The sequence below is a fragment of the Phascolarctos cinereus genome, unplaced genomic scaffold (assembly GCF_003287225.1).
Source record: "Phascolarctos cinereus isolate Bilbo 61053 unplaced genomic scaffold, phaCin_HiC Scaffold_3;HRSCAF=262, whole genome shotgun sequence".
NCBI classification, from domain to species: Eukaryota; Metazoa; Chordata; class Mammalia; order Diprotodontia; family Phascolarctidae; genus Phascolarctos; species Phascolarctos cinereus.
The window spans coordinates 85,260,984-85,405,162 of NW_027555736.1; the positions used below are offsets into that span (position 1 = coordinate 85,260,984).

Consider the following 144,179-nt stretch of genomic DNA (forward strand, 5'->3'; position numbering starts at 1 on the left):
CTCAATGGATAGAGCACTGGACCTGGAGTCAGGAGGATCTAAGTTCAAATCCAGCCTTAGATACTCTGTGACCCTGAGCAGTTCACTTAACCTCTGTTTGCCTCAGTTTCTCATCTGTACAATGGAGATAATAATAGCACCTACCTCCCAGGGTCATTGTAAGGATCAAATGAGATAATATTTATAAAGTGTTTTGTAAACTTTAAAGTGCTATATAAATGTTATTATTAGTATTGATGTTCATCACCAGGTTGGTCACAGAGTAATGATAACTCTTAAAGATCATCTGCTAAATCTTAGAGGGATTACATCGACATGGTTGGCAGGAATATCCACATCAAGGAAATCATGGGAAATCACCATTGAAATGATAAAGACTGAGTGTCAAAGCTTTGGAAAGGTGAGCCAAGATTAACCTGAGGGACAGAAAGAAGTGTTACTCTTCCTCCCTCCCTCTTTTCATTAAGATGGAACCTAAAGGTTAAAAATACGAGCCTATGGCCTATCTTTGGGTTTCCTTTGGAGCAAATGGAGAGCAACTAACTCTGTGTCTTTGCCATTGACAAGATGACTTAATGTTTTGTCAATTGAAGAATTGAAAAATACCTGATGTTACAGTCACTGTTGATGTTGAAGAATCCATTGTAACTAAGAAAGACAAGGGAAGCTTAGGTAAACAATTTACATAAACATAAGACTCATCTATTTGAATATTGTTCTGGAAATTAAAATTACCCAAATATGTCAGTTGTTCATTCATTGTCCTGAACTCCCACTCATTTGTTATTTAACTATGTGTAGTACAAAATACTTCTCACACCAATTTGGAACCCAGTTAGGTAAACAATACAAGTATTCATTTCATCGATTTAATTATTGAGTTGGTTATTAGTCAATTGATTATTGACTCATAAATTTTAGGATTTAGAGCATGAAGAGAATTTATATTTTTATATATATATATACATACATATATATAGTACAACCCCTTCCCTTGATAGCTGAAGACATTGGGGCCCAGAGAGGTAAAGGACTTTCCCAAGGTCACACAGGTATTAAGTAGCAGGACCAGTATTCAAAGATCCTGTATTTAGTGCCTGCTTTGTAGAGGGCATTGAGTTTATTTGTAGAAATACAACATGAAGCTAAAATTTTGTTTCCTATGATAAGGAAACTGGGGCGGACACAGGTTAAATGATTTTCCCAGGGTCACTTAGCTAGTAAATGTCTAAGGCTGGATTTGAACTGAGGTCTTCATGACTCCAGGTCCGGTGCTCTACCCACTGTGTCACCTAACTGCATATTATCAAGAACCACTTGTTTAGGCAGCTAGGTGGTGCAGTGGATAGAGCACTGGACCTGGAGGACCTGAGTTCAAATCTGGCCTCAGACACTTGATACTTGCTAGCTGCATGACCCTGGGCAAGTCACTTAACCCCATTGCCTCACAAAACAAAAGAAAAAACCCCACTTGTTTAGAAACAGGTTCTTTTGAGTTTATAGAGTTGTTCGGTCAAAAGGTACTTTATTCCATCCCACTTCCTTCAAAGGATTCCTCCACAATTTGGTCTAGTGGAAATAAGAGAGTACCTGAACAGCTAACTCCGGCATCTTCATGATGACCGCAATTATGGGAGAACCAGCCACTGTTAAGGCAATGCCACAGTTTTGCTTCATTTCCATCACATTCCACATCATCCAAAGCAATAGATCCTGAGCTTCGGCCAAAATATGCTTGTCCTGGGGCTGCAATAGCTCTTCCACAGTCCAGCTGTCTGCACACAACCTGTGCATCCCTGAGGTCCCAGCTGTCATCACACACTGTGCCCCAGGTGTTGTTATAGTACACTTCAACTCGACCTTCACAACGGTGACTTCCATTTATCAATCTTAGAGAAATGTCTTGGCAACAGGGGAAAAAAATGGTTATTGCTCTATGGCACTTCCCACCTGATGGTATTTTCAAAAAGAGGGTATGTGCAATTCCACAGAGTTCAGTGGTTTCCAAATGTGGAGTTTGCCTATGCTTAGCTCTTTGGGGAAAAATGTTTTTTTGGAAAAATCCCTCTAACTTTCCACTTTGACATGTAAGTATTCAACAGATTAGAGGAATTGGCTTTTTATAATGGAATTGATTGTTAGATGAAAAGATCAGCTTCTCCAACTTTAAATTTTGAATCAGAGTTTTTTTTTTTAAACAGATAGCACTAGCTAAATAAAATTTCATTTTGAATAAAATAATGCATGTAAAAGAAGTTTCCCAGTCATGCTATCACATGAGATGACTATCATGTTCTGAGCCTAAGTCTCCCAAAGCCCCATTTATGTTATGGGAAATTACTTAAGTTCTCTCGGCAGCTACATCAATTCTTTCAAACCTCTAGAATACTATTGAATGCACTACAATTTCAATATAACTATTATGGCTAAGGACAAAATACAGTGTGAGCAAAAATTCATAAGTTCAAAAATTAAGGTCCCACTTATACTTTTACTATCAAGGTCAACCATTTATATTCTAAGTTATCCTGCCCTCATTGAAGCCATTCGTCTGTCTGAGAAAAAGTATAATGTATTTGCCTTTCAAAAAGATGGAACACAGAATATTTTCATTTTGATTTAGATGATTTATATTCTAGTCTTATAAGCAGTGGGTAAGTCTGAAATCAGAAAACTCAGTTATCCTGCCAGAGAATTTGAGTAAAATAATCTTTGCGTGACCTAGAGCAGATGTTTCATTTTGATCTCAATTCAATTTTTAGAACAAACATTCTTACACTTTGGAATGAAATATATTCATTTTTCAGAAATACCCGAGCATTATGAGCACTTACCACTATCATTTTCATCTGGTACAAGGGAATCGTAGGAGGCATAGAAGCCAATATTGGTGATGATGGCATCGCTGTGGAACACAACAGTCATACTGTTGGAGGAAGATGTAAATATTGGGGTGGTACCAGAACAGAACCTCCCCAGGGAAAATGATGCGCTCTGGGGGCCATCAAATATTTCCACGAAGTCATAAGGACAGCCATAGAAGTTTTCCATCCTGTGAAATGAAATGACATTATCTCTTAGCTGAATCATCTGGGTGGCATAGTGGATAGAGAACTATCCAAGATGCCATGAAGACCTGAGTTTGAATCCTACATCAGATACTAGATCTGCAACCATGGGCAAGTCACTTTAGCTTTCTTTACCTCAGCTTCCTAATCTGTAAAATGAGGGAATTGGTCCTCTAAGGTTTCTTCCAGCTCTGAATCTATGGTTTTAACTAAATGGGCACTGAAGTAGAAAAAGTATTGGATTTGCCGCCAGATGATCTGTGCGAATCTGAGCACATTACTTAACCTTTCTGAATCTCAGTTTCCCTATCTGTAAAGTGGAGATCATAATATCTGCAGTGCCTACCTACCATATAGGATTGGTATAGAGTCTGAATTAGATGTTAGTGAACTGTTTTGTAACTGTAAGGAGGTGATATAAATATCAGCTGGTATCAAAATATATTTCTTTCTAACAGGAAGTCTAAAGCCATTTAGAAAGTTTTCATTTGAAATTATCCTATTTATTGATGTAGTCTTCGAAGTCCCCTTTTGCATTTTCTTGCCTATTTCACTTTTGAGGATGAAATATATAACATTTTGTATAACTTGCTCCCACTCTTGACCTCCACACTACCTAGGTCAGCAACATGAGTCCTTAGTCTATGAAGGTTAGGGAAGAAGAGCAGAAGTGTGAACTTTTTAGGTAAAGATTATTATCTAAAAGTCTGTATTTGTCCCATTCCTGTTCTTAACTAGTCTTCAGCTGCTAAGTATTATTAGCCCATTTCAGAATACAAACACTTCATACTTCAGCAGGAGATGATACAATAGCAACTATATATATATATGTGTACATATGTATGTAAGTATATGTGTGTACACACCCATTTTACTTACTTTACTACTTCGAATTTGAGTTTGACATGAGCCCTGCTGTCCACTTGTATTTCCCAGGCACAGACTATATTTGTAGGGTATTTTTTAGGATACCAAGGGCTGGAAAAAGAGCCTGAAGAATTTGTGAGCAAACCACCACATTGGAAATTTTCATCTGCAAAAAATATGGAAGGAATCACATTAGATAACTTTCACATGTTCTGATTATTACTGGTTGTGTGACTAGGACCAAGTCCCCTTAATCTGTAAAATGGGGATAATAGTTTGTACTACTATTTATCTAATGGGATTCTTTGAGAAAAGTACTTTGCAAACTTTAAAGCATTACCTAATATTGTATCATCATCATCATCATCATCATCATCATCATCATCATCATCATCATCATTAATTTGGTTTAATGGAAAGGGCACAGGGTAAGAAGTCAGGACCCCTAATTCCATTCCTGGCCATCATAATCTCTATGCCTTCAGTTTTTTTTTCCCACCGTAAGGATAGTAATGGCTACACAGTCAACTATGTAGGGTTGTTTGAAAATAGGAACTGGACTTGTGATATTATTGGGGTAGGAAGCCCCTGTTAAGAAGGTTAGGAACTTCTACTACCAATGCAGGTCAGCACCTTCTCTGCAACCTAAAGTCTCAGAGAGTTACCTAGAGCACTGAGAGTTTAAGTGACTTGCCCAAGGTCATACAGCTATTATGTATGAGTCAGAGGCAGAATTTGAACACAGGTTTCCTGCCTCCAAGATAAGTTCTCTATCCACTATGCCATTCCTCAGGAGTGTCATGAGGGTAAAATAAAAGAAAGACATTTTGAAAAGTTGAAATTAGATAGGCAGTGCTGTATAACCAAGATAAAGTGCTTGATTTAGTAGTCATGAAGAGCTCAGTTCAAATCCTTCCTTTCACGCTTTCTGTTTGACAATAGGCAGGTTACTTAATTTCACATAACTCAATATCCTTATCTGTAACATAAGAATTATAGTAATAACTCAGGGAGATATGTATCTCTTAGGATTTTCATAAGGATCAAATGAAATGATGGAAATCTAAATATTAGTAATTTAAAATGTCACACATATGCAAGATATTATTTTATATTCAGAGAGGGCATGGACTAAATGACTTCTTAAGTTCCTTTCTGCAGAGACATATATACCAATACGTTTAAATATGACATACCCTAATCTTATATCTTCTGTTAAGATAAAGAATCAGTAATTGTGTTCAGCACTATATTTTTGAACAAAGTCTTTGATTTGTCTGGCATATAGTTGTAACCTCTCATTTCCTTATTGTGCAATGAGGAAAGAAAACCAATCTAGGGCGTGGAGGTGTTGTGATTTGAAAAACAGATGGTGGCTCAAACTTGTAATCTCTGCTGCCAGGAAGGCTGAGGCTGGTGGACTTCTTGAGCTCAGGAGTTCTGAGCCACAGTGGTCCAAGCTAGTCAAATATCTATACCAAATTTGGCATTAATATGTTCAACCTATGGAGCAGGGAGCCATCGGGTTGCCTAAAGATGAGCAAATTGGCTCAGGTTGAAGACAGAAGAGGTCAAAGTCATGCTGATCAGTAGTGGGATTGCCTGTGAGTGGCCTTCAGGCTTCCAAACTGAACAAGATGGGGAGACTCAGACTTCTTTTAAAAAAGGAAAGAAAAACAGTTGGCTGAGTACAAAAGGCAAGTAAAATGGCAGTGATACCTATTGGTGGAGACTCATCATTCACGTCTGTAAAATAAAAAGAAAAACTGTCATGAACAAGGATTACATTAGTCAGATGGATCTTTTAAAGTATAAGTCACTCAGAAAATATCAGGCACCCTCTCAGAACTAGGCTAGGGTTTCCTTCTCTATGTTCCATTGACTGATCAGTGACTAGTTCCTTTCCAAGTCTGTTCCTCTTGTGCACTTTATGTTATACCCTCTCTAAAATATTTATCCTGTAGTATTGTGTCATAGCTATTTGTGTACATTATAATTGCCTCCTAAGCCCTGCGTAGGTAGGGAACCATGTCTTATCTAAACTCTTTCTTCCAGTACCTGATATAGTTCTATGTACATAGAAGGTGCCGAATGAATGACTGCTGAATTGAAATTGCCCTGGATTTGAAATCAAAGCAGTGAGTTTGCACCCTGACCCATTTCTTATGTTGCTTTTGGCCAGTTAATTTAACTTCTCTGCATCTCAGTTTCCCCATTTATAAAGTGAATTGATTGTACTGGAGGATTTCTGATATCTGTTTTAGCTCTAAACATTATGATACCAAGAACAATATATGGTATTCTACTTCTTTTGAGGGAGCTATTGGTACAATGGAAAGCACCTGGAGTCAGGAAGTTCTGAGTTCAAATCTGGCATCATTTACTAGTTGTATGACTCTTAACTTCCGTCTACCTCAGTTTCCTTGACTGTAAAATGGATACAGTGATAGCACCTACTTCCAAGAATTGTTGTGAGGATGAGATGAGATAATATTCGTAAAGTTCTCATGCGTGGAACACATTAGGTACTTAATAAATTCTTGCTTCCTTCATTTTGTATACCTGTAAGCACCTAGTACGGTGTTCTGTGCTAAGTAGGCAGACAGTCAGCTGGTTCAGGGAATCCCAATGACTCTATGTTAATCTCTAACAATATTGGTATAAATCTGCATTTCACTTGGCAAAGAACCTCAGAAAAATCAGTTGCTACAGGATTAAATCATTTATATGTATTTGGAGAACCTCTCAGCTTACTAGACCCTCTATCCCTGCCTGATAGAAACATGATGTGACAAATGATACCTGTTGGTCCTGATTGGGTGTGGCTGTCAGAAGCTGCTCAGATGCAGAAGATGGGAAGGCCAAAATGAATAAAAGAATAGTTAAATAACGAACGTCACACAATTTTCCTAATAAAAATGGCGTCTATTAAATGCCAGGGTTGATAGTAGTAATAATAGTCAATGGCTAAGTTAGTTCAAAAGTATATGAACCAACTCTAGATTGCTAGACTTGGTGAGTAACTTCTCTAAGTTTTAGTACTCAGAACAAACAAGAAGACAAATTCAGTTGGGGGCTGTTGGGAGTGGAAGCAGGAAGCTTACACCTCAGGACACCAGACTCTGTAGGGGATAGACCTAAGGACCCCATAAGAATAGAGGAAAGACAGCAGTGTAGGGCTAATCCATAGATGGGATATGTCTGCTTGATTTGGCTAGAGGGGAGAAATGTAATTTCCTATTCTAATGAATTATTCTTGCCAGGTAGGTGCTAAGTTCAGTAGTTTCTACCTGCTAAAGGAGACATAAGGGGCACATAATGCATAATACATTATACGTAAAAGAGCCCATAATAAAAAAATGAAGCAAAGGATGGTGATACACCCAATACTACCTTGTCAACTATTCCCTGACAGCAGAGGCATTGACAGTGCCAATTGGAGCCTACCTGAGCAGACAACACTGGCATCTTCCTGGTGCCCACAGTTATGGGAGAACCAACCATTGTGCATACATTGCCACACTTTGACTTCATTTCCAATGCACTGCACATCATCCAGAATTATGGGTCCTGAGCCTCCCGCAAAGTGGTTATGTCCTGGCGCAGACAGAGCTTGTCCACAGCCCATCTGTTGGCATACAACCTGAGCATCTGTCAGGTCCCAGCTGTCATCACACACTGTTCCCCAGGTGCCGTTGTAATACACCTCCACGCGACCTTCACACCTGTGACTTCCATTCACCAATCTCAGGGACATATCTTAGAAACATAACAAACAAACTTCATGACCTAGCTACAGATAGGGCTTTTGCTAAAATTCCATTTCCTATCCCAGCTCTGTGGAACCATGGATAAGGAGCTTCACATTTCTAGCTCTCAGCTGCTCCTCTTAAAAAGAAGGAGTTGGATTATAAATGAGCTTTCGGCTCATTTTTTCCAGCAGTAAAACTACAATTCTCTGCTTCTCTGATTTCCTACTTTAGGGTGGAGCCTGCTTTCAGCACCTGGATGCCAATGTTTTAGAATACTAAAAAAACCAAATGTGGTATAATTATAATGAGCAATCTTGGCCCTAGATAATAGGTGAGGAAATGCACCTCTCTTTTTTCACTGGAAAGGTAGGGGTCAGCAGATACAGAATTGTGTGCATGCATATATGCATCACATATAATAACAACATTGGTTGATTTTATATAATTTTTTCTTGGTTAAATGGAGGAATTTCTAGTTATGTGCCTTGTGTAAATCAAATTCCAAGCTGTGCCAGCAAAGGGCTGCTTCAGACTAAATTTCAAGTATCATTATTTCTTAAAAACAAAGGAGTCAGCTTCATAGATACCTACCGGCTTCCTGTTCACCTTGCTGAACAGCATTATACACTGCATAGAAGCCAGTGTTGGTGATCATAGAGTCACTTCTGAACACAACTGTCACTTTGTTTGAAGAAGAGAAAAATGTGAGCTCTGCCCCAGCACAGAATCTCCCCATGGACAGGTAGGCAGCTTGCCATCCATCAAAGACTTCCAGAAAGTCATAAGGGCACCCATAGATATCTTCCAGTCTGAAGAGGGAAATGCATTGTCATCAGCTTCCCATCATTGTGGTCTAAAGAGCATTTCAAATTCACAAGAAAATAAAAGAACACTTAAAATGAGTATTCTGAATTTGTAAATGGCCCTTTACCTTGAGAAACCTCAGGTCCCCAATTCTTTCTTAGATATTAGATTGAAATTCTTTGGTTCAATCTGTTAATCAACCAACAAGTACTTAATGAGTGCCTGCTAATGCGTCAAATACAAGAAGGGAAATAGTCCCTGTGCTTGAGGAGCTCTCGTTGTGTTGATTCTCCCAAGAGAAACAGGATGAGGAAGTCTCTAGATTCTGCTATGATCATCTACTCAGGCCTAGAGGAGAATGAGTGGGTGACATGTAGCTCAGACAGCCTATTTAAACTGGAATCTCCCCCTTAGTTCAGCATCAGAGATAAACACCAAAAAAGTGTTTTCATTTAATGGTTTCATAGGAGTACAGGATAAATCACAGTCATCCACAGCCACAAGCATTGATATAGTATAGCCCCTCTCCAGGCAAAAGTAAAATACCCCTGCTTCCTCTTCCTCTAAAATCATTTTCTTTATCCTTATATGTTTCTATCTATTTTTCTATCATCTATCAATCTATCACCAATCTTTATTATCTATCATCCATCTATTTTCTATCATCTGTCCATCATCTAGATTTCTATCTACTATCTATCATTTTACTATCCATCTGCCTGTCTGTCTGTGTATCTGTTTGCCTATTTTTCTTTCATCTATCAATCTGTTTTTCTATCATCTATCAATCTATTTTTCTGTCATCTATCCACCATCTATCTTTCTTTTTTATTAATAAAGCTTTTGAGTTTTAAATTTTTCTCCCCTTTTCTCCCCCTCCTTCCCCAAGATGGTACAATCTGATGTAGGCTTTACATATTAAACATATTTTCACCTTAGTCATGTTGTAAGGAAGAATTAGAACCAATAGGAGGAACCACCAGAAAGAAGAAACAAAACAAAAGAGAAGGAAAAAAACAGCAAATAGTATGCTTTGATCTGCATTCAAACTCCATAGTTCTTTCATTGGATATGGATAGCATTTGAGACTTTTAGAGATGTCTTAAATCCTTGCATTGCTGAGAAGGGTTAAGTCTATCAAAATTAGTCATTTCACAGCATAGCTGTTACTGTGTACAATGTTCTCCTGGTTCTGCTTATTTCACTCAGCATCAGTCCATACAAGTCTTTCCAGGTTTTTCTGAAGTCTGACTGCTCATCATTTCTTATAGTACAATGGTATTCCATCATATTCATATACCACAACTAGTTCAGCCATTCCCCAATTGATGGGCATCCCCTCAATTTCCAATTCTTTGCCACTACAAAAAGAGCTGCTATAAATATTTTTATACATGTGGGTCCTTTTCCCATTTTTATGATCTCTTTGGGATACAGCCCTAGAAGTATTGCTGGGTCAAAGGGTATACACATTTTTATAGCCCTTTGTGCATATTCCAAATTGCTCTTCAAAATGGTTGGATCATTTCACAACTCCACCAACAATGCATTAGCATTCCAATTTTCCCACATCTTCTCCAACATTTATCATTTTCCTGTTTTGTCATGTTGGACAGTCTGATAGGTGTGATGTGGTACCCCAGAGTTATTTTGATTTGCATTTCTCTAATCAATAGTGATGTAGAACATTTTTTCATATGACTATATATGGCTTTAATTTCTTCATCTGAGAACTGCCTATTCATATCCTTTGACCATTTATCAATGGGGGAATGACTTGTATTCTTATAAATTTGACTTAGTTCTCTATATAGAGGCAGTAATTGTAAAAATTCTTTTCTAGTTTTCTGCTTCCCTCCTAATCTTGGTTGCATTGGCTTTGTTTGTACAAAAACTTTTCAATTTAATGTAATCAAAATTACCCATTTTGCTTTTCATAATGTTCTCTATCTCCTGTTTTGTCATAAATACTTCTGTTCTCCATAAATCTGACAGGTAAACTATTACTTGCTCTCCCAGTCCTCTTGTAGTATCAGCCTTTTTATCTAAATAACGAACATCATCTATTTTTCTATTATCTATCATCTATCCATCTGCTTGCTATTATCTATCTTTCTATTATCTATCATCTAGCTAATATCAATATCTATCTGTCTGCTTCTGCTTGCTTCTTTTTTGTATACTAATTTACTGCATTTTTAAGGCAACTATTTTAAAAAGCAAATCACAGCCCAAAGGCAGCAGCACTTGGGGACTAAATACAGATTGAAGGCACTGAATTGTGTCCAGGAAAGATAAGATCATGAATTTAAGAGCTGTAAGGGATCTTAGTGGTCATCTAGTTTAATTCCTTCCTTTGACAGATGAGGAAACTGAGATCCAGGAAGGTTATTGACATGTTCTAGGTTACCCAGAGAGTAACTGACAGAGCCAAGAGTTGACTCAGGTCCTGTGACTCCAACTTTAGCCTTTATTCCACTACATCCAGCACTTCCTTATATCTGAAGATGTTTGGAAGCAAGTTGGAGAAAGGAGAGGAAGTTTACTGTGATACAGTCTGGAAAGATAAAGCCAGAAGGAAAAGCTGTCAGGAAACTTAGTACTACTAAGATGGGGGTGAGAAACAAAAATGGAAAAGCTGTAAAGAGAAAAAAAAGTTGATTGGGTAAACTATGCAAAAATAAGGGCAAAATAATCTCCTTTTCTAGAACTTCTAGATAAAAGCCAACTGAAATTTTGAAAAAAAAATTTTTCTCATAGGGAAAATCCGGGTGTATTTAGTAAAAGTACTGATTCCAGTATAATCTGGATATTGGAGGTATGATGGTTTAGGTTGTTTACTTACTTCAGGCTGGGGACCTGAAGTTCTATGCGGAATTTCTCTTCACATGTATGACCCATACACATTCTATATCTGTTGGATAGTGTTTAGGATACCAGGGGCTAGAAAATGAGCCCCAAAGCTTTGAGATGACTCCACCACAAGAGTTACTTCCTCCTACAAAAAGGGGAAAAAGGAAATCAAGTTTTACTTTTACACATTTTTATATTTTCACCACAAAGAATCCAAAAGAAAGTGTGGTAGATACATGTAACATTCATTCTACCTCATAGTTTGGGAACTGGCAAGTTGGGAAGATGGTTTAGTTATGAATCTTGGTATGCAAATCAAGGACAGATATAAAGAGCCTCTGTGTGTGTGTGTGTGTGTGGTGTGTGTGTGTGAGAGAGAGAGAGAGAGAGAGAGAGAGAGAGAGAGAGAGAGAGAGAGAGAGAGAGAGAGAGAGTGTGTAAGGCAGAAACGGTTAGTCATGGAGATTGTACCCTAAAAATAGAAATGTTATGTTACCTTGATACTGGACTGACATGCTCATGAGCTGAGATAGCAGGTATGCCATGGTACTAGTTATCTGCTTCACATTGAATGTCCTTAATTCTTAGCCCTAGCAGACCAATCCTATATGGAATTATTCCACCCTTCCACACCTTCCCTCCACCTCCAGCCATGTTAAGTCATCACCTACCTGCCCATCAACTTTAGATTTCATGGCAGGGATGGATGCAAGGGAGGTTGTTTTAGGGGCATTTTAATTCACTCAGTCCTTTGCCCTCATAATTGCCAACTGAATTATTGTTGGAAGAAGAAAATCTACCCTGCTTTTAAGGATTATAGAAATAGTGATTTCAACTAATAACATTATAGGGAAGTGAAAGACTTTCAACAGGGGAGAATTACCTTTGGGCATGGTTGCTGGTAGAACTGGAAAAAAAACAGGAAAAGTTTAGAATTTTTAAAAAATGCATTTAAATGCAAGCCAGAATCCTTATTACTATTGATTTCAATGTTTTGATGCCTTTGATGTTTTCTCAGTAGAGAAAGTCCTACTCCTGACTTATAAATGATTCAACCAGCTGAGGAGACTGCATCAAAAGACTTTCTCACAAAAGTCAATCATTATTGATTTCTGCTAAGTTCTGAGATTTACTGATGCTATAGTTGCTTGGATATTTCCTTGATGGGTAAGAATTACATTGATTCTATAATCCCATCTGAAATTCAAGGGAAGATAATACTTAAGTGGTTCTTTTTATGAAATTAGCATTTATTAAAAACATAATACATCCCCATTCCTCAGTGCCTGACTTGGTGCTGTGCACGCAGTAGGTATTCAAAAATATTTGCTGAGGATAATTAGGATTCTTACAGAGCTCTTGGCATACCTGGAGGTGTAGGAATCACACCTGGCATCAAATTTTCAGCATCTATTTTTGTAGAAAAAGAAAATTTAAAAATTAAGGAAAATTCTACTTGCACTTTAAAAATTAGTAAGAAACTCTTGCTATGGTGGCCATGCCCATAAGAAGTGCACTTAGTATCTGTTGAGCATTAACACTTGTATTTCCAAGTCCTAAATCTTAAGCTCCAATAGGCAACTAGAGAAGTTCCATAGCCTAGAAGACAGGGTGCAGGATCTGAAGTCAGAAAGTTATGAGTTCAAATAACACCTTAGATGCTCATTAATTTTGTGACCCTTAACTACTCTCAACTTTTGTTTACTCGCTTAGATTGAAAATAACCACCTCACAAGGTGATTGTGTCAAATGAAAAAATATACACAAAATAGTAAGCACTAAATATATACACACACAAATATATGTGTATACCTACACACATATACATCTCTTTTTTTCTCCTACATAAACATATGTGTGTTAGCTATTATTATTACATAGAATTGTTTCTGTAACTAGGAACAACTGAATTTTATGGTCCTGGTCGTTTTTCTGTGAGATGGCTGTCTTTTTTTCCCCCACCAAGATGGAAACATCTCCTGGGCCACTGTTCTCTTGCTGTTTTCTGTTGTTATATCTTTGCAGTTAGCAGTAGGATGTATCCAAGTTAAATACTAGGGTCAGGAATGTTGAGGGAAGAATGTATACCTGAACAGATGACTCCAGCATCTTCATGATGACCACAGTTGTTCTGAGACCAGCCAGAGTGGGCACACTGTCCAAGATAGTTCTCATTTCCTGCACATTGCATGTTGTCCAAGAGAATGCTTCCTGAGCCCGGTCCAAAGTGAGCTTCCCCAGGGGCTGCAATGGCTTTTCCACACTTGAGCTGCCTGCATACCACTTCTCCTTCCTTCAGATCCCATAGGTCATCACACACTGTGCCCCAGGTTCCCTGGTAATGAACCTCGACTCTTCCTGCACATCTCCCAGAACCACCAACAAGGCGCAATTCTGTTCCTTCATCTAAACACAGACAAATTTTAACTGTGAACTTTTGAAATCTCAGGTGAGGAATGAATTACACTTAATAAAGTAGGACAGTGTAGTACAAAGGATCTTCAATATCTTCCCATTTTAAAATGTTTCCCCTATAAATACCAAAACATGGTTGTACCTCAGTACTACTGTAGAAGTATATTTATTATCAGATGTTGTTTCAGGGTTTGTTTTAGTCACTTAATAATTGGTATCCTTATTCCTTCAATGAGTATTTCTCTCTCATAGCTGGAAGATTCCAGTATAATTTATATTCATTCATTCCCCAAATATTGGGCAGTAGAAACAAAGGAGAAATGTGGTTCAAAGAATAAAAACTTTGATTTCCATATTTATTTTGGTGCATATAAATGGTTGTATTGTCCAGTGAAGTCTTAATATACCTAATTGCCTACTGAGCAGCAGTAAGATGGACTCCAGCAAATAAAATGGACAGCATTGTTTCCATTCTAATTTAGTCCATGCTGGTTACGTAAACCTGGACTTATTTTTAACTTTGGTGAGAACAGATGATATTACGTTATGTATTTACAAACATTTGTAAGGAAGGCCACCAGAACAGGGTGGATCACCTGTGATGAATTTATGGGAGGATTTGGATGAGAGTTATACAGGATGGGCAGGCATGGATGGCTTGCCATCTGAATCCCTGGGGGGAATAACACTAATAAGATTATGGGTTCATTGGTGTAGTGCAGTATTTCTAAACATGCTTCCCAAGTTAACCATACCCTAATGGCCTGAAAGAACTAATGGTGCTCCAATAGATATCTTATGTACCTCTTCAACTGATTAAAAGTACGCTTAATGTTCCATTCTGCCCACAGTTTAATAGCAATGAAGGAATTGACTCTCGCTTCCTCCATGTCCATTTTTATGTGCCATGGCTCACCCAAAACAGAAAAAAAGACTTTTGACTAGTCTGCTTTTATCGGCCACGAATGTGGATCTATCTGAACATCAGTCAGAATGTAGTTCAGTTGCTAGGAGAACATGGATTTTACTAATGGGGGAGATATGGTTCCAGCACTCTTTTCTGGAAGAACTTTCACATAGTGGGTTTCTGTAGACTTGGAGCTATAGGAGGACTTGGCACAGATGGCATAGGAAACAAGGTAGGTAACCATTTATATCCTCTTTCAGGTCACAAAGAGTTATCTAAGTGGCCTGTGTCAACCTGCAATATCACCTTTGTTAGCGAGCAGAAATAAAGTCAAGATGATGCTTGAGAATGAATCTCCAAGTTATGCTGATAAGGAGGCTGTTAGATGAGATTGGATTTAAATGATGGGTTTTGGAAAACTGAACACTTCCCCCCCCCCCGGTTTTTTTTAAAAACAAAGGACCCAATTTAAATTACTTACCTGTTTCCTGTTCATTTTGCCTAACAGCATTGTACATCACATAAAAGCCTGTGTTGGTGATCATAGAGTCGCTTCTGAACACAATCGTCATGATGTTTGAAGAAGAGAAAAAGGTGAGTGCCACAGAGGAACAGAATCTCCCCACGGACAGAGAAGCCACTTGTGGTCCGTCAAATATTTCAATGAAATCGTAAGGACAGCCATAGATGTCTTCCAACCTGAGAAGGTAACCAAAGAATTAGTCTTGTAAGAACCTTCCAGATTTAAAGCAAAGCAGCAACCTAGACAAAACACTCAAGAGTGTTTGAAATGAAGATCTGGTTTGAGTTTAAAATCATACTTTAAGATATATGGCATTAGCTACCTTTTTAAAAAAATCTTTTTGCATTCTGGGCCTTTCACTTTCTTTGCCCAATGATCATAGTTATATTATTAAAGCAAATCAAAAGCTTTCAGAGCAGAACTTTATCACCAGCTACACCATTCACCAATCACACTTAGCATCATAAAGGAATAATAATGTGTACTACACAATATTTTACAATAGTATTCTCAGACTTTCTATAGGGCAAATAATTGGGTACTGAAATTAAAATGACAGCTGGAGAAAAAGAGAGATGGAACTCATTTGCAATGTGGTAGCCGCTCTTGAGAAAATCACTTTGAAAGAATTGGTAGTTGTCAGAAAGATGGGTTTTGAAAGTGAAAGTAAAGATTGATTATGTTATTTATTGTTTCATCATATTCATATGGGATAAGATGTAATTTTATTTTGAAAGAAATGAGAAGGAATAAGGTGTATCTTCTTTTCTCATTTCTTTTAAAAAATATTGATGTAAGAGATGGAACTTTGCTTTTGTAGGCTGGGTTCTCAATTGGTTAGTGTACACACCTGTTACACATTAGGGGGCACATTCCAAATCAGTGGCTCACTAGATACGACACACATCCAAATCACTGTAGTTGTCAAAGTAACTTTCCTTAAGTGTGGCTCTGATGATGTGATTCTCCTACTCAACTAACCTCAGTTGGTTGTCTTCCTATTTCTTATATAATTTAAAAAAACCCAAAACTTCTCTCTTAGCTTTTAAAATCGTATACAACCTGGCTCCAACCTCTGTCTCCAAGCTCATTGTATATTACTACTTCTTTTGAACTCTGTGATCCAGCTAAACTTGCCTTCTCTCTGTTCCTCACACACAAAACCACGTCTCCCATGTTCCTTTGAACTGGCCATTTCCCCATGATTGTAATATACTCCCTCCCTCTCACGTAGTACTCTCTTATTTTAAGATATAGCTTAGGCACCATCATCATCGTAGTCATCGCCATCATCATCATCATCATCATCATCATCATCATTAGCATTTCTAGAGTGCTTTTAAGATTTGCAAAGTGCTTTACAAATACTATCTAATTTTATTTTCACAACAACCCTTGGACTTAGGTACTATTATTATTCCCATTTTACAGACAAGCAAACTGGGGTGGATGAGGTTAAGTGACTTGCCCAGGGTCACACAGCTAGTAAGTATCTGAGGCCAGATTTGAAATCACGTTTTTCTGACTCTAGGCTAGTGCTCTATTCACTGCACTACCTAACCTATACCAGTGCCTTTCCTCCCTTAAATATATTGTATTTAACTACTCTGTATATATTTGAATTTATCTGATTTATATTATGCTCCACTTATTTTTATATATACTTGTTGTCTCATCTATTAGAATGTAAACTCCTTGGTAGTAGGGAGTGTTTGATTTTTTAAAAATGTGTATCCTTAGTGACTTGAATAGTGCCATTAAGCACACTTCTGCCCTTCATAAATACTTGATTGATTGATAGGATGCAGATGTTAGTGAGCAGAAATAGGAAGAAAGCCTAAATAAAAGAAGATGATATGATTCAGGAATTAGCATAAGACCATTCAAAGGAGAAACTGTAGGGGACAATTACTTAAATGAGAGATGTTAGGAAGATGAATTACTTATGTCAGGGTCAAATTTATTTAAATTGAATGAATTCTTTTTGATGATAATAAAACAAAAGGAGTATTCAGTATTGATAATACTATGGAGTTTTATAATTTTGCTTTTTTCTGCCTAAATGTTTTTTTTGTTTGTTTTTTCCTTTTGTTTTATTTTGGTGAGGCAATTGGGGGTAAGTGACTTACTTGCCCAAGGTCACACAGCTAGTAAGTGTCAAATGTCTGGTCTAGAGGCAGGATTTGAACTCAGGTCCTCCTGACTCTAGGTCTGGTGCTTTATCCATTGCGCCACCTAGCTGCCCCTAAATATTTTCTTAATAAAAGAAAATATCTATGCTAAAACCACGAGTTAAAAACCTAACCTAAATTTTGTGATAGTTAGCTGAAGAATATTATTTTAAAGTTCTGTTCTTAGTGTCAGGCAGAAGAAAGAATTCTTGATCTTACAGAGTTTGCAGGATAGTTGGGAAATGGATATAAACACATTTAAAATGTGATAACACCAGGTAGTAGGGGGCTATGCCAACTAAGAGGTATAGGTAGTAAGTACTAGGGAAATTTTGAGGATAGGATTACCCCAACTGGGGCTGATAAGGGAAAGGTTCATGGAGGAGGAAAGAAGTGAGATGATTGTATAATAAATGCCTTTTAATTGACTGGTGAAACAATGTAAAGATTGAACACTGATACAGGAGGCAGAAAACCTGGTCTGGTCTTGGCTCTGCAACTTATTAGCTGTATGTGAGTGACCTTGGGCAAGTCATTTCCCTATTCTAGGCTTCAGTTTCCTTTTCTGTAAAATGAAGAGGTTTATTATTTCTTGGGCCCTTCCCATCTCTAATCTTCTACAGATTAATGGAACAACATAAATCATTTACTTACTTCAGATTTGGAATCATGAGCTCGATATGGAATTTCCTATCTACGTGTATCTCCCAGACACATTGTATGTCTGTAGGGTAATTTTCAGGATACTGCGGACTAGAAAATGAGCCAGAAAGACTTGAAATGACACCACCACAAGAATTACTTTCTCCTAAAGACAAAAGAAAGAAATGCAGCAGTGTAGATTTACTTCCACAGAATCCAAACCAGTCATTGACTCATGGAAATTTTGCACTCATAGTTCTCTTCTCCCAAGAGAGTTTTAAGATGGATCTTTATGACTCTCACTAAATCAGCCTCGAGCCAAAAAAAATGTGCTGAATTTGATTCCTTGGAAGACGAGTCAGCAGCGGTATAATGCCTTTTGATTCTTACCCCTTGCAGCATAGCTGAGCTACCTCAGCTGGGTCAGATTCGATATTTTGGTCCCATCTGATTCGTCTATATCTGGTTAATGTACTGGTATCTCAGCAAACTTCTTCCACTTTCTTTAGTTGAAAGAGTCAGCATTATAACAGGGATTCTTAGCCTTTTTGTGCCATGGACCCTTTTGTTCCAGGAAGGCTACTGAACCCTCCTTAGAATGATGTTTTTAAATGTATAAAATAAAACAGATAGGATTACCCAAAAATATCAATTATATTGAAATACAGTGATCAAACAAAACAAAACAAAATAAAATAAAAAGTGAGTTCACAGATCTCAGCCTAAGAACCCTTGATTTATAGAAACATTAATTCAACAAATACATATTATCTACCCGCTTAATAAATGGCACTGTGCTAGACAGTATGGGTAATGTAGAAATGAATAAGACTTCCATTTCGAGGAAGGGCCCAGAGTAGTCATGCTTTACTCTCCAGACTTTGCCACCATCCTGCAGACTTCTTGCTACCACTGAGGGAACTGCCTTATCCCTTTGTCCTTCAAACCCCCTTCTCCCGTTGGTTCCTCTTACAGCCTCATTTTGACAAAGGTCCCAGACCAGCCATCTTTCCTCCTCTGGACTTTGCCCCCATCCACCCATGCAGGTACCTTCCACATCCTATTTCACCTCCCCTTAATGCGTTATCTTCTGTCTTTAGAAGATAACACATGTTATTTGAGGTCAGGAACTGTTTTTCTTTTTACTTGTTTTTGTATCTCCAGTTCCCACATGGGAAGTACTTAATAAATGCTTGTTGGCTAAACTTGACCTAGTCCCTGTCTTCAAGTAGTTTATAATTGAATAGGTAGGCTAAGACATGTCTATGTATAGAGTATTACAAAACCTCCTCTGTAACAGGCTATGCTAGGTTTCATTCCTCACCTATTCTAGGTGCTTCAGGAAGCAACCTCAGGTAACTGGCTAGAGGAGACACCATGGCTGAAGAAACAGGTGGAAAAGGAGAATGGGGTATTCCTCCTGAGTCTTTACACCAGGGGTGGGGATCCTGAGGCCTCAAGGTCACATGTGGCCCTCTAGGTCCTCAAGTGAGGCCCTGTGACTAGATCTCCTTAATAAAAGGATTTGTTCTGTGAAACCTGGACAAGTTAAAAGGCCACACCTAAGGACCTCAAAGGCCACATGTGGCCTAAAGGCCTCAGGTTCCCCACCCTTGCCCTAGAACTTTTGGCTCAGTAGAAAATACTAATCAAGCAGAATGTACACCACATAAGTGCTTAGGAGAAGTAATTGAAATTGGCAATAAGATTACGTGGGATTGGAGAAAATGGCTAAAATAAATGATCAAATGATCAAAAGATGATTTAAATTCCTCTAAGAAATGGCTTTTGTGTGAGTTCTGGAGTTGTATGAATCCTTCTTCAAAAACAGAGAGAGAGAGCAACGGAGGACTCTGTTCTGGAAGCCATTTATCAGTTAAACACATTTCCAATGCTCTTCTGTGGCCCAGTGGTTAGCAAACTGATTCCCTGGGAAAGGGAATAAGTGCCATCTACTGGAGGGTAAGGAGAATGGCAGAATCATGGAGCTGAGAACACTAGGGAAAAGAGCTACATGGAGAAAAAGGAAGGGAACTCTATAAATGAAGTACAAAAAGTGGAATATGACAAATCTACAAAAGGAACAGGAACAAGGTGTTTATGAAGGCTCATGGGAACTAAAAATCAATTAGAGATCAAAGTAGGTCTTCCAAAGGAGATGGTATTTAGAATGGGTCTTGATGGATAGATATAATTCCAACTGGAATGTGGAGGTGGGGGACCACCTTCCAGGCATGGGAGACAGTAGGAGAAAAGGGATGGAAGTGGGAAAAACACAAGATGTGTTAGAGGAACTGCAAATTGTTCAGTTTGACTGGAACATAAAGTGAGACAGAATTGTGTGAAATAAGAGTGAAAGGTAATTAAGCATGATTCGTTCGTTCGTTCCCCCTGTGCTTAAAGACACTGTGATGTGGATCAGTGAGTGTATAATTGAGGTTTTTTTATCTGACCTTATCCTGAATCATTGACCATCATGTTAGTTAGCAACAAAATCATACGTGACTTCACTGTCCTTTCTCTTAACAACTGTAATTCTTCTACCATTCTATGGATTGCCACAAGACTGTCCCGCCTGAGAGGGGTCTCAAGACATATTCTAAAATCTAGATCACTGTGGATGGATCATTGATATCTCTATTACCATCAAGCTAGTTTGAATTACATTCTTTCTGAAGTTTTAGATGAAAACAAAGATATACCTTCTGTGTAATTTCTGGAAACTTCTGGAGAATCTAGAAAGAGAAGTAAGCAAATGAATAAGGGAAAACAAACAAAGCCACTTCGATCCATTTTCTACTCTTAACAATCAAAATGGTCTTCCTAAAGTGTAGGTCTCTCTCAGTCCCCATTTGATAAACTCTAATGGCTACCTTTAGGAACAAATATAAAATCCTCTAGTTGGCTTTTTAAACTTTTTGTAACTTGCCCCCTTTCTTTCTTTACATTCTTCTTAGACTTTACTCTTCACCATATACTATGCAATCTAATGGCATTGGCCTCTGCTATTCTTCATGCAGAACAATTCTTCTCTCAGCTCCGAGAATTTTTATCGACTGTGCCCCATGCCTGGAATCCTCTCCCCCACATCCCCCATCTCCATCTTTTGGCTTTACTGGCTTCCTTCAAATCCTAGCTAAGATTCCACCTTCTATAAGAAGCCTTTATCTATCACCCTTAAACTGAATGCCTTTCTTTTGTGATTTTCTCCAATTTGTCTCATATCTTTTTTTTTTTTTACACTCAATATTTTGCCCGGGCTGGAAGTTCAGTATTCATTCATGGCCTAATCCCACTGCTGATCATTACAGAAGCTTTGACTTGCTCAGATTTTGAGTTGGGTCAGTTTTTCTCTTCTTAAGCAATCTGGTGACCTCCGTTCCTGGATTCTTACTCTATTGGTGCTGAAGTTAGCGTAGATATCCAATCATCTTTAATCCTACTATAGCCCAACAATCCCAAGCTCAAGCAATCCATCAGCATTTGCCTCTCCTAAGGATTACAGATGTATGCCTCCATGCCAAGCTACACTGTACGTGGATATTGGATATATTTCCTTTGTACATAATTCGCATTGTCTCCTCCATTAGACTGTGAGTTCCTTGAAAGCAGGGACTTTTTTTTTTCCCCATTCAGTGTCTTGTTAACAAAAGGTAGCGTTTTCTTCACTTTGGCCATTTTTAAAGATGCAGGCATAGAGCAGGGAATACTGAACTAGCACGTATTAAAAAAGTGCAACATTAACATAGTACATAGCTTCCAAAAGACTAAAACATTAACAAATACAAGGCAATGCATGTATTTTTAAACTAGTGTAAGTTTTTCCACATTCGATTAAATTTTACTTTGTACACCAAACATTGTAATGCTGTTCCTCTATCTTCCATTATGCAAACATGTCATTTCTGTCATTAAGAAATGTGTTTACAGATCATGTCTATCTTGCCCTCCCATCTACTATGAAAAAAAAAATCCAACCATAAGATATAAAGGACCTGTTCTGGAAGACTTGTAAAGACATATTGACATAGAATTGGATACTGAAATGGCAGAAATTCCAGTTTTGATATTAAAAGGCTTCTTTAATTTTAGATGTTTCCTCTGACCCATTTCTAATAAATGATCTCAAGAGAGGGGAATTATCGTCCACAGTAAAGTGTTGACTTTCCAAACACAAAAGATATAAGGGGTTGTGAAAGAATCTTACACCCCCTCTTCTCTGGCCCTTCATAATATAAGCACATTCATTTTGAAGGTTATTTTAAAAGGTTAACAGTAGTGAAGGAATTGTCTACTTAAGCCTGAAGACCTTATACCCACTTTTCTGCCTTATTAATTAAGATGGTAAAATTACATTGAATGGTTCTGCAGTATTAAAAAATGGATTGAAAAACATAGTTTTTTCCTTTTCTGTCTTTGTTCTCTTATCTGACCTGGCTCAGTTTCCCCTCCAGCTCCCTGAGCTTCTCTCATAAACAGCATTGCAAGTTGGTTTCAAAAAAGGAAGGAAAAAAAAGGAAAAAAAAAGAGAGAAAGATTTACAAGGGCTTTGTTCGTTAATTATTTACAGGTGGAGTCACTCCACCAGGCGTTTGATTTCATTGGCTAGCAGCTGGTTCATGTTGAACAGGCCCCCCGGGAGCTTGGTGAGTAGCTCCCTCTCCGTGGTTTCAGGGTCACTGTCAACAGAGCTGGAGCTTGCGCTCATGTTGTCGACACCAGTGCTGGCTGGGGGGTCCAGCTCTGGCTCACTAGTCTCACTGGCCGTGGACACCACGGAGAGCAGGGACATGCGCCGTGTGAGCCAGCCAGGGGGCAGGAGGGAGGTGGCATAGTCTGCTATCAGTACCAGCTACGTCTAGATGACAAGCCTTATCAAAGGCGATGAAACCTGCGTTTGCATTGGCCTCCCAGATGCAGAATGAGCCGTCGTCTTTCATCAGTAGGTCAATGCCTCACACATCCATTTCCAAGGTGTTTGACGCCTGGATGGCAAGCAGTTTTCCTTATTCATTGAGCACGTCATTCCCACCATACCTAGTGAGCAGCTGCTTTGCATCCTTCCATCAGTTGAACAGCGCAGCATAGTGCCAACTACATGGCCTCCCACCGCAATGACACGCACATCTGGGCCATGAGATTCCTTTATATACTTCTGGAATAGTTATGGCGCTTCATGGCGAGTAAGATGGCTTAGGTCAGCCAAGTGGTGCTTCTCTCAAGCCAGGAAAACAGCTTTACCTCTATAACCTCATGTGTTTTCCACCACCATTGGGAATTCCAATACTTCTGCTTCATCAATCATTTTAGCAAAATTTTCATGACCACCATAAGAGAAGGCATCAGCTAGCTCTTGGAAGGTCCAGAACTTATTGACACAATTCAGGATAGCTTGAGGCCGGTTCATCAGCCGGCACCCCATCTTCTCTAGGTGACGTAATACAGCGATATCACTATCACTCTGCACCCAAGGTGTAGCACCCTTGTTACCACCACCTGGGAATACGCAGTGATCAACTCCCCATTTATTCGGAGACCCAAATTCCCTTGCCCGACAGTTAACACAACTTCATCCATCACCACAGCTCTGAAGTCTAGTTCCTCCTCACAACATTTAGCCTCTAGAGCTTGTAGTATCCCCTGTTGGGGATAGTCTTCTCTGATTGTATGATCTGTCAACAACCACAATCTGGCAGCAACAGAGCTAGACATCTTGATTTGGTCTTCCTCCTTCTGAATTATTTTCTGTTTAAAATATGCTTTACCTTTTTTCTTATCTCAGCTTGGGTCTTTAGATGTGAGAGGCTGAGGCTTGTACAACCAATGATTCTTCTATAGCTCCCATTTCATCCCAGTCAGTCTTCTCAAAGGCGTGCTGAAACCCCAGGCTTGCTCCTTCCTTGATACTTCTAGCAGTTAGAAGCTGTAGCAGGGACTACCTTTTGTTTTTTTGTTTTTTTGCTTTTTTTGTATCTCCAACTCTTAGCCAGTACCTGGCACATGGTAAGTACTTAATAAATGTTTATTTACTTGACTTGACATATGTAAGTTTAGAGATGGATAAAATGCTAAGGGTCCCTTATGGCAGAGCTAATATTCTTAGTATGGCTAGAATAAGTCAGGAAGTGCTAAATGAATGTTTTTTTCAAATTTGTTTCTTCACCTTAAATCCACCTGTTTGCTTCATTCTTCTCTGTTTGAAAAACACATATACAATCAGTTCAGGGAGGTATAAAGGATCTGACCTAGGGTTATGCCTATATAAATGGGGAGAATGGGGTATACCTATATTTTTCTATCTGTCTACTTATCTGTCTATCTATCTCTCATTTATATATCTATCTTCCTGAGATTTGAAAGTAAAAAAAAAGATTTGGCAACTGATTTTATAATGAGACTAGAAAATTTGTTTCTCAGGCCTTAAAGAATAGTAAACAAAAATTTGCTCAGAACCCATCTCTTTCATGATTTTTTCCCCCACACCCATTTTGCTCTCACCTGCAACTTGAGGAACCTGGACTATAAGATACTGTCTGGGGAGTAGCTGTACTGGGGTCCAGTTAGAGGTAGCAAGGACTGGAGGTGGAGGGGATTATTATTAGGGTAGGATGTTGCGCCTTGTTGTTTCCCCATAGAAGATTGATTACTACATGCTGGTATATAGGACAGATATCATATGAATTTGAGGAAGTTAAGTCACACTAGAGGTCCTAGGCTGCGAGAAATACTGCTTTCTTCTACTAACTCCTGGCTATGCCTTTGCTGATTTTAAAATTCATGGAACAGCACTTACAAAAAATAAAATCAACTTTGCCATTTCTCACTAACACCAGGTTTCTCTTCCAGTAATGCTGTCACAATTAATTTCTTATCTTTGACCTAACCGCATTGATCATTCTTTCTTGAATGATACTTAGCCCCATGAAATGTTCAGCCAACAAATACATATACTTTGTGTGTGTGTGTGTGTGTGTGTATGTGTGTGTGAACATTGCAAGTATTTGCAGTATGTATACACATACATAGGGGGAGGTAGGTGGTACAGTGGATAGAGTGCCAGGCCTGGAGTCAGGAAGACTCATCTTCCTTAATTAAAATCTGGCCTCAGACATTTATTAGTTGTGTGACCCTGGGCAAGCCACTTAAACCTGTTTGTCTCAGTTTCCTCATATGTAAAATGAGCTGGAGAGGAAATGGTGAACCACTCTAGTATCTTTGCCAAGAAAACCCCAAATGGCATCACCAAGAGTCAGACATGACTGAAAAACAACTCAACAGCAATACGTGTACATTATATATGTATATGTCTAAGTATAGTCCAGTGTTATATACATGTACATGATACATGTACATATAGAGAGATATGTATATATGATATATACATATATATTTGTTGGTTGAACATTTCATTATAGATATAGATTTCTAGAACGCTTACTACATACAGGTTCATTTTCTCTTCTATAATGGGGCTTATAATCTAGTAAGGGCAGTAAGACATGTATGTGAGTGACTATTAATAAATACGAGGTAGGATGTGAAAGTGTAATAAGAGGAGGCCAAAGTACAAGGAGAATTCAGAAGCCAGAAAGATGTGATCTACAAACGTGATATAGTCTTTTACATACCTGGTGGTGTAGTAGTGAAGTTTCTTGCATCTGCTTGTATAGAGAAATAAAATGTCATTTTTGAAAAAGCAAATACAAAGTGAAGGAGAAGCTAGAATTAATTCTGGAGGGCAGTGATGGGGGTGTTATTTTTTCTTTAGTTGTGCTTGGGTCAATATGACCAAAATATTCTTTTCTGGAGACATTCAACAACTCAAATAGAGAGAAGGATGGATGGGCAGGGTGGAAAGGGAGGAAGTTATTTGTATTTAGGGTCCCTGTGGCTTTTAGACACCATGGCATTTGAGTGAAACTTTAGAAATGGATTTCTTGACAGAGTAATGAATACCTGAACAGATGACGCCAGCATCTTCATGATGACCACAGTTGTGGTTGGACCATCCAGAGTGGGAGCATTGGCCTAGGTAGTCTTCAGTCCCAGCACACTGCATATTGTCCAAGAGGATGTATCCTGAGCCTGGGCCGAAGCGCGCTTCTCCAGGGGCTAACACAGCCTGTCCACAGCCCAGCTGCCTGCATACCACTTCTGCCTCATTTAGATCCCACAGGTCGTCACACACTGTGCCCCAGCCCTCTTGATAATAGACTTCCACTCGGCCTGCACATGGCCCTGAACCACCCACCAGTCGCAGTTGTGGCCAGTCTTCTAAAGACAAAAAAATTACTCGTTGTGAACCTATGGAAGGTATGGTGTCTACTTTATTCTAGGAATAAGTTACCTATATGATGTAGTGGGAAAAGGACTGGATGTGGAAACAGAAGGCCTGGATTTAAATGTTTCCAATATTGGTTACTTTTATCTTGGGAAAGTTAATTACCTTACTCCTCTGGGGCTTGGCTTCCCTGTCTTAAAAAGAGGGGATTGTATTAAGAGATCTCTGAAGTCCCTTCCAATTCTCAGTGTAATGATCAAGGCATAACCCATGCCTTGAAGAGCTCAGTCCTGGAGGTGAGAAGTAATAGCTGTTGTAGTTGGGCCCGATGGGCTAGTACTCCTTGTACATTTGTATTACAGTCACTGTGCTCTCAGGTGACTAAACTTCTTGGTGCTCTCTTCTTCACAAGAGATCAGAATTTATGCATTCATGGCAAGGGTGACATCTTGTATGCAGAATACAATATTGTTAGTAAGATATGTGCTTTGAATTGATTTATCAGCAGTGAGGATTCATTAAGGCTGAGCTACCTGCGTGATCTCTTATACATTCCCCTTGGTGATGAATAACATATTCATTCATTCATTCATTCATTCAATAAACATTTTTAAGCACCTACTATGTGCTCAGCACTATGCTAAAGGCTGAGGGATACAAAAAGAGGCAAAAGATAGTTTCTGCCCTCAAGAAGCTCACAATATATTACTGAGGCAACTGACTGAGAAAAGGGGTATAGGCTATGTGCATGGCACAGAGTTTATTTCTGTGAGAAGTTGATTGGCTCATGTGTTTATCAAAACTGCAATCTTTGGAATCCATGGCAACTTCTTCTAACAAATTGAGTCAAACACTGGTTCTGTTAGCTGGGCCAAAAGTATTGAAATTACTAGAATGGAAAGTAAAGATATAAATAGCAATTATTGGGACCAAGATAAATATAGTCAATAAGGGTTTTTGGAGGGGTTGGGGTGAGACTTCAGATTTACAGAATACAAGGTCCAGTGGTAAGAGACACCCTGAAGGGGGAGACAAAGACCTCAGGACACTGGCTGTTGGAGACCTCAGCACAATACTGCTGTGGAAGCCATAGCCAGGGGAAAGAGTGGTTCACATAGTAACTTCCTAGTTTAATTATTCTTTTTAACTTTTGCTTAGCTCAACTGTGCGCACTTGTTAAAGGAGGATAGGTGCTGGCAGCATCCTCTAAATTTTGGGATTCTTGGATAAATCTCTCAGTTTTGGCTTTGGAACAGTGTAATTATTCTATATCTAGAGCTTTTCATTCACCAGGGTCTTTTCGTCTGTGTTTTGCCCCAAAGTATCAAGCATAAAAATGTTTAGGTATTTTGTTGAACCCCAAACTTTCTGGTCACTGAAGTAGTGTCTTACTAATGGCATATTAGAAGTCTGAAAGAGCTTTTGGAGTTTTCAAGAATGCTTAATTAAACCAAAGAGTAGCCAAAATATTTTTGGAACTGAATTAAATTGAATTAGGTGCTGGAAGAACATGTAACTTGGAATAATATCAAGATATGGCAAACAATGTTATGTTACCTGTTTCCGAAACTTAATTTTAGACATACCTAGATTGGTGTCATTTGAAACTTCAGCATCTGTTTTTATAAAGGAATAAAAAATGTCTATCAATATTTTTAGGAAATTGCAATTAAAAAGATAAAAGAGGTTTGGACTGTCTCTCTAAGTATTTACTAAGCCAACACATTCATGATATTTCCTTCAGCATAAGATTGGCCATGGGTGAAATAAGAAAGTAATAATTTACTAAAAGGTAACTTAAAGATGTAGTGTTGTCAACATTGCTTCCATGATGTTTACTTCAAAGTATTGTTTAAATACTTTGGAAAAAGAGGCAATGTGGTATAATATATAGAATGTTGGATTTGGAATCAAGATGACCTGAATTCAAATTTCTTTTCTGAAGCTTAGTAGCTGTGTAATCCTGGGTATAACACTTAACTTTTATGTTCCTCAGGAAAACTCAGAACCTACCTACTAAACCATAGACAAGTTTAGCTCTTCAGAGACGGAAGGAATTCCACCACTAGAAGCTCCTTACTCTGCTAACATCTCAAATCCCTTGCATTTTTACGCATTACTTAATCACTGGGAATATCTAGCTTCTCTCGCATAACCACCAAGATCTTTATTTAATTGTTTAATCATTTTTCCCTTAATGTTTTCAGTGTAATTTAGAAATATTTGAGTACTTTATACATATATCAATAGTCAGTAAATCTATATTTACAAACTCAAGTCATTTATTAAAATGAGTATCTAGTACCTGAAATATTATTTCCAGGTTAGAATAACTCAAAATTTCATGTCAATATTTCTTCATTATTCTATTTGTCTTTGTCATCTTTTTTGGGGTGTCAATATAATTGGTCCAGAGAGGCTACAATAAAGGAAGTGATTTTTGAGAGATGAGGGTATACCTGAGCAGATAACACTGGCATCTTCATGGTGACCACAATTGTGTTCAGACCAGCCAGAGTGGGAGCATTGCCCAAGGTAACGTTCAACTCCTGAACACTGCACGTTGTCCAAGAGAGTTTCGCCTGAGCCTGGGCCAAAATGAGCCTTTCCTGGGGCAGAAACAGCCTGTCCACATTTGAGCTGCCTGCATACCACCTCTGCTTCATTAAGATCCCACAGATCATCACAGACAGTACCCCAGTTTCCTTGGTAAAGGACTTCAACTCTTCCTGCACATCTCCCAGGACCACCAGCCAGCTTCAGTTCTGGCCAGTCTCCTAAAGACAGACACATTTGACTATTAACTATGAAACACAGTGACTTCCTCTGTCTTAGCCAATAGCTAGGAATCCTAAAATACCCTTCTCTTATCTTTTAAAAATAGTTGGAGTTAAGTTCCAAATCTTGAAATCAAGTTTATCTTCCTTGAAAAATTGAGGTTGACTGTTTTGCTGTAAGTCACCAGTTAACACCATTTTATTTTGGTAGTTAATCTGCTTCTCCAAATGATTCAATTCAGATGATATGGAGGTACTAATTTGCAGTGGTCCCTAGAATGCTACTAAGAATTTTTGGTGAAATAAATAAATAATCATTTAAATGAGATAGGATGAACCAGTAGAATCCGTTGAATACTTCAGCTTCAGAATTTATCAGGCTCAAAGTGTCCAAATTCAACATGGACTTTTTTTTTCTCATGGCCAAGAATAAGAAACAATAGGCATAGCTTGAGTGATACACTGTTTTCTTTAAAATGTTAAACAAAAGGAAGCTACTCTGCAGAGGCACCAACATGCAGAGGTTATCAGAGAGCTACTCTTTAAGCCTCCATGAGGACACTATAAAGGGAGAAAAGGATTTCCAGTAACCAAGAGCTGTGAGTTATCCCTTTGCCATACACATTCTCTTTATATGTGCCTTCCCATTGTACTCCAAGTTGTTTGTGACCATCCTCCCAATAGTTCTTGTGGTTATGTGGAGGAGAGTGTGCCCCTGATCCTTCGGGGCATATTTCTATGGCAATTGTTCATGATATACATGCTTAGTATGAATGGCATCCCTTTCTAAAAGCTAACTAACCATGACTGATGTATTGGTAGCCAAGGGGAACCAAGGGGAACCAAACAGAGGCCCAAGAGCAACGAAAAATTATAACCCCAAGGACTCTAAAGAGAGGAGCAAGTCAGCTACTCATTATCATCATCAACATCATCAACATCATCTTCATCATCATCATCATCATCATCATCCTATTTGAAGTCATAGCCAACATTCCTAATGGTTTTGAATGATTCTGATTATGCCAGTGTATTTGGGCAGAATCAACTGGACAATGTCTAGGTAGACACATCAATCTGTAAATGGTACCGATTCTGCATAGACCCAACCATTGGGTAGAAAGCAATTAATTTAGTAAACCAAAGGAGGTGTTCGTGTTTACCTGGTCTTGCTGTAATTATGCTGGGTGTTGTTGGAATGGCTGGGGATACAAGAAACCCCCCCCAAATCCCAAAACAAAATGAGACTTTTAAGAAATTAAATATCAGTTCTTCTAAAATTATTGTCTAATTGTACTGCCCCAATATGATAGATAGACAGATAGATGGATAGATAGATAAATAGATAGGGCATGTTTTAAGCACTTTCTATGTGACAATCATTGTGCTAAGTGCAAACCTTACCCTCTTGGAGTTTACATTCTAATGGAAGAACAACTACACATAAAGGGGATCTGGAAAGCAGTGGATGGAGAGGGGAAGGAAAAATCCAGAGAGTGAGTTGAGCTAAGAGTGAAGAGAGTACAGCTGAGGCCCAGCTAGAAAAGGGAGTCCTAGATAGATGATCATCAATCTAGAGAATAGGATATCAGGGAAGAGGTTTCATAACAATGGGAAGGCAATTAGAAAGAAGCTGAGAAAAAAGCTCGAAGACTGAATAAAGTTAGGAGTGAATTGAGCATGGTTGGGGATTATCTGGAGATAGTGGTCCAGAGCAGGGAGTCATTATTAATCAAAACGGTTTGCTTCTTTGCAACTTCCATACATTGTTCTAGGGTCTGCCATCATTTTGAACATATTTCCAACTTCATATTCTTGGAAGCCAGGAGCATTCATTTGCCCTCTACTCTCTCCAGTCATTTAAGAAATTAACAAATTTTAATCATTGTCATTCTGTGCTTAAAACAAAATCTAGGATAATCATGGGTTAAGAACACTGGATTTGGAGTCAGAGGACAGAGCTATAGTCAGTAATTTTGGCAGCCTGGACAAGAGCCACAAAAAACATCTGGGACAAATAATAAGCCGAATTCAATTGTTGGATGAAAAGAACTTGGACCTCAGCACCTGAGGCCCTATGGAGTCCTTCCAGTGAAAAGACACAAGCCCTGAGATACTAGCTCCTTTAAGCAGATATCTCAGGGTGTGGAGAGACTGCTGTTGAAAAGGCAGCTGCCTGGGGAAGGAATAGGGTAGTGCTTCATCTGTAAGACTGGAGTGTTGAATCAGATGTCTCTAAGGTTCTTCCTAGTGCTAAATGTATGATCATAAATTTTTAGAATTGTAAGGGGCATGAGAGATCACATGGCCTAATCTCCTCATTATGCAGATGAGGAAACAGAATCCTAGGAACAGAAATATTCAAAATTCATGTCTTGTTGATGAACTCAAACAACTATTTCCTTCTGATTCATAGGAATTGCTTTCATTTACTGTTCTCAGTGTGATATGTGGGTATTTTGATAAATGTTCTCTCTTCTTTGACAGAACATTGAATTATTAATTTCAATTATCATTAGATTATTAATCACTATGATTATAATACACAAATAGTTTAAAAGTAAAACCTCACAATTAAAAGCTGTTTAAAACCACAACATGGTTATAGTTGGGCAATTGCACTTATAAAAACTTGTACAGAAATATCTAATATCTCTAAATTAGGGTTGATAGAAGAAAATAGAAAGTGATTACTGAATAAAATACATTATTAATACTCATTAAACCATAAGGTAAGAATATAATATAACAAAGAATACAATTTCTAAAAAAATAAATTTAAAATGAAATATGACTCACTTATTACATATGGTGTCTTGGAAACAGTTTCTGGAAGTACAAGAAAAGAATTATATGGCAATCACTGTGAGGCTACAGTACTGTTAATATTGGTAACATTTACAAACATATTTTGATGACGTTATACATTAGGGAAAGGGCCTGGACCTGCAATTTCACTACTATAGAGATGTCCCAGATAAGATAACCCAGTGCGGGTTAGCGCCTTTTCTTTCTGAAACATATAGGCTTTAGAGAGTTGCCAGTGGTACTAAGAGTTCAAGTGACTTGCCCAGGGTTCCACAGCCAGTATGTCAGAGGCAGGGGCCAGCCCTTTTATCTATTATGCCATGCTGCCTCTTCATATCATCAATTTCACACTTTATTAATTAGGAAGTAAAAGCAAAAGAGATGATTTTTCACAATGACATACATTTCTAATGTCACATAGGACAGGGTTCAAGAAAAAAAGTACAAAACATATTTGGGCCAGTCCCTAGCCCCCAGAAAAAAAAATTATCTTAATCTTTCCAGATTGGTTGCTGTATGTAGATATAACTATCTAATCAAGTTGCTTTAAGGAAAACTTTTTGTAAGTTGTAGATTATCATATAAATGTGAGTTATTATTATTATTAGCAGGAGGAGGAAGAAGAGGAGGAGGAGGAGCAAGAGGAGGAAGAGGAGTAAATCTCATACTGCTTTTGTTTCCCCTACTAGCACCTGATACAGCATTACATCCGGACTGGGGTGTCAATATTTGCTTCTTAACTGAGTGTAAAAGAGTTTGTTGCTGTGAAGTTGTGTTTGTTTTTAAATTCGTACCTTTGGCTGCAGAATAGTAATAAGCAACAAAGTTCTTTCCTATGTTGTTGTAACTGCGGTGGTACACAAGTGTCATTGAGTTAGAAGAAGAAGAGAATTTGAGGTAGATCCCATTACAAATCTTCCCCAGGGAATCAGAAGAAAATCGATCTCCATCCAGGATTTCAAAATATTCATTATTGCAGTCTAGGCTATGGAAGCAAATTCACATTGTCCGTAATTAGAGAACCATATGAATGTCACGTGGATTCTAGGTACTTTGTTTTTAAACGTGATAGTTTCTACTGAATCACATGGGCAGAGATAATCCCTGGCATTTAAATGGCACATTAAGATTTGCAAGCACTTTACATATATTTTCTCATTTGAGTCTCACACAGCCCTGAAAAATAGATATTATTACTCCCACTTTACAGATGAGTCAACTGAGAATCAGAGAAGTTACATGAGTAAAAGGCAGCATAAAATGGTAGGATGAGTACTGGGTTGAGATTCAGAGGGAACCGTGGGGTTTCTACCTCTATCATTTACTACCTGTGTGACCATGGGTAAGTCATTTAACCTCCCCAAACTTTAGTTTCCTGTAAAATAGTGATGATAATAATTGACCCTGTTTCTCAGATTTGTTGTGAGGATTAAATGACTCAAGACACTGTAAATGTGAGCTGTTACTATTGTGTGACTTGCTTTTAGTAGCACAGATAGTAAGTGAGGACTTGGACAGGAATCCTAGGTATTGGGTAGGAGGTGATAAAAGCAAGATGGGAATATTCTAAGGACAAATTTTGTTTATTTCTAAGTTTTGCTTATGCCCAATCCTGTACCAGAAAAGGGAAAGCAAATATTTTCTTCTTCCTTCTTCTCCTTCCTACAACACGTGCTCATACCCTCTCCTACTTCCAGAACTCAGAACTTAGGATAGTACTCTTAAAACCAGAGTTCAACTATATTTTGGTTAAATAGGCTTCTGTGGGCTGGCCTGGGAACCTAACTCCTTATCATACTATTATTTCAATGGGCAAAAACATCAGAATTCCAAACAATCAGACTGACATTAACTTTTGGAATAAAAACTATTCATAAATGAGAGACCATGTGTATTTGCCAGATGGGTTTTGTGGAAGTGGTATGACTCTGCTAATTGCTATTACCAGAGGTATAACAAATACTTTTTGCAGCTGGTTCAAGTTACACAAAATGTGTCTAGGGTGAATAGTCAAATTGAACCATCAAAACAACTCTAAGATAAATCAAGTTTGATGGAAGAGGGAGGAGAGAACCCAAGGACACTGCATGACCACTGCTGAGGAAGCCACGGTTGGGGCAGGGGGAACATAGTAGGGTCAGACTGGAGAGGAAGTCACTAGGGGGTTAGCCATAGCAGACGGGGGCACACTGTTTGATAATTTCCTAACTTGGTGCTAAACTCAGTTGTTGCTATGCTGCAGTAATGCAGGTGCTCCCTAAAGCCATCTAAATTTCAGCACTCAGAGGCAAAGTCCTAATTTGCCTCTCCTAGATATAGGGGACTAATTGTAACTTCATTATGAAGTCTGGGTAAAATCCATGAAAAGTTCTACAGTGAAAATTTCTGTATGAAAAAATAAAATCTAAGTCCTAGTCAATTGACTACCTATACAAAATAGCATTTTGATTCAACACTATTCTGGTAAAAATAAAAATGATTGTAGTTAGTACTTTGTACAGCTTCTCATCACAAAACTTTTTATAATTAAAAATGAAATGAACTGAAACATATGGGATGGATTTCATTTTAAATGAAAATGTAGAAGGATATTTTATTTTCCTTTGTCGAGGAGAAACTCTAGAGAATTAATGATTGGAGTTATAAAAGCTAGATCAATACTATGCTGTTAGTGTGTTTTATACTTACTTAAGATAAGGAAATGCCAGCATTATGCGATCAGATGAATTGGCCTTTATTTCCCAAATGCATGTTATGTTGTCATGCATTTCATTTTGGGGAGGGTTTCTAATTGCCCCAGATGTATTTGAGATGATGCCACCGCAGGAAGATTTTCCTGAATGTAGAAGGAAGACATTTTAAAAATTATTTTTTGTTTTTATTATTAATTGACAATCACTGTCATCTTTCAAGGTTCATCTCAGGTGTTGCCTACTATAGGAAACTTCTGATAACTCTCACTTCCAGGTCTTAATGCTCTCTGCCTCCTCAAATTCCTTGCTATTTACTACTTTCCCAACTGAATGTAAGCTTTTTGAGGGCAGGAACTGTTTTTGTCTTTGTATCCCCAGAACCTACCTCAGTGCCTGGCACACATAATAGGCACTAAATACATATTCTTAATTGAATTGAACCATAAGTACTATAGCCAATTTCCTCTTTGTTGTTGTTTAGTCATGTCTGACTTTTTGTGACCCCATTTGGCAAAGATACTAGAGTGTTTTGCTGTTTTCTTCTCCAGCTTATTTTACAGATGAGGAAACTGAGGAGGGTTAAGTGACTTGCCCAGAGTCACACAACTGGTAAGTATCTGAGGCCAGATTTGAACTCAGGAAGATTAGTCTTCCTGACTCCAGATGTGGTGCTCTGTCCACTGTGCCATCTAGTTGCCCCAATTTCCTGTTTACTTCTTTACAATAAAAGTTCTCATGGGTTGTTACATTTTTGGGCTTTGATAGAGTGGATAGGGTGAGAGATATAAACTTGTCAAGATGGTTGTATAACCATAGAAAATTAGGGAATAAAGCACATATATAAAATTATAAATGTCTTGACTGTTCTACTGTTTTTAAAAACAAATATATGTACTAACCTGACATCTCTATTGCTTTGTCAACTTCTCATCTTGTACTTTTGCTCTATTACCTGGTTATGCTAGGCAGTCCCAATTGTTTCACCATTAGTTTTAATTAACAAATTACTACTTCAATGTACTAAGTAAAATTCTGGGAAATGTAGAAATGCTCTCTTCTTTTTATACAAAGATAACACCTAGGACCCACCATAAGTAGGGCATACACTTTAAGTTGCTTTTCTGGTAGTGGAAACATGGCAACATAGAACAGAGATGCCAAAGACATGGCCAGTCCCCCACTGGACTGCATAAAAAAATTTTAAAAAAAAGTCAATTAATTGCCTGCCTATATGAAACAGGCAATATTCCTGAGTGCTGCTGGAATGAGATTACAATGCAATTGGAAAATAGTTAACACAATAAATAAAAATACAACAGAATATAGATAACGTTAATTGGTAGTTTTCTAAGTCAATATGGCAGGGATGGTTCAATTGCCCCCATTTCTATCTGAGGTTGACATCACTTTCGAAGACTCAACTTAGATTGAGGAAAGAGCTGAATTAAAATCCTGTCCTTTATACTTACTAGTGATATCGCCACAGAAGTCACTTATCTTCCCTAAAACTTAGTTTCCTCATCTGTAAAGTGGGAGGGAGGTAATTATGGTACTTATTTCACAGGGTTGGCATGAAGTGCAAACGAGTTCTAGTAGTGGCTGTCCTGTGTTATCTGCACTCTCATCTCTCCTCTTCCTCCCGAAAATAATAAGCCCTACGTCTGTAGGGCACCTTGTGGTTACAAAGTTTTTTCACATTTATCGTGCCATTTGATCCTTACAGAAACTCTTGGGGAGGGGACAGAGGTTGAACAGGTACTACCATTTTACAGATTAATAAACCGAGACAGATTCTTGTCTCACCAAGGTGCCTAAAGGTGTGAGAAAGGCAAGCTTCATTTACCTTACAACAAGCAATAAATACACTGTCTGCTCTTGAATTGGTCTTTAACCATTTGCACTTGGCCTCCATCAAGATTTCCAAGAAGAGTGACAATTATTGATTACTTGTTCTTCCTGATCTTATTAACTAATCATAGTAATAGGTGACATTTAAGTAGCACAGTGCCTGGCACATAGTAGGTGCTTAATAAATACTTGTGAACTGACTGCTTTAAGGTAAACAAAGTGTTGTACCAATACTATCTTTTTTGATCATCACAACAACTTTGTGAGGTAGGTAGGTGCTGCTAGCATCCACCTTTTACAAATGAGGAAACTGAGGCTCAAAAGTTTAAGTGGCTTGCTCAGTATCACTAGTAAGTGTCTGATGTGGGACTTAAACCCAGGTGTTCCTGTCTGTGGGTCCAGTGTACTAGCCACCACATCATTGCCCCTCACTGGCCCTACCAGTGAACTGGTAGGGCTGTAAAGTATGAAACCTCTTTTGGTTAGTAAAACCTATGCTTGGAATCCAGATTTTAGTGAGCATTTTGGTTAGAAAGGATGGTTCCCTGACTACCAGTTGTTCTCTTAGAAGATTCCCTTACTTATTTTCTCTATAACTTCAGCTAGATGATGATAAAACATGTTAAATTAGTGAGATATACACCACTAAGTAGCACATGGTTGGTAGGAAGCTCACCGTTTATCATTGCAGGAACAGCGGGTGCACGATCTGTCAAAATTAGCAGAAAAAAAAAAGGTAATCGACAATTAACTAAGCAGGTACTTTTCAGACTTTGGTGAATTATATTCATTCTTATCATGAAATACAAAGAAAATTAAAGAAATGAAATTCTGGTTCATGTTACGCATTCCTAGAGGAGCTGAGACTCAAGGGGGCATGAACCCTGGGGCATAGATTTAGGCTTACAGGGACCTTCGAAGTTGTTTTTATAGGGATTCCTTGCAAAGACTTTGGTCTCATGGATGATATGGCAGAACACTCTCAAGGTCTTTCTGAAGAGACTGAAGCAAAGACAGTGCTGTATTCTATGAGCAAAACAGGATTGCAGTAGCTTGGAAGAAACGTGAAATATGCAGATCTAGACATCTCCACCCCAAATGTTCACATGCACTATTTGTGCCTGACCTGTGGTAGAACTTTCCAAACTCCTGTTAATCTGAGCAGCCACAGCTGGACAACACTGTAACTTGACCCCAACAAGTGAGGTCACTTTGGTCCTCTTTGATAACAAAGGACGACAACCAACCAGGTGGTCATCTAAATGTGTGAAATGTCTCTTTTCTTTACTCCTGTCTTCCTCCTCAAAAGCCCTTCTCCTGTCCATACAACTTGAAATTAATTATCTGAGACGTTCCTTTGGATTGACTCAATGCTGCCTCCAGGCTTCTTCTTTTTAAAATAGATATTCCTGAAAGGTTTTACACATATATGTGTGTATATACATATACACACACACACACACACATACATATATAAGTAAATATATACATATACATATATATGTATATGTATAAATATGTAAATATTTATATGTATATATATGCATGCATGCATATGTATGTATAGATGTATATATATGTGTATGTGTGTATATATATATATATATATATATATATATATATATATATATATATATATATCTTGATGACATATTAAACTATTGACACAGAATATTAGAGGGGGAAGAGACCTCAGCATTTCTCTAGACCAAACCCTACACTATTTTATTGTGAATCTATTTATCATTTTCAAGCTGGTACCTAGCTGAGATAAGAGCAGCGGGGAAATAGGAGTTTTGCTTGGAAGAATGAAAGAAGAGTTTGGAGCATGGGATATGGGGGGTGGGGACTGCCTGGCAGGAGTGAACCTTGGTGTAGTGACACAGTGTGTTGTGTTGGGAAGTCAAGAAGCACTGGACAGATGTACATAAGAGGGATGGGAGATACCATTAAAGTCCCGATTCTAATCCTGACTTCACCACGTACTATGTGAGCTTACACAAGACTTACTTTCCCTAGGCCTGAAGTTGCCTGGTCTATAAAATGAGGGGATTGGATTAAACAATCTCCAGAGCCCCTTCCAGGTCTTACTACTGATAGTATAACTCAGAGACAAATTTTGCTTATTTCATAAATGGCCACAAGGCTGGCCTTATAGTCACTGATCTATACTACTAATAAATATATTGTCACCTCGTTATACTTGACATTTTCATCATGCTTTATGGTTCAAAGGTTTAGTAGGCATGTGGTACAAAGGAGAGAGCCTGGGACTTGAAGTTGGTAACAAGTGGGTTCAAATCCAGCCTCGAACACTTAAATAGCTGGGCAAGTGAAGATCCTGGGCAAGTCATTTAACTTCTGTCTGTCTTTGTTTTCTCACCTATAGAAGGGGAATAATGACAGTACCTGCCTCCCACAGTTGCTGTGAGGATAAAATGAGATAATATTTATAAAGCACTTTACAAACCTTGAAGTATAACATAAATGCTAGCCATTATGGCTATCATGTACACTTTCTCATTTGGTCCTCACAAATGTTATATGAGGTCACCAAGGTATGTTAGATATTCTCCACGTTACACATAAAGATCATAGAGGTCAAAGTGATTTCTTTAAGTTCACACAATTAGTACTTGATAAGTGAGGACTCAAACCTAAGATTTTAGACTTTAAGTCCTGGGCTCTTTTTATCATACCATGTGGACTCATTTCACAACCCACTGAGCCAGAGCTCAGAATCCCTGACTATAGGATTGCTCCAAATACCTCCCGCAAAATGGTATTTTGCTTTTAGATGTATTTCCACAGGAATATTTTTTCTGACATTCTAGAACTATACCACTATTAAAATGCAATCATTAATAATGGGAAACTGGAAAACTTTTTTGCTTCTTCATATTATTTCCTTATTTCACTTCTCTAAACCACTGTGTCCTTATTTGTAAAATGAGGGACTTTGACTAGATGACTAGCTCTGAAATATTTTGACCATGAACTGAGAAAATAGTAATGCATCATGGATGCTAGGAAAGTTCAATAAAGATAAGACTCAGCATCGCCCACCATTACTCCACAATAATAAGACTAGGTTTTGGTATATATAGACACACACACACACATATACATACATACATACATGTGTGTGCATGCATGTTTAAATATACACGCATATATAAATATATATCTGACTACATATGCATGTAGATAGAGAGACAGAAGGACAGACAGATAGGTAGATGGGTGGATGCTGGAGAGAGACAGAGAGAGACAGAAAGAGAGATAGAAGACAGATAGACACATAGATGGATGGATGGATGATGGAGAGAGAGAGAGGGAGTTTGGACCCATGCTCTCAATGGCATACAGAGTTCCACAGTGAGGAAACTCTATTTATCAATGTAGATTGTCAATTCTTATGCAACTTTAGTCTTAGAGAATTTCCCGGACCTAGAGTTTAAGTGACTTGTCAAGTGTTACACAGCCAGGATACGTCAGTAGCAGGACCAGAGTCTGTTATTCTAATTCTGAGGCTGGCTTTCACCATAACACCATGTAATCTCAGGACTCTCCTTCCTCCCCCTACCCCTGCCCCGCTTCTTTTTCCTCATCTGTTTTCCTTCCCTTCTTCTTTCTTCTACTACATGAGTAAGCATCTAAGCATTTTTTCTTTCCTTACCTGCTAGGACAACTGATGAATTTTCAGCATCTGGAAATATTGAGAGAAATTAAAACACCAGGTATTAGTCAATGAATAGGAATGTTCTTACGTTTCCAACTAATTATTAGAATACTGTCCATTCAAAAAGATAGACTGTTGAGAAGGAGTGTTAGAAGTTACCTGAACAGATGACACTGGCATCTTCTTCATGGCCACAGTTGTGGGAAAGCCAGCCTATATGGGAACACTGCTCGAGATAATTTTCATCTCCCTTACAGTGTACATTGTCCAGAAGAACTTTCCCAGATCCTGGCCCAAAATGGGCCTCGCTTGGGGCTGAAATGGCCCAGCCACATCCTAGTTGCCTGCACACAATATTTGCTTGTTTCATATCCCAGAGATCATCACACACAGTCCCCCATTCTCCTTGGTAATAAACTTCAACTCTTCCCGAACATCTTCCACTACCTCCTACTAGCCGCAGTGGTGCCCATTCTCCTGAATACAAAGAACACAGAATGTTAGCTTTTAATTTAACTTTCCAGGCACATCAGCATGCATCCTTCCTTCTATTAATGGGGTTCCTTCCTATCTTTCTCAATAACCTATCTCTCCAGTCTTATCCCTCTACTTTCTCCCCCTGACATCATACATTCCCCCCATCTACATACGTACAGAGCTCCTTCACACTATATGTATAAAACACAACTGAGTTCCCTTGAGAAATCATATAGAAATGCTGAATTATGCTGGCAACTGATTTTTTTTTTTGTTAACTGCTGAACTTACCTCTAGACATCAGACTCTACCATCAGGATAGTTCAAAATGCTAGTTCATCTGAAAACAGCCTTAGGGTATTATAATTAATCTAGTCCTCATGAAAAATAGCCCTGCTTTTGAAGTTAGGTCCATCAGAGACATCTAAATGCTGCAGAAGATAGAATGCTGGGCCTCGAGTCCCTAGCTATATGACCCTGGGACAGTCATTCAGTTTCTTCAACTATAAAATGGGAGAAATAGTAGCACTTAACTCACAGGATTGTTGTCGATCAAATGAGATAATATTTATAAAATGCTTAGCACAATACTGGGCACATAATAGTCACTTAACAAATACTTCTCTCTCCCCCCCCCATTAAAAAGTGACAGCAGTACTTAATAACAAATTACTGGGATCTAATTAAATCAAGTTGGGTTATTTAGGGAAAGCAGAATGCAATATTTCATTTTGTAGCTGAGTAAAATCCTCAGCCTAAGACCCAAATCTTGCCAAAAATTCCATAGGGTTGTCAACAAGCGTAAACAAACGTTTAACTGAAGAATGTTGTTGCAATCTAGAAGTACCTTCTAAAGAGAAGCATTAGAGATTATTAAGAAAATGATTCCACCTTCTCAACTCCTCTTGCATCTGCATGAGAGATTTCACCACTCACATTACAGCCATCCTATCCCAGATGATTATTGCCTATCACCTTTGCAATAATCTCATTGACTTCGTTTCATCTAGTCTCTCTCTCTCTGCTTATAATCTATCACCCGCAAGATTCCAAATTGATGTTCTCAAAGGATAGATCTGACCTTGTCATCACAGTGCTCAAAAACCTCAGTGGTTCCCTATTTCCTTTAGCATTGTAAATGAGGGACTGGCCAAGGATGTCCCAGGCCTTGAAATGTACTCAGATTTGCTGATCCTGATGAGCTATCCAGAGAATACAAAGTATTACTTGGTTCCCATTTTACACGTCAATTTAGTGAACCTTCTTCCAAGCGTGAGTGACTGGGAGGTTGGTGCCGTGGGGTAATGAGGAGTCTTCTGACTGGCTGGGGATCGAGGAGGCCTGATAACTAAGGAAACCCAGAGTCAGAACTAAGTTTGAATATTAAAAAATCATATGCCTCTCTTTTGCCACTCTTTGTGCTTTTCTTTCTCTTATGGGGAAAAGCAAGAACCGCTATGAGCTGTTGGGTCAGTGGAGGGGGCTTGAATTCATTATCTACAACCAAGCCTCCATTTTTTTCATGAACTCATGGTGCCTTTATTTCTTTCATCCTTATTTTTTCCTGATTTCCTGATCTGAGGGGGACAAATATTTTGCAAGGGGAAAGTCAGTTGACTAGTGAGACCTACTGACTCATCAAAACAGTCCCGAGGGCCCACCAGTTACTAGAATCAGTAACCATAAATGAAACATCTACAAGAGCAGTGGCAACTTTGGAAACATTAAGAGAGAGGGAGGAGGAGGAGGAGGAGGAGGAGAGAGAGAGAGAGAGAGAGAGAGAGAGAGAGAGAGAGAGAGAGAGAGAGAGAGAGAGAGAGAGAGAGAGAAAGAGAGAGAGAGAAAAAGTCTTTATGGATAAATAGATGAAGAGTGACAGGAAGATGTTGCCTGGTGGTGCCATTCCTTGAGAGTGGCCACTTCAGCTGAGCAAGGGAGGACCTTATCAATCATCAAGGTCATACCCAGTAAAAAACAGTGGAGACTCTGTGAAGGGAGAAAATGACATCCGGGGCCAGAAGTCAGGAGGTATGTCTTTTTCTCTACACATGTGCTTCATTCCAGTTATACTTTAAATCTGAGCCCTGACTTGCCAGGGACCTTGTGTGTATGCAAAGTTAGAATGAATCCTCTGGGCAGACAGTTTTATAGCTACTATTCTTGCTATGTTTTCTCAGTAAATATCCTTTCATAAAAGCTAATAGAGTTCTATTGGTTGACTGACATGGGGGGGTTATGCCATATAGGGATTTGTGGCCAACAGCACCAGAAGTCCTAGCCCCTTTGGGTTAGGGGAGAATAAGTCATTTACATCTAGGTACCTTAAACTATTAGTCCAGTGTGGGTTGGGGGAGAGCTACAGGATAAAATGCAAACTTCTCCATTTGGCATTGGAAGCCCTTCACAGTCTGGTTCTAGCTTATCTTTTCAGCTTGATTTTACTTTATTATCCCTCACATACTACACGTAGAAACCATAATGCTCTATCTACTGCAGGCCATCACAACATTGCATCTCACCTCTGTGCTTTTTGCATAACCTGAAATCTGGGCAATGGACATTCTTTATCTATGATCAGACCACTGTCTTTAAGTGATTATGGAGTCTCTGCAATTTTTCTGGGCTTGATGGAATCAGCACAATATCATGCACAAATTCAACTATCTGCAAGACCTCACCATCACCACTTAGACTCTCTGCTCAATCACCTCCATAAAAATGGCACAAATTTACATTTCCATAATGTGTGTTTTGCCAGTTCTTTTCTTATCATTTGGTAAGTATGATTGGATCTTATGTCCTCTGCATCTTTTAGTTAATTGTGAACTGTTAAGGTTTCACTTTCTGGTCATCTCCACATTATGCCAACTGATATCTGGTCATCATCCTCATCTCCCATTCCTCTTCCCTCCTTCCTGATCCCTGGACCTTGAACTCTGCTATTGGGACCCTGGTTTCTTATAAGTGAGCTGTTGGCTTATCTTGCCTGGAACCAGATTTCTGCACCACTTTCTGACACTGTACACTATGCTTGCCTTCTGCAGGCATTATCCTTATCTTTCTTCCCCCATCCCAGAATCTTAGATTCTGCCCCTGGGATACTGGACTCTGATTTCAATTTATTTTGACTGGAGGTGGGCTTCTAGGCCATTTCCTGATTATCTGTAAACCAAACTGCCAGAGACCCACCCCTTTCTCCTTTCTTGTTCCTATTATTTTATTTGTTGTCTTCACCCATTAGAATGTAAGCTTCTAAAGGGTGGAGTCCATCTTACTTGTTTGGTTTGTATCCTCAGCACTTAGCACAGTGTATGATATATTATAAATATGTTGAATAAACCCTCTATATGTTCTCTCTCTCTCTCTCTCTCTCTCTCTCTCTCTCTCTCTCTCTCTCTCTCTCTCTCTCTCTCTGTCTCTCTTTTTAGATTGGTCCTTAGTTGATCTCATGTGTGAAAGTCTAATAGCCTTGATTCACGAATAGATGACTCATAAAGACTTTGTACTGATGTGAGGAGGCATATAGGTTAGTAGTTATTGATGATTATTGGTTATCTTTTTTGATTTTAATAAATTCCAATTTTTTTCCATGCCTTTGGTATCATGCCTTTCTTTCAGATACCTTATATATTGGTCTCTCAACACTCTCACAATTGTGTATCTTTTTTGCACAAATATCCTTTATAAACACATGGTCTAATAAGGCTTTTTTCATGTCTTTGTTCCCTGTGCCATTTTTTTCCTTTTCTTATAAAACTGCCTTTTCAAGATCCAAGTTTGGTGGTACTACTGTCCTTGATGGAGAAATAGTTTATTATGATGATTTTGCAAATCTTTTCCCTTTTTCTTTTTTAGTTGTCTTTCCATTTTCATCATTCAATGCATTTATAGTGATTTTACTTAATTGGATATCTTGCCAACCTTTCTTTAAACTGGTTTTACCCTCCACCACTTCTGTCTGCTTTATAATACAATAGGTCATATAATCATGAACCTCTGTAATATTTTACAAATGATTTTATATTATGAGCTGATATTTCTTTTGGCGCCATCTCTTACCATTTGGTAAATGTCAGATGTTTGCCAGTTAGAGCACTTTCTGTGCTCCTTTGGTCTGTTTGTTGTGGCAATTTACATTAGTTAAACTTCTGGTAAATTCTTTATTATTATTTCTGTTGTTACTGTTTGGCAAAGCAATTGGGGTTAAGTGACTTGCACAGGGTCATGCAGCTAGTAAGTATTAAGTGTCTGAGATTGGATTTGAACTCAGGTCCTCCTGGCTCCAGGGCCAGTGCTCTATCCACTACTCCAGCTAGCTGCCCCTCAGATAAATTCTTATACCTACTACTTAGGAAGTACTTAATAAATGCTTGCAACTGGGTTGGTGTCATTTTTGTTGTCTGTGTCTCATTTTTAATTTTTAGTTACTTGTTTAACTAGTTCAGGGTTCAGTTGTTTCAATTGTGCACTATATAGTTTTCTATTATTTTTCTTTTCCAATTCTGATCTTACCTCAATGGTCTGATTGTGTATAGAAGCTTTTCCATTAAGCAGCCTCATGGTGTCCCATGGGTCTCTCTAACTTTACCACTAGGGAATGGTGTTCTGGGGGCTATTGCCAAGGCCCGACTAGGGTCTTGTGTTTAGAGGTCTCTTTCTTTCCTCTGATATCTTTAAATGAATTTATCTTATTGCTTATCTAGGAAGACACTTTATTGGGAATGTTTGCCACAGGTGCCTGGATTGCAAGTTATATCTGATAATACTGTGTGTGTGTGTGTGTGTGTATGTTTGGAAGTATAGAACTTTCAGTTAGAAAACCTTACTTGGAGATCTGGTTTCACCAATTATTAGCTGTAAGTGACCATGGGCAGGTCACTTAACCTCCCTGAATCCCAGTTTCCTCATCTGTAAAGTACAGAAGATAGCAATCTTGCATGATCTAACTGTGCTGCTATGAATAATAAGTGAAATATTGTCTATAAAGAATATTGCAAGAAAAATGGGTTATGTAAAGGTGAGGCATACAACAGAATATCTCTCTACCATTCACACTTGATTTTTCTTTGAAATAGACACAGATATCATTGTTGGAATTTTAACTCTTCAGACATCGCTCCTTTTTCTTTATGAAGGGGTATACTCTGATTGTAAAAGAGCAAAAACTCATGAAAAATATGCCTTACCTTGAGGTTTAGAAGGAGCTGGGTTTTCATGATCTGCAACATAGAGAAATAAACATATTTACTGTCCGTCTTGCTACCATATTATCGAACATCATAAGTAAGACAGTATTAATGCTATGTAAGTCCCAATCAACTTTGCCATCTTCAGAACCCATAGCAGATGAGAGTTAGATGCTTATGCTACAGTTTTGGTTTTTTTCCTCTCATGGAGACATCTGCAAGAGGACTTAACTTGGGAGTGGATGTACAAAAATAATGTACAAAACGGTACACTATTTTCCTTAGGTTTAGTGAAGTCTTGAGATGTGTCATTCATATGTGATAAATATTTGATGGTATCTTTATTACTTAATGATATTGGATCTAAATCTTTAACTATAGCTTGGACCTTGAACTTATATGAGTCTATGGAGCATCTTTCCAATTGAATGTGAACGCCTTGGAGATGGGATCTGTTTTGGATACTGTCTTTGTACCTCCAGAGTTTAGCACAATGCCTTGTCTATAGTAGATACTTAATAAACATTTATTAAATGAATGAATGAATGAATGGAGAACTGATTGCCTTACAAGGCAGCTTTTAACTTGAATGAAACATTAGCATACTTTAACTCTTTTCTAAAGGTAAGAAAGGGCAATATTTCATAGCAAATAAATCTAATGTTCATATAATTCATTTATGCAATGATTTTAATCTACCTGGCTGTACAGTTGCTGAGTGTTCAGCAAATATTATCTATGATGGCTTGGAAACTGAATGTTCAGGAGGTACCAGTATATAAAATATAAACAAAAACTACTGTTGCTGAATCAAAATTATGAAAAAGGAAAATAAATTCAGGAAAACAAGGAATATTAAATGGTAATAAATGATTTATGCACTCATGCTGGATCATAGATTTAGAGTGATAAGTGAACTTAGAGAAGTCACTTAATCTAATCTTTTCCATTTCTAAGGAATGAAACTAAGCTCTAAGAAGCTAAAGGACTTAAACAAAGTGACATAGACAGTAATGGGCAGGTCCAGGATTTATACTTGTTCCCTAAATCCAAGTCTAATCTTTTTTCTGCTGTTTCTCCCCTCTCTCCACCCCAATTATGTTCGACTCTTTGTGACCCTATTTGGGGTCTCCCTGGCTAAGGTACTGGAGTAGTTTGCCATTTCCTCCTCCAGCTCATTTTACAGATGAAGAAACTGAGGCAAACAAGGTTAAGTGACTCACCCCGGGTCACACAAATAGTAAGTGTTTGAGGTCAGATTTGAACTCAGAGAGATAGGTCTTCTTGACTCCAGGCCCAATACTCTATTTGCTGTGCCACCTAGTTTCCCCTTTCTGCTATATCACATTGTAAAGGATGACCTTATTATTGGATTCAGTACAAAATAACTCAATGAAGCAGAATGTAATATAAGAAACAAAACAAAATAATGCAAATAACTTTTCTTCTATAAGGTCTCTAGTTAGGAAAGAAAATGGTATTAAAGTAAATAATATCTGATTTTCAACACCAACCTCCAATGGTGACATGAAAAAAAATGCATGCTAGAGTCAACTTTCAAGCATATACTATCTGGGTTATTCAGAGAAAATTTAGAAATCCACTCAAGTATTTTAAAATCAAACTGAAATAGCAAACGTTTGGTTTTAAAATTTGTTTCTGGTTATCTACTCTTTTAGATAGTTTAGTAATTGCTCCCCTTCGTTAGTGAGCTAATCAAAGCAAGTGATGGAGGTGGGAAATGAGACACACATTGTAAGTCTCCATTTCCCACCTCCCCCCAGATCTGAATCCCAGATCTGCTTATTAGTTACAACAGAAAGAGATATTTATTGTATTAGGTGCTTCATTGTGGAGATTCACTGTAATCCAATCTTCATGGTCAAGGCCATTATTTAGTGCTGAAGCCAACACATGGAAACCACTTTGTTATATGGAATCCTTTTTTGTAATAATAACTAATCTTAATTTTCTGATCTGTAAAATGAAAAGGTTGGACAAGATGGCTTCCCAGCTTCCTTCCAGCTCCAGAGCTATGATCCACTATCACCTGGGCTCAAAATCCAGGTCTACCATTTATCTATGTGACCACAGGCAAGTTACTCCATCTCTTTGGGCTTTAGTTTCTGCAGCTGTAGTTGAAGGGAGTTGGACTAGATGATCTTAAAGATCCATTTCATCTGTAATTCTGAGCATTTTTCCTGAGCCTCTCCCTTGCCTGGAATCCTCTCCCTCCCCATTTCTTCCTCCTGGCTTCCATGGCTTTCTGCAAGTCCTAGCTAAAATCCCTTCTTTTTGAAGAAGCCTTTCTTGATCCTGCATTATTCTAGTGCCGTCCCTCTAAGATTGCCTCCAACTTGTCCAGTATATATCTTATTTGTACATAATTGTTGCATATTGTCTCTCCCATTAGATTGTGAGTTTCTTGACAGCAGGGACAGTACTTTTTCCCTTTCTTTTTATCCTTAGTACTTAGCACAGTGTCTGACATATGGTAGATGCTTAATAAGTATTTATTGACTGACTGGCTAAATACATGATCTTGTGATTCTGGGAACTTTCACTTATTCATTCAGTCATCCATCCATTCATCCCTCCTTTGGTGTTTATATGCCAACTAAATACAAAACTCAGCATTGGAGAGATGAAGCAATGAACTAAAATATGGTTTAACCCCTCATGGAAAAAATCTAGCAAGGGGGATATACAAATATACAATACAATATTGTGTCTTATAGTGCAGAATGAAATGCAAGTCAGGGTGCATAAAGTACTATGCAGGGATGGATAAAGGAAACATATGAACGTATCCTAAGTCCAATCACAATTATTGTGAGAGGCTCACAATCTTTAACAGTCAGAAGGCAAATCAAATAAATACTAGCTGTGTGACCCTGGGCAAGTTACTTAACCCTGTTTGCCTCCTCCTCATCAGCAATGTTGCTTCTTCTCTGCTTGCCTAATATGACAAGGACTATCCCTGGACTGATTCATTCTCCTTGATTTTTGCCATGAGCACAGGATAGACTGTGAAATTTCACGAAGTGATGAAGTTGGAAAAACGCAAGTGATTCGCACATGTCCCCAAAATTTCCAAAGGCACATTAACCTCCAAGCACAGAGGTGCTGTGGTTTGGGGTAGTGTGAATAGCAAAAGTCGAAAGACCTAGGTTTATGTCCTGATACCACTTACTAACTATGTGACCTTTTCTTTGAGTAGGCCATTTAACTTCCCAGAAACTTAATTTCCTTGTCAGTAAAATGGAGATTATAGTACCTGACCTTCCTGTTTTCCAAGGGTAGTATGATGATCCAATGAGATAATGGATTTTGAAAGTAATAAAAAACCACAGAGTACTATTTAAATAAAAATATTATTATATAAGCAAGTTCGACTCTCCCTTATTTTGGACAGTTTGGAAATTTAGGGATGTAGGCTTGTGGGGTCCAAAGATATTATAAAATTGATGTGATAATAACTCAGAAAAAGAGAGCTACAGAAAATAAAATGCCTAAATGGCAGTGAATTAAGCAAAAGCATTGCTTTACCTTCTGATAAATGGGATGTATGAAGGACTGCACTCTCTTTTGAGGGTATTAAAGCAGCTTCTTCAGTAACTGATAATGTGACCAAATGGAGATGATATCACTCTTAGATAGCACCTTAGATGTGTTCTCTGTAATGACCAGTTTAGGTCTTTTTCACAAACCCTTTCCTAATGGAAAGAGCGAGGCACTTGGAGTTGGAAGATCTAGGATCAAATCCTAACTCTGTAACTTACTAGCTGTTTGACTGAGAGGATGTTATTTGATGCTAGTTTACCTCAGTTTCCTCAGGTGTAAAATTCAGAAAATAACACTTGTAGCATCTATCTTGTGGGGTTTGTATAAGGCTCAAATGAGAGATAATGTATGCCAAAATTCTTTGCACACCAGGCTGTACAAATGCAAGGGGTTTACTCTTACTAACGCTTATAATGAAAAAAAAAAGTTGTTGCACCAACTAAACTGTAAGTTTCTGGTGGACATTTAATTCTTTAGTTTGCCCTTTAGATCCTGGAATGAAACCAGAAGTATAAACTGGTTGTCAATAAAAATGTGTTATTGCATTTATCCCTTTATAGGTATCTGTAACTGCTTAATATTTTCTATGCTATGAGGGTAAAGGAAAGTTTGCAACCTGAAAAATGTACTCCTATAAATGAAGAAAAATAGATGGGTTTAAAGCCTTATTGGGGAAGAAGCGGAGGGGAAGGTGAGCCGTCCTCAGGACGGGGACTGCCTTTTGCCTCTTTCTGTATCCCCATCACTTAGCACAGTGCCTGGTACATAGCAGGCACTTAATAAATGTGTTTTTTAATTGAGTTGAATTGAATTGAAGTTTGTCCTCTGGTGCGTACTGTCTAGGTGATGGTGGGCAAATGATTTAATCTCTTAGTATTGCAAGCAACTCTCTGAAGTCTATAGACTGTATAGCAGTTACAGATCTGAACTGGTAAAGGGGTTTTCTTCACTGAGAATTCCCTTCAAAGACAAAATCTTAGATCTGGATCAAAAAAGAAAAATGAAGTGTATTCAACTCAAAAATCTTTCCATAGGGGCCAGGAAACTTTGAACACCTTTATAGCATTCATCTTGATTAGAATATTCTAGCCCTTTGATACTGCATAAATCAGATTCTCTCATCCTAGGGGCTATAGAGCCAAATGAGGTCATGTCTTCAAGAACTAAATCCTAGGAAATATTTAGGAAAATATTACAGAAACATCTCTGCATATATTATATATAACGTATAAATGCCAAATGTCAAGTTATGTTTAAGCATCCAGATGTTTGGCATTGTGAAGAAAGAATCTAAAAAATATGCCCTGTGAGTCTTTTTCTCCCTCACTATATTGTGTTCAGTTGTTTCAGTCGTGTCTGACTCTTAGAGATCCCATTTGGGGTTTACTTGGCAAAGATATTGGAGTGATTTGCCATTTCCTTTTTTAGTTTACTTTACAGATGAGGAAACTGAGGCAAACAGGGTTAAGTGACTTGCCCAGGCTCACAAAGCTAGTAAGTGTCTGAGGTCAGATTTGAACTCATGAAAATGGGTCTTCCTGACTCCAAGCCTAGCACTCTATACACAGCACCATCTCACTATATAAAGAGAACCAAAAGAATATTTAGCAAGTTCAAATACATGTCAACTTATCTATTGGTTTTGTATCAGTTAGAGTCAGTACCTCTTTATATGTATGCATACGTGTGTGTGTGTGTGTGTGTGTGTGTGTGTGTGTGTGAGTGAGTGAGTGAGAGAGAGAGAGGGAGAGAGAGAGAGAATTTTAACAAATTTTTTTCATTGCCTTCACTACTTCCAGTACCACATCATCCATTATTAATGCACTTGAGGTATCAAGAGGTGGCCCTCAAAGGGGAACAAAGACATGAACCTGAGCAGATGACCCCAGCATGCTTCTGGTACCCACAGTTGTGTGCATCCCAGCCCATGTGGAGGCACCATTCCAGGTGACTCTTTTTCCCTATGCACTGCATGTTATCCAGAAGGATTTTTCCTAAGCCTTCTCCAGAGTGGGCCCCTCCCAGGGCTGAAATGGATTGGCCACACTCCAATTGTCAGCACGCCACATCAGCCTCATTCCTGTCCCAGAGATCATCACACACAGTCCCCCAGGTTCCTTGGCTGTGAACTTCCACATATCCTGAACACCTTCTTATTAATCTCGAAGTTGCAAAGGACCTCAAAGACTCAACCTATTTGTGAAGTGTGCATCAAAAAGCATGTATTCCAGCTCTGCCTCAAGATCTCCAGAGAAGAGGAACCCACCATTTACCAAGGTAGGTCATTCTACTAATGGACAGCTACAAGTGTTTAGAAGTCTGCTATAAAAATCTGCTTCAGCTACTTTTTTCCACTGCTTCAAATGATGCCCCCTACGACTAAATAGCACATATCTATACCCTGTTCTGGAACACAGCTCTTCGAATACTTGATAGTCAGCATTCTCCCAGATAAATGTGCCAACAGGCCTCCAGAACCCTTGTCATCTTTACTTTGGGTACATTCAAGCTTGTCAACATTCTTTCTAAAAGGAAGAGCTCTGAGCTGAGCAGAGCACAATAAATGCAGTCTGTCCAAGGAGGAGGACAAGGAGAGAATCATCTTCTTTGTTCTAAACACTATTTCTTTTTTTAAAAAATAAAAATGACTAAAAACAGTGACTTGCTTGAACTCTCCCCCAAACCCCTGCAAATAATTGTAAAAAACCAGCTCTAAACAAATTATAGAGCAGCAGAGCCCACAAAAAGACAGAGTGAAACAAATTTCCAGCCCAAGACAACCTGGAAGGTTGGCAGGAAAAGTCTGTTATTCAGTGCTGGGAGAGAAGCATAGTTCAGTGTGGGCCACACAGGCAAAGACCAGGCCCCAGAGAACATGGAGCAGTCCTCAGGGAATTGAATCAAGGGGAGCTATGGTGATTTCCAGACTTCTCAACACACAAATGCCAAAGACAACTTAGAAGATCAGTAGGAAAGGTAATGTTGGACCATGGTCAGAGAGGAGCTTGGTCCAACCCCAGTCCTGGCCCCATGGTGGCTGCTTCCAAAACTCTTAGCCCATAGACAGAGGGGGAATCAGGTGGCTGATCAGAGGGGGATTGCAGGGATCTCTTTGCTGGTGCTGAGGCAGGATTCTCTTGCTTTGCCTGTGCTTTGGTCTGGGTCACAGTTCTGAGTGGCGATCCTGGGGCAAGGAGGAGCACTGGCATGGTGGAGCTTGTGGTGGTGGTGTAGAGGGAATTCTCCTCACAGATCCAAGGCAGAAAAGAGTGCTTGTGGTCACTCATAGACCACAGCCCAGGCTAGGAAAGGAGTAAACACCTTGCCTTTAATCATACCACCTTGGAACAACTGAAAATTTATATGTCCCTAGAAGTATCTCTGAAAACAGCTGCACAGCACCCCTGAAGCTTGGAACAGTACATTCTTCACACTGGAAGCAGATCCCTACCTTAACAAAGAGTTTAAAAGTCAAATAAATGGCTGGGAACACGAGCAAATTGTGCAAAAAGTCAGACTATAGAATCTTACTTTGATGACAAAGAAGATCAAAATATACAACTAGAAGACAACAAAGTCAAAGCTTCTATATCCAAAGCTTTCAAGAGGCTCATTCCCAGGCTATGGAAGGGCTCAAAAAGGATTTTGAGAAGTAAGAGAAGTAGAGGAAAACCTGGGAAGAGAAATGAGAGTGATGTAAGAAAATCATGAAGAAAGTCAACAGCTTGCTAAAGAAGACCCCAAAAAATACTGAAGAAAATAACAACTTAAAAAATAAGTCTAACCCAAATGGCAAAAGAGGTCCAAAAGGCCAATGAAGAGAAGAATGCCTTCAAAAGCAGAACTGGCCAAATGGAAAAGGAAATCCAAAAGCTCACTGAAGGAAATACTTCCTTAAAAATTAGAATGGAGCAAATGGAACCTAATGACTTTATGAGAAATCAAGACATTGTAAAACAAAACCAAAAGAATGGAAAAAAAAAAGAAGACAATGGGAAATATCTCACTGGAAAAACAACTGACCTGGAAAATAGATCCAGGAGAGAGAATTTTAAAATTATTAGACTATCTGAAAGCCATGATCAAAAAAAGAGCCTAGACATCATTTTTCAAGAAATTATCAAGAAAAACTGCCCTAATATTCTAGAACCAGAGGGTAAAATAGAAATAGAAAGAATCTGCTAATCACCTCCTGAAAGAGATCCTAAAAGGAAAACCCCTAGGAATATTATAGCCAAATTCCATAGTTCCCAGGTCAAGGAGAAAATATTGCAAGCAGCCAGAAAGAAACAATTCCAGTATTGTGGAAACACAATCAGGATAATACAAGATTTAGCAGCTTCTACATTAAGGGACTAGAGGGCTTAAAATATGATATTCCAGAGGGCAAAGGAGATAGGATTACAACCAAGAATCGCCTACCCAGAAAAACTGAGTATAAACCTTTCAGGGGAAAAATGGACTTTCAGCGAAAAAGGGACTTTCAAGTATTCTTGATGAAAAGACCAGAGCTGAACAGAAAAATTGATTTTCAAATGCGAGACTCAAGAGAAGCATGAAAAGGTAAACAGGAAAGAGAAATCTTAAGGGACTTATTAAAGTTGAGCTGTTTACATTCCTACATGGAAAAATGCTATTTTTAACTCATGAGACCTTTGTCAGTATTAGGGTAGTTGGAGGGAAAATATATGTATGTATGTATGTATGTGTGTGTGTGTGTGTGTGTGTGTGTGTGTGTGTGTGTGTATACATATAATAGATAGATGGATGGATAGATAGATAGATAGATAGATAGATAGAGGGCAGGGTAAGTTGAAGATGAAGAAGTAATATCTAAAAAATAAAATTAAGGGGTGAGAGGATTATACTGGGAGAAGGAGAAAGGGAGAGGTAGAATGGGGTAAATTATCTCACATAAAACAGACAAGAAAAAACTTTTACAGTGGAGGGGAAGTGGGGGAAGGTGAGAGGGAATGAGTGAATTTTATTGTCATCAGATTTGGCTTAAGGAGGGAATAACATACACACTTAATTGGGAATGGAAATCTATCTTACCCTACAGGAAAATAGGGAGGAAGGGGGTGGGGGGGAGGATAATAGATGGGAGGGCAGATTGAGGGAGGGGGTAATGAGATGCAAACACTTCTGAGGAGGGACAGGGTCAAAAGAGAGAATAGAATAAATGGGGGCCAGGATAGGATGAAGGGAATTATAGTTAGTTTTTTATAACATGACTACTATGGAAGTGTTTTGCATGACTACACATGTATAACCTGTATCGAGTTGCTTGTTATCTCAATGAGGGTGGGTGGGAAAGGAAGAAGGGAGAGAATTTCGAACTCAAAGTTTTAAAAATAAATGTTAAAAATTGTTTTTACACACAACTGGGAAATAAGATATACAGACAATGGGGTATAGAAATCTATTCTGCCCTACAGGAAAATAGAAGAGGAAGGGGATAAGAGAAGGAGGAGAGATAGAAGGAAGGGTAGGTTAGGGGAAAGGGTATTCAGAATGCATGCCATCTTGGGGTGGGGGGAGGAACAAGATGGGAGAAAATTTGGAACTCAAAATCTTGTGGAAGTGAATGTTGAAAACTAGAAATAAATAAATTAATGAAAAAAAGAATATAGAACAGAAAAACAGTATTGCACATGAAAACACAAATATGTATTATGTACAAATTACTTTTCTTTTTAAGAATATAATAAAAATAGCATATAAAAAAGCAGAGGGTGATAGAAGGGAGGGCAGATTAGGGGAAGTGGTATTCAGAATGTATGCTGTCTTGGGGTGGGGGAGGGGCGAGCTGGGAAGAAAATTTGGAACTCAAAATCTTGTGAAAATAAATGTTGAAAACTAAAAAATAAGTGAATTAATTAAAAAAAACCCAGAAGATGGAATTTTAATTGGGACTAAAAGAAGCCATGGAAGTAAGTAGTCACAGCAGAGGAGGGAGAGTGTTCTAGGAATGAGGAACAGCCAGAGAAAATGTCCAGAGCTGAGAGATGGAGTGTTTTGTTGGTGGACCAGTGTCACTGGAGAGAAGAGTGCTCATCAGGAAGTAAGATGTAAGAAGACTGGAAAGGTCAGAGGAATGCTAGGTTATAAAGGGCTTTGAATTTCAAAAACAGTATTTTGTATCTGATGCTGGAGACAATAGGGAGCCACTGGAGTTTATTGATTGGAGGAGATGGTGGTGACATGATTAGATTGGCTTTTTAGGAAAATCACTTTAGTGGCTGAGCAGAGAACAGATTGAGACTTGAGACAGGAAGACCTACCAGCAGGCTGTTGCAACAATCAAGGTATGAGGTGATGAGGGCCTGCAGAAGAGAGTCAGTGTAAGAGGAGAGAAGGGGGAGAAGTCAAGAGATGATGCCAAGATGAAATCGATAGGTTTTGGCAGCAGTTTGGATATGGGGAGTGAGAGATAGTGAAGAATCCAGAATGACTCCTAGGTTAGAATTGGGAGGATGGCATCACCCTCCACAGTAATAGGGAGGGTAGGAGGGAAGAGTTTAGGGGGAAAATAATGAGTTCTGTTTTGGACACATTGAGTTAAAATGTGTACTAGATATCTAGTTTGAGATATTTGAAGAGTGGCCAGAGATGTGAGATTGGACGTCAGCAGAGAGATGGCAGAAAAGGTACATCTGAGAATTTGAGAATTATTAACACAAAAATGATAATTAAATCCATGAGACCTGAACAGGTCACCCAGTGAAGTAGTATAGAGGGAGAACAGAAGAGGGCAGAGACCAACTGAAGGACACATGACAACTCCAGTTATTAACATTCTCTTCCCCTGGAAATTATTTTGCATTTACTTAGTAGTGTACATATTACATTCCCCAATGGAATGTAAGTTCCTTGTGGGTAGGGTCTGTTCCTTTTTTGTCTATGCATCCTCAGAGCCTAGCACAGTGTGGTGATTAATAAATGTTTTTTGTGTCGAATGAGTTGTAGAAGGGACTTGTTCTCTGTAATGAAAGAAGAAACCGGTTAGAGAATCTCTAAGATTGTGATCATGGGCAGTTAGGATAAAATGCTATGGGTCTATTTCTGTCAGGTTGATCATACCTAGAGCTAGAGCTGTAAGGTCTTAAAGGTCATCAGATCCAATCCCCTCATTTTATAGATCAGGAAATTGAGGCCCATAGAGATTATGCCAAGTTACAGAACTGGAATTTGAACTCAGGTCCTTCTGATAACTCCAAGTCCAACATTCTTTCCACAGCACCAAGGCTTCCTCACCCTCCTCATCATACTCATTACTCTGGCCCTAAAGCAGAGATAATCAGAGACTGAGAAAGGCTTCATCCATTTTATGATAAAAAGGGAGAAAGTAAAAAGGGGATTTTCAAAAGGTAAAAGTCTTCCTTAAAACACCCTCCATATACAATGTTGAGGTTTTGTCTATTTAACAGCTGCCAAACATTTTAAAGAGAGGAAAAAGAATTCAGTCTACCTGATTATTGGTCATCACATAGTCAAAGAATCCTAGAAATTAGACTCATACTGTTGCTTATAAAAACTGCTCTTAACTTAATCCTCCAATCCAGTGGCCTTTTCTCAGTATTTATCCTCTCTGACCTTTCTGTAACATGGGACACTGTTTACCAAAATAAAGTGTTTGGAAGGTTAAAAAAATAAAAATCACTTTCTTAATAAATCCTAAGACCATATTGGCTTTTTTGACTATGTTGTGCTATTGACTCATATTGAGCTTGCAGCGAACTAAAGCCTTTAGGTCTTTTTTCCACACAAGGTATTGTCTAGCCAAATTTCCCCAGTCCCATAGCTGTATAATATATTTGTGAATCGGAGTTTAGGATTTTACATTTGTCCCTACTAAATTTCATCTTACCTTTCACCCATTGTTTTACTATATCAAGACCTTTTTTGATTGTGACTATCATTGAATGTGTTACTGTCCATTCTGGCTTTGCATCATCTGAAAATTTAATAAGCAGGCTACATATGCTTGCACTAAGTTGGCATCAACTTACAAAGGACTATTGTTTAAGTCCAATCATTTTACTAGCTTCATATTTACCTAACTATGCTATGATTTAGCTCACATCCCTATCTCACCCACAAGGGTATCATACGAAAATTGGTCAGCTGCTTGGCTGAAATTCAATTGTACGGATAATGTAGCATCTGAGTTGAGAATGCTTTAATTTTTATTGAAGAACACTGATCATGGGGGTTTTAGTAAAATTCTAGTAATGAGCTTGTGCAGTAAAACCTGACTTTGAGGCCAAGATATTGTCAAAAGATTCACAAATTAATGGTAGTAGGGCCATTAAATGGAGCAGAGGTATTTTTGCACAACTTTGGGGAAAGATAGTTTGATAACTGATGAAGGCTTACACATGCCCTCTAAGGATGAATTGTATTTTACTGGAGTGTTGAGTTAGAAATATTAATTATCATTTATATCCACATTTTGAAAGATACTTATAACTTCAATTTTCATATGTATTTATATAGACATTTAATATTAATTAAATACTTATGACTACTAATTTACTGATATTTTATGGTTGATGTGATTTTATTCTCTTTCACTAAGGATTGTTTTAAAAAATTATTTATTTTTAGTTTTCAACTCACTTTTATAAGATTTTGAGTTGACTAATAACTTTTAAAATATGTTGATTTTCCATTGCAATAGTTGTGATATATTGTCTGATGGAATATTTGCATGGTATATTTTCTTATATGTACCTTGATTATTTATTGTTGTATATATTTTACTATTTTACATATTTGCTTAATAAAGTCATCATATCTATGGCATTTTCTTGCTGTACTAGTCTAGTAACCTTGTCAAAAAAAAGGAAATGAGATTAGTTTGGCATGACCTATTCCTGACAAAATCATGCTGGCTCTTAGTGATCACCTTTTCCCTTTCTAAATGCTCACATACCATCCCTTTAATAATATACTCTAAAATTTTGCCAGAAACAGAATTCACACTCAATTTATTCTACTCAAGGGACTACTTAATAGAATGAGGTAATGTCTCTATAGTTAAATTCTATGCAATATATAAGTAAAATGTTGTCAAAATAGCTGTCAACTTAACCTATGGGGGAATGTTAATAACAACTTGCATGTTTTCAATTTTCCAGGCTTTAAAGTACTTTCACAAACACCATTTGATTGGATCCTCATGACAGTACTATGAGAAAGCTATAGCAGTCATCTTCATCTTAACAATGAAGAATCAGATACTTAGTAACATCAGTGGATTTATTCAAGGTCACACAGCTAATAGGTGGTAAAGTTAAGTCCGAGTCCAGTTCTTCTGACTCTGAATTTGGTGTCCTATTTAGTATACTTTCTGTCTCTTAAGAAAAGAAACATTCGTAGACTTGGCACTGTGTTTAAACAGTCTAGGTGATTTGACATTGATGTGTGCATACATATATTCTTGAACAAAAGGAAGTCCCTTCCCTTTAAATAATTTTGGTCAAAAGAAAATTTAAACATCTATCATCATACCTGCTGTTAGAGCACTAGAGGAATCATTACCTATCATTGTGAAGAAAAACAGAATATTAACATGTATCAACCAAAGATCATGTAATGAATTCCTAAGCATTGATTATGGGAAAAAAAAAAGTCAGCAGATCAATCTCTTCACTTTGAGAGAATGTATGTTAATTATGCATCCTGCTGTTATCCTGTTTCTTGAACTCCATCGTTTTTGGACTATATGTATTTGAGGAATTGAGGAGTAGCCCTCAGAGAGAATAAAGATATGAACCTGAGCAGATGGCCCCAGTACCTTCCTGGTGCCCGCATTTGTGTGCATCCCAGCCCATGTGAGGGCACTGCTCTAGATGACTCTCTTTCCCTGTACACTGCACTGTCCAGAAGGAATTTTCCTGAGCCTGCTCCAAAGTGAGCCCCTCCCAGGGCTGAAATGGATAGACCACACACCAGTTGTTGGCACACCACATCAGCCCCATTCCTGTCCCAGAGATCTTCACACATGGCCCCCTAGATTCTTTGGGAGTGAACTTCCACATATCCTGAACATCTTCTGGGTCCATTCACAAGCCTTACTGCTAACCAGTCACATAAGGAAATGCAATAGTGAGGATTCATGTATTTTCTATGATATTAAACTTTTTCTGTCCCACTTTCTCAGGTGGTCTGAGGCTCATCTTATTTTTTTTCTCAATCCCCTGACCATTTTATAAGCCTGGGGACCAAGAGATTATTCTGCCCAAGCTCAAATACCTTTCCTTCTGCTTGCCTGTGATAATGGGCACTATTCCTTGGAACATCATCCTTGGCTTGCTCCCCTTAGTGGCTACAACATTCACAAATGCCTTCTACAGGTTACTGGTGCAAGTATCCTTATCTCCATGTAAAAGATGAGTTAATGAGTTGCAGAGAGGTGAGATGATCTCTTCAAGGTCACCCAGTTAGGATCCAAGCCAAGACTTCACCACAGTACTACTAATTCTAAATTCAACACTTTTGGAATTTAATAAGCATTTATCTTTGTATATACATAAAATTTCCTTAGAAAGAAGGCATTTAGATTGTTTAATAAACCCTCAGGGAGGACTGCAGAAATTAATTCCAGGATTCAAGATGACTGCTTTCCTGTCTACTAAGAGCTTCCTATCAAATGAAAAGGTAACAGAGACCCAGGAAACAACAAAGATAATAGCAAAATTCACTAGCAGAGAAAATGGGAGAAATTATTTTAAAGTTCACCTTTCTGAGTATGAGTTTTTCCATAATATACCATGTCATGTTGGCAACCCAACAACTGACACTCAGTTTCTTGTTGATCTTTCTCAGATAGCTGAACACTAGAACCTACTACTTGCTCTACCTCCCTGCCTATGCTTTCTCCACCCCCAATATGAAGAGACCTCAGTTTGGTACTAGAAATGCCTCCACAAGTACCACAATGACTTACCTGTTGGCATGTGTGCTAGTTGAACATTATCAGGCTCTTACACCTAGGAAGTGCTTAGTCAATGCTCCATGATTGATTAGAAAATAAAAAATCACAAAAATTATTAGACGCTAAAAAAATTTGGTTTAATGTCTTTACTGTCAGTTTTTGGCTTGGCTCCCCAAAATAGAGAGTCAGGTAGCTTTTCCATTGCAGCACAACTGAACAATTTTAGGTAGACTCCTCATAACTTTAAAATATTTACTCTGGCTACACAGTCCATGTGAACACTTTAAACATCTGTAAGCCCATATTGTACAAGGAACTACTAAGTATGATGAGGTAATGCCTTGAACAGCCAAATCTTTAGCTACATTTGAGAAGAAGAATTCAGGAATTTCTCCACCTGGGAAAGTCTTTTTAGGAAACATCCAGATGTCTGGAGTCATGTAGAACAAACATTCCAATTCATGGCTGAACTTTTTAACTTTTCCTCCAGCTGTCTGACTTGCTTGAACTGGTTTCCATGAAGATATAGCATAAACAATATGATATATACAAAATGCCACTTGAATGTCCCTTTTCATTTCCTCTTCCTGTCTCATTGACCTACAGGTCAAAAAACCTTTCTTGCCCCATCTTTATGGGATCAATTCAGTGAATAAAATGGTTGTTTTGTGTTGCACAAGCCAAATAATCTGCAGATTGACATTTTTCATTTGTACCATTTTTTTGTCAACCAATTGATAAACATTTATTGAGCTCCTACTACATACGAGCACTGTGCTAAGTACACATGGATGATAGCTGTATGTATAAAAACCATTCTATGTGTTAGTATAGTCAAAGAAAAGTCAGCACCTAACCCTGTGAAGAGAAGACACCTGCTGTTTATCCATGCCTCATCCATCTTATTAAAATTATGAAATTAATTTTTTTGTGCCCAAGTACAAGACTTAGACTAGCCTAAGTGTGGTGAGGTTCACCACCAGATTGGCCCCAGGAATTTTTAGCACCATTGGTCTCCAAAACCATCTCCTAAGATATGGAGGGGCTACAATCTGAATTAGTAGAAAGAATAACCACTCCAGTGAAATCAGATCCTTTGAATAGTGAAATGGATTACCAAAAGCATTGGAGCATGTGATGAGGAAATTTATTTCATAAAATAATGCAAGAATTTTCTTTTGTGTTTACTCAGATGAATGGATAATAGGGAGACTAAGAAATAGGCTAGAAGGCATGTAAGGGATATTGAAATTCTCTGCCAAGGAACAGGGAGGATGGCGTGTGATGATTTCTGGGATATAGAATCACAGAATCATAGCTTTAGAGTTGGAAGGGACCTCAGAAGTCAGCTATTCCAAACTCCTCATTTTACAGATGGGGAAACTGAAGTCCAGAATGGTTATAGTGTCCTGCCCCAGGTGACATAGAAAATAAAGGTAAAGCTGATATTCAAAGATAGGTCTTCTGACTCCAAAATTAGTGTTCTTTCCACTGTATCTTGCTGCCTTACTGTAAACGCGGTTGATGGGGTGAGAGCTGGAGTGGGATCAGTCCATTCTAGCCCAAAGAGAGGTCCATTTTGGAGCAAGCTCAGAAAAAATTCCTCTGGGCAAAGTGAAAACATGCAAGGCATGAAAAATACCCAAAACAGTGTCTCCCCATGAGCTGAGACCCACATAGCTGTGACTGCCAGAAAGATGTTGAATTCATTTGCTCTGATTCACCTTTTTTCCCCCACTTTCAGATTTGCCTCCATTATACAATACATTATAGTGTAGCCTTTGAATGGTGGGGTTTTAGGGGGCATCAAGCCTACATGAGTCAGGGGTGTGATATGGCAGTCAAAAAACAAAGCTCATGCAAACTAGGAGTAGCCGGATCACACAGTGGATATAGCTCTGAGCCTAGAATCAGGAAGACTGAGTTCAAATCCAGCCTCAGACACTTACAGCTATGTGACCCTGGATAAGTCACTTAACCTCTGTTGCCTCAGTTTCCTGATCTGTAAAATAGGGATGCCTAATTCCTACAGAGGCAAATTTAGGTGCAATATCAGAAGAAGAAAAAAAAAACTTCAACAATTTTTGTTGTTTCAGTCATGTCTGACTCTTCATGACCCCATTTGAGGCTTTCTTGTCAAAGATACTGGAGTGGTTTGCAATTTTTACAGATGAGGCCAGATTTAAACTCAGATGGTTTACCATTTTTTACAGATGAGGAAACTCAGGCAAATAGGGTTAAATGACTTGTGCAGGGTCACATAGCTAGTGTCTGAGGCCAGATTTAAACTCAGATGGCTTACCATTTTTTACAGATGAGGAAACTCAGGCAAATAGGGTTAAGTAATTTGCGCAGGGTAACACAGCTAGTGGCTGAGGCTGGATTTGAACTCAGGAAGTTGACTTTCTGACTGCAAGCCTGGCACTCCATCCACTGAGCCATCTCCAATCCTAACAGTTAGACATCTCCAAACAAGAAATGAGTTGCTTCAGGAAGTGGGAGGTCCCACCTGCTAGGAAGGCTTCAACAGAAGCCAGTCAAGCATTTATTGGGCATGTTCTAGCAGGTTGTTCTAGCATCCTTTTGTATGGAGGTTGGACTAAATGGCTGACGAGATTCTTCCTAATTCTCAAATTCTAGAATTTTGTGCTACCAGCTTCTCCATTCTTTCTCAAAGCTTTTCTCATTTGGCAGTGTCTACTAAGAGAAGCGTTTAGGCATTCTTTGCTGGCAGAGCTCTTGGCTTGAAGTTAGGAAGACTTGAGTTTAAATCCTTCCTCATATCCTTTTCAGTTGCATGGTCCTTAGCAAATCACCTTTTAAAAAAAATCCTCTCATGCCTCAGTTTCCTCAACTGTAGTACCTACCTCACAGGGTTGTTATGCAGCAAATAAGATAATGTATCTTAAAAGCTTTGAATCTTTAAAGAACTATGTACACATGAGTATTAGCTAGTTTATATTCAGATGGCTTTGCTTTTAAAAGCCCAGGTGCACCTCCATGCCCATGATGAAATATTGGCATACAGTTTAAATTTGTGGAAATGTTTGTTGTTTCATTTTGTTTTATTCCATGCACTAGTAAATTTTGGTGATTAGTGGGCTATGTGGAGACTTATTTTTTTAAAATTTCACAGTCACCGTGTAATTTCTACAATATCATGAAGCAGATTTGCTTTAGGCATTGTATGCTTCTTTTATGTCTTTCTAAAATGACACACTCTTCTCTATAGTAATAACAGCACTTATACAGTCCTTCGAGTTTGCAATACACATTATGTCTTATGTAATTTGGTCCTTAATATAACCTTGTGAGATAGGTGCAATTATTATATCCATTTTATAATATCAAGTAACTTGGCGAAGATCACATGGCTAGTAAGTATCTCAGGCAAGATTTGAACTCACATATTCCTCAGTCTGGGGAAGCTAGTTGTCACAGTGGATAGAATGTCAGACCTGGAGTCAGGAAGGCCCATCTTCCTGAGTTCAGATCTGGCCTTTGATTCTAGTTGTGTGACCCTAGGCAAGTTACTTAATCCTGTTTGCCTTATTTTCCTCATCTATAAAATGAGCTGGAGAAGGAAATGGCAAACCTCTTCAGTATCTTTGCCAAGAAAACCCCAAATGGGGTCAACAAAGAGTCAGACATGAATGAAATGATTGAACAACAAAGATCTTCCTCTCTCCAAGTCCAATGCTTTGTCCACTGTACCATCTAGCTGCCTCTAACAGGAATCTGACCATTCTCATGGTCACAGAAATGCAAGACACTGTGGTTTTGAACAAAAAGGGGCTGAACATTCATATGTCCTTAAAATAAAAATAAGTGCTAATCATACAATTGAACCAATTGTGATAACTTTTTAAAAATGTGAAAATATTTTGCTTTTTAATATGGCCTTGGCACAAGTTTTCTATTACATTTATAGTAAATACAAGTGACTATTATCTGGAGGCAACCTTGGAAAAATTGTGATAAACCACAGAACACCAAAAGAAGAAAAATACAGAATTGTGGTGCTTCATTTGGTCCCTTCTGCTTCCATAGGGATGGTAGTAGAATAAAGTATGTGAAAAGGGTGAGTAGGGGAGGGAGGCAGGAGATGCTTAAAAGTCTACCATTTTAAAATTTCTATAAATTCAATTTTAACTGTTGATATTCTAAATCTGTAGAGAAGGAAATGACAAACTGATCCAGTATGTTTGCCAAGACAACTCCAAATGGAGTCATGAAGAGTTGGACGTGACTGAAAAATGACTGTACAACACACTAAATGTGAGGGCAACTAGGTGGCATAGTGGAGAGAGTGCTAGGCTTGGAATCAGGAAGACTTATCTTCTTGAGTTCAAGCTTTGTGACCCTGGGCAAGTCACTTAACCCTGTTTACCTCAGTTTCCTTACCTGTAAAATGAGTTGGAGAAAGAAATTTCAAAGCCCTCCAATATCTTTGCCAAGAAGATCCCAATTGGGGTCACAAAGAGCGGGACACAACTGAAACAACTGAACAACACTCCAAATGTGACAACTTTGTTGAACAAATAAGCCAACATACCAATTGGAGGAAGTAAACTTCTTTCATACTGACATCTTCATTATAAGGAAACTAGAAAACAAAGAAGTTGAAGCTAAATGGGGGGATGGATCACAGGTTCTCAGAAAGGCAAATAAAGGAATTGGTAGAGTTCATTTCCTGACATTCACATCCAACAAGATGAAGAAGCCAACCAAGGTCAGAAGCCAACTCAGCTAGCAAATTCTTAATCTCCTTGACAAGGGGAGAGCTGTGGTAGTCAAGGTCTTACAGAAACTTGCAGAGAAGGAACTTACAAATAGTAAGAGCAAGAAGAGGGTTTGCAGACAACTAAGCATGGGACCCAATTAAGCCTGATCATCCCAAGGACAATTAAAGAGGAGACTTGAAGAAGAACAACAAATTGTGAAACAAATCTGTCAGTATTTCTATAACATAATTTCCCATTCTTAATGATAGCTGAGCCAACGATTCTGACTCAATCACTCCCTGACAGGTTAAATAAGGAAGTGGAAGTGATATTCCTTCCCTTTACACACACACACACACACACACACACACACGCACACACACACACACACACACACACACACACACACACACACTACATTCCAACTAATTAAAACCACTAAGTATTCTCCAAACTTAACATTTCATCATCTCCTTTCATGGATTTTCACAAGTTGACCCTCATATCTGGTATACATTCCTTCCCTAGCTCTGCCTTGTAGAATTTCCTTCAAAGTTCAGTCCAAGGGGCCATTCCCCTTCAAATTTTCCCTAGACCTACAACCCCAGTTGTTAAAGCATTTTTCTTCTTCTTCTTCTTACCTTGTATTTACTTATCTATGTACATGTTGTATTATTCCAGAGATATTCCTTCAGGGCAAGAACTATACCAATTTCATCTACTCCTTATCACAATGCTTCAGGTGTTTTTTTTTTTTTGGTAGAAGGAATAGATGATGTATGCTTGCCAAAGATGTTTGGCACTATCATGGAAGATGTTCTGAACAGATTCCAAATGGAAGGAATATTCCCTAAGGATGGTGAGGCTTTTCAGCTATTTCTCTTTGAAGGGGCCATTATACTGATTGATAACGCCAAAGTCCCCAAAAGAGTTTCTTTCATGATGTCCTTGGCCACAACAAATGGATTCAGCAGTCTAGTCTACTCAAGAAAAAAAGCAAGTAAGTAAAGAAAGCATATTGCCCAGCTTCTGATATGCAATGGGATGGGAAACTCATTTAATTAGTCCATCAGTACATCTTTCTTGGACACTGCATGTAGATGATAAGGTGGGCCCAGAACTGATGAGTAAGAGGAGACTAAGGTGAATTGCATTCAGGAAATTGAACAGCAATATCAATGATGCCACCCTGTTCTCTGACACTGAAATATGTGTGTGTGTGTGTGTGTGTGTGTTTGTGTGTGTGTGTGTATATTAACATTGATATTCCCCTATTGATGTTACATGGCAGTTCATAATGGCATTTCATGATCTTTGAAGACTCAAAATTGTGAACAACCCAAAGGACAATAGAGAAATGCATAGTGGGTATAAAAGGGCTGCGGTGCCTTACCAATGATGCCTTGCGTGGAAGAAATGGCATAAAAACATCATCAAAAAAGTGTGATTAAAAAAGAAATAATAAGCAAGGAATAATAAAAGGAAACCTGAGAATTATACTAGTGCCATGAAATGTTAAACCCTCCAGGGGATCAGGTGTGGATTTATAGAAGGACACGGACAGGAATTACACAGGATATTCACAAAGAAAGGTGGCAAGAGGCATCAGTAGAGGAATAATTGACATCAAAGAGATCACAGCTCCTTCAAAGTGCTGAAGTGTATCATTATCCGACATCTGATTGCTTTTTTGACTAAAGTGCCAGAATCATTTTTGCTTAGGGAATGCTCACAGTTTTATGGCACTCAACTCTTCAGTTATGATAATGAAAATTCAGCAAAGATAATAAGGATCTTGATGACATAAACTTTTCTGTAAGAAAATGACTTATATTAAACTGAAAATATGACCAATCTTTCCCCCAGAGAATGAATCTTTAAAAATATTTCTCTCCTTTCTGTAACAAGAAGCTGGGGGACTATGGATACACTGAAGATGAGATATATTGAAACATCACTCTGCTTTGCTTCATTGGGCTTTTTAACAAGGAAAAGTTATGGGAGAGGTGGAGAATATCTGAAAATAGCTCTGGTGTAAAAAGCAAAAGGCATCCATTTATTCATCCCCAAAACATTTAATTTATTAAGTGTGTGTGTGTGTGTGTGTGTGTGTGTGTGTATATATACATATACATATATTTACATATATATATACATACATACATACACACATACTCGAGATTCAAAGACAAAAATTAAATAGTCCCTTCTCTCAAGATGTTTATAATCTATGGTGAATGGGGATGGGGTAGGGGTAGACATCATATACATAGATAAATACATAGTACAAAAATTTTGGGGGGGGGACACAATACTGGCAGCTGGAGGAATTTGCTCAGACCTTTTATACAAAGTCTCACTTGAGCTGAGGCTTAAAGGATGTTAAGGATTCTAAGAGATAGAGGTGGGGAGGGCATGCATTCTAGGCATGAGGGACTGACAATCTGCACCTTCTAACGAGACACTATGCATATATAAGGAACAGCGAACAGACCAATTTGGCTGAATTGTAGTGCATAAAGGAGAAATAACATAGAGCAGAAAGTCTGGGAAAAGGTAGGCTACAACAAGACTGTGAAGGGCTTTTAATGCCAGAGGCATTTGTATTTCATCCTAGAGAGAATAAAAAGCCACTGGAGTGTCTTGAGCAGGGAATGACATGGTCAGTTCTGTGCATTAGATTTATCAATTTAGTAGCTGTTTGGAAGATGGTTTAGAGAGCAAAGAAGCCTGAGGCAGGAAGGCCAATTAGGTGGTTGTTGAGAGAGTCCAGGTGAGAGATAATGAGGGCCTCTATCCAAGGTAGTGACCTGTCAGTAGAAGTCTTCAATTTATTTAACTTTTTAAAGTAGCCTGTGCTGTTTAGACTAAGTTAAAAACAATTTTTTTTCAATTTTTGTAACAGATCCAGGTTGTTTTTTATAGAACTACTTAATCTATAGAGTGGGTTAAAAGGTTTGCTATATGTTATCTTTACAAAAACAAAAAAATCATGCAGCATCCATGCTTTACAAAATATATCTTAGAACTGCAATTTAGATAGAATTCAATTCTGAATATTCCTACTCTTGTATCATAAGTAATGGCTTGGGGGTCTTGTATTTTGGTTAACCACAGACTAATTTTCTTTTGGCTGGTTAGTAAATGAGTAGACCCCCTACATTCCTTACTCCACCCAAGGCTGGGGGCAAAGTTTGAGATGTGGGTACCCAGCATCCTGTAATCTGATATCTGTCACCAAATAGGGTAATGTAAATTGTTATCCAATTACCCCTCTGGCTCTACTTTGTATTTTGTTGAGATAACAATGAAAAAACACAAACTTTCCACCTGCCTTTCCGGGTACCACCTGTTGTGAGAGTCCCTAAGATCTCTTCTGTGCTCTCATCTAAGCTGATTTAGTTGTTAACCAAAGAGGCATTTTTTTTTTAACCAATGGGGAATGAGTGGTAGTGGAAAATATGTGGAATTTGGAGTTAAAATCCTGGATCTAACTCTTACTAGTTGCCTAACTTTGGGTATTCATCTTTCTGTACCTCAGTTTCCTCATCTGTAAAATTAAGAGGCTGGTCTAGATGACTTCTAAAGTCCTTTTTACATGCCTCTATGTTTCTATGACCCTGTAAGTGACCCAAATCCATAACTGTTGCCCATATGGAATTTAAACTATATTCAGGGAGTATGTTGGCTATCAGAACACTCGAGGTCAATCAAGACACCCAAATAATCATCCCTGACCTCAAAGTCCTCCAACTACCACAATTTTGTCCTAGTCCAGCTATTACCAAACACTTCATTGCTGTAACTGACTACAACTCCTGAGCCTAGCATTTAAAATCCTCCACATTCTAGTTCCAACCTACTTTTCTGGACTTATTTTACATTCTTTTTTTTTTTTTAGGCAATTGGGGTTAAGTGACTTGTCCAGGGTCACATAGCTAGTAAGTTTCAAGTGTTTCGTCTGAGGCCGAATTTGAACTCAGGTTGTCCTGACTTCAGGGCCGCTGCTCTATCCACTGGGTCACCTTGCTGCCCCGTTATTTTTACATTCTTGATCATCATGTATTCTTTGTTCTGGCCAGATTGCCCCTTAATGGTCTATTTCTCACCTTTCCACCTTTGTGCAGGTTATTCTCTCCTTTCACCCACTGCTTTGCAATTGTGAACATGTTATGTCTCCCTCCCTCCCCAGTGGAATGAATAGAAGCTTTTTGAAGGCAAGAGCTATTGCCTTTGTTTTTATAACCCCAGTGCAAGTTTTAACCCCTCCATTTCTGGATCTGCCCTGGGCACTTCACTGTCTCCCCATTGGTGGCTGCCTCATGTGTCTCACTGTGTCAGGCAGACCCCAGCCATGTTTTACTTCGTTATCTCCCTACCAGTGCTCTTGATCCCATCCCTTCTCGTTCTTTTTTTTAAATGGAAAATACAAACACAGAATTTTATTTTTTAAAAGCCAATACATGAGACAGGTATAAAGTTGTTTTTTTTTATGTTTTTAAAAAGCTCTATTTGGACAAATTGTTCAAGAACCTATACAAATTTGTCCTCAGAAGCTATTGCTAGTCCCTAGCAGTGGTCAGTGCCCATGGGAAAATGAATTCTAGAAATTAACAGGGCTTTCAGTCATTCAGATTTCACCATTCATACAAAAACTAGAGACCAGGAATAACTCAGGAGCTTCCAAAAGCAAATGAGCTACACCCTCAAGGAATCCTTGCTGTAATCTCTATTTATAAAATTGTCCAAATCTGTTTATATACACAGGAAAATGTACTCACTCTATAATCTTCTTATCAAAAAACCTTGCTCTCAACTGCATCTACTACTTCTCCAGAATCTTGATTCTTTTCCTCTCCACTAGATCCTTCTCCTCTTCTTTCAAGGATACACAAGTCTTTCCTCTCCTTGGGTGGAGAAAAACACTCCTGCAGACTCAGCTCTACCCACTGGTTTTGTTTCCTTTCATTTACAATAAAACTTAATTTTGTGGACTACACCCACTGCCTTTATTTCTTTGTTATTTACTTCCTTCTTAATTTCTTGCTACATATAGGCGAAGAAATCACTTTACTAAGATTATCAAAGACCTTATTACCAAGTCCAAAGGTCTTTTCTCCACCTTGGCCTCCATTCTCTACCTGATTCTCCTACACTGGCCACTCATTTTTTCTTACTTTTGCTTTTATGATGTTACACTATGCCTACCTCTCCAATCACTTCTTTCTCTTTCATTTTGCCTCCTAAATGTAAAGGTTTCTCAAGGCACCATCCTTGGCCTCCATTCTTATTTTCACTAAATACTTTCTTGGAGAAACCTCCTGCTGCCACAGCTTCAACTAATGCCTCTTTGCTGATGACTTCTAAATATTTATCTCTAGTTTGTATCATCTCAAACCCTCATTCTGTGTTTCTCAGCCTATTTGACATTTACATTTGAATATCCCACTGCCACCTCAAACTTGAATGTAAAAAGTTAATCATCTTTTCACACCAAATAGCTTCTCTTTCCAATTTACCTGTGTTAGGCAGTAGCACTCTTTCTCATTCACCACAGGAGAAAACTTAGAGTAATATCTGAATAAACTCCCTGCTTCATCTCCTGCACCCAATCAGATACTAATCTTGCCCCAATCTATTCTGCATGCTACCTCCAGGAGAATCTTCTTTAAATTCCACTTTTCCCATGTCAGTACCCTGCTCCACATCTTTCAGTGAATCCTCATTGCCTACCACATCAGGTCTAGACTCTTCTGCCTAGATTCTAAGATCTTCTCTAATGAGAGCTTACCCTATTTAGAGCAGCTTCTACTCTGTAATTTATCAACCTACAATTCTGATCAGGCCAGCTTCTTCACTACTTCCTGAATATGCTTTCCTTCTTGCCTCTATTGTTTCCCTTTCATGAAATACTCTTCCCTCTCCTGAATCAAAATTCTACCCCGTCTTTGAGGCTAAGCCCAAGTATTATCTCCTCCATGAAGACTGATCACTCTAGACTTCTTTGATGGTCTTCTTCAGAGCTGTAACTAGGGAGGGATAATCAAGACTTTGCCGCAACATATCAGAATTTGGAGGCTGATGATAGCATATTAAGTCCATTAGCAGCATAGAAACAATTGAGCTTAGTATCTAGTTAGCAAGACTAATTAATAGAACTAAGAAACTATGAGATAGTGAACTTCTTTTGCTGACATCTGTACCCCAGGGGAATTCCTCCCTTGCTCATACTGGTCCCATCTCCTATCCTCACAGAAACCTAACCTAGCAGAAACCTTGAAGTATGCCCTGGGGAAGAAGAAGGGCTTTCCTGGGACTATAAGTAGGAAGGAGCAAAAGATGATGAAAAAAGTGGAGAAAAATGTTCTGACCTTAGGAAGTCCTTGCTCAGTATGTCTCTGAGTTTGTTTTGATTTGGGGTCCTGTTTTTGCCTGCTTGCTCCACGGAGTATGGTTAGTTATGACCCAGGGGTTCATATGGTTAGTTAAGTAAGGCTCTGTTCTTATCTAATCTCCTCCAGCACTTAGGAGTGAATGACACAGTTCAGAAATTTATTATATACTATCTGATACTGTTCATAATTGAATCATGGATACTGGTGTTGCTTCCTTAATTAGAAATTGAGTTTTTTGAAGGCAGGGACCATGCACTATACCCCTTCTTAGGCATTCCACAGCACATAAGACACTCAACCAGCACTTGTTCAATGTGCTTCCCTCTCTTTTGCATCAGGAAAGAGGTAGTGCCTTTTTAGAATGAAAGAGAGAAGAACGTCTTCTGTCCAGTGTCCTGCATCACTATTCTACCTGTTTCTCGACTTGGGGGAGGGAGGGGGAAGCCGTTTAGTGGAAGCATAAGCACAAGATTTTTCATCTCTACTGATAGAATAGGTGAAGAGTCTATGCTATGAAGAGAGAAAGGGTATGTTAACTGATTGCATGAGTACTAGGTACATTATGTAAAATAAATCAATAATGGTAGTAATGGCATTGCCATCAGAAGTTACAGAAGGGTTACCCTCAAGGAATTTGGACTCAGTAACATAGATTATGTCGTTGTTGTAGTAGTTGTTATTCAGTCGTTTCTGACTCTTCATGACCCCACTTGGGGTTTTCTTGGCAAAAATACTGAAGTAGTTTTGCCATTTCCTTCTCCAACTCACTTTACAGATGAGGAAACTATGGCAAACAGGGTTAGTAACTGGCTCAAAGTCACATAACTATTAAGTATCTGAGACCAGATTTGAAGTCAGGAAAATTAATCTTTCTGACTCCAGGCTAGGCACTCTATCCATTGTGCCACCTATCTGCCCTTAACAAACTAGTAGGAATTATTCAATATGTCATTGAAAGCTGTAAAAATTTAGCATTGACTAAGTACCTAGCAAGACCTCTGATGCCAGTGGTTAGCATTATACACAAAAATCTTGCTACTTTTCATGGACTAACACAAAAAATTATCTTTATGCTCCAAATATCTTAGAGAACTCAACCAATAGACTGTAATGAAAACTGTAATGGAACAGGACCAATATTATGTACTGAGTCATGGATGACACTTTTGACAAATGTCACCATATCAAATATTCAAGTTTCATGAAGTGAAAAGCTTTCAAAATGGTGATGTAACAGAGGAAGGAGATCAAAATCACAGGGGAATAGGATAAGGTATATACCATCCCCTGTTGTCCTGTCTGCTACTGAAGTTGTACTAGGGATGATTTCAGTTAGCTTACATTCTAATGCTTTCATTCAACTACAAAAGTAATTGCTTTATGCACCTATGTAACAGTTTTCAGAACAGTAAAATGAAAAAAAAAACCAGGACAGGTATTTGTGTTAGGATTATTTGTATATGAACCTCTTTGTAAAATTTGATTGTGAGATGATAATAATAACCTCTATCCACATTTATGTCATGCTTTAGAGTTTATAAGATATTTTCCTCACTTTAATCCTATGTGGCAGAGAGTGTGATACTGTCCTCATTTTTATTTTTTTATTTTATTTGATGAAATTAAGTCGCAGAGGGGCTTAGAGATTTGCCAACACTCGGGGCATTGACTGCTGATCATAGAGTCAAGAAGGTCTGGGTTTAAATCAGGACTCAAGACACTTACTAGCTGTATGACCATTGGCAAGCTCCCATTGGAGCCTCAACTCTCTCATCTGTAAAAGGAGGATAATAATGTCTATAAATATAGACATTAAAAAATAATGTTGTGAGGCCCAAATGAGTTCATGTATGTAAACAGCTTTTCAAACCTTAAGGCGCTGTATAATAAGTTATTATTGTGATTAGGAAGTGGCAGAGCCAGTATTCATACCTGGGTGCTTCAATTTTAAGTCCAGGGCTCTTTCCACTACAGAAATCACCAGTACAGAAAAAGAAACAGATTAAAGTGAGCAGACAACTCTAGCATCATCTCAGAGCCTATGGTTTTTTTTCCCCACCTATTTTGTATGTAGCTAATATGTATCTAGTCATTTTCATGTTGAAATGAAAAGCCCATCCGAATGTGGGCTCCTTGAAGGCAGGGCCTTTTTTTTTTGCCTTTCTTTGCATCCCCAGTGCTTGGCACATAGTAGATACTTAGTAAATGTTTGTGGAATGACTATTTGATGAAACTGTTTCAGGTGGCTCTGTTCCTCGTGCATCGTACATTGTCCAGCAGGATTTTTACTGAGACTGCTCCAAAGTGGCCTGGTTCTGGGGCTGAAACATACTGTTCACACTCAAGTTACCTTCATTCTAGGTCAGCCGCATTCACGTCCCCTAAATTGACACATTCAGTCCCCCCTATTACTTAAGAGAGAATGTGGCCATAACCTGAGCACCTTCCTGAGCCATTCTCTAGCCTCACTGCTATCTAGTGGGTGACTCAAATGGCTGCGGAGTATGGATTTTCCATGGCATTTAGGCGTCATTGGTCCTCACCTAATGGGTTATTTGACCCGCTTGGAATTATTTTTTTTCAGTATACTGAATTTAAAAGCACCCGTCTTGGTGCTGATGGCTTAAGGGAACCGAGGTGACCATTTTCACTCTTCTCAAATTTCATAATGTTCTCATGTCAAGTAATGGATTCATTACTCAATGATCTGTGTAAATGGCAGATTAAGCCCATTGCCAAGATGCATGAAACAACCCGGCAGAGGATTTAGGGGTCAGTTATTTCCTTCATCCCACTGACGCACTGGAATGAACTCAGCAATTTGGTCCATTATTCAGAAACCTATCTGCAAATGGTCAAGCTTCCCATCACACGAATTTGGCCTGAAAAGCTATCATGATGATGTCACTGGATGGGGATAAGTACTAGGACTCTTCAATAATTTTACCCTTTCTCAAGGTTTTTAAACTCTCTCCATTTTTTTTACTTCCACCTTCCCCTCCCCCATGACCCTTTATAACAATTTCTTATATCTTTTAATGTAAATGGTTATATTCCACTTGGAGACTGAGGTGTTAGCCTAATTAATGAGTGAACTCAGTGGCTCTGCCCTCGTTATTAAGAATGGAAAGTAATGAGGGGGTAGAAAGATGGGCTCTCCATAGCACACTCAGCTGTGAGCCCCAGAGATGAACATAGGAATGCCATATTCTAGGAACACCTCTGTTTGATTGGGTTAGTCAGTCACTCAACAAATATTTACTAAGCATTTACCATGTGCCAGGCAATGTGCTAAGCACTGGGGATGTAAAGAAAGGCAAAAGCAAGGTGCCTGCCCCAATGCACCTCACATTCTAATGGGAGACAACAAGCAAACAGTTGTGTACACATTCTATATATTCCAAGTAGACAGAAAGTTAGCTTTCTTCCTCTTTGGAATCTCTTCTCCGAGTATCGGAGTGGGTTCTGAGGTTGTCTTAAACAGAATATTGCCCCATATCTATTTCGAGATAACCCAATCCACACATTTCATCCTAGGCTAGAGACTAGCTGGTATCATCTTTATAGAAAAGATATATGTGCTAGTTAAAGGGTTGGACTAGATGTCTCTAAGGTCATTTCCAACTCAAATACCATATGAATTGATACTGAATTTATATTAATACTGCATGAATTTATGGTCCTCTATTTTTCCTTCAGTGATTCTATCATAACTAAAAATTGTGATTATGGAAAGGAAACACAAATAATTCACCGTGACGATTTGACCTACCTGGTCCTATGTGTGTTAAGGAAACATCTTGGGGTCTTGGGAATGATGTAGGAACTGCCTGATCCTTAGCATCTAAGAATAGGAGACAAACATTTATTGTGTTTTCAATATCCAATATTATGTAAGTTATTACTATTTTGCTTTTAATGCAAGATTTTAAAAAATTTTTGAAACATTTTTTAAATTTTTAGGCAATTGGGGTTAAGTGACTTGTGCCCAGGGTCACACAGCTAGTACGTATCAAGTATTTGGTCTGAGGCTGGATTTGAACTCAGGTCCTCCCAACTTCAGGGCCGGTGCTCTTTCCACTGCCCCACCTAGCTGCCCCTAATGCAAGATTTTTAAGAATAAGATGGAAAACCTAAGCTATAAAATTTTCTTCCTTGGTTTTGTTGTGTATGTAGAAATTTTTTTTTTTAAGTTCAGAATAATAAAAATTTAAAAACAAAAAGAAATGAACCTGAGCAGATGACTCCGGCATCTTCCTGGTGCCCACAGTTGTGTGCATCCCAGCCCTTGTGGGCGCACTGCCCCAGATGACTCTCTTTCCCCACATGCACTGCACGTTATCCAGAAGGATTTTTCCTGAGCCTGCTCCAAAGTGGGCCCCTCCCAGGGCTGAAAGGGACTGGCCACACTTCAGCTGCCTGCACACTACATCAGCTCCATTCCTGTCCCAGAGGTCATCACACACAGTCCCCCAGGTTCCTCGGTAGTGAACTTCCACACGTCCTGAACATCGTCCAGATCCATTCACAAGCCTCACTGATACAGCCTCATCTAAGGAGGTATAATAGAGAGAGAAATATTGAAACCCACTTTCCAAGCGCGGAATATATTTCTCTATTCTTTTCATCATCCATTGTCTTTCTCCTCTCGATTCATGATCCCAGAGATGTAGATTAATTTGGAACTTCAGAAGATAATACTAAATAAGAAAAAAAAATATTCTTCCACATTGTATGACAGGTTTGAAGGAAGCCACCTTAGAGCAAAACAAATATAATCTGCTTCCCTTAGTGGATATCTCTCTTAATCTCATGTGTCTGCCTACTTTCCTCCTTCCCTTCCCCCTCCCTTCTTTCTCCACTTTGACCAGTTACTATTACTATTGTATTTTATAAGATGATACAGTATAATAATTTCCCCGAGGCTTGCAGGCTATTCAATTACTTCTCACCCTTCTTCCATGTCACATAGGTCATAAAAATAACATAATGTTTTCTTGAGGCTTGCACTGTATCACAACATTTTTATGAGGTAACTGTAAGAATGTAAGCACCTTGAGGTAAGAAACAATTCTTTATTTTGCCTTAGTAACAACAGTGCCTATCAGAGTGCTTAGTATGTACCAGGCACTAATAAATACTTGAATTGAGTGACACACTTGGGTCACAAGATGGTCTCTTCATTCACACATATGTCTCGTCATCGGAAATATCATCTAAAATTCAATTCCACAAATATTTATTGTGTTTCTTAAAGGATCAGAGGTTTAGAGCCAGAAGGACCCTTAAATACCATTGAATACAGCCTCTTCCTTTTATAGATAAGAAGCCTGAGGTTAAGAGAGGCTAAGTAGTTACTCCAGGGTCACAGAACTAGTATGGTTTTTGAGGCAGGGTGTCTTCCTGACTCCAAATATGTTATTCTAGCTACCAAGTCACCTAGCTTCTAAAAGACTCAATACCATGAAGAGTGCCTCTCTTCAAGGTACTGAGCTAGACAATGGAGATACAGAATAATGATGATGATGATGATGACAAATCAGTCCCTACCTTCAATGAGCTTATATTCTACTGCGAATACAAGATATTAACAGACAAGCTCTGGAGGCCAGACTGACCAAAACTTAGAGGGAATAAAGAAGAGTAATGAGAAACAAACTGGGAATGATAGAATGAAGCCAAATTCCATAGGGAAATAAATGACAAGCTAAGGAGTTTGTGGTTTTCTTAGAGAAAATAGGGAATTAATGAAAATTTTTGAGTCATGGTCAGATAAAGATAAATAATAATGCTATGCATTTTAATAGTCTTTGCTAGACAGAAATATATTTACAATAAAATGGATCTGTCTTGTACCTTTTTTGAGGATGTTTAGTTACGTAAGCACCAAATGGTAATTTCAAGTATAAGCATGAAATTCAAGGGCAGATTTAACTGGGTAATATATTTATGACAAGCTGTATGTATGTGTATACACACACACACACACACACACATAAAGTACATGCAAGTGTGTGTGCATATACATACAGGTACACACCCTTGGATGGATGGATAGATCGATTAATAGATAAATGGAGGGATGGATGAATGTACTGGTCAATAGTCACAATGTCTCTTGATATTTTCCTCTTAGCTTCAGAGGCTTATGTTTTGTTCCGAGTCCTAAACCTTTTTCTGTCTTTGTAACCTTTGTATTCTAATACAACCTTTGGCCTATTCTCTGTACCCTCCTGTTCAATATGAAAGGAAATACATTCTAGAATTTAATATGCATATGCACATAAGAAATGAAGAAATTAATTCATTTCACTGAGATAATATAGTTATTTACTAAATATTCCTCATACTCCTTGATAAACTTTTCTTTCCCCCTGGGGGTTGGAAGTCCCTGATCTATTATGTCTTGTTTGTTCCGTAGGATATGGTACAGGGAAAATCACATTGACTTAGGAGTCAGAAGACTTAGGTTCAAATCTTGCCTCTGATACTTATCTGTGTGACCGTGGACAAGTCACAACTCCCCTCGACTTCAATTGCCTTATTTGCAAAATGGGGGCTTGGAATTAGATGACCCTAGAGTCCCTTTCAGCTATGATCTATGATCATTTGAAATATAACTCTGTATAATTCTTATTGCCACCTTTTCTAGCTGTTTTTTAAGCATGGGTCAGTTAACATCAGCCTGTCATCCCAATGTTTGCCAACAGAATCGGTTCATACATGACAACTGCATCAGGGACTCCATGGCTATGGCTGCTGTAGGTTCTGGGGAGTCAGCAACTACAAAGAAAATAAAAATTTGCCGCACTATTTGACATTACCGAAACACAGATAAAAAATAAAGACTTTTTATGGCAACAAGGAAAACTTTGAAAACCTGTAGAAAGAATCTTAGAGGTTCAGCCTGTAAATGAGGAGTAGTCAATCAACAAACAATCATTAAACACCAGCTATGTCCTAGACACTCTGCTAAAGTATCAGGGGTACAGATTCAAGGTTAGACAGTCCTATCCTGAAGGACTTTAAATTTTACAGCGATGATCCAACATGTTCACTGGTAAATAAATACATGATCCATACCAATAAATACAAAGAGATTTTGGAGTGGAGGGTTTCATTAACATTTAGGGAAATTAGGAAAGTCTTTGAAGGAGGTAGAATGTGGGGTTAAGCTTGAAGGGAGATAGGTATTCTAGAGTGAGATGGGAGATTTTTGTAAGCATGTGGAATGGCTTGTGGAAAGGTATAAAGGCAAGAGATAGAATGTCACTTCAAGGGAACAGCATGTTGGCCCATTAAGGTAGGGATGTGCAGTACATTATGGGGAGGAATGAGTAATCAGCTTAGAAAGAGAGACTGTATGGTAAATGGGTTTAAGTACCACCTCAGTCACATACTAGCTGTGTGACCCTAGGTCACCAACTTTTTGGTCCTTGAGGCATCTTTCCAAGACTATTAATGGCAGAAGAGGCAACTGCTTCTTTGTCAGTAAGGATGAAAGCATAGGTCCATACCCTACTCTGATTTCCCATTTTCAGCTTCCTTGTGGGGTGTTGGCTTCTCCATTAGATTATTAGCTCCTTGAGGGCAGGGAATTTTTTTTTCTCATATTTCTATCTCTAGCACTTAGCATAGTGCCTGACACAGAGTAGGTGCTTAATAAATGTTTATTGACTGTTAATCAGGTGGACAAGAGTATTTTAAAACAAATTTGATGGCAATTTCTAGTGCTACCATGGCAGTATAGTAACATAGCTATTCTAATATTTGTTCAAATAGGATTGTGGTAGGTTGGGGTTTTTTTTTAAAGCAATCAGCACTGATGGTCTGTATTATGTTTTTCATTCTGCTCGAGTTCAGCTCAAGTGTCATCTTGTTCATGAAGTGTTTTGTGATTCTGCAGTTACTAGCTTTCTTCCCAAACACTCCTTCCCACTGCCCCAATTCCTTTATATTTATTTTGTATGTGTATTAAATCTACTTGTTTGTGTGCTTATTTCCTCCCAGTAGGATTAAAGATTCCTTGAGAACAGGGAATATTTTGTATTTCTTTTTTTATCCCAAGTGCATAGATACTATGCCTGGCCCATTCTGTAGATGTTTATTAAATGCTAGCTGAATTAAATCCAAACTTCTAGCCTTAAACTTCCTCATTTGTAAATGTGTGTGTGTGTGTGTGTGTGTGTGTGTGTGTGTGTGTGTGTGTGTGTGTGTGTGTGTTCTGGGGTGGAGAATTATTGGGCAAAGGTCAATTTTAGCTAGAAAATTTTATGATTCAATGAAAGTCTGAAGATTTCACTGTAAGATTTATCAGATTCTGTTACAATCATTAGAGGAAAAAGTGTTCCTCTTTTGAGTATGATAAATAGCATTTTAGATTTGTTTCCTAAGAAACATCATAAGATAATACATTTGGGGCCTGGAAAGGTCATTGAGTCCAACTATCCTCATTTTACAGATGAGAAAACTGAGCCACAGTATATGTGCCTTATCCCCCTAACCACCACTGCCTCTAGAGTAAAAATGCTGAGTTCTAGATTGAAAATCCAAAGTTTAGATGGAATTTCCTAAGATTTTTAAAGACAACAAATGATTGGAAAGGAATTTATATGACTATTTAAAATAATTTGAATTCTCCCTCTCAATTTTTTTTAATATCCATTACAGCTCGATTACACACGGTTTATTCTTATTATATTGATACTTGCGAAATTTCCTTTCTCTTAATATGCTTGGATTTGCAATAGCAACATGTGAAATTGCTTTATTCCTGCCCACCCACCACGCCTAAAAGTCACCTAAACTACCACCAGGTGGAAGTATTGCTCAAGCTATGACCTCACAGCCAGCATCACTAAGTTCACCTGAAGCAATCAATTAAAAAAAATCAACAAACATTTAATTAAATGCTCACTATGTGCTAGGAAGTTTGTTGGGCACTGAGGATGCTAAGACAAAAGTAAGAGAGTCTTTGTTCTCAAGAAGCTTGTATTCTATTGGGAGAGGCATATATAAGTATGTATAAATAAAAAGCAAATGATATAAAGCAATCTGGGGTGAGTGAAGATAGTAGCAACTAGGGGTGGGATGGGTCAGGAGAAGTTTCATGTAGAAGGTGTCAACTGAGCTGAGTGCTGAAGGAAACTAGGGATTGTAAGAGGTAGAGGTGAGGAGGGAGTGTATTCCAGACATGGGGCCTCAAGCCAATACAAAAGCACAAAAATAGGTAGTGTTGCTTTTCTCCTTCTTTCCTTCCTTCCTTCCTTCGTTCCTTCCTTCCTTCCTTCCTTCCTTCCTTCCTTCCTTTCTTCCTTCTTCCTTCCTCTCTCCCTTCTTTCCATCCTCCCTTTCTCCCTTCCTATCATCCTTCCTTCCCTACTTCCCTCTTTCCTCATTGTCCCTTCTCATTCCTTCCTCCCTCCTTCTCTCCTTTCCTTCCTTCCTTCCTCCCACCCTCCTTTGCTCTCACCCTTCCTTCAATCCTTCCTTCCCTACTTCCCTCTTCCCTAGTTTTCCCCTTCCCATTTCTTCTTCCCTTCTTTTTCTTCCTTCCATTCCTCCCTCCCTCGCTTCTTCTCTCCTTCTCTCCCTTCCTTGTCCCCTCCCTTCTTTCTTCCCTCTCTCTCTCTCTCTCCCTCCCTTCCTTCCTTCTATTTTCAGTCACCACTCAATGACATCTTAAGTTTCTTTGGACTTGAGTAGATTCAAGTTCCTTATTCTGAATTCCCCAACTTGGAGTTTGGCCAGATGCATATTTGAGCTTACTTGATGGACTAGGTATTTCTGAAGATGGCAGAGGTGATTCTGGGAGTGACGATGATGATGCTGGAGATAAAAGTAGAGATGATGAGGATGAGGATGAGGATGGTGGTAATCCTGCTGCTGCTGCAGGAGATGAAAACAAAGACTTCTGTTCCTATTTGTCAAGGAAGAACTGTTCATCACTTTATTATTATGAAATGAAGAACAAAAGCAAATGACTGAGGCCTTCAACCTTCTTTCGATTGCTATTAATACCCTGATATTACATCTGGTCATACTTTTTGAATGGCATTGGAATAGAGGTTTGGCCTATGATTTCATTGGTGTCGTTGGTCTTTGGTTACTAGTGAGATTTTGTTGCCCTTCAGGTGGAGAAGCAGGCCTCCAAACAAACGCTCTGTTATTTAACTTTGTTGTTCAGTGGTTTACAGCTGTGTCAGACTTTTTGGAACCCCAGCTGCGGTTTTCTTGACAAAGAAATTCCTAAGTGATTTGTCATTTCCTTCTCTAGCTCATTTTACAGATGAGGAAGCTGAGGCAAACAGGGTTAAGTGACTTGCCCAGGGTCACACAGCTAGGAAGTGCCTAAGGTCAGATTTGAACTCAAGAAGATGAATCTTCCTGACTGCAGGCCTGATCAACTGTGACCCCTAGGTGTCCTGTTATTTAACTACTATGGAAATTAAGTGTGGAGATTTAGCTTGGCAGCTCATCTGTATTTAGATTTTTAGAAAATTGCCTGGGATGTTGAGAGATTAAGCAACTTTCCCAGAATCACACAGATAGTATGTTGAGAGGTATGAATTGAACCCCTATCTGCTCCTTCCTGACTCTAAAACTTCTGACTCTCTCTAGATGTTGCCACCTTAACTCATCTGCTTTTTTATCTTGGAATTTCCATCAGCACTTGTGTCTTTTCCACACTGCAACATCCCTTTGCCATGCCGGCCCCTTCTCCCACTGGTGAATTGCTTCTAGGGGTTTCCATTTTAAGGATCATTCCATACTTACCATGCCTCATGCCCCTCCCCTGGTGCTTCTGACTCTGAACTTCACCACCCTGCCCCAACTTACCTTCCCCCACCATCCTATACTTCTCAGCTCCCTTTTATGTACTGTCTTCCCCCATTGGAATGTAAGCTCCTTGAGGACAGAGACGGTCTTTCATTTTGCTTGTATTTGCATTCCTGGTGCTCCTCACAGTGCCTGGTACATAGCTTACTAAGTGCTGGTTACCAATACTGATTCTAGAGCTCTGACCTCACCACTGAGGCTACCTTCCTTGAGAATGTCATTAGGGGCAGGTCTACTCCATAGAAATAAGTATATTCTACTCTTAAAAGAGCCATAGCAAAACTAGAATGTACTTTAGGGAAATACTGAGGATTGGTTCAGATTGTTACAAATCAACTGCACTTACTTGTCAACGGGATTAGAGTGAATCAGTTGCTAGTTAGAATAAAAGAAAAATGCCTTATATCCTATTGCATCTGGGGTAATACCCCAAACTACAAAGCTTATGGAATAATCTAATATATGGACTAATCAGTAAAATAGGTGAAAAACATTATAGAGCTCTATGCCTTGAAATGAAGCAATTGGAATGGAACCACCAGTTGAATGTAAGCTTTTTGAGGGAAGGGACAGTTTTCTTTCTGTCTTTGTATTCCACAATGCCTTGTACATAGTAGGTGTTTAATAAACACTCAAATTGAATTCAATATGAAGTTTGTAGAGAAAGTGTAACTGAAGGAAGAATGATCCTGGAATAACAAAAAATAATCTTCATCAATCCTGACTCAAGTCTATTCTTGGAATAATGACAATGAATCACTTCTAGGCTGAGGACACTGACTTTTGCATAAAAAGAATGTGCAGATTAGCCAAGAACCAATTGGAAATACACACAAGTAAAAGATATTTTAGGGGTATAGGGCCAGGTCTTTCAGAATCTGTTAGTGTGGAAAGATGAAAACATTAATAAACATTGGAGTAGGTCATTAAACCTGTCTAGTAGGCTCTTTGAATTCTGCGCATGAAGCATGAGATTTGAGTTTTTTAGAGAGGGAACATTCATTCACCTGAACAGAAGACACTGGCATCTTCTTTGTGACCACAGTTGTGGGTGAACCAGTCATCATGGGAGCACTGAGCCAGGTGGCTTTCCTCTCCATTGCACTGCACATTGGCCAGGAGAATTTTCCCTGAGCCTGGGCCAAAGTGGGCCCCATGGGGGGCAGAAAGAGCCTGTCCACAGCCGAGCTGCCTGCACACCACACCTGCTTCCTTCAACTCCCAGTGGTCACCACACACTGTACCCCAGGTTCCTTGGTAGTAAACTTCTACTCGACCTGAACATTTTCCTGTCCCATTTACCAGTCGCACAAGAGGCCTGTCTTCTAAGGAAAGCAAAAAGGAGGGTCAGTAGATGAAGCATTTATGTTTGCTGTCTCCCAGTCTTTACCATTTTTCAAACTTTCAAGGTACCCTCCATTAATTTACCTTTTTAAGTAAAAAAAAATAGGCTGTATTTGTTACTTTATTAGGATAGAGACATCTCTCTGAGGAATTCCCTTTACTGATGCAGATCACCACCTCCTCTGCAATATGTGTCTTAAAGACTTTCTTGAGACATTGATAGATGAAGTGCCCACTACCTTATTTTATGATTGAGTTTAGCATGGTCTGCTGTCGTAGAAAGAACACTGAGCTGGACCTCAGGAGACTGGGATCGACTGTTAGTTCAGGACACTAATGAATCTGGTGACTATAGTCAAACAAGTTATCACCTAGGGATTACAACATGGCCCTTACCACCAGGTAAACTGAATACCAGCTCTGACCAAAAACCAGAAACTTGGTGATCCTCCACCATATCAGAGAGCAAATCAATATCCAAATTGGAGCCTGGACAGAGATGTTTTTGCTTATAAAAGAAGATAAATAAATTCATTGTGCTTCAACCCTCAAAAATCAGCAAGGACCAAGCCTTTCAACATGCTGGCCACCAGGCTACCTGATTACTATTCCTGGGGAGAAAAATCAAATAAAAATTCTAGCTGGGAGAGAGGGCCCGAGTCCTCTCATTCCTCTGATTAAAATGAATTTTAATGCTTTTTTTTGGTTTTTATATCACTTACGTTTCTCAATGCATTTCCCATGATATAGACCTATATTACCTTATCTAAATCCTAGAGTCAATTATCTACCAATCTCCAGGACACACTCCCTCCTTTCTCAAGGAGTTCAATATAGAACTCACAATCTTTCTCCCTTCCTTTGTCTTAGGGGGTTCTAATATATATGGTGTTGTCTCCCCAAAGACCTTGGATTCTTTAACACGGTCAAATCCCATACCTTACATGTTCACTCCACCTCCAGTATGAATAGCAATGGCTATAGCATTTATCTTGTCATCAACCACAATAATTCTAGTTCCATGATCCGGAATTCTGAAATTTCTCTCTTTAATATAACCTCCTCTCGTTCTATCTCTCTCTGTGCTTCAGGCTTCATGAAATGAAGTCATCCTTAGTGCAACTTCCCATAACTCTACTCATCTTTAGCTTTTCTACCTGGCACCACTATTTCGGCCACATTTCATCTCCCTTTGTGGTCCTGACACTGTAATGAAGCAGTTCAATATTATGCTTGAATCACTTTGCCTCTTGTCTCACTACTCATCCCTTTCCAAACTTCAACCCTACCACTACCTTCTGCCACCTGTGCTCCTAATTTACATGCTGAATGCTGCTAGGGAGAATCACAAGGCTATATTAACTGGTTCCACTATCCGTTTATGTTATTTCACCTCAAGTGGGCCCTAAAAATCAGCAAGGACCTTTCAACAGGCTGACTACCAGGCCAACTGATCTCCATCCCTGGGGAGAAAATCTAATCAAAACCCTAGCTAGGAGAGAGGACCCAATTCTAATACCCCTTTGTAAAAATAAATTTGAATGCTTTTATTCTTCCCTGATAGACTTGCTATCATCATATCCCTCATCACAAGGCTCTCCAAGGTTACCAATAATCACTTCTTTGCTAAATCTAAGAACCTTGTTACATTCCCCTTCCTTCTTCATCTCTCTGCAGTATTTAATCCTAGTTCAATCACTCTCCTTCTGGATTTCCCCTTCTTCCCAGGGTTTCAATGGCACTCTTCTCTCATAGTTCTTCCCCTACCTGTCTGATTTTTCCTTCTTATCCTTGTTAGTCTCCTTTGCACGATCCTCATCTATATCTCCCTTTATGCATTTGTATACTCTGGAGGTCCCAGGCCTGTTAATTTTCTCTTTCATAATTTTTATGGAAATGACTCACAGATTTACATAACCAGGCCATATCTTCTTTATGAACTCAGGTCTTATTTCACCAATTTCACCATTTCACATATTTCTACCTCAATGTCCCCATCTCAACATTTTAAAATAGAATTTTCTTCTTCCTAGAACCCACCTGTATTCCTAACTTCCCTTTGTCCATCAATCCTTCTAACCCCCTAGGTGCATAACTTCAGAGTCATCTTCAGTTCTTCATACTTTCTCATCGTCCTAACCCAATAATTTGCCAGAATATGCTAATTTGGTCTCCATGTATTTCTGGCATCTTTTCTTGTCTCTTTTACCACACAGCCACCACACTAATCATCCTGATGCTTGTTAGTATAATTTGAATATTTTAACTTTTTCATCTGAATACATGTAAAATCATAAGAATAATAACATTATTTTACTAAAATAGTAATGCATATTGACTAGGATTCATATACATGTTTGCACTTACCTGATGGATTAGGAATTTTTATAGGTGATAATGGTGGTATTGCTGTCATTGACATTGTTAATGATGCTGTTGACAGTGGTGGCACTGATGATGATGATGATGATGATGATGATGATGATGAGGATTCTGCTTTTATTTATTAGAGAAGAACAGACCATTACATCATTGTTTTTATGAAATGTGAAGCAAAAAAAAATGACTAAATACCTTAGCCTTCTCTCAAATATCTATGTTAATCTGATATTCTATCTGGGTGAGTTTTTTGAGTAATGACACTTTATTGCCTCTTGGTTATGAGATGGAGAATTAGTTTCTCAGCCTATAAATTCATCATCTGTTATCTAATTACTTTGGAAAGTAAGAGTGGGAAAGATAAACTAGATACTTTTCATTACATGAAATTTAAGAGCTTTTGCATGAAAAAAATTAGCACTGAGAAGAAAAGAAGTGGTCAAGTTGGAAAAAAACCTTTGCATCAAATGTCTTTTGTGTGTGTGTGTGTGTGTGTATGTATGTGTGTGTATGTATGTATGTATGCAGTATATTTGTATATATAGTTAACACAAATATAGAAGACCAAAAACCATTGCCTAAGAGAGAAATGGTTGAAAGATATTAGCAAGCAATTCTTAACAATTTTGCAAACTATTAACAAAGATGTAAAATAGTGCTTCAGATCACTAATGAGAAAAACACAAATCAAAATAATTTTGAGGTTTCACCTTACACTTAGCAACACTGGTAAAGATGACAAGAAATGGCAATAATTAGTATTGAAGCGGTTTTAGAAAAATACAATGATATTTCTCTGGTGGAGTTGTGAATTAGTCCAATTATTCTGCAAAGCAATCTGGAATTCTGTTTAGAAAATAATTAAAATATCCAAACACTTTGGTCCTGAGATTTTGCTGGCCTATCACAGAGTTAAATGATAACAAGAAAGGCTCCATACACCACAAAATATTTACAGCAACAATTTTTTTTTTTGCATTGGGAAAGAACTGGAAACAAAGTAAAAGTCTATGGATTAGGGCATGGTTAAGCAAGTTGTGGAATGTGCATATAGTGGCATATTACCGTGCAGAAAGAAAAGATGAATAGAATGAATTCATAGATAAACGGGAAGACAACCAGTGCAAAATGTTGTAAATGAAATAAGCAGAACAAGAAAAACAAAATACACAATGACTGAAGTAATATAAATAGAAATAACAAAATAACAAATGTAATATTGTATAATAATGCAGTCCCAAAGAAGAGAGATGAACATTTATCTCTTTCCCTTCTTTGTATAGGTAGAGGACTATGGATGGGGGATAATGAGCATTATGTCCAACTTGTTTTATTTCTTTTCACTTTTTAAGAAAAATGTAAATGCGGAAGTTCCTTCCACCGATACGATTTGGTAATTCGTTTGTCACTTACATTCTCAAAGAGTTGTCTGGGGGCCCTTGCCCGTATACATAAAACTAGAATGTGATAGAAAGAGGACTTTCTGTAGTTCTTCATGACTCCAATACTGCTCCTACATCCTTTGTCCCATACTGTTTCTTTTTTTTTTTCAGTACCACATAACTTTTTTATTTTTTTAAATGTTATTAATATATTTTGATTTATCAACAATCACTTCCATATGCTTTTGAGTTGAAAATTTTTCTCCCCCTTCCTCCCCCCCACCCTCCCCAAGACAGCGCACAATCTGATACAGGCTTTACATTTACATTCCTATTAAACATATTTTCACATTAGTGAAGTTGTAAGTAAAAATTAAAACCAATAGGAGGAACCCATCAGAAAGATGAAACAAAACTCAACAAAAGGTAAAAATAAGTGATAGCGATTCGACTTTCATAGTTCTTTCTTTGGATGCCCATATTGCTTCTCACCACAGACTACATTCATCCAAATGGCTCTCATTTGCAGCTATCCATCCTTTGGTATTTGTTGAGGGCCGGTATCTTTGCACGAAATAGTTTTGTGTGAAAAGGATATAGAGTTCTGAGATTTTTAATGGTATACCAGGAAAAGAAATCTCCAGTAGAATGTAATCATCTTGTGAGAAGGGGCTGTTTTCTCTCTTTGTATCCCAAAGTTTCTTATAGTACCCTTATTAAATCCTTCATATTACTCCAAAGTTGCTTTATTAATTACCTACATAGTAGGTGTTTAATAAATGCTTATTGAATTGTTAAATATGAAGTATGCTAAAATGTATAATTTTTAAATGATTTTTGGAATAGTAAATGCAAGCATCCACATCAATGCCTACCTATACTTTGTTTTAAAGTAATGATAACAGGTCATTTGGCTAAATAGAGTTTAAGGATTTTAGGATAGGAAAAAAATTGAAAATCAGTAAAGAACTGATTATCTTGACTACAATAGCATGAAAATATACAAAGCATAACTTTTCATGGAGGCATAGGGTCTAGTCTTTCAGAACATGTCATCATCAATTATCATTGGAATAGATCATTGTACTCTGCCCTAGTGGACTGTGAGTAGTCTCTCTCTGAAGCATGAGATTTGTGTTTTTAAGAGAAAGAACAAACATTCACCTGCACAGATGACACTGGCATCTTCTTTGTGACCACAGTTGTGGGTGAACCAGTCATCATGGGAGCACTGAGCCAGGTGACTTTCCCATCCATTGCACTGCACATTGTCCAGGAGAATTTTCCCTGAGCCTGGGCCAAAGTGGGCCCCATGAGGAGCAGAAAGAGCCTGTTCACAGCCGAGCTGCCTGCACACTACACCTGCTTCCTTCAGCTCCCAGTGGTCATCACATATCGTCCCCCACGTTCCTTCGTAGTAAACTTCCACCCTCCCCTGAACATCTTCCTGTCCCATTTATTAGTCGCACAGGAGGCCAGTCTTCTGTATACACAAAAATAATAAGGATTAATTCATGAAGCATAACACATTCATTTTCCACTGAACTAACCCTGCCCATTTGGCTCAGAAATTCAGGAGAATTCATTTATCTCAAGTTAATGGGAATATATCCAGAGGGAAAGTACCATAATTACAACTCAGTGTAACGATCTTCATTCAGGGAAGCACAAACAACAGATGAAAGAATAGGTTTTTTCTCATATGTTGATGTGTTAGAGATTAATATGACTATGTCAGCTTTTGGAGCAAAACAATAGCAACAAAATTGGTAATAAATAATTATGTTTTATAGCCATAAAGTATTTTCTCCCAATTCTGAAGTAGGTTATGCAAGTAGTATCATCACCATTTTACAGATAAGACAGCTGAGGCTAATAGGGTCATAGGCCTAGAGTCATAGGTTAGTAAACGGGAGAAGTCAGAATTGGTAACCAAGTTTTTTCATACTAAGTATAGGCCTCCCCCCTCCCCCAACACCATATCAGTATATTATTTCTGCTTGCCGTGAAAACTTTAAGGAAGGTGACATGAACAGATGCTACAAGCATCTAAAATTCTATCTCATGTACAACAAACAGTCTTGGAGAATGATGGCCCACCTTGTGACCATTAGGCTTTCCCCATTATAAACTACACACTGGTAATAGCCTAACTCTTCAACTTATTAGCTATATAACCTTAAGCAAATAATTAATTTCCCAGAGCCTCACTTTTCTTGTACATAAAGTGAACAGGTTAGACTAGATGATGTTCTATTGTCCCATCTAGCTCTTCAATTCAATGAGAATTGTCATTAACTTAATTTTATTTCATTGTTATTGTTCAGTCATTTCAGTCATGTCCAACTGTTATAACCCCATTTGGGGTTTTCTTGACAGAGATACTGGAGTGGTTTTCCATTTCCTCCTCTAGCTCATGTTACGGATGAGGTAACTGAGGCAAACAGGGTTAAGTGACTTGGGTCACACAGCTAATAAGTATCTGAGGCCAGATTTGAACTGACAAAGATAAGTCTTCTTGACTCCAGGTTTGGTACTCTATCCACTGTGCCACCTACCTGCTCCCTTTATTCCATAGAACAACAAAATATTAGAGTGGAAGGGACTTCAGAGGCTATCTAATACAACCTATGCCTTAACAAGAATGCCTTCTAAAAATCTCCTAGCTGGTCATACAGTTTCCATTAAAAGAATGCTAGTGAACTTATTACCTCCCAAACTTTAGATAGTTGTAATCTTAAGAGAAGTTTCTTGGAATCACCCTACATTGATTCTGAACTTTCTCCATTTTGCTCTTAGTTCTGTTTAGTTCTGGGGTCAATAAGGATGAGTTAATTCCACCAACCTTTATAAATCCTCTTTTCCATTTCTTTCAATCCATTCTGTTATGGAACATTTGTAGTTCCTTTACCATCTTGGATTCCCTCTTCTTAATACTCTCTAGTTTATGAATGCCCTTTCTAAAATTTAGCAACAGAACTGTGTACAATGCTGTAGGCCAATGGTGTCAAAATCAGATAGAAATAAAGGTCACTGAAACATGCATAGGATCCCTGTAGGCCACATATTGAATTCGTTTTAAAAATGTAACATTATCTACTTTTTATTGTATTTTTTACTTATTTGGTAAAGTGTTGAGGGCTTGCACTGATGGGTTTGAGGATTGGGTCATGTCGGGATGTTCCTGTTCCTGTCCATTATCTAAGAGCTGTCATGGACAGAACGTAGGCTCTCCAACCTCTTCCAGGTGCTGTCTGTCCCTTGAGAGGATGAAGGATTTTCAGTAAACCTTGAAAGATAACCGGGAAGCGAGGAGACGACTCTGGGGGGAAAACCCCCACCCGGTTACTGTTACCATGAGAAAAATTAATTGTTGATACTTGGTTTTTTCCACTCTTGATTCTGTTCCCATGAATGGGGTATAAAAATCCTAACTCTTAGATCAATAAATGGAGCTTGTTTATAACTTGCTACCCCCTGGTCCACATTATTCTCTCTTTCTCTTTCTCTTTCTTTCTTTCCTTCTTTCTCTTTTTCACTCTTTTCAGCCTCACCAAAGATAAAACTTCATAGTGGACGCAGGAGTCTGCTACAGTAAAGGATTTCCCAATTACATTTTAATCTGGTTCTGGCTGCACTTAGAAGTGTTGTGGTTCCATGGGCTACATGTTTGAGACCTTTACCCTACACATGATCTGAAATATGCAAAGGGCAATAGGACAATTACTTTTCTCTCTTAATGCCAGGTATGAATTGTATTAACTTTTTAGGGCTGCAATGTCACAACCCAAAATTGGGCTTGTATTACAATAAAGTCCTCAGATCTTTTTTGGACAAACTGTTATCTAATCGTGTCTCTCTCATTCTATAGTTTCCACATTGATTTTAGGTACCCAAGTGTAGGACTCATTTATCTTTAAATTTAATCTTTGATCTATCCAACTGAGAGATTTGGGATTCTTATGCTGTAATCTAATATATTGACTATCCCTGTTGGCATATAAACATTGGATAAGCATTCCATTTATGCCTTTATCTAGCTCATTGATCAAAATTAAACAGAACAGGGCCAAAGACAGATTCTTGGGTACTCCATTAGAGTCCCTAATTCACATTTGACATGGAAAATGACTGTTCTTTGGGTCAACCAATTCCAAATCTACCTAACTGTACTACTATCAAGCTCTCAATTATTGACACTATTCACGAGGATATTTTGAGGGATTACACTGTGGTAAAACTGCACCAACAATAACAGAACAACAATAGTATCAGGTACATGCTAAGGACCTATTTGCCAGCTTATGAGGGACGTATAAAGTTTTTAATAGTCATGGTCCTTGCCCTCAATATCTTATGGCATAGGAGGGGAGGTTGACACCAATACAAAAGTGTAATAGCATGTATTATATAGCTAAGTATATAAGAAAGTTGCAAAATAAAGCAACATGTGAAGTCTAAGAAGGAAGAACCTTAGCAATCAGGAGGTGCCAAGTCAGGCTTTCTGGAAGAGATGGCATTTGAGATTGGCATTAAGAGATTGACAGGGTATCCAACAGGTGAAGAAAGGGAGGGAGGGCATTCAGACACAGGGAATAACTTGGGCAAAGGCAAAAAAAGTGTGGGCTCTGCTGACAGAGATTAAGCCAGCTTGGTTGGAGTGTAGAAGGAAGAAAATAAGGATTTATTAAGTACTTATTGTTTGCCTGGCATTGCTCCACACTTTACAAATATCATCTCATTTGATCCTCACAAGAACCCTCGGAAGTAGGTAATATTATCATCCCTAATTAACAACTGAGGTATCTGAAACGAGCAGAGGTTAAATGACTTGGCCAGGGTCACATAGCTAATAAGTGTCTGAGGCTGGATTTGAACTTAGGTCTTCCTGGGTTCAAACTGGATTTGACTCAGTTCCTGGGCCTCCTGGCCCAGGGCTCTATCCAATGTGCCACCTAGCTGCCACAAGTAGTATAGAATACAAGAAGGGTTGGAAAGATAGTTTGGTGCTTTGTTGTGGAGGCAATGAGAGATGTTTGAATGCGGCAGACAATAAAGTGTCACTGAAGACTTCTAAACAGAGGAGAGACATCACCAGAGCTAAGCAGAAAGAATCATATTCAGCTACCATATGATGGATTAGAGGAGGAGGAACAGAGAGATTGGTCATTAGAAGAACTGGGAAAAGACAAGGGCAATAATCTAGGTGGGTGGAAATGAGATCATGGAATAATAATGCTTTTCTGGTGGACTTGTGATTTCATGAATATGGAGAAATTTTGGTGCAGAAACTCCTTCCACTGATACAAATGGACTATTCAGATATAACCTAGCATCCTAGAGAAATGCTTGAGGCTCTGAGAAATTAGGGGATTTGCCAGGCATCACATAACTAGTATACATCAGAGGCACTACTTGAACTCAGGTTATCCTGACTAGACTATTGGCAGTGGTCATAGAGAGGAAGGTCATAGAGATATTGTGGAGAATAAATCTAACAGGATCTGATAAATGCTTGACTATTAGAGATGAGTGAGAGGATCCCTCTCTTAGGGATCCCCTTCAGCAGAAGATTATTTTGATTCTCTTAGTTAATAGTATTATTTTCCTTGTAAAATTATCTTCTATTGATTTATCTGTTTACTGTCATACTCCCCAGGCTCATGTAAACTCCCTGAGGGCAAGAATTTTTTTTTTAATTTGTACCACCAAGTATAAGCATGGTGCCTTGTAGGTGCTTAATAGATCTTTGTCAAATTCAGTTGATGTGATCGAAGCTGAACTGGGAGAGTATGCAGAGATCAGGAACTGAAAATCATTAGAAGGGAGAAATGGTACAGTTAATAAAGTTCACCTACCTAGTTGGGCAATGGAGTGGTCACTGGAAACAAGTGATTGAGGTGTTGAGACGGCAGCAGGTAATGCTATATTTAAATAAAAAGACTGCTTAGTAAAGGTTTAATTAGCTTAGGATAGATGTAAGAAAACTTGGAAACACATATTTAAATAAAAGAAAGTGATGGACTGTCTTTTCAGTATTACCTAACAATCATAAGTTTGTTTTACTACATAAATCCACATTTAAAGTAAGCTATCCAGTACCTAATGGATTAGTGGGAAATGTTTCTGAACCATATTTTTTTTCTAGAGTCTCAAAATCAGAATCTTTTCAGATCTACATAACTTGACCCTGAATTTAAGGCCATATTTCTCAGCTGGAAAAAAACACTCAGTTGCAGAAGCTTATAGTATTTTGTATGTGTGTTTGATTTAGTTTTGTTTTTTGTTTTTTAGTCTCAACTTATTTTGCTTTTCTTCAGAGTAACTACCCTGGAATTTTGAGTTCCATTTAAAATTATCATTTATCCCAAGTTCTGAGCCACTTTCTGGACTTTATTGTGGCAGAGTCTTAGATATCCATAGGAAATCTTTGAAACACAATATTAGACTTGTATTGAACAATACAGTTCCTAAAGCCTTGATAGAAAGTTGACCAAAGTAAAAATTGAGTACCACTTGTTGCTTAACCTTCCTCATGCTCATTCCTTTCTTCTGTTTTTCATTCTTATTTGCTTCTGCAGTTTTGATTTCTCCATCCCTATTCCAATATTCTATGTCTAAAGTGTGAAGTGGAGAAATGGTGATTGAAGGAAATGAGGAAGGAATTTAATATAATGGAGAGAATAGCAAATTTGGAGCTAAATGAGTTTGGTTGGAATCCTGGACTTGCTACTTATTCCTTGTATAACTTTGGATTTACCCTCTCTGTAAAAGTGGAGAGTTAGCCTAGATGATCTTTGAAGTCCCTTCCAACTCTACATCCTAGGACTTACAGGAAATTCTACAAACAAATACATATAACGTACAGGTATATCAGCAATGGCCAGTCAGTATTGAGAATGGACTCCAACAAGCCCCATGATACCATGGATACAGAGCTGCCTCAGGTTATCGTACATATTGGACAATGCAGGTACTATTGAACCAATGCCTATGTTAATAAAAGATGCTTAAGGTGCAACTGACATCACCATTGGATGGGCCAACTGAATAAAATTTTTATTCTGTATATAGTCAGAAATCAAAGATAATTTGGTAGAACCACAAAAAGTAGTCGATTCAACTATTTTCAAGTGTATTATCCATTTTATGAATTATTTAGGGCTAAATTTAACCCCACAGACTTTCTAGGAATAAATACCTTAAGTTTCAGATACTTCCAACTCTGCAAATTAATGTTTCAATATTAACTTGATCAAAATATAGCTTAGAACTCAAATCTGATGGAAAATTTAAAAAATAAGCTCTCCATAGATAAATACTAGAGATTATTTGGATTAGTTCTGTTTTGGATTGTTTATCCTAGCACTCCATTAACAAAACCATTGAAAGTTGACTATGAATCCAAATGCCTAATATGATCCATATGTTTTTTTTTTTTAAAGATTTTACCCTTTTCTTTAGAGCATTATTAGGTGATCTCCTTTATGTGGATTTATGCTTTTTGCATTAGCTGTAGAAAAATCTATTCACTTTAAAACCATATTGTAGTTGTATGAATCCTGATTATTATGGGTTTTTTTCCAGTTCTTTCTTTTTATCTCCTATGTCTGGCTGGTTAGGCACAAAACTTACCAAGAAAAGTTATAAGCTCATTTGCTTACCTGATAAAATAGTTGCTGGATTCTTATCACCTGTTGGCAGAGAAATTAAAATATCTATAATCATCATGGTTTTTCATTGGCCATTTTGTTTTTAAGGATATCATTGAGGCTATGAGTGTGATCCATACCAACGAGGAGCTTTAAAGAGAGGAAAAGAAACGCTCATCCGCACAGATGACACTGGCATCTTCTTTGTGACCACAGTTGTGGGTAAACCAGCCATAATGGGAGCACTGAGCCAGGTGGCTTTCCTGCCCACTGCACTGCACATTGTTCAAAAGAACTTTCCCTGAGCCTGGGACAAAGTGGGCTCCATGCCCACAGCCGAGCTGCCTGCACACCACACCTGCTTCTTTCAGCTCCCAGTGGTCATCACATATCGTCCCCCAGGTTCGTTGGTAGTAAACTTCCACCCTCCCTGAACATCTTCCTGTCCCATTTACTAGTCTTCCTAGAGGCTTGCCTTTTAAAGACACGAAAATGTTGAAGGTTAGCATGTGAAAGGCATCATGTTCATTTATCATTGCACTAACTGGTATATAGTAGCTCACCTGAACCTGAAACTGACTTATCAAGAATTCCTGGTGGTGGAGGATTTGAATCTGCAACAGGAAGCACTGTAATAAAATTCAAATAGTTATTACCAGTGAATACTGCTCACCTTGAAAGGGAGGAACTTTACTATATTTATCTGACCCAGCAACAAAGGTGAGGAACACAATTATCCCCATCTACGTATATTCAGAAGGAGATAGTTCCATCAAGTAAGCAGCATATTCTAGTTTGGTTTAAGACCAATGGGTAGAAGTTTAGAGACAGATTTTGGCTTAATGTGAAAAAGAGCTTTTTAAAAATTAGAGCTGTTTAAAAAATGAACAATGGTGAAAAAGCTAGGAATATTCAGACATTTACAGAAGTGATGCAGGTAGGGCATTATAACTGTTTTCAAATATTGGAAGGGCCTTTACATAGAAAGAATATTAGACTTATTTTATATACTCATAAGGAAAAAAATAGAACAAAAATGGAATTTACATACAAGCAGATTTTTACTAAATATAAAGAACGTCCTAAGCATTAGACCTGTCCCAAAAATAGAAGACTGACTTCTTAGTTATCCAGCTCCCCATCAATAAAAGTGTTCAAGTAGAGACTGTATGACCATTAGAGATGTCACGTATTGATTTCTTCATGGAGTGGGGAATTAGGTTAACTGATTTCTAAGGTCCCTCCCCACTCTAAGATTCTATGACTCAGTCATTAAATAGGCATAAAATGAAAATTGCTTTCTTTTTGTATATAGACATGAATAGGTGAGGTTTGGAAGCTATAGAGTACCACAATGTATGATAATAAAACTTAGGGTAACCCCAGACAGAGGTTCTTAACCTGCGGTGTCTATAAACTTGTTTTAAGAAGATTTTTGTAACTATTTCAATATAACTTGTTTGCTTTGTAATTCTATATATTTTATTTTGTGCATTTAAAAAGATTATTCTGGGGAGGGGTCAATAGGCTTCACTGGGCAGCCAATGGGATCCATGACACACAAAAAGTTAAGAATCCCTGAATTGTAGGTGGATCATAGATAAAGAAATTTAAGGCATTTAGAGAGCACACTGAAACCAGAATTGTTTCAAGGATCTTAAAGTGCCTTTTACTCTCAGCCTTTTATCTCTACTACACCAGTGGTATTTAAATAGTCTGCATTTTTAATCAATTTCTTCAACCATTACTATGATTCAAGTGTAATTTTGTGTTCTTACTACTTAAGGTTACCTATTTAGTGTCCTACCTGAAGGAATATTTGTATTAATGGCTACTGGTGATGGATCAGCTGAATCTTCAGTAGATGGGGCTATAACAATATCAGAACAGATATTTAAAAATTGATACTACTCACTTTCAATAGATGAACAAGGTTACTTAATATATTTGAGGCAATGTGATATAGTCAAAAGATCACTGGGTTTAGAATCAGAAGACCTGGGTTTGTGTTCTAGCTCTGCTACTTATAAACTATATGATCTTGGTGAAATCACTTAGCTTTTCTGAATTTCAATTTCCACATCAGCAAATAGGGGATGTAATACTGGTAATCCTATACCACAAGGTAGTCAGAAAGGGAATACTTTGTAAACTGTATCTCTATGGAAATGTGAGTTGTTATCTGATCCATCAATCCAGAAAGTTAATTCAATTATCCATAAATGTGTTTATTCAAAGTAGAACATTTCCAGAATCTATGGAAGTCATGGAGGAGAGTTGTACAGAATGGGTAGGCATGGATGGGATTTAATCTCCACCACTGGAGAAAGCCCTCATTTGAATGGAGTATTAGAGAGTTAGATTTCCATAGAACAAACAGAATGCTCAAGGTGGCATAAAATGTCTTTATTCTTTGACTAGATTAGAGGTGAGAATGTCACTGATTTTACAGTTTCATTTTTCAGTGACTTAAATCCATAAATAAATGAGATTGGGAAGCATATAGTTTAATGATATATGGCAGTAAAATTCTAGCAACCTAGAATTTTAGCTAAGTTTTATAGACAGATTATGGATAAACAAAGGCAACTAAGGAAAACACTGAATGCAGAGTAGTTTAGAGAACAATACATATCATTTTTCTTCTCTTCAGCTTTCTCATTTTTGGTGAGCCTCAAGAATATCTAAGTAGTCAAAATACTACACTCTGCTGTCTTATTAATCTTTCTAAAGCACAGTTCTGATTATTTGATCATTATACCATTCTTTTAAAAATCTGTAATGATTCTCCTTCACCTGGTGAATAAGATCTTAATCCTCTAGCCTCATGTTGAAGGCAGGCCCACCATGATATGCCCCATCCATCTTTCCACACCAATGTCCCATTACCTTGTTTCATATTCTTTATGTTACAGTCACACTGGAGTTTTCACCTTTCCCTGAATAAATCTTCATGCTTTTGTTCAAGCTGATCCCTCTTTGTGGAGTGCCCCTTCCCCACGTACCCATGCTTATCAAATACTTTCCAGTTTTTAAAGGTACAGCTCCAATATCACACCTCCTTCATCAAGTCTTCCTTTTCCCTCCTAGCTAGAAGCCATCTCTCCTTCCTCTAACCAGGAGTGGGGGACCTGTGGCCTCCAGGCCATATGTGGCCTTCTAGGTCCTTGGGTATGGCCTCAAAAGGCAGCACCTGAGGACCTAGGAAGCCACATATGGCCTTGAGGCTGCAAGTTCCCCACCCCTGCAACTCTTCCATAGCACCTTGTATCTCAATGCATTTGTCCAATTTTCTTTTTATTACAGTTAATGATGTTTGTTTTATCTCTCCTACTAGATTATAATCTCCATGAGGGCAGTGGCTCTGTACTATTTAGCTTTTATTTCCAACACTGCATATAGCTACTTAGTAAATATAGTAGGCATGATAAATAAAAATGAACTACGACTTTCATTCTATTCCCTAATGGTTTACATGGTTCTAGTATTGCTTAAGGATAAGAAAGGCACCTGTTAATGATTTTTCAATTACCAGCTCCTACCTGATAGTTTCCCTGAATGGTCGACACCTGCAGGTGATGCAGGAGTTGGGATGGCAGCAGGTAGAACTATAATAAAGAAAATTCCTATGAATAGTGAATAACTGATCATCTTGATGAAGAAAAATGTAATGTCTTCAATTTTATTAATAGGAGTCATTTTCCCACATAATTTTTTTTTTTTGGTGAGGCACTTGGGGTTAAGGGACTTGTCTAGAGTCACACAGCTAGCGTTATGTGTCTGAGGCCAGATTTGAATTCAGCTTCTCCTGACTTCAAGGCCAATGCTCTATCCACTATGGCACCTAGCTTCCCCCACAACATACTTTTAAGAGCACCTAAAGTTTGAGCAATATTCGAGTTTAACTCCATGAATAAGGACACAACAGAAAATATCATGATTTAAAGTGATAAATTGCCTATCACACCCTAGGTAAGTAGTAATAGATGCTAGATCGCTCCTGGCCTGATGAGCCTTAAGATCTGGTCAAACTCCCGCATTCTGACCCACCTTTGAAATACTGCTTCATGACCTTACCCAAGACCTTATACATTTCTCTTAGAGTCAGTGTCTAGTTATGACTAAGGATTTGTGTATGCAACATAGTATGTCTACTTTGCCACAGTTAACACTTAGAAATCTCTCACAATGGGTCAGTGACTCCTTTCAAGCAGGGTGTCTATTGGTTCTGACCACTAGGATTTTCCGGGGCCTTTTTCCATCTGTCTTATTAAGGTCATTTGTGAGCTCATTTCATGAATGATTCTTACCCTGTCTCTAGCAAGAATAAGTCTTAATAGATGGAAGCAGTTATGGAATGTGGATAGGGTAATAATTTCACTTTTTTCTATCAATTCAAAATTTTTTTAAAGTATCAAAATATAAAAACATCAAAGGATACTTTAGAGATAATTTTGTTAAACTCCGTTTTACAAATGAGAAAAATGAAGCTCAGAGGGGAATTTTCATAAGGTCATACAATGAGTTAGTATGACAGGCTCCAATAATTCTATTATAGATATACCCTGACCATAAAAGCACACCCTTGGTTGCTTTAACTGGGGTAGGGGGACTGAGAAGAGAGAAGAGAGAAGAGGTGTTTCAGTAGAGCTCATATGCACACGTACATATGCATATGTAGTTACATACATGGGAAGGCTTCTGCAAAGTGAGGCTGCTATATACATGTTGCCTTGCTAAACTGATGGTCCTGCCTTATTCCTATTCTCTCCTTTCTTGTACTGGCTTACTGCCTGATGGTAGGCTTATAATGTCGAGTTTAAGGGTCATTATCAATAAAATATTTATTTGTTGCTGTTCAGTTGTATCCAGCTCTATGTGACCCCATGGACTTTGTTCATAAGGTTTTCTTGGTAAACACAAGGGAATGGTTTGCCATTTCCTTTTCCAATGAATCCTAATTTAACAGATGAAGAACTGGGGCAAATAGGGATTAAGTGACTTGCCTAGGGTCACTCAGCTAGCAAGTATCTGAGGCTGAATTTGAACTCAGATCTTCTTGACTCCAGGTCCGGTGCTCTGTGCACTGCACCCACCTAGCTACCACAAGTATTTTTTTTTAGTGCTTACTATATGTCAGCCACTATGGAATACAACTGCAAAGAGTGAAACAAGCTCTACCTGTAAAGAGCTTACATTTCAGTAGGGGAAGCAACAAGTACATATATAAACATAAACTGCATAAATAGAATGTGAATAAATACAAACATATGCAAAATAGTGAAATGCAAGATTTTTTGAGAGGGAGGGCATTAGCAGTTGGGGGGATCAGGAAAGGCTTAATGCATAAGATAGTACTAGCACTAGAAGACAGTACTACATAGTACTTAGAGGAAGAAGAAGACCCTATGAAGTAGAACTTAAAGAAAGAGGGAGCATCCCAGGGATGTGGGCTAGCCAGTACTCAGCTTGGAGATGGAAGATGGAAATGTCATTTGTGAGAATGACAAGTTGAGTGGATGGTAGAGTGACATAATGTGTGAGATTTCAAAACATTTCTATTTTATCCCAAAGGCAGAAGATGTTGATTAAGCGGGAGAATCACACAGTCAGATTTATGTTTAAGGAAAAATATGTTGGCAGGAGTGTTTAGGATGGATTGTAGTGGGAAGAGACAAGGCAGGGAGGTGAATTAGGAGGCTGCTGCAGTAATCTTGGCCAGGTGTTGAGGGACTGAATTAAGGTAGTAGCTGTGTGAGTGGGAAGCTGTCATATGTGAGATGTTCCAAAGGTGGAAATAACAAGATATGGCAACTGATTGGAAATGTGTGGAGAGAGTGAAGAGTTGAGAATTATGCCAAGCATATAAATCCAGGAGTTAGGAAGAATAGTAGTGCCTTTGATGGAACAGAGAAGTCTGGAAGAGGGTTTAGAAGGAAAGGCAAGGAATTCAATTTTTTGATATATTGAGTTTAAGATAATTCTGGAACATCCAGTCTGAAAGGTCATCAGAGATTTAATGATTACTTGTCCCTGATTTTTCTTGGAGGGGCAGCTAAGTGGCTCATTGGATGGAGTGCCAGGCCTGGAGTCAGAAAGACTAATCTTCCTGAGTTCATATCCGGCTGCAGATGCTGGCTAGCTGCGTGATGCTGGGCAAGCCACTTAATCCTGTTTGCTTCAATTTCCTCATCTGTAAAATGAGCTGGAGAAGGAAATGGTGAATCACTCCAGTGTCCCTGCCAAGAAAATCCCAAATAGGGTCACGAAGAGTTGGCCACCACTGAAATGACTGAACAAGAAATGCCTGATTTTACGTGCTGGCTTCAGGTTGCCACAGGGCTGGTGCACCCACCAGTGAGCTCTTACCCACAGTTACTACTTTCTTGCCCCATATAGCTTTGCTATACTTCTTTGGCCCTTTATACCAACATACGGCAGGTCTGGGATTAGAACTTGGACTTTCTGCTCCCCCAGCCACTGCCTTTTTTATTCTTTACTACCTGTGCTCTATGTATCACTCACCTGTCCCTGTCTTTATGATCTTTCTTATTTTCCTCTCTCCTTGAGTCACTATTTTTGTTGTATCTTTTAATGTTCCATTTTTCCAGATGTCATGCACTGTTCTGTAGACACATCCAGTACCTTCTAATTAACAGGAAGAAGGAAACTTCTGAACTGAGAGGACAACCAAATGGTGTTTTCTCTTCCTGCAAAATTAGGTGTGTTGCACTGAAGAATAGAGTCTATGAGACCCCGGGTTGGCCACCAAAGTAAGTAGCCTAAGTTGAAGGCTTGAAGATGTAAGGGGCTCCATGGTGTAGTAAAAATAGTGCTGAATTTAGTCATGGAAGACTTGGCTTTTAATCTTTACTGCTATTTCCTACCTGTAGAACATAGGAAAATTATTTAAAATTCTCTGGGACTTGATTTTCTCATCTGTAAAGTGAGAACTGTGAATTAGATGATCTACCACTTTCCTTCTACTTTCATATCCTAGGAGAATTAGAAGATATTGCCCTCATTTTTCACAACAATAGCAACTTTTCCCTGAGTGTATGCATCTAAGGGTTGAAAAATCACTTTTGATTTTTGAAAATCAATTTGAATTTGAAATTTGAAAAAAAAAGAAAAACCGTTTTTCAAAAACCATTGAAAAATCGATTTTACTTAAATTCACATTTCATTTGTGACACGTGGGCTGTATAACCAAGGAAGCTAGTTTTAATGGCATAATCCTTTTAATATACTCAGCAGGTCTTCCTTTTATTTCTCTCATACATTTTGATGGTTAGAAAAATGTTCTCTTACCTGATATCATAGTTGACAAATTTTCATCACCTATTGATAAAGATAAATTTTAAAAATCTCATCACTACATTGCTTTATTAACTAGCCTGTTTTCAATATATTAGTCTACTAGAATGCATAAAATGTAAAATAAGGTCTCTTATCTGTGAAATACAGCATCTTGTGGTTTTCAATAGGTATCTTTGATTTGATTAGATAAAAGGAGAGAAATGTTAACCAGAAAAGGTAACAAATACTTTCATTCTGACTGCTGAAACTGTGTAAAACCTGATCCAGGTGGTTTTCATTCTATATACTATCGTGGAGAATTTATATTATATTATTATATAATATAATATATAATAACAATACTATAATATAATAATACTATAATATAATAACACTATTTAATAAGATATTATTAATATAACATATTATATTATATTATATTATATTATATATATTTATATATTATACATTATACATTGTGCTAGAGAATTTTTCCCAAGTCTGGACCAAAGGTGGGCCCTAGTCGGCCAAATAATTTATCCAAACTTCTACTGTGAGTTCACCACACCTGCTTCATCCAGAAGCCCAGAGGTTGATAAACACTGTCTTCCAGATCCCTTGGCTAGTACATTTTAATCCATTTTCAATATCATCCCATTGCTAGCTGGAAGTGATGTCAATTTTCTAAGTATACCAAAGGGATGAGAGTCTATACATCAATCATTATCAGCTTTATTTCCTTAAGGTCCTAGCCAGAAATCATATGGTTCAACATTTCAAGTAAAAAATTTGATTGTTTTATATCAGAAGGAAGTCCTTAAGAGGAAAGGATAGATGACACAAAAAATGTCTCTTACTTATTTCCCCAGAAGATGACTCAACAACGTCTACTGTTGGTGGAGGAGTTATGAATTTAATATCTGTTATAATGGAAAAAAATCCATAGACAAAGCTATTAATAGCCAAGTAACTCCAGATAGAAAAATATTTCTCCTCATCACGATGAATGAATGCTAAACAAGTAATACTGTAGAAATAGTTTATAATGATTTTGCCCAACATTTTATAGAAATTGAGCTTTTAGTATTTAATTTTGAAAAAATAACTATTTCCAGACAATATCCTCAAAATTTAATGATTGAAATATAAAATAAGAAGAACTTGAAGAAAAAAATGACCTAATAATATTTTCTATTGACTGGTAGAATTTATAGAGAGTGACTTCCTGCTGGAGTTCCCATGAAAGAATGATCTCTTTCCTTGTCCATTGAGAAGGATGGGCTAAGTGGTAGCGTTCCTATGGAGGGATACATTGTAGGGGAAGTGGGTCTATTTTGGTCAACATGTGTTGCTTTTTATCATATTTTCCTGTTATATGTATAGGCCTTTCTCTTGCACTGTTAGAAAGGATGGACTGACAGTTGGAAGATGTGGTGCACCCACCATTCTCAGAACCAGAAGGTTTCTGGAGAACGCGACTCAGACTCTTACTACAGATATGACTATATTTACTGGAAAAAAGGGAGACTATTTAACTTAGTTCAACATTTTAAAAGTGTGAGACACATTAACTATTATAACAAAAGAATAAGATACTTGATGTTTTAAAAAGAAATAAATTAATGAAGTTGTGCAGGATTGCAGAAAAATCTCTGTCAAAATACCTAAGCTTTGTCAAACCTATTACTTTCAAGAAATGTGACAATGCCATTTAAAATTAGAATCATTTGTATTATGTTCACCATCTCATACTTTTCTGCATTCCCTTCCTGAAAACACCTTGTAAGTATGTTGAAAGAATATCAGGTTAAGAAAACTGAAGGCTGAATTTACCTGTTATAGGCATCAGATACTCAGCCTCTGTCAACATAGGAAAAGAAAACATGTATTGTTAGAGAAAGATAGGGTTTTTTAAAGAAATGCTTCAATTAAAAGTGATTCTTAATTATGAAATCAAGGAAATAGAATGTGTAACACCGCTTTCTTGGTCCATGTCACTATAAGCAAAACACAATAGACAATTAAGCTCTTTATTCCCTACCTTAGAACATCATGGAAGGTTCTCTATAATCATCCAATTAATCAGAAAGCATTTATTAAACACCTACTATATGCCAGGCACTAGGGATACAAAGACAAAGATGAAAGAAGTCCTGCTCACAAGGAGTTTGCGTTCTACTGGGAGGATACTTATAGCTGATTGTTTTTGTTGCATAAAACCTACTTCATCAATTACTGTGCAGGGAAGATATAACTTCCCACAAATGAAACATTCTGGTTTTAACTAGCAAGGACACTTAATTGACTGTTTCTATGGAGATATAAATTCAATAAAAATGGTTGGATAAGCTGTTGGATTGTTTGAATTTACTGAACCAATTGGTTATTTTGCAATCAGGTAGACATGGTTTAATAGACCCCATACAAATGGACCCTTACCTGATGCCTCCAGTTAGCTGGTAACGATATCCCCCCTCAAACCTCATGTGTACTTTGCTTGGGGCACATCTTTCACCTCTCCCTGTATATGTGTATATACATATATACACATATATACATATATGTATATATGTATGTATGCATGTGTGTGTATATATATGTATATGTGTGTGTGTGTGTGTGTGTATATATATATATATATATATATATATAGTATTTACTTATTTATGTCCATGCTGTGGCTCCCTATCTCCTGGGTTACTCACAATAAAATGTAAGCTCCTTGTGGATAAGGACTGTTTCATTTTTTACTTTGTATCCCTAGCACAATGCCTGGCATATGACAGGTGCTTTTTGAATTGAATTCTTTTACACTATAGCCATCTGTACATGCATCATTTCATCCTAACAGATTGGTAGCTCCATCATCATCATCATCATCATCACTATCATCATCATCACCATCATCACAATCATTTTACTGATCGTTACCATTATCATCATCATCGTTATAATAATAATAATAAAACAGCTAGAATGTACATAGCGCCTTAAGGTTTACAAAGTTTCTCTATATATGTTATCTCATTTGAGCCTCACAACAACCCTGAGAGGTAGGTATTATTATTCATCCGACTTTACAGATGAAGAAGGCTCAGAGAGGTTCAGTGATTTTTCCCAGGGCCACACAACTAATAAACGTCCGAGGCAGGAATTGAACTTAACTCTTCTCTACTCCAAGTCCAGTGCTTTATCCACTGTGTTACCTAGTAGCCAAATGGGCAAGGATGCACCTAATCTAAACTTTATATTGCCCCCAGTGTGTGAGTTGAAGACTAGGATTTGGTATTCTAAACTCCCTGAGGAGTTGTCATCTTGTTTCTTTCAGTGGTACAAATCTATGTCTTAGCATTTGTAATCTTTATGGAAGTACCGTAGAATGCTAACATTGGTAGTGATACTTCTTGGTCAAAGAATACTGAATACAGAAGGAAGACACACTAGAGATAGTGGAGCTCGGGTAGCTGGCATAAGAATTCCCTGTTATTTTTCATCTTCATCCAATTATGAGCTTTTCCAGGTGAGGGGCTATATCCACCATTATGTTTATATCTCCCCATGTTCCAATGTAGTGCGGTACACTCTGCATGCTGTTGATCACCTTCATCCTTGCTTTCCAGGAGTAGCTTGAGAATACACTGAGAATGCATTCCTTGAAATCTAGCCACCCTGGAATTCATGTAACTTTTTCCTGTATGACTGTTTCAGTTCTCTTTTAATCTCTCTTTTTTGGCTCATTCTTTTATGAGCTCAGAAGTTTCCGATGGCTCCTCATTTTTGCCTTATAAAAAACAAGCAGGAATTTTCCATAATGGAGCCTTTATGTATTACTCATGAGAACGGTGGAAATGAATTTAGACAGTGATACATATACTCGGGAGAAGAGGGAGACATTACCTGAACAGATAACACTGGCATCTTCTCCATGACCACAGTTATGTAGAAGCCAGTCTGCATGAGGACATTGCCCCAGAGAACTTTCTCTTCCCGTACACTCCACATCATCCAAAAGAATTTCTCCCGAGCCTTCACCAAACCAGGACTCAGTGGGGGCAGCAATGGCTCACCCACATCCTAGCTGCCTGCAAACCACATCCTCTTCATTCATGTCCCAGTGATCATCGCACACCCTGCCCCACTGGCCATGGTAGTAAACTTCGATACGTCCACAACATCTGTCTGACCTGTTCACTAACTGCAACTGGGGCCAATCTTTCAAAGATACAAACACGGTAAATATTAAGAGAAGAAATACACTATATTTATTCATAAGACTTTCCCCACTGTTGCTCTCCACACCAACATACATTCTGGGGAAGAAAAAAAAGAAAATTATTTCCCCGAACCCTACCCTGCCCATCCCCTCTCTTTTTTCCCCTTGTTTTAAAAAGCAGTCCTTACTGTCACTTGAGGTTACCCTAAATCTAGGGTCCCTGCATCCATGTCTATGTATAGATGTCAGAAGATTTGTGAACTTAAATGTGAAAAAATTACATATTTATTTCAATATAATTGATTTCCTTTATAACCTTATATATTCTATTTTATGCATTTAAAAACATTATTTTGAGGAGTCATATGCTTCATCAAACATCTAAGGGAGTCCCTCACACAATAAAAGGTTAAGACCCCTGATTTAAGTAGACCTTGTATAGCCTGGTTAAACAAAGAATTAAATTAAAGAAGCAAATTCTTCTATTGCCTTAGAGTACGGTGAGGAATCACTCAACAACTCTGGCACCTTCAGTTCCTTGGGGAAAACCAAACTGTGAACAGCTGTTTGGTCCTTATTTCCTTAGACCAAAGAAATTTAAATATACAAAAACATTTCTTGAATTGAATTAAACCCTCAATTTTATAATTGGAAGGAAAGGAATTCCTACATCTAGATAACACCTTTAAATCACTTGCAAATTATTCCTCTTCACCCCCTCCCACTTCTACTACTTATCTCATGGAAACAGTAAATAGAGTGTTAAAAACACGTGACATCCCAGATCTGCCAGCCTTATCAGGAGCATGGAGAATATACAATCTCATTGGGAAAAGAGTCCACTTTCATGAGAGGTGAAAGTACACAACATTTCTAAGGCAAAATAATCTGGGAGTACTTGAATGTTACAGACAGCAAGTCATTTAGAAATATATGATTCACCAAAGCTTATCAGACTTAATTTAAAAAAATGATATGACTTACCACCTGGAAATGGGGTGAAGATTTCAGAGCCTATTGGCACAGAGAAATGAAATGATTTATTATTTATAGATTTTCTATTATCATATACGTATACATGCCTACATACATATATGGTATGGAAAGAGATTGAATTTATTCCATGTCAATGAAAAGGACCTTGGGGGTTCTAGCGGTGGGTAGAATATGAGATTAAATGCCCTTTAAGATCCCATCCTGACCTAAGAACTGATGATTCTACCAGGCAAAACTATCAACTTTTGTTTACACATGTATGGATTATCAAACTAGTAGATATTCTATTTGCTTTTTTACCTTGCCCTCAATAAAAACAAGTTTGATAAAAGTCACCTATCTTTTATCTTTTTTGATAAAAGTCATCTAGTAAGAATATGGTTGTGTATTCACCTTAACAATTTAGATTGACATCCCCTACCTCCCCCCCCCCCCGACTTAGGTGAAAGTTCAAAAGGAATGGAGTTAAGTGATGATTTGCAGATTGCAAAGAATCTGCTTGTCATTTAAAAACTATTTTCCCTAATCAAGACAAGGGGAGCATGCTAGACATAAAAGGTGATAGACAACTCTCTATTAATTGCCACATCTTTTCAGTTAAAGTGAAGGGGATATTGTTTCAAATACCTGAAAACATATTCATAAAAGCAAAGGTGCAGTGTTGACTTTCTGTCACATGCATTGAATAAATTTAATATATAAACATCTATATATCTACATAAAAGTCATCTTGGAATAATTGATAGAGTACTGGAATTGAATGAAGGAAAACACAGGTCTTCCCACTTTTATTGTGTAACCAGGGGCGAGTCAACTAACCATTTTCATCCTTGGTTTCCTCATCAGTAAAATAATGATAATAATGATAATAATAATAATAATAATACTTGTCATCTGTATTTCACAAGGTTATTGTGAGTCTCCAATGAGACAGTGTATATGTTTTGCTTAAAGTGCTGCACAAAGATTGGTTTTACTATATGTAAATGTTTGCATATATTCAAGTGCGAACATATATATGCGTGTGTTTTAGATCCGTTTGTGGAGGTGTTGCTGACCAGTTAATGTTATACAAAAGTAAATATTTTTTGGTGGACACAGTGTGGATAGGTCATAATCTATATCATTTACTGGAGGAGGAAGGCAATAATCAATGAAATCAGAGACCTATTGACATTTTGACATAGAAGAATATGAGTCTTACCAGAAGCTCCAGAGCTTTCAAAGTCATAATCTGTGAACGAAAAGAAATGAAATGTTGCATATCAATGGCAAGTCTCTCCTTTTGGGAAAAATGCAGTGATTGGGATTTCCTGTGCCTGGTGCCTAAGCAGGCCTCATAAAATGTGACAGATAATTCTTCTCATTGTGTTATAAAGCGAGTGACTAAAACTACCTTAACATTTAAAAAATTCTCCCTCCTTTCCTCTAAGACAGACAGATGCCTGAAATTTCTAGCAATTGTGGTTGCTCCTAAAGAATTAAGCCTTTGTTACCGGGGAGGGGTAGCTTATTAATTCATTCATTCAAGGGAAGGAATTAGTTTTTCTATTAATCCATTACTACCTATTTAGGGGATGGAGTACTGAAATGGGGGAGGGGATGGAGGACTGAGATGGGGGCCTCAGGGAATGAATAGAATATAAGAGGTTAGTTTTGAAAAGGCCAGATGGGAAAAGGTAGGGGCATAGGAGAAGCAGGGTGGCATAATAGAAAAAAAAATTCACCTTGAGTCAAAAGAATCAAAAGATTCCAATTTTGGCTATGCTTTTTACTTCCTGTCTGACTCCTGTTTCCCATCTCTATGATGAGGGGGTTGAACTAGGTGACTCTGTGAGGGTCCCTTCTAGCTTGAAATTTAGGAAAGAACAGGGTTCTGGATTCCTTGCCCCTCCCTTGTAGGATTTAGCATATAGTCAACTTTACCCTGGTTCAGTGAATTATATTAACAGTTGAAGGGAATCCAAATTACTATAAACTCAGCCAACTGGAATGCTATGAAAGGATTCCTTAATACATCAAGAGATGAGCTCCTAATAACTACTTATAAAGTATATTTCTATATTTTCCATCTGTTATAAATCTAGTGACATATTTCTCTTGCAAAAACATTTTATTACAAGATAAATTAAAATCACATTGAAGATTACAGCCAATCTTTAAAATAATTATCTTCAAATTTCATCATAAATGGATTTCATCATAGAGGGCTCATTTTCTGTGTTTGAAGAATGAAGCCCCTGCAAAATCAGCTTTCATGAGACGTCGTGACCAAAAAATAAAATCACATCTTGCTCAACTTTTAGATATTAAATCTATTTAAGATCCTGAAGCGGCAGACGTTTACCATTCTAGCCATATTCAAAGCCTTTCTAGCTTCTGTAGGACCTACAAATGCTGGCATTCTGCTGGTACCTAGCCTTTGAGAAGGCAGGTTTACCTCAGTTCCCCAGTGAGACATCAGAATAGGGCTTTAATGGAAAATTTATTCATTAAAAAAGATAAGTGAAACTGCACTAATTTTCACTAATGGAGAAGATCAATCAGAAGTGAACAGTTATCGTTATAGGTTGCAATACAATTTCATTATTGCAAGTGATGATATGTGTAGGCTAATCAAGTGTTGCCTAAGTAGAGGTTCACTAATAACTTCTCTTTAATGAATAGATTAGAATGGGAATTTTTAATGTATTTGAGAAGAACTTGTTTTCTTCAATTGTTTAAACACTTTTCTGAACTTACAGCTGTCCAACATTAATTGTTGAATGATCCTCTTTAGATAAAGCAGAGGTAAATTTCAAGCCAGATACTATTCTGGTTGAATTCAGATACACATAAAAAAGGTCTGAAAAGCATATAGAGTTATAGAAATGAAAGCTATCTCTAAATGGCTTGGTCCAACTGAAAAGGCCTTCCATTCTTGAAAACAAACCCCAACGTGGAACTATAGCATGTTGAAATTAGGACAGACTTGGAGAATGAGGAAGCAGTATAGTCATAGATAAGCATCAGACTAGGAACTAGAAAACCTAGGTTTTAGTCCAGGCTTTGCCACTCACTTACTTTGGGCAAGTCACTCTTCCATTCTGGGCCTTGGTCTTCTTATCAAGAAAATGAGCTGGAGTACCCCTGGAGGTTCATCTCTTAAGTTCCATCATTCTGTCTTGTCCTACTCTCCCCTTTCACAGGGGCAATGGTCACATTAGATTAGATGACCAGGAGAACGGGGAGCGAGAAAGTTGACAGGATCATGCATGACTCTTCAGTTAAGAGAGTCATTGAAGTTTTGAAATACGATATAAAGAATCTTTTGAAAGGAGGGGGTGAAGGGGAATTAAGAACAAAACAATTAGTGTTCAAGATGGCCATCACCTTTATAAGATACCACAGTGTTATTACATTTTCTTAGAGGTGACAGCTTGTTGAAGCTACTATAGAACATTTTGCTGGTAAAAATTCCCCTTCTTCTGCATCCCTCCTTACCCCCTCCTCTAATACGGAGTACCTGTCCCCAGGCCTATGCTAAAGAATAAAGGCAGTTCTCTTGGAGGCTGTGGACCATCTCCCAAACTTTCTGACTTTTAGAAAATGCCTGCTCAACCAAATAGGAATGAGGGGATGAAGGAAATACATCAGAAAGCCTAGGCTTTAGTGGAGCATGTTATGATAGAAGCCAATAAGCCAGTGTCTGGGCATAATTGTTAGTGTCATTTAATAGATATCTGAGATAAATAGACTTTGGCTAGCTGATAAGGCCTTTGATGACCTAGACTAGGAAGACAATGTCCTAAAAATGTCCCATGAAAAAAGAGTCTATACTAAGCCTTCTTCTTTGCCCAAATGTCAGTTGCTATTTGAATAATCAAAATCCAGTGTTTGCCCACTGCCCAAACTGAATGATGTTTATGATTTTCTCATTTTTTTTTAAAAAGGGAGAAATGAGAAAATGAGAAAAGAGTAAGGATTTTTTAAAAAGTGATTGACTTTAAATGACTTTAATGCCAAGAAAAATGAGGAAAAATATAATGATATCATTACTCAATACTACATAAAATTCAAAACAAATAATTCAATTGTACCAAGCATGTCATTGAACGTGCATTGACTTTTATTTATGCCTGCCAACTACAGAAAGGGAATGGGACTGGGTATGTGTGGTGGGGGGAGGTGGGGTGGGAATGTGAGTCATTTTACCATAAGGTCAGAAGAAGAGGGGTAATGTTCGAACTCATTCCTCATTGCTTATAGCTTATTTTTAATTTCAAGATCAATAAATGGACAGATGGGTTTGCCAATAGAAAGGGGGGGAGGTACCAGTTAAAAAGGAAAAAAAATTCAGAAGATTAATCTGATTTGTCAAAAGCTTAGAGCCTCCAACCCTCTCCTGGAGGGTATTCCTTCCAGTGGATAGAGTCTTTTCCATCTCTGTAGACTAAGTTGTCAAGGAGTGTGACTAACAGAACCCTAAGGTTCCTTCCAATTTGAAGATTCAATGAAATTTAGATTTGGGGGCATTTAAAATTAAGGTGAGGCCCTCAGCTGAGATCCCTCTGTAACCGCTTGCCCCATGTCCACAGCCAACACTCATGAAGTTCAACTAGGAACTAGCTTCTCTCTTTTCCTATAGGTCCCAACCTGCCTCATTTTTTGGTTCTATCCACTAAATTTCATTGGTTTATTAGAAAGTGGTTGTTTTCCATGTATCAGAGTACTGCATAGTATTATAAAGCCATGTGTATTGAGGGGGAAATAGTATAATGGAGAATCTGTGAAACTTGGAGTCAGGAAGGCCTGGTTTCAAGTCCTACCTGCAGTACTACAATACTGCACTGTGACTTTGGGAAAGTAATTTTTTTTTAATTTTTCTGAGCCTCAATTAACTCATTTTTAAATTGGGAATAATTGTAAAATCTACTTCCCAGAGCTATAGGGTCTCAGGAAGACCAGAATTCAAACCTAGCCTTAGGTACTTACTAACTATATGACCTTGGACAAGTCACAACCTGTGTTTGCCTCAGTTTCCTCATCTATAAAAGAAGGATAATAATAGCACCTACTTCTCAGGATTATTGTGAATGTCAAATAAGATAATGATTGTAAAGGGTTTAGCACAGTGTAGTAATACATAGCAAGTACCATATAAATGTTAGCTATTATTATTATTAACCATTATTAACATACTTTACAAACTTTAAGATGTTATATGAATGTCAACTGATATTAAGTATTGAACGCACAAAGAGTATTCAATAAATTTGTGTTAGGACTGTGATCAAAATTAGGTTGATTGACTAGCATATACACTTCTTAATTGAGAATTTCCATGCACTGAATTTCTTTTTCAATGAAGGATAGTTGTATTTATGAATAAAATGATGACTTTTTAATCAGAGGTATTGAATTTTCCAAAATGCAAACAATTTATGGAAGAAGAATGCAAAAAGATTTGAAAGGCTAAAAACCAATCAGCTTTCCAAAGTATAAAGAAGAAATTTACCTGAACAAATCACACCAGCATCTTCATTGTGCCCACAATTGTGCACAAACCAGCCTGCATGGGAGCACTGGCCTAGGTAGCTGTCACCTCCAGAACAGTACACGTCATCCAGAAGAATCTGGCCAGAAGCCTGGCCGAAATAGGCTCTGCCGGGGGCTGAGACAGCCTGTCCACACCCAAGCTGTCTGCACACCATCTGGGCTTCCTTCAGATCCCAGAAGTCATCACACACTGTTCCCCAACTTCCTTCAAAGTAAGCTTCCACACGTCCAGAACACCTTCCAGACCCAGCCACTAGTCGAACTGTTAGCCAGTCTTAGAGGGAGACCCAGAAAAAAGCCCAGAAATCTAGTGAATGACATCTGTCTTTTCCATTTCCTGGGACCTCGCTCATTCACTCACTCTGCCCACTTTTGACTGTGCCCTTCAGTTTGTCTGCTGCTGCAGGTTCATTCGCACTGGTAGGGACCTTGGAGACCGTCCACCAATATCACTGTCACGATCATAACTGACATTTATATGGCATAATAGACATTTATATGGTACTCTAAGATTTGTCAGTCTCTTGTCCATCTTTTCTTATTTGATCCTCAAAACAATCCCTGTAAGGAAGTGCTACCATGATTAAAATCCTGATTTTATAGATGAGATATATAGATATGGATGAGGGTGAGAAAGATCAAGGAACTTGCCCACCTCCAATAAGGGTATCAGGCAGAGCTGAATCCATCCACTTCTGACTCTAAGTCCAGCATTCTGTGCACCAAGCAATAGCTTAGATTCTTTCATACTGTCAAAGGATGCCTTGCTGTAGGGGTGCTGTAGGGGCTCGATGTGGTGTAACAGGCAGAGAAGGACTTGAGAAATAAGAGACCTGGGTTCAAAACCCACCACAGACACTTACTAGTGATTTGAGCTGGGGTAAGTCATTTAATATGTCAAAGCCACAGTTTCCTTATTTGTAAAATTAAACATAATAGGGTCTCCTTCGCAGGACTATTGTGTGAGTCAAATTAATGTATGTACAATGCTTCATAAGTCTTAGGGTGCTATGTAATTGTGAGTGTATGTATATATATATATATATATATGTATATATGTATATATATACGCACACATACATATATACATACATGCATATAAAATCATAAGACATAAGAGTTTGAAGGAACCATAGAGATCATCAAATCCAACCTCTTCATTTTGTAGATGGACAAACTAAATCTCAGAAAAGTGACTTGCCTAAGGTTTCACAGAAGCAGAACAGTCTCATGGAAGGAACATTGGAATGGGATTCAGAAATTGGGATTTCAAATCCTGACTCAATCGATCAATCAGGGGATTATTCGTTGAGTGCCAGCCACTGTGCTATGTGACAGGGATACATAAAGAGGCAAAAGACAATCCCTGCCCTTGAGGAGTTTATAATCTAATGGGAGAGACAACATGAAAACAAATATATGCAAAGCAAGCTACTATATATACAGGATAAATAGGAAATAGTTAACAGAGGAAAGGCATGGAATTAAGAGAGGCTGGGGAAAACTTCCTGTAGAAGGTGAGATTTTAGTTGGGACTTAGAGGAAGCCAGAGAGGTCAGTAATCAGAGAGGAGGAGGGAGAGCATTCCAGGTATGGGGGACAGCTAGAGAAAAGGTCCAGAGCTGAGAGACAGAGTGTCTTATTCATGGAACAGCCAGGAGGCTAGTGTCACTGTATGGAAGAATAAGTGTCAGGGTGTAAGGTAGAACACTGGAAAGGTAGGAGGGGGCTAGGTTATAAAGGGCTTTGAATGCCAAACAGAGCATTTTGTATTTGATGCTGGAGGCAATTGGGAGCCACTGGAGTTTATTAAGTAGGAGGGTTGACATGATCAGACCTAAGCTTCAGAAAAATCACTTTATGGCTGGAATGGATTGATTGGAAGATGGACTGGAGTGGGGAGAGAATCGAGGCAGGCAGACCCACCAACAATCTGGGTGCAAGATGATGAGTGCCTAAACCAAAGCAGTGGCAGTGTCAGAGAGGAGAAGGAGGCTTATAGGAGAGAAGTTACAGAGATTAAATTGACAGCCTTGGCAATAGCTTGGATTGGGGTTGGGGATGGTGAGAGAGAGTGAGGAATGCAGGACGACTGCTAGGTTGTGAGCCTGAGGAATTGGGAGGGTAACATTGTTTTCTACAGGAATAGGGAAGGCTTAGGGAGAAAGAGAATGAACTGTATTTTGGATATATTGAGTTTAAGGTGTCTACTGGACATCTTTGAGATGTCTAAAAAGTAGTTGGAGATGCAAGATTGGAGGTCAGCAGAAAAGTTGGGGAAGGGTGGGTAGATCTGAGAATCACTGTCATCAAGATGGTAATTAAGTCCATGGGAGCTGATGAGATCACCACGTATGGAAGGAGAAGAGAAGAGGGCTCGGGACAGAACCTTGAAGGATGCTTACAGTTAGTCTTGCCATATTTTAGCTGGGTGGTCATGGGTGGTCTCTCTGGGCCTCAATCTCCTCATCAGCAAAATAAGGTCATTGTACTAGGTGACTACTAAAGTCCCTTTTGCCTCTACTGTAATGATTCTAAATTATACAGTTAGTTAATAGGAGAGTCAGGACTAGATCTGCTAACCTGCTTTTCTGTTCAATATACTTTCCCTTTGTTCCTGAAGTTACTGGTACAAAGTAATAGTCTCTTGCATATGTGTGCCATTTAGTATTTCCAAAGTACTTTCATGTTCATTATCTCCTTTGATACTCTGAAAGATTCTGTTGGGTTGAGAGAGTTGATGTTAGTATCCCCATTTAACAGATGTGGAACCTGAGATATGGAGGTATTGAAACTCGTCCAGAAATCACCCAACTAACTGGTGGAGCCAAAAGTTGGTTGCCCTACGCTTGTGTAATTTCTTTCCAATACATCTCACTATTTCCCATTTACCAATCCTGACCCATTACTAATAGTGCACACTTAAATATGCCTGCCTTACAGGTATGGCTAAATTAGGTAAGAATTTTTGGTGCAGGACACCATCATTGTGAGAACAAAGGGGTTGGGTCCAAAAAAATTTGGATTTGAATCTCATCCACGCCATTACCTACCTAATGTGATCTTGTACAAGTCACTTCAAGACTGAACATTCATTTTCTTTAGGGCAGTTTAGGTGAGATGTAATAGGGGCTCCCTCACTGGGCTATTGTGGGACATATAAATTAATGTATGTATGATGTTTCATAAGTCGTAAAGTGAACAGTGGACAGAGTGCTGGCCTGGAGTCAGGAAAACTTATCTAACTGAGCTCAAATCTGGCCTCAGACACTTACTAGCTGTGTGACTCCAGGCAAGTCACTTCACCCTATTTGCCTCAGTTTCCTCATCTGTAAAATGAGCTGGAAAAGGAAATGGTAAACCACTCTAGCAACTTTTCCAAGAAAACCCCAAATAGGGTCACAAAGAGTCAGACACAACTAAAATGACTGAACAAAAACAAAAATTCATTTTTTTTTCATCTGTGAGATGATAATATTTGTGCTACCTACCTCACAGCGTTGTTTTAAGCATCAAAACAACATACGCAGAGCACTCTGTAAACCGTAGAGTACTCTGGAAATGTCAACATTTATTCTTCTTATTAAAGAACAAAGATAGAAAGGAAACAACAGAGTGTTGTTGCCAGATGGGGACAACATATGGGAGCAGGGAGTTCCATGGCAAATAAATACTGTATCTCTAGCTCTGTTCTCAAACACTCACGTTTCTTCAAAGCATTCTAATATTATCTAGCCTGATAGGAGTCATTTCTTCTCAATGTTATTGAGTAAATTCATAATGAGAATTCTTGAACTCTTGAATCCTCATGACAGTACTTCCTGCCTGCCTCCTTCTGAGAAAGGGATGGATTGGATAATTATTTACCTTCTCTCTGCTCCAGGGGCACATTTTCCTGGTTTCTACTTCTCCAGTGATATCTTTTCCAAGGTCCTTCCCCAGGTCTTCTCTTACCCCACCTGCAAGCTGAGATACAATTCTTTAGCATCTGGAAGCCAGACGGCAAGGGAATGAGTACATTGGCCAAATGGGTGCTCTCTACCTCAATGACTCTCAGACATTATTCTCTTCCCCTACCCCCAAAACTGCTGCAAATTCATATACACTTATTCTTTTTTTTAAAAAAAATAAGTCTTATTGATATATTTTATTTTTATAGCATACTAATTTCTGGATCCCTCCTTCCCAGTCCAGCCTTCAGAACTAAAATTTGCCTTGTAACAAAGAAAAAAAAACTTGAACAGAGGAAACCTATATAATGATCCCATTGTACAATGTATGCTTGATAGTACTATAGTTAGAGCACAGAACTTGGAGTCAGGAAGACCTGAGTTCAAATCATGTCTCAGATACTTACTAGCTCTGTGACCCTAGGCAAGTAACTTAATCTTTGCCTCAGTTTCCTCTTTTGTAAAATGGAGATAATTATAGTACTTACCTCGCAGGATTGTATCAAATGAGTTAGCATATGTAAAGTGCAATATAAAATATAATAATTATTATTATTATATTATATTTTTCTGCAGTGTGGAGGGAGCTATTTTCATTTTCTGTTCTTCAGGACCATTATTATTGGCTCCAGCTCAGGATTTGGCCTCTGTTTAGCCATCTTTTCATTTGCTTTCATAGTCCTTATGTAAGTTGTCCTTCTGCTTACTTCACAATTCAAAAATTTATACATATCTTTCCATTTTTTCCCTGAATTCTGGATATTCATTTCCCATAGCACAGTAACATTCCACTGAATTCATATAGCACAATTCATTCAGACATTCCCCAACAGATAGGCATGTTTTGTTTCCAATATTTTTTCTACCATAAAAAGTGCTGCCATGAATATTTTGATACAGATGAAACTTTCTATTTTTGACCTCCTAAAGTACATATCCAGTAGGGGGTTACTGGGTCAAAAAGTATGACCACTTTAGTCACTTTTGTCTCATAAATCTTGTTTTTGAGATTGATTGGATCACCTTGAAACTATCCCTGCACCTCACCTTTATAGGTTTTTTTTTTCTTAACTGGACTTGCTTGAAGCAATTATCTTCACCTGAGGTTTTGTGTTCACCACCACAATCAAAAAAGAATCCTCAGATACGTCTTACTAACTTTAAAGAAAACACTTTTCCGAACACCCCCTTTCTATCTTATTGTGTTTCAGTTTCCACATTCATTTTAGTTTTGTTCTCTACCACTTGGTTAGCTTTTTGGCACTTGCTTCATTTACTTTGTGATGGTGCAATATGCCAGGTAGATAGATGGGTTGCCATTGACACCACTTGAGCCAGAACAAGGGGGATGAGATCAAGGACCCACTAAAACAAAACAATAGCTTTGCAAAGACATCAGCCATTTTGGATCCTGGTCAATGCAAATACTGTACAAGTTTCCCCTTTTTCTACTTCCTCATTCTTTATAGTTTTATACAATGGTTTTACTCTAGCCACTGTGCTATTATCCTAGCACACAATCAGACATTAGCCTTCTAAATCATACACCCTTAATTCATTTAAAATTATTTTAATATTGTATTTTCCCCAATTACATGTAAAAACAATTTTAACCTTCATTTTTTCTTTACAATTTGAATTCTAAATTCTCTCCCACCCTCTCTGTGCTCCCTCACAATTGAGAAGGCAAGTAATTTGATAAAGGTTATTCATGTGCAGTCATGCAAAATATATCTCCATATTAGTCACATTGTAAAAGAAAACACAGAGCAAAAAAAACCACACACACAAGAAAAATAACACTATACTTCAAGCTTAATTCAGACTCCATCAGTTCTTTCTGTGGAGGTGGATAGCATTTTCATCACAGGTCCTTCACAATTGTCTTAGATCTTAGTATTGCTGGGAATAGCTAAGTCATTCACAGTTGATCATTATACGTTATTGCTTTTTCTGTGCACAATGTTCTCCTCGCTTCTGCTCACTTCACTTTTCATCAAGTCATATAGGTCTTTCCAGGTTTTTCTGAAAGGGTTCTGCTCATCATTTCTTAGATCACAATAGTTTTCTATCATAATTATGTGCCACAACTTATTCAGTTGATGGGCATCCCCTCAACTTCTAGTTCTTTGCCACCACAAAAAGAACTGCTACAAATATTTTTGTACAAATTAGTTTTTTTCCCTTTTTAAAAATATCTCTTTGGGATACAGACCTAATAGTAATATTGCTGGGTCAAATAGCTCCAAATTGCTCTCCAGAATGCTTGGATCAGTTCATGACTCCATCAACAATGCATTAGTGTCCCAATTTTCTCACATCCCCTGCAACATCTGTCATTTTCTTTTCTGTCATATTAGTCAATCTGACGTGTGACGTGGTACCTCAGAGTTGCTTTAATATGCATTTCTCTAATGAATAGTGATTTAGAGCAATTTTTCATATGGCTATAGATACCTTCAATTTTTTCATCTGAAAACTGACTTCATATCATTTGACCATTTATCAATTGGGGAATGACTTGTATTACTATAAATTTGACTCAGTTCTCTATATATTTAACAGATGAGGCATTTATCAGAGAAACTTGCTGTCACATTCCCCCATCCCACAGTTTTCTGCTTTTCTTATAATCTTGGCTGTAACGTAATTAAAATTATACATTTTTACAATCTATAATGCTCTCCATCTCTTGTTTGACAATAAAGTTTTCCCTTATCCATACATCTGACAGGTTAACTATTCCATGTTCCCCTAAATTGCTTATGGTATCATCCTATATGTTTCAATCATGTACCCATTTTGACCTTTCTTGCTATATGGTGTGAGGTGTTGTTCTATACCTAGTTTCTGCCAAACTGCTTTCCAATTTTCCTAGAAGTTTTTGTCAAATAGTGAGTTTTTGTCCTAAAAGTCTGGATCTTTGAGTTTATCAACACAAGATTACTATGCTTGTTTCCTACTGTGTGCATCTAATCCATGCCAGTGATCTACCGCTCTTTTTCTTAGATTGTACCAGATCGTTTTGAAGATTACTGCTTTGTAAAATAGTTTGAGATCTGTTATAGCTAGGTCACCTTCCTTTGTATTTTTTTTCATTAATTCCCTATATTCTTTACTTTTTGTTCTTCCAGATGAATTTTGTTATAACTTTTTCTAGCTCTATAAAACACTATTTGGTAGTTTGGTATGGCTCTGAATAAGTAAATTAACTTAGAAGGAATTGTCATTTTTATTACATTGGCTCAGCCAATCCACAAGCAATTAATAGCTTTCCAGTTGTTTACATTTGACTTTATTTGTGTGAAGTGTTTTATAATTGTGGTCATATAGTTCCTGGATTTGTCTTGGCAAGTAGACTCCCAAGTATTTCATATTGTCTCCAGTTATATTAAATGGAATTTCTCTTTCTATCTCTTAATTCTTAATGTATTTTAATACAACGATATCATCCTTTGTGATCCTATCCTTTCTTACAACCCTGTATTTATTTTAGTTATCTTAAAGCATCACATTTGTGATTTAAAATATCAAGGTCCTTGAGAACAGGGAATGGTTTTTCATTCATTCTATATGTAATCTCAGTGGGTAGCACAGTGCCTGGAACATATGATATTTAATAAATATGTATTTAGTGATTGCTATTGATGCATATCAACAGCTTTACTATATAAAATTTAAATCAGCTTTCAGATAATAGTTTTCAAGAGAAGAAATGCAAACGATTAATAATCACGTGAAAATGTTTCAAGTAACTAGTAAATGAAAAGCTAAAAAGTCTGAGATTTATTTTTTACTCATCAAGTTGACAAAGATGATAAAAGACAAAACTATGCAATGACAGAGGGGCTGTGGGAAGACAGGTACATAAATACACTGTTGGTGAAAGTGTGTAAATTGGTTTGGCTGTTCTGGAAAACAATTTGGAGTCATACAAGAAAAATTACTAAATTCTTTATATTGTTTGATTCAGTGGCCCCACTACTGAACATATATACCAATAAGATCTAAGACAGAAAGAAAAGTCATATATATGTATATATGTGTGTGTGTGTGTATATATGTATATATATATATATATATATATATATACATATATACACACACACACACACACACACACACATATATACTCCAATGTTCATAGTATCAGTTTTGTGGTATTGAAAAACTGGATACAAAGTAGGTGGCCATTGAATGGAGAATGGCTGATCAAACTGGGCTAATGGAATGGAATATGTACTAATGTGTTATGATGAATTCAGGAAAAAAAACATGGGAAGACTTATAAAACCTAATGAAGAATGAAGTTAGCACAACCAGAAGAACAAAATTTACAATAATAACATCAGTGAAAACAACACTGAAAGGCTCCTGAGTTATCATTAATTGCAATGGTTAACCTTGGTCCCAGAGAACAGACGATCAAGGATGCTACTCTACTCATTATAGATAGGTGGAAGACAACATGCATGAAAATTAAAAATACCACCAGAATTTGTCATTTTGCCAGTCACTTTTGCTTAATTCTTTGTCTTTATTATAAGGGAAGATCCAATGGCAAGGTAGTGGTGGTAGAAGGGCACATAATGAGAAATGATTGTGTTAAAAAAAAAAAAAGGAAAGGGCAAATCACTCCGATATCTTTGCCAAGAAAACCCCAAATGGGGTCATGAAGGGTCAGACACACCTGAAATGACTGAAAAATGACAACAACAAAAATACACCCTTAGGAAACTAGACAGGATAATGAAATTCACATGCATGCTATAGATACAGAGTGGTGTCTTAAAAATGGAATCAACACCAGAACAGGTAATACAGGCAATAAATGCTGTGCAAACTCAGAAACCAAGATCTTTGTGGACTAGAGTAGTTAGCAAAGGCTTCTTAGAGTTTAGGGTCACACCACCATTGACAAGCTTGAAATTTCAGTCATATTTTATACACCTACTTCTCTCTGACTCCCTAATTAGAAACCAGGTTCTATTAATTCTTCCTTCACAGCATAATTTATATCAGTCCTTTTCTATGCATAGTATTTTATGCTTTTTAAAACCCCTTCAATCCATTATCACAGTTGTTAAGTAATCAGGAAATACATTATTATTATACTATTATATAGTTCAAGAAACTAATACCAAGAATCACTCAAAGCCATGCAGGCAGAGAGCAGAGCTAAGATTAGAACATTAATTCAGTGTTCCTTCCACTTCAATACAGACTCCCTTCTAATGTTCCCTCTCGTGTACCTTCAACATTTTAATCCAAATGTAAGTCCTTCAGCATGATATTATGGAAAAAGTACTGGATTTGGAGTCAAGGGCATATTCTGGCAGTGCCTCTTACTAGTTGTATGACCTTGGGCAAATCACTTAACTTCTCTGAGATAGTTTCCTCAACTGTAAAATAAAGGGATTTGTCTAGATCATCTCTAATGTCCCTTCTAACTCTAAAAGTACAACCCCATTCACCTGAACTGTTGTAATATTCTCCTAACTGGTCTCTCTGACATCCATTTTCCCCATTCTTATATAGCCTACCCCCTACTATCAGATGAATCTTCCTAAAACACTGCTTTTATTATGTCACTCTTCTAACTCCAAATCTTCAATGGTTCTTAATTACCTGTAGGATAAAATCCACATTTCTTAGCCTGACAGTACAGGTCATCTACAGTTTAAGCCTAATCCTCCTTTAGAGCTTTCCTTCTTTAGTCCAATAGGCTAGGCTTGATATGGGACTGAGGAGAAAAGCGACAGATATGTATTATCTAAGAGTCATCTGCATAGAGATCAATAATTAACCCACTAGAGCAGATAAGATTACAACAAGTAAAAAAAAAAATAGAGAAAGAAGAGAAAAGTACACCCTCATTTAGAAAGCTGTGACATGGATGAAAATCCAAGAAAGAAGACTGATAAGAATAAGTTCAATGGGTAGAGAAAAACTGAAAGAATAGTGTTATGAAAACTGGGAGAGGAGACAGTTTCCAAGAGGAAGGTGGTTTTTGATGCCAAATGATGCAGAGATCTTAAGACAGATGGGGACAGACATTGACATTCAAGAGATCATCAATAACTTTGGAGAGAACAGTTTTTAGTAAATTATGAGGTCAGGAGACAAATTGCAGAGGGGTTAGCAAAGGAGGAAAAGAAGTGAAAACACTTAGTCTGCAGCATTTTGTTCAAGGATTTTAGCTAAAAAAGAGAGAAGAAATGCCATGCAATAGGTAGTGGAAGTGGTAAGATCCAGTGAATTTCCTTTTTTTAATTTTGAGGATTGTGGAAACTTGGGAATATCTGTAGGCAGCAAGGCAGAAACTAGGGGAAAAGAGATTTAAGACTAGAGAGAGGGGGAGAATGATAGTGGAAGAAATCTGCTAAAAATGAGAAGTGATGGGATCAAAGGCACAAAGAAGGGTTGGCCTTGGGAAGGAGAAGGGCAACCTCTTCTTCAGAGACAAGTATGAAGGAGCAATTAGTGGGGGATTATATCAGAGGTATATGAAATTAGGACAAGAAGAAAAGAGGTGTGAGTCCTCAGTTAAAAGAGTGAAGAGAGGGGATTCTTGTAGAAATCCTGAGGGGAGAGAGGAGAGTATTTGAAACAGCTGTGTGGAATAGAGAATTGATTAGGGAAATGGAGGCTACCTGATTTACTTAGGGTCACACAGCTGGTAGTATTAGAGCTAGTATTTAAACACTAGTCTCCTAACTCTAGTATTCTCTCCCTAGTGCTCCGTTATCTTCTCCTTTTCATCTTATATCCAACCTAAATATGTCCATTTCTTTCAAGCACCCTCCAACAGTACAACTTGGAGTTTTCATTATTTGATTACCCTTGATTGATTTTTGTCAAAGTCCTTCCTAAAATGTGGCACCCAGAACTAAAATGCAGGGTGGGGTGGGGTGTGAAAAGCTGAAGGGGAAGGAGCCCAGTCCCCTTTTCTCTTCTTGTCCCCAAAGGAACAATTCTAGAGAGTTTGGAAAGGGATGATGGCTGCATTTGAAATCCCATGAAGCGATTATCTTTGGGGTTTTGGTTGAGTAATGACACACCCTAACCTTGAGTAAATTAAGAACCAGAAATTTGATTGGCTTAAACATAAAGAGCGAATCTAGATTTTGGAAGATGCCTTTTGACGTATTTCCAAAAGATAAAATGGAGACAAAAACAACCATGAAAGAGCATCCAGGTAAGCAACATCTTTCCCAGTGTTCTATTCTTTTAAACCATTTTCATCTCCTCCACTTGAATGGTCTGTAAGCTGATTCTTGTAAGGTTTTAGAGATGTGTTGATTGTTTATTTTAGATAATGTTGTTCAGATAAATTCAGCTCCAGTGAACAATAGCATTTTGAGAAATAATTTCTTTCAGCATGGGCCAACAAATAGTCCCTTGTCTTTGTTGTCTTGTCCATCTTGCAGAGGTTATATTGGTAGAAACTGGATTATCCACAAATTCCCCTGAATCACTATTGAAAAGTCAGGTTTTAGAGGTTGTTCTTAATCCATCACTGGAGACTTGTTCCCAGCAGCTCACATTGGTGCTGTTGTCTACAATGGTATCATGCAATCTGAAAAGCCTAAGAAAGCTATCACATTTCCTCATATCATGTCACTAATCTGTGTTCTCCTCAAAGCTCATGAACTTACTCCTAAATAGTTGGGTCCACGAGCCTTTCTTTGTAGGAGGTGGGGATTTTCAGAGTTAGGTGGAAGGGTTGCAAATTGGGGCAGAGATAAATGAAATGAAAACCAGCAATAAAACGGTATTATTGAGAGACAATAATTGCAAATGGTGCCTAAAAGATATCCTGATCAGCTTAGATATACTTAACGTTAAGAAGAGATCAGGAGACATGTAGCCTTCATTCTATTCATGGATAGATGGATAGATAAACAGAGGCAATTTAGTGTAAGGAAAGGCGCATGACCCAGAACTCGAGAGATGTGGGCACCGATTACAAGTCTACCCTCAACTATGCAACTTTGGATAAGCCCCCACCCCATTCTAGGCCTTACTTTTGTTGTTTTCAATAATTTCCATCATATCTGACTCTTCATGACCCCATTTGGGGCTTTATTGGCAAAGATACGAGTGGTTTGCCCTTTCCCTCCCCCGCTCATTTCACAGATGAGGAAACTGAGGCAAACAGGGTTAGGTGACTTGCCCAGGGTCACACAGTTAGTGTCTGAGGCCAACATTTAACTTAGGTCTTCCTGACTCTAGGCCTGGTGCTCTATCCACTGCGGCAGGCCTTAGTTTATTCCTCTGTAAAACAAGGGACTGGACTTCATGATCGCTAAAGTCCAACTTTAATGTTTATTGATTCTATGATAGTTTTTTTTCTAGGTAGATCAAGTGAGTGAATTTGTTTAAAGCACCTTACAATGTTATTATTTCTTTACTGTCTTATGATTTCCTCATCTATTTTAGGCTTTCCTCTTAAATAAGCTTGGCTGACACTTCCAAATGATTATGGCAAAAATATTAACTCATTTACATAATTCTTTCAGGTTTACGGTGAGTGATTTCTTAATTTAAAGCTTATAGAATTTGTGATTTATCAGTTTGGGCATCCTTCTATTGAAGTAAGTAACAACCTTTCACTTTGTCTTAATAAACAGTCTTTATTCATTGCTGAGACCAAAAAAATTCATCAGTTGATGATGACACTTCTAGGGGTGGACCTAACTCAAAGTTCGGTAGGCTGGTCCTTGGATGACAGACACACAGTTCATCACTGCCTCTTTATATCTTGGTAGGAGATGCCAGAACTTGCCCTTCGCTGACCTAGCTTTCAAGAACCAAGGTTTTCTTCCATGCTATGGATGGAAGATAATTCCCCTTGTTAGAGAAAGTTAAAGCAAAATTGGAACTGATTGGTTTTGTGTTTTAGCCTTCATATGAAGCTTATCTCTTTCTCCTCCTTCTTATTCCAAACATATCTTTTAAAAATGTCCTGAGCACTTTGCACAAACCTTTGGTCATTCTGTTTTTTTAGTTTTCCTGACATACATCTTACAGTTCTTAGGATCACACAAGTCATACATAGAGAGGTGGAAGGGACCTTAAAGTTTAACTTATCTAACTCCCTCACTTTACATATGAGGAAACTGAGGTCCAGAAGCATTGAGTTACTTGCCCATGGTCACATAGGTGATAGAGTCAGAATCTTGAATCCATGTCTTCTGACTCCAAAGCCATTGTTTAGTATTTGTTTTGATTGTGTGCTCTTCCTGCCAACTTTGGTACTTTTTTTTTAATAATATGAGTTTGTCAGAGTTCGGTATGAAGCTTTAAATATGACCTCCCTCTCTCTCTCTTTTTTTTTGCCACTGGGATTATTTGCAACTTCGAATTACTTTTGAGACTGTCTTACTTATCTTGGAGGCAGTTGGAGATAGAGCACTAGGCTGGGAATCAGAAAGTCTCATCTTCCCGAGTTCAAATCTAGCCTCAGATACTTACTAGCTGTGTGACCCTGGGCAAGTCATTTAACCCCCTTTGCCTCAGCTTCCTCAACTATAAAATGAGCTGAAGAAGGAAATGGAAGACCACTCCAGTATTTTTGCCAAGAAAACCCCAAGAAAATGGAGTCACAGAGAGTCAAACAGAACTAAAAAATGACTGAACAACAAAATACTTGAGTTATCTCTTTCAGAGTTTCAGGTCATGGATTATCATATCCCTGAACTTCTTGAGATCAAATCTGCTTTCCTAAAACCTAGGGTAGGCTCAGCATACACTTCTTTCATAATAAAAATAGCTAACATTTATATAGCTCTTACTATGTGCCAGGCACTATGCTAACTGCTTTACAATTATTATCTCATTTTATCCTTGCAACAACCAAGAGGTAGATGCTATTGTTATTCACATTTTACAGGTGAGGGAACTGGAGCAGATAAAAGTTAAATGACTTGCCCAGGGTCACACAACTAGTAAGCGTCTGAGGTCAAAATGGAACTCCTGTCTTCCTCCAAGCCTACTTTTTTTGTCTGCTGCTCCATTTAACTGCCTCTCACCATTATGAACTGAAGATAATGTGATCACCTTCTCTTAAGGTTGCCATCACTTCTTATTCCTCAATCAATTTCAATTTGTTGCTCAGAAAAAGTCCAGAATAGCAGCTCACCTCATTGCTTCCTTCTGCGAAATGAAACTGTCATCAGATAGTCTAATGTTAGCAAATTGATCTGACCTTGTGTCTTTTCTCTGGCTGTTTTCTATGCCTGGAATGCTCTCCCTTCCTCACTTCCACCTCCTGGCTTCTTTCAAGATAGCTAAAATCTCACCTTCTTCATAAGGATTTTCCTGGTCATTCCCAGGTGCCTCCTCCCCTGAGATGACTTCCTAGTTTTTCTCTAAGACAGAGAGAGAAAGAAAGAGGAGAGAGACAGAGAAAGAGATTGAGAGGAGGGAGAGACAGAGAAGAGATTGAGAGGAGGGAGAGACAGAGAAGAGATTGAGGGAGTGATCCAGAGAGAGAGAGAGAGTTGTGTTCTTGTTGTCCCCTGCATAAGAATGTGAGGTCCTTGGGGGCAAGGAATGTGTTTTTGGCTTTCTTTGTATCCCCAGCACTTAGCACAGTGTCTGACAAAATAGTAGATGCTCCTTTAAGTGTTTGTTGACTGACTGACTGATACTTCAGCCTACTTCCAGATAGCTGAAGTCCCTAGTCACTACAATATTTTCACCTGTAGGTCTGTTTTGTGATGTATATCAAAAGCACCGTGATAGAGCTGGGAAGACCCATAGAGATCCTCTAAAGTCCTCTCCTTTTAAAACTGAGGACTTGAAGCTTGGAAAGCAAGGATTGTCTTAGTTTTCTATTTGTGTTCCCAGTTTTGAGCGCTGAACAAATGCTATTTCATTCAAGCTCATACAGCTTTCTAATGTCCATGCTCTTTGTATTATACCACAGCTCCCTCTAGAAAAAAAAAATCCAGGGATATAGAAAGCAAGATTGAGCACCTCTCATAGGACTTATAGCCACCCCAATTTCCTTGGCATTTAACCTATACTGCCTTGTTTTTTTTTTTTATTTACCCTTTTATGTCTGTATCCTTTCTCTCCAGCTAGATTTCACTTCCTTGAGAGTATCCTCTAGCACCTAGTATCGACAATATAGGTAAGAGGTCCCTTATAACTGCTGGTACTGTCTTTGCTCCAATTCTTCCCCACCACTTCCCAAAGCAGTCCTTTCCATTTTTGGATAGCACTAATTACTAGGAAGTTTGTCATTACAGCTAATCTAATTCTGCCTCTCCACAACTTCTACCCATTATTCCTAGTTGTACTTTCTAGGGCCAAGAAAAAAAAAAGGCTACTGTCTCTTTGACATGGCAGTACTTCAAAAACTTACAGGTAGCTATCATGCCTCGCCTCCTTCAGATTCACTTGCACAGTTTAAAGTGTACAAAAATATTAATACCCAAAATATCTAGCGCACTGGGTAGATTTTATTTTTTGTTCCATGTTATTATTGTCGTTCAGTTATTTCAGTAATATCCAGTGCTTCATAATCCATTTGGGGGTTTTCTTGGCAAAGATGCCTGAGTGGTTTGCTGTTTTCTTTTTGTTCCACACCAATGATTTAATCGGTCTAAGGAATTCCTAATGTGGAAACTTCCTCTACTGATTCAGATTCACAACTCACAGGCAACTTGTATTTCCAACAAGTTTTGTGAGCCATTGAAGAGCCAAGTGACTTTCCCAGGGTCACATCATATGTACCAGAAACAGAACCTGAGCCCAGATTTTCCTAAGTTCAAAGCTAGCTTTCTAACTACCACCCCATGCTACCTCTCTGGAGAGTAGATCACTGTTATACACTGAGTGGACTACTGAGGGGTTATGACCCTCACATGGATGGTATATGTAAGACATTGGACTTGAACAGAGATATTGTTGACTGAAGACCAGCCTCCTATCCCCTAACCCTTCTGTTTCTTGGCATTCTTTTTGTCCTGACCCGTAATTTCATCAATGTATGGGGGTCCACATTAGGAACTTTACTATTGCAGATATGTAGCTATTTTCCAACTTATATCCTTGTAGAGTTTTTAGGGAATTGAGGTTAAGACATTTACTTAGGGTCATACAACTAGAGTGAAGCAGGCCTTAGAGTGAGGTCTTCCTGCCTTCAAAGCCACCTCTCTATCCACTTCCTCCATGTTGACTTTCTGGGCCTTTATTACAAAGACCAAATGTAAAGTGTATGGGTGAATGAAGATGTGATCTGTCCGAAGAATGGAACCATAGGAATGGATAGACAATAAGCTGTAGTGTTCCATTCTGTTTCATCTTATTGACAAATGCTTCTCAGAGAGTTGTCTTGAGAGAATAATTGCATTTTAAGGTAGAGTTTGCCTTTGCAAGTCCCAATACTCGTTAGATCCAGATTGGTAGTTGTCTTTCCTGCTCTTTTTCTAGATGTTTATGTTGAATAGCAAATGCCATCATAACATAAGCACCTTTGCCTCACTTGCCCATTGCTTGTAGGACTTATGGTGTTATATTCATGACTGAGTTGATAATAAGGGTCATTTCAAAACATGTTCTCAACTTTGGATACTTCAATGCCTTGAACATCACACAAAGTGAATTCTATATTGACTACCAGTAGAGCAAACCAAAAGCAAGCCAATTTTATATTTTCAAATACATCTACAGAGTTATTTAGGAACTCAGAAAGGTCAATGAATTTTCCTGAATGTATTTGTAGGACTCTCCTGAAGTTATTGTTTCCTAATATCAGTTTTAGTAAATAAAAGATATTGAATTTCTGGTTTTTTTGTACCTATCATCATTTGAAAACTGCCTACCATATTAAAAGATAAAAAGAATGGTTTTCGTTGTGATGGGACCTGAATGGCATAGTTCTGTAACTGGCTCTTCTATATACTTAATTTCAAATGCACCTCTTTTTCTCAGTTTTACATTGATGAAAGAGTGAAGATTTAGATGTTCTCAGCTGATGTTTTGTGATAAGTGAGAATCCCTTTCATTTTCTCATTGTTTTTGTAAAAAAAAATCCCCATTCAGATTGATATTAGTCAGACAATTTTCAGCTTTTTGTTTCTAAGTCTAAGTATTATTTAATTAGGTTCCCAAAGGCATTTACATCAGCCCCATGGAGCTACAAAATGACATCAGTCCTTGAAATGACTGGATTATTTTCTAAAATGAATTGCTTAGAAATTTGAATTTCTTTAAGGGATGCAGATGCCATTCAGCATTCCATGTAGGAAAGTTATGGATAAACAATTTCTTTGCATTAGAGTAAAGCAATTTTATGATGAGTCAAAATTCATATCTTAGTATTATGGTCTTTTAGAACTGCCAACAAATTATATTTGTGAGTAAGACTCTTCTAACAAGGGAATTATTGTAGTATGGGGGAAGAGCAAGCTGAATGTAGAGGCTGAAAGATCTAAATGCAAATCCTGTCTCTTCTGTTTACTCCCTATGTGACCTTGGTCAGATCTCTCCTTAGGGCTCAGGTTCCAAACCAATGAAAAGAAAAAAAAAAAGGAATCGTACTGTATGACTTATAAGGTCCCTTCCAATTCTAACTCTTGAATCTAGGATTATTCAGTTCTGCTGCAATAACGGAACAATAATGCAAATCCAAAAGCTCATCCAGAATCAATAGTTAACAACTTTGGGCTAACTACACTCTACAAGAAAGTCAAATTTTTGTAGACCATAAGACTGACTTATTCTTTAGTCATGGAAAATATATGAGAAAACATATGACTAAATTCCCTTGAGATATTATCATTAAGAAATGCATCTGCTGGTCATCACACTAACATCACACCTGTTACTGAATTATGCTAAAAAGTAATTGACAATCATTGGATTTGACTTCGTTATGCCATACCAAACCAGTGGAAGGTCACAGGTAAATCACAACAATTTTCCCTTTAAGCTCTGTAACAAATGATAAATCTGTTAGATGCAGATGCAGTACCTGTCTCATGGAGAAGGACAGCATGGAGCAGCAACACCCAAGTGATGACAGGTGAAAGGCCCATGGTGAGAAGGCTTTCTGCTTCTCTAAACGGTCTCGGGTTTTATATGCTCTCCTAGGGGCGGGCTGATGTAACTTGATTCTTTCCTTAAACTTTGGAATTAAGAGTGACTCGGAGCTGTAGGCAACTTATTTTCATTGATGTTTAATGTATTTCATCATAGTTGGGGAGGGGAGAACTATCGTCCAAAGTGACATTTACTACATGATAAAGCTAGATAATCAGACTAACGAGATAAAAAATAATGAAATGTTCTTCCCATTACTGATATTTATGCAAATGGTTCTGATTAATCAGGCAACTGGTTATATTTAGTATGGATAACTAAGATCAAAAGCCCTGACTTTCAGTGAAGGCAATTTCACAGCGGCCATACATCATAGCTCCCAATGGGGTGAAGAATGCTCTTGGTTTAGATGTGAGCCCTTGTTTTGACTATAATTTTATTTGGACCTCAGATGATTTCTGAGATTTCTTTTGACGTTTCTACCCCAAGTAGAAATTCCAGGAAAACAGGCCCTCTTAAGAAACTGGTAGAGAGCACACAGCCCTTGCAAGCTACCTTCTTTACCTCACTTCACATTAGCTTAATCATTCCTGCACTGCAGAGCAATAGCAAGGGGCAGAGACAGATTTATTTTACAACCAACAAAAGACTAAGAGAGCCCTTTCTGAAATGTTAACTGAGAGGATATTCAGGAAAAAAAATTCATTTGGGCTTTTAAACAAAATCAGTGCAAAGTTTTAGACAAGCCATTAGCTTGTAAACTCCTTGAGAGTAGATGCTATCTTTTGCTTTTCTTTGTTTCTCCTTAGCACTGTGCCTGGTACATATAGGCTCTTAATAAATGCTTATTGATCAACTTATTGACACTAAGGCCTTGATGGTAACACAAATGTTAACCTGGTCTTCAAGGAGTCATCTAATAATGAAATATTGCCATGACCCTTTCATAAGAGTCAATGTCCTTGGTCAAAACTTTGTAACATTCATTGATTTTTTTTTTCCTAAAAAGCTACTGTCTTCCCTTGCCTTCCTGGGTCATGGGATCATAGATTCAGGATTAGAAGCAACCTGAAAGGTCATATAATTCAACACCCTCATTGCACAAATAATGGAACTGAGACACAGGAGAGGTGAAATGATACTTTCATAATCACATAGGTACTAAGTGGCAGTACTAGGATTTTAATCCAGGTCCTCAAGGCTCCAACTCCAGGACTCCTCACACTTCATTAGGTACAGTGATATGTTTCAATTTATTCTTTATACTAATAAAGAATAATAATAATCTCATGATCTTAAAAAAAAACCTTTTATGTACTTTGGCCTTGGGAACCAATGGTGACTTTGGGGAAAGAATGATTTCTAGGATGTAGGTATAAGTTGATGTGGCTATGAGTTGCTAAGATGACACTGAAAGATTTGAAAATGGCTTTTTGTTACGTAGGAGAGGAATTATATAGAGTAGTGATAATAACTGAAATTTATATGGTTTGAAAGGTTGAAAGATTTAAGTTTACAAAATGCTTTACAAATATTCAAATATTACTTCATTTGGTCCTCACTATAACCCTGTGAGGAAGGTATCACAAATATTATTATTCCCATTTTACAGATTAGGAAATTGAGGCTAAAAGAGGTTAGATGATTTGTCCATGGTTGTACGGCTAGTAAGTATTACAGGAAAAATATGAAATAAGGTCTTCCTCTCTCAAAGTCCAATACTTACACTATGATTCCCTGAGATGACTTGGAAACCCTAGCATTATTACTCAAATGCTATTAAGAACACACCTAACCAACATAGGTCTCTATCAACCTCCTGTAACAACTCAATTGATCAATTTGTCAGAGAACATTTTCTGAGTATGTGTTTTGTCAATACAGATTTAATGCAAATTCACAGAGTTACAGAATCTCAGGGACCATCTAAACTGACCCATATCTGGAAAAGAATTCTCTCTATAAATGGCCATTCAGTCTTTGAAGACCTCCGATGAGAGGATGTCAACTTTTCCAGAGTTATACCACTGTACCTTCAGCTAGCACTAATTGTTGGGCTTTTTTTTTTTTTACATCAAGCTTACCTTTTTTTCTCTGAAACTCCTACTTACAACTCTTAGTAGATATTGTAGATGATGACAATAATAATTACATAACTGTCCTGGGCTCTTAACCTTCTTACTATATGACAAAAGTACTAGTGGATTCAATGAATCCATTAAAAAAAAACCCATCAATTACGCCATCAAAGAAAATCCATTTTGTTTTCCTTTGTTTTACATTGTATAGATAAAGACAACTAACTAAATCTTTCACTCTGGAGTTGACCCATCTATAAAATGGGGGTAATTTCTGCCCCCAAATCATTAAAATGACTGCTGATTTTTTTAAAACATATGAGTAGTTCTATTATTTATTCACTATTCTGAAAGAGTACATGCTTATGGCCTTGACTGCAAGAGTGTCAGGACATTGACTAGACTTTAAAAAAAAAATCTGTCCATGTATTTCCTTGGGGGTTACCTGATGATCAAACAACTGAGCTGATCAAATTTTCTGGTCTTGTTTTGAGTCACTTGTAGAAGCACCTAGAAAAATGGATAATACCTAGTTCCTGGCATGCAGCAGGAGCTGCATGAATGCTGATTCCCTTCCCCACTAGACAAAACCTCTCTATCTGAAAAAAAGAGTGGTTGATTTGGCTGACATCAGTATGACATTTTTTTTTTGACGGGAGGTGAGAGTGGGAGTAAAGACCTGAGATTTTATTAGCATAGGGAATTCTCAATTTATACAGATTGTTGATCCTACCGTAACTTCTAGTATTGGAGAATTGCCTTGGGCACTGAGAGGTTGTGACTTGTACGTGGGCACACAGTCAGTAGGAATGAATGAAAAAGTATTAAGTCATATTATTTGCCAGACATTGTGCTAAGTTCTGAGAGCACAGAAATGAGCAGCCGTAATAGTACCTGCTCTCAAGGAAATTACATTCCATTAGGAGAAATGAAAAGCGGGTGTGGGGGCATCTAGGTGGTGCAGTCAATAGAGTGTTACCCTCGAGTCAGGAAGACCTGAGTTCAAATTTGGCCTGTTTCTAGCTGTGTGACCCTGGGCAAATCACTTATCCCTGTTTGTCTCAGTTTCCTCATATGTAAAAGGAGCTGGAGAAGTACATGGCAAACCACTCCAGTATCTCTGCCAAGAAAACCCCCAAATGGGTCACAAAGAATCAGATGTGACTGAAAAACAACTAAACAAAAAAGAGGGAGGAGGGGAATTTGCTATGGAATAATTTGAAGTGGTGAAGTGAACCCACATGGTGAGTTCTAGGCAAGCTAAGTCAAAAACTTACCCATCAGATCCCAGAATTCCAAAGTGCAAAATCTCAGCTTTGGTGAGAGGGGAATGAGGAGGATGGTCAGAGGGCAATTAGCATGGTTTGGAAAGGGGGGTGGTGGTGAGAGAGGAGTGACGTGATAACTTGTTTCTAGACAAGATACAGAGAAAATTAACAGGGGCAAAATCTGAGCTCCTGGGAGGGGTATGAGGAGGTTGAGTAGGAGGCAGCAGCATTGTTTGGAAGTAGCCAGGAAGTATCAATTGGAGGACTTGAATGCAGATTTTCTTCACCCCAGGACCATTTCTCTGTTTACTATTCCATGCTGTCTCTATGGATATGACCAATGTAACTTAATAACAAAGAACCCTGGCCTTTATGTGAGATGTAGCAGATACAGTTACTTCTGAAATAAAGATATCAACGTAATGAACCAGATTTAAAAGTTCTATTGCAATGAACAGGCTTCTAGTATGAAACAATAACACAGACTGTGAGCTTTTCAAGTACCAAAGCAGCTAAGTATGAAGTCAGTCACTACCCATAGCGTGGTAACTTAATAAATTGGTCTTTTAGCTATGGTAACTCATACTGTTGTACCGAGAAATCAGCGAGCGAGACCCAGACGTAATTTAGGATGTGGATTTATTAGCGCGTGGCTGCAAGGGGTATGCACATCCAAATCAAGCAGCCCCGATCAGGGGTCGAGCAAGGGTTTATATGGAAAAGAGCATGGGAAAGAAATGCCAGGAACAGTGATGAGGTAATCCAAAGGTGCAGGTGTCTTTGGGGACTATGGATGGGAAGGTACAGGAAGTATACCGGACAGGGAGGGGGATGGATCTTTGGAGTCTGGCAGGAGGAAGAGTTCTTGGGCTGGCCAAGGACACCCCTCTCCCTCTGTCTTGATGAAAGAATGCTCTGCAACAAGGGAAAGCTTTCTCACAACACAGGAACTTACTGAGGAATTGGGAGGCTTCCGGAGACATGATCTGAGGGCTGGGGCCTGAGCAGCCCAGCTCTGTGTAGCTGTACCAGGGAGAGAGATAAGGGTCATGCTGAGGCCCATGCATGAATAACTGCTAAGCACAGTGTCCTTGGGCTGGGGAATGGTTGTTAGAGACAGTGTTTCTGAGACTAGGAAGAAATTGGGGCACAAGTACAAGCACAAGCACCCGAGCACCCCATTATTACGGGTCAGAGATCACACAAACCAGACCAGGTGTCCTGGTCTCTGGTATAAACATAATGATCTAAAGCAATTATATTGCAAGCTTTCTTATCCATTTGTGTTGGAGGTACGGTCCATGCTGAGCTCTGCAAGAGTACATTTCACTGTTGTTTAGATTTAGGAGGAAAGAGGTCTGGGGCAAGATTAAGCACCAATTTTTGCTTTCCATGGCTTAAAGGGCCCTACTACCTAAATGGCAAAATAATGTTCTACATTACAATACCACAAAGAAAAAAAGATCTTCTCTCTTATTTAACCTAAGTCACTTTAATAGTGGTCATGGCAGAGTGGTAGAGAAAGGGCCATAGAGTACTAAGAATCACATAGCTTTTAGACCATTAATAAGCTTTAAAAATGTGATAGTTGTCAAATGCCTCTTTGGAAGACATACTGTTGGAGTAACTTAATCATATCAATCTTGACATAATTGCCATAAACCAAAACAAAATAAAGAAGAAAGCTTCAGTTAAATGGAAGAATGAGTCACAGGTACTCATTCAAAAAACAAACATGAGTTAGTTTTATTAAATGTCCAAATGCAATAAACATCATTTTATGGGTTATATAGTTATCTCATATTATAATACTAATAATGAATATTTGCAAAAATAGTATCAGGGAAATAAATGTCATTTGTGTACCAACATTGGCTGTTGAGGATGAAGAGGAAGAAAAATTCTACAATAAATTTGGTAAGACCCTCTAGATTAAATCAATATATACTTTCATATTTACTGGTTCCTTTTTCAATGAAAATGTCAAAATTTACTTGTAGTTAGAGGCATTAAAGTTTTTTGTTTTTATATTTATTATTTATTTATTTTTAATATTCTTTTATTTTTAAATTTTGAGTTCCAGATTCTCTCCCTCTCCCACCTACTGAGAAGACAAACAATACATCACTTTTACATATGAAATCATGCAAAATATATTGCTATATTAGCCATATCACAAAATAAAGAAAAACTAAAGCTAAAGCTAAGAGAGCAAGAAAATAATACTTCAGGCTGCGCTCAGAGTTCATCAGTTCTCCGTCTGCAGGTGGATAGCATTTTTTTCATCACGAGTCTTTGGAATTGTCTTGGAGCATTGTCCTGATGAGAGTAACCAAGTCTCTCACAGTCGAGCTTCGTTATAACATTGCTCTTCCTGAGCATGATGATCACTCAGTTTTTCTCACTTCACTAGGTCTTGCTTTTTTTTTTCTGAAGCCACGCCCTTCATCATTTCTTATAACCACACCCTTTGTCATTTCTCAGCGCAATAAGACTCCATCCCAATCATATACCACAGCTTGTTTATCCATTCCCCAATTGCTAAGCATCCCTATCAATTTCCAATTCTTTGCCACCATAAAAAAGCTGCTATATATATATTTATTTATTTGTGCATATAGGTCCTTTTTCTTTATCTTTGATCTCTTTGGGGAACAGATCCAGTATTAGTACTGCTGGATCAAAGTGTATGCATGGTTTTATAGCCCTTTGGACATAGTTCTGGGTTGTTCTCCAGAATGATTGGACCAGTTTACTATTCTTGAACTACAATTCATTAAAGTACTTATTTTCCCTCATCCCCTCCAGCATTTGTCATTTCTAATAGGTGTTGAGGTGGTACCTCAGAGTTGTTTTAATTTGCCTTTCTCTAATCAATATTGATTTAGAGTATTTTTTCATGATAAAAGATAGCTTTGATTTCTTCTTCTGAAAACTGCCTGTTCATTTCCCTTGACCATTTATCATTTGGGGAATGGCTCTTATTTTTATAAATTTGACTTAGTTCTTTATACACTTGAAATGAGGTCTTTATCATAGAAACTTGCTGTAATTTTTTTAAAATATTATTTCATTGTCTATGGTAACTTTTAATAAAATATAGTTTCCTTGATTATCTTTTTCAATTAGGTCTAATTTTACTTTTGCTTTGTCTAAGATGATTGTTGCTACCTCTGCCTTCTTCACTTCAGCTGAAGTATAATAGACTCTGCTCCAGCCTTTCATTTCAACACTGTTGCGTCTTTTCCTCTCAAGTGCTTCTCTTATATACAACATATTGTTGGATTCTAATTTCCAATCCATTCTGGTATCCACTTCTATTCTGTGTTCACCAATCCCATTCTCATGTAGTTATGATCGCTAACTGTGTATTTCATTCTATCCCTTTTTCTTCTGTTTATTCTTCTCTCTTTTTCATCCCGTCCCTCAAAAGTTTCTCTTGCTTCCAACCACAGACTCCTCCCCCAATCCATCCATCCCCTTACCATTCCTTCTTATAGCTCTTATTTCCTTCCCATCCTATCTCTGTATTGGGTAGGACAGATTTCTATATCCAGCCGAATATGTGTGTGTGTGTGTGTGTGTGTGTATGTATATGTATACATATATATGTATTCCTCCCCCTTTGAACCAATTCTATTGAGAGTGAGGTTCAAGCATTTCCTGCCACCCCCCCATTTCTTCCTTCACTATACAACTCTTTTTGGCTTGTGTCCTTTATTGAGAAAAATTTCCCCATTCTACCTCTCCCTTCCCAATTCTCTTAGTACATCCCTCTTTCACACTCTTACATTTAAAAAAATCATCCCAACATAATAGTCCTGTAGTTATGCTCTCTGTCTATGGAGACTCCTTCTAACTATCCTAATAATTATAAGTTCCTAAGTTACGTGTATTCTCTTCGTATATAGGAATATAAACAGTTTAACTCCATTGAGTTCCTTATAATTACTTTCATATTTACCTTTTTTGCTTCTCTTGAGTCTTCTGTTTAAATGTCATATTTTCTATTCAGCTCTGGTCTTTAAATCAGAAATGCTTGGGATTCTTCAGTTTCCTTGAATGTCTATTCTCCCCTGCCCACCCTCCCCTAAGAATTATATTCAGTTTTGCTGGGTAGATTATTCTTGGTTGCAATCCTAACTCCTTTGCCCTACAGAATATCATATTTCAAGCCCTCTATTCCTTTAAAGTAGAAGCTGCTAAATCTTGTGTGATCCTGACTGTGGTTCCATGATATTTAGATTGTTTCTTTCTGGATGTTTCCATTATTTTCTTCTTGAGCTGGGAGCTCTGGAATTTTGACTATAATATTCCTGGGAATTTTTGTTTTTGTATCTTTTAGGAGACAGTAGATTGGATCTAAGACATTAGAGCAGTTTTCTTTGATAATTTCTTGAAATGTGATGTCTATACTCCATTTTTTTTTATCATGGGTTTCGGGTAGTCTAATACTTCTTAAATTATCTCTCCTTGATCTGTTTTAGGTCAATTGTTTTTCCAATGAGATAGTTCACCTTTTCATCTATTTTTTTCATTCTTTTGACTTTGTTTTATTGTTTCTTGAAGTCTCATGGAGTCATGAGTTTCCACTTGCCCAATTTTCATTTTTAAGAAATTATTTTCTTCAGTGAGCTTTTGTACTTCTTTTCCCGTTTGGTCAATTCTGCTTATTATAGAGTTCTTTTCTTTAGTGAATTTTTGTGCCTCTTTCATCATTAGGCCAATGCTGTTTTTTTAAGGTGATATTTTCAGTATTTTTGTGCCTCTTTTACTAACCTGTTAATCCTTTTTTCATATTTTTTTGCATCATTTCATTTCTTTCCCTAATTTTTCCTTTACCACTCTTATAACTTTCTTTAATTCTTCCAGGTATTCTTGCTGGCCTTGCGTTCAATTGGCATTTTTCTTTGAGGTTTTTTTTTGGTAGCTATTTTCATATTATTGTCTTCTTCTAAGTTTATATTTTGGTCTTCACTGCTATTATAGTAGGTTTTTTGTGGTCAAATTCTTGTTGTTTGCTCTTTTCCCTAGCCATTTCTTGACTTTCCACTTTAAAGTTGGGCTCTGCTCATTTGGGGACTGGGAGGCACTGTCCCAAGCTTCAGGTTTTTTTATGCTTCTGTTTTCAGAGCTAGTTCTTGGGTCTGCAAGTTTTTGATGTTTCCAAAGTGGTATTATCCTGGGAGAGGTGGAGTCATTGCTGTCCTGATCTGTGTTCTGGTCTTTACCCAGGTGTGGCCCCTGCTCCCCTGCAGCTCCAGGTACTACTGTCTCTCTTGTCCCTGGCACTGTGACCAAGGCCTGTGCTCCCTTGTGACTGATCACAAGTGCTCCTCTCCTGGAACTGCAACCCAGAAGTGTTTATGGGCAACAGAGTTGCCAATCAGCACCAGCTGTACCCAGTGCCAGCAAAGGGTCTCCTGTAATCTCTTTTTGATCAATTGCCTGATCCCTTTACCACCTTTGGGCTGAGAGCTCCTAAAGCTGCTGCTCCTGTTGGGCTCTGGGCCTGTGCTTACCCAGGTATTATAGACCTCTCCTACAGACCTCCTGAGTTGTCTTAGGCTGGAAAAATGTCTCCTTCTGACCTTTTATTGGCTCTGCCACTCCAAAATTTTATTTGAGGCATTATTTTAAAACAGTTTGGAGCGAAATATTGGGAGAGTTCAGCTGGGTCCCAACCTGTACTCTGCCATCTTGGATCCCTACACAGTTGTCTTAATGAAAAAGTAGAAACAGATGATCATGTGAAATATATATTTGAAAACATAGTTCAATTAAAAAAAAGGTATGAGAGCCCAAAGCCTTGTAGACTAAACAGATATTTTATGCCATTGCATAATAAATACTTTATTCTGGGAAAGAATTAGTAGTCTCTAGACATGGTAAGTACCAACTAACATCACAAAAATTGGAATAGATTATATTTTAACTGATTTTAGTAATTATCCCTGAATTATCTGCTTGGCTTCTCAGGGCAAAGAGTGGAATTAGCAAAAATAAATACATACGTACATACATAAAAAGAAAGACTAGTAATGAGAAAAAGACATGATATAGAATTGATTAAAAAAAAACTTGTTTCTGAACTGAAGGGTGTACCAAAGTCTTAGTGCAGTTTTAAGCCTTAATGATGTAAAATTTCACTAAGACTTTTGGAACACTTTGTATTGAAACAAGTGACCAGCAATGAGAAATCAGAAATGTGACATTGACACAAATTAGTTTAACTACTATAAGTTTATTTCTACAAGAAGACCAAAAGAGTTCAGAAAGTATCTCATGCAGCATACATCTGACTTATTTGCCAAGCAGAAAAAAATAGTGGCACAGAGCAACCAGAACTTGTTTATGAAATCTTGCAAAGAAGGCTGATGGACAATTATGAACAGCATTAATTCAAAGCAGAAAAAAACATTCAAGGGAAAACCAGTTTAAAGCCTGGCAAGACATCCAGCTAAGCAAAGTCATCCCAAAGGCATTTAAAGATAAAAATGGAGGGACGATAATGCAAAGAAAAAATGGAACAGATTAATAAAGATTACAACTGTTTTCCACATCAAGGAGAGTAGAACCACCACATTTGGACCCAAACATCACAGTCCCAGATGTACTTATAGAAAAGAGAAATGGCACTAAAGAGAGCAAAGAAAGGAAAATAAGATTAGACCAAGTATATATAGAGGATATTCAGGCTTGTAAGGGTGTTGAGAGTGTGTTGTACAAGGCATCTGAATGAGAGGAAGGTAACAAAGAAATGCAAAAGAAAAGAAATCCCCGGCCTTATTGTTACCCAAAAAAGTGGCCAAGAAGACATCAGCAACTACCAATCTACCTGCCTTGCATTTTACCTGCAAAAAATCTTTATATGAATCATTTATACTCAAGTCAAGGACATCTTTGACAAGGATATTCATAGGGAATAGAAAGACTTTCACAAATGATATTCAATAGTCAATCATACCTTTACCATCTCACAATTAACTCAAAAATGTAGAAAATATAAGATCTCATGGTACTTATTTTTAATGCAAAAGTGTTGATTTGGTAGAAAAACTACTACCTTAAAGACTCTTTCCAAAATGATGCTATCCTGGGGCAGCTAGGTGGCGCAGTGGATAGAGCACCGGCCCTGGATTTAGGAGGACCTGAGTTGAAATCCGGCCTCAGACATATAATACTTATTAGCTGTGTGACCCTGGGCAAGTCACTTAACCCTATTGCCTAACCAAAAAAAAAAAACCCAAAATGTTGCTATCCATCCATACATCAATCAATGAGCATATGTTGAATACCTTCCTTGTGTCAGGTACTGGAGACAGGAAGACAAAAAGTGAAATAATCCCTCCTTTCAAATACTCTATCAAAATCATTTAAAATTCCTTGAAAGATATAACAACAGAAATAATCATTTCAATAATCCTCTTATTATAAATATCAGAGAAGGTATAAACCAGAAAGATGTACACTCACTAAGTGTTCTCTGTGGTGATGGTGGAGATCCAGTGCAGAATCCAAATTGCAGAGGGTTTTCTTGTGCCTGGCTAAGTCCTTCAGATGATGTTTTTTGCAAATGACATTGTATTTATTGCATCAAACCCTGGGAAACTACAAAGCCTTCTGAAAGAGATTTATAAACAGTCAAAAGAGTTTGGCTTGACAATCCACATAGGAAAGGCCAAATAGATAAAGAACGTTGATTGCCCAGATTTTGACATGCACTTGGGAGGAAAACCTATTGTGCTTCTTCATCAGTGTGCATATCTAGGATAAACAATTCAGATAGATAACATGGCATCATGTTGAACAGGTGAAATAAGGTAGGCTGGATTGCCTTCAGGAAATTTCAGTGCTCCTTTAATGACCTCAAGGTTTCCATGGAAACAAAGGTCCACCTCTTAAATACCAATAATCTATTGGTGTTCCTGCATTCCAGGGAAACAAGAAATACAACAAAAAATAAAAATTCTCATAAAATGGAGCAAATGGCACATTTGAGCTGGCTGAAAAAAATAACTAATGAGGAGCTTCTAAGAATAGAAGTAAAATATTTCATTGAGGAAATGTTGACATTTCAGGAAGAGGTGATGTTCTGGTCACATGACAAGGATGTGGGATGATAACTAGTTAGCTAGATTGCTTTACTGAGACTTTCACAATGTAAGAGAAGCTGTGGAAGGTCTCCAACATGAGAAGGTGACCTGCATCTTTGGAAAGAACTCCCAAATTAATGATGACACATATATATTTGAGTATCTTTAGTCTTAACATGACCTTCATTTCTGAATATATCCCCTCTCCTTTCCCTAGGAAGACATCTCTTGTAACACAAGGGAAAAAAAAGAGAAAAAAGGGAGTTCAGCAAAACCAAGCAACATGTCAACTGGGTTTGACAGGATATGTCATTGTCCACACCCATAATCCTACATCTCTACAAATAAGAAAAAGGGAAAGAAGTGAATTTTCTCAACCCTTTTTTCAAAGCTTTTTGGTCATTATGATGATGCAGTGTCAGCTTTGGGGTGTTTTGTTCTCTCCACTGACATCATTGGAGTCATTGTATATTTTGGTTTCCTGGCAGTACATGCCTTTTGAAAGAAGTACTTCTTTCATTGCTGGCAATAATCTGTTGCTGTTTAGTGTTATATTACTTGCGAAGTGTGGCTCCCAAATAGAAAAGAAAAAAATCAAGTTAGGAATAAGTATGCTTGACAAGTACAGCAACCTCTATCTCTTGTGGGCTCTAAGCTCCCATTGAAGGATCCAAAGCTTGAGTGCTATTGACAATAATAAACTCCATTTCATGGGAATTTTGTTTCTAATGAAAGATAATTATAAGGCCAAATTCAGTTTTTAAGTATTGAAAAGATTTCTTAAGTGTTGAAAGTTCTTGCAACACCTAGAGAGCTGCACATATTTAGAAATCAGTTGGTCAATCTCCATCACTAATTGTGTACTTACCATGAGTGGAGCATGTTACTAGTAAATTCATATTGATTAATTTCCTCTTAAACAAATGTGAGGGGCACAGCTAGGTGGTGCAGTGGCTACAGGGCTGGTCCTGGAGTAAGAAAAACTAATCTTTGTGAGTTCAAATGTGGTTTCAGACATTGGACTGAAAAAATAGGTGCAATAATTATGCGGTGGCAACAATTATGCAGTGAAATACAGTAACTGGGATTTCAAAATTTTCTCTCCAAGGGGAGTGTATGATATCTCCCTCAATCCTCCAGATGTTTCAGGAGTGCTAGGTAATTTTTAATAGTCCTGCCTAACTACTTCAGTGTGACTGAAATGATGCAGGGTAGGGGAGAAGGATTTCTGTATACTTCCAAGTTTCTAGGGAAGAACTGATTAGTGTAGGAGGTTCACTGACCTGGTACTAGGGAGAGTACATGAAAGAGATGAGAGAACCTCTAACTATTATAAGTCACCACGAGCCAACTCATTCACCCAGTGGGAGCACATCAGTTCTCCAGGACAGTTTCCATTCCTCAGACTCCAGAAAGTAAACGAAGTTGAGCTTATCTCAACCAATTCGTGAACTGGGAGGTTCAGACTTTCTTTCATAGGATGTATCACCACTGGCTTCTATCTTCTTTAAGGCTGCAGTAGGAGGCATGAACTGACAGTGTGTTTAGGTGCTGAACCCCAGATGACTGCTTGCAATATTCTAAACAGGCTGGAGTTAGTACCAATCAAAGATGAAGTTCCAAATGCACATCAGATCTTAGCATATAAGGGTCATGGCATTAACCTTCTTGTTGATACCCATCACTTACTTCTCCAAGGAACTTTAAGCTC

The 144,179-nt window shown here is 38.0% G+C and overlaps 2 protein-coding genes and 1 pseudogene across 2 annotated transcripts; all 3 read right to left on the reverse strand.

Moving 5' to 3' along the window:
- Positions 1 to 1,525: 1,525 nt before the first annotated feature.
- Positions 1,526 to 8,423, reverse strand: LOC144456390 (scavenger receptor cysteine-rich domain-containing protein DMBT1-like). Its single transcript, XM_078151610.1, has 6 exons — positions 8,279 to 8,423; positions 7,383 to 7,694; positions 5,655 to 5,681; positions 3,948 to 4,101; positions 2,835 to 3,052; positions 1,526 to 1,902 (listed from the first exon to the last, which is right to left on the reverse strand). The coding sequence occupies exons 1-6, from the start codon at positions 8,421 to 8,423 to the stop codon at positions 1,526 to 1,528; spliced, it is 1,233 nt and encodes a 410-aa protein (XP_078007736.1).
- Positions 8,424 to 11,332: 2,909 nt separating this feature from the next.
- Positions 11,333 to 106,276, reverse strand: LOC110192760 (scavenger receptor cysteine-rich domain-containing protein DMBT1-like). Its single transcript, XM_078151611.1, is given in 30 exon segments — positions 11,333 to 11,376; positions 11,379 to 11,489; positions 12,228 to 12,251; positions 12,713 to 12,754; positions 13,433 to 13,750; positions 15,148 to 15,365; positions 18,015 to 18,168; positions 25,905 to 26,344; positions 28,733 to 29,060; positions 30,224 to 30,262; positions 31,860 to 31,889; positions 32,663 to 32,853; positions 34,557 to 34,704; positions 37,086 to 37,118; positions 40,089 to 40,118; positions 40,251 to 40,568; positions 45,755 to 45,787; positions 59,121 to 59,253; positions 75,612 to 75,931; positions 78,103 to 78,162; positions 83,226 to 83,543; positions 88,488 to 88,616; positions 90,562 to 90,645; positions 93,182 to 93,247; positions 94,988 to 95,017; positions 95,160 to 95,450; positions 95,539 to 95,604; positions 96,783 to 96,845; positions 98,508 to 98,583; positions 106,172 to 106,276. Coding segments are annotated over 30 exon segments (4,242 nt in total).
- LOC110192798 (beta-citrylglutamate synthase B pseudogene) lies at positions 22,579 to 23,714 on the reverse strand (annotated as a pseudogene).
- Positions 106,277 to 144,179: the final 37,903 nt, after the last annotated feature.

What these genes read in the sequence shown, in the direction of transcription:
- LOC144456390 (XM_078151610.1), bottom strand. Translation starts at nt 8,423, where the DNA reads ATGGGGAGATTCTGTGCTGGGGCAGAGCTCACATTTTTCTCTTCTTCA. An exon ending in GCAAGGTGAACAGGAAGCCG is followed by an intron (nt 7,695 to 8,278) that starts GTAGGTATCTAT and finishes TATGTTTCTAAG; the next exon opens with ATATGTCCCTGAGATTGGTG. An exon ending in TGCCAGTGTTGTCTGCTCAG is followed by an intron (nt 5,682 to 7,382) that starts GTAGGCTCCAAT and finishes TTTATTTTACAG; the next exon opens with ACGTGAATGATGAGTCTCCA.